General features: G+C 37.3%; 2 protein-coding genes across 3 annotated transcripts; both read right to left on the reverse strand.

Annotated features, from left to right (window-relative positions):
* Positions 1-23,520: 23,520 nt before the first annotated feature.
* LOC145786650 (uncharacterized) lies at positions 23,521-73,489 on the reverse strand. Of its 2 annotated transcripts, XM_082598349.1 has the most exons (63): positions 73,385-73,489; positions 72,250-72,369; positions 71,774-71,926; positions 70,279-70,560; positions 69,753-69,939; positions 69,308-69,462; positions 68,549-68,727; positions 67,886-68,033; positions 67,269-67,522; positions 66,560-66,600; positions 66,142-66,296; positions 65,682-65,866; positions 65,102-65,240; positions 64,450-64,681; positions 64,010-64,164; positions 63,293-63,489; positions 57,155-57,290; positions 56,530-56,779; positions 56,024-56,178; positions 55,184-55,368; positions 54,539-54,692; positions 54,070-54,286; positions 53,266-53,420; positions 52,843-53,015; positions 52,113-52,248; positions 51,491-51,740; positions 50,997-51,151; positions 50,159-50,343; positions 49,485-49,638; positions 49,016-49,232; positions 48,323-48,477; positions 47,910-48,082; positions 47,305-47,443; positions 46,891-47,075; positions 46,234-46,402; positions 45,232-45,435; positions 44,781-44,879; positions 40,572-40,733; positions 39,734-39,864; positions 39,195-39,428; positions 38,860-39,025; positions 38,287-38,447; positions 37,680-37,864; positions 37,104-37,253; positions 36,462-36,661; positions 35,465-35,604; positions 33,787-33,886; positions 33,141-33,175; positions 32,589-32,850; positions 32,239-32,366; positions 31,435-31,564; positions 30,899-31,090; positions 30,411-30,493; positions 29,887-30,104; positions 29,560-29,753; positions 29,013-29,195; positions 27,947-28,199; positions 27,291-27,460; positions 26,614-26,784; positions 26,175-26,418; positions 25,153-25,298; positions 24,711-24,867; positions 23,521-24,339 (listed from the first exon to the last, which is right to left on the reverse strand). In XM_082598349.1, exons 3-63 carry the CDS (start codon positions 71,810-71,812, stop codon positions 24,251-24,253), a joined length of 10,278 nt encoding a protein of 3,425 aa, XP_082454475.1. In that variant the 5' UTR covers positions 71,813-71,926; positions 72,250-72,369; positions 73,385-73,489; the 3' UTR covers positions 23,521-24,250. The 2 variants fall into 2 exon arrangements, with proteins under 2 accessions (XP_082454475.1, XP_082454484.1); XM_082598358.1 differs by lacking the exons at positions 63,293-63,489; positions 64,010-64,164; positions 64,450-64,681; ... (11 more) ...; positions 72,250-72,369; positions 73,385-73,489 and adding exons at positions 57,891-58,063; positions 58,315-58,469; positions 59,028-59,244; ... (3 more) ...; positions 61,657-61,906; positions 62,275-62,379.
* Positions 72,172-94,602, reverse strand: LOC145788308 (plectin-like). Its single transcript, XM_082600089.1, has 18 exons — positions 94,490-94,602; positions 93,627-93,688; positions 92,871-92,960; positions 89,717-89,794; positions 89,220-89,312; positions 88,613-88,776; positions 84,123-84,238; positions 83,740-83,846; positions 81,999-82,181; positions 80,857-81,032; positions 79,318-79,411; positions 78,209-78,354; positions 76,020-76,188; positions 75,460-75,591; positions 74,815-74,892; positions 74,188-74,343; positions 73,385-73,579; positions 72,172-72,369 (listed from the first exon to the last, which is right to left on the reverse strand). Exons 1-18 carry the CDS (start codon positions 94,548-94,550, stop codon positions 72,172-72,174), a joined length of 2,298 nt encoding a protein of 765 aa, XP_082456215.1. The 5' UTR covers positions 94,551-94,602.
* Positions 94,603-112,655: the final 18,053 nt, after the last annotated feature.

Raw genomic sequence — 112,655 nt, forward strand, 5'->3', positions numbered from 1 at the left:
CAAACAAAAATTGTCCAGCCAAACACTTTTTAAAAAGGCCAAATTTCTGACATTTGGCCGTAAAAAGGCCAATCTGGCAACCCTGGTCGTCACCAGCTGTAATAATATAATAAATCAAAAAATATATTGTCTTGTGATGAGTGGATCCGAAGATGTTTGGTTCGTTTAAAATAATTTGCGCTACATTGCTGTTGTGCAATGCATTTTTTTTTCTACTGCAATAAATTTATTTATTGGTGGGTAACAGATTATAATCTAGACTTTGTAGCCTACATTTCCACACAAAACAACGAGAAAATGCAAAAATAGACTACAGACGTATAACGTTAACTCTGCAAGCAGGGTCACTTGGATTTACTGCAGATTAGCTTTTAAAGACGGTTAATCCTTGGGTTTTAATTAAAACATTTTGCAGATGATTATAACTATATAAAAAACAAAAAAGCATGCAGGCAACACTGCAAAACAATGCAAGGTCTGTTTGATTTGACGTCGCTTTGTGTAATCAGAACACGGAAGGTAAAATAACTTTTAGAATTCGAAGATAAATCTGTCACGATTTTACTCACATTAATAGAGTTGATTTTTTTCAGTACAAGGCATAAACCAAAACGCATAAGCTTTAACTAGTTGGTGAGCCACACGCGTTAATTTAACAATGTTGCCAAGTTTAAAAGGTTAATAATTCCAGTAAGTTATCATGTTCCATTGCGTGACAACCTTGAAACAACTGATTGGATAAAATAAAACGTGACACCGCAATCAATTATCTTTTTTCACTCGACTTATTTTTTAAGTTTTCTTGAATTGTCTTGACAAATCGCTAAACACATTTTAAGAAATTAACTTCAAATAAAAACTTTAGGCTATGCAGCAAAAGTAATTAAAATTTGACTTTTAAATAAAACAAGTAGGCCTACTTATTTTTACATTGCTTAAACAAATTTAACATCTGTGATATTTTCTACACTTCAAGACAAAATATCGGTTGTTTCTCTCTTGCATAACCAAGACCCAAATAACTCAATTCAAGTTTTGTGGCTTTGAAAAACTCAAACGCCATACAATTTCTGCCCACTTTTAAAATATTTTCCAAAAATAAAGCATATAGTTTGCAACAAGTTGTAAGAATTGGAATCATTTTGCGTTGATTGACTTAGCAACCACCCCAAGTGGGTTTTATTAATGTCCATAATTTTGGTATATACTGAGATATAGAGTTGAACCATGAAATATTTTCTTTTTATATCTTGTAATTGTTTCCTATCCCAGATCATGTCGAAATACAATTAAATAAAAATTCTTCGAAAAAAATTGAAATAAAACTCGCACACGCACAAGTATTTTTGAACATCAATTTGTCCACCAGCCTACGCACTAGCAAAACCGGCATATCACCATGTAAGTATATATCCCTTATAAACAAATGGTGTTTACATACAGGCTACTTAACTGTTAATCATCATCAAGGCGCATCGCTGTAATTAGCCCATTGTCACATATTGACGATGTGATGAATCCATATATCCATATGCAACAAACAAGAAAAACTATTAATACTACAAAAAGTGCTCAATGCCAAGCAAAAAGCCAAGCAGAGCGAATTAAATCAAATATAGTTATTACTCTCAAACCCTTGACAGCCTGTTTCACCTAAAAGGAGGATCATCAGAAGGTCCTTATTCAAATAGAATGTGCAATGAATATTAACACCACAAAAAGCGTGCTCAACTGCTCAATGCAATGCTACCAAGATAAAAAGCCAAGCAGAGGAAATTGAAGCAACTACAGTTGCTACATTTTTTATAAACCTTAACCAGGGCCGTTGACAGGATTTCTCGGGCCCGGCACCAATTTATTTTCGGGCCCCCTTCATTGACAATGTTTATTGAATTGAATTGAATTGAATTATGAATAACAAACTTTTATTGATGTGCTGTTAAAATGAAGATGACACAATCATGCCGTTCAAAGTAGAAAATTAAGAGGAATGTCATTTATATATATGTCATTATATTCTCAAAGATTTGTTGTAAGTTATCCAAGAATTTCCTCAACTGCGCAATTACGCATTAGGGATTTTTCCGTAAACCGCAAAATCTTCGCTCTCAATCACGATCTCCATGGTAGCCTATGTTTAAAGTTGTCGGAGTTTTCGGCGGAAATTAATTCTTGTAAAGTAGACTCAAGTAGCTAGAACTGATTACCACCAAAAATATATATATTCAGAATTAAAGAGTGGGTGAATAAAAATATGTCGTGTTTTTGAAAAAAAATCGTGGTTAGGAAAATCACTACCGTATACCCGGAAGGGGGCCCGGTACTTTACCATCTGACGGCTGGAATGGCTGTTTTAACCTCTGATAGCAATTCCTTTAGATCTAATTATATTAAGATCTTGATAATGTTTGAAGTTGCGGGGAATCTTTTAAATCCGGGCCCCCTAAATATTCCGGGCCCGGGTCCAAAACGACCACCTAGACCCCCCTGTCAACGCCCCTGACCTTAACTATCTGTTTCATTTTTGATGTGGTCTTCAGAGCATTTTTATTTTAAATAAAGTGCTTAACTTATTTACTTTTTGTATATCACAGACATAATTATAAAACTTAAAAACGTCAAGATTTTCCCTTTTTTATTGTCACTCAAAAAGATTGTACGTTCACAACATAAATGAGTCAAGTCTTTTAAACGTTTTCAATACATCGTTGCGTTCCAATGAGAATAAGTCTAGTAATAATTTCGTCTGCAACATGGTTGGTAGGTTTTGAATCTCTATCCTCGGACTGACAAAGCCTTGATAGGTTATTCTTGGTAGTTTCGCATACATGTAAAGGTTCTTGACACAGGGTCGGTTACCGAGATTGGCAGAGTAAAGTTTCCGATTGTTGAAGTGTTGTTGCCGGGGAATTATTCCATTCACTAGGTGCCACTGAATAAGGAGCAGTCCTGAAATGCGTTGCTCAAGCACACACCCCGAGAGTCGAACCAGCGCAGCGTGATCTTGAGCCGGGCGCGTAACCACTGAGCTAACGGGGCGGACACATGAACATGCACCAACTGCAAACGATTATTTCGAACCGAACAGTACAATCGCAACAACTGGCACTAGATCGTTTTGTCTTATCTAGGCTTACGCCCGGGTAGTTGAAGATTTAGTTTAAGAGGAAAGCAAGGCAATCTTCATGTCCACATTCAGACATGTCTGTGCCCCAGTAAATACACAGCCGCATGCTTTTCAGTGGCGTCGAAGGTCCCGTTCTCTCCACTCGGTTAGGCAAAGCAACCGGCAATATTTCGAAAATCAGGCTCCACAAAAATCTCTCAATTTATCACACTCTTGATCAAGGTGAGCGGTGTTTATCAAAAGCCAGTTTAAGCCAACTGTCGAACCAGACTTGGATTAGTGGAAAGCGAATGTCTTATCCGCTGAGACATTCCAACGCATTTCTTTTGTATTACTCTCTTAATCAGAGCATTTGGTTATTTGCATAAGAAAAATATAGCCTAGATGCGTTTGTGAATTAAAGCAATCGGTCATTGTAGGCTACATCAGCATAGACACTATACAGAACAAGTGCATTGTTTTAACCGGCCTGGTTTGACTCCCGGCTTATGCTGGTTGTTGACAAACACCGTTCACCTCTACCCAGGGTGTAATAAATTGGGTGGGCGTAGTTGCTGAAGTAAAGGCGGCCGAGAGAAAAGAACTGGCCACCCTACTCTCGTTAGTGCCGATGACTTAGTTGGTTGGTTTTGAATCTTTATCCTCGGACTGACAAAGCCTTGATTGGTTATTCCTGGTAGTTTCGCATACTTGTAGAGGCTCTTGACGCAGGGCCGGTTACCGAGATTGGCAGAGAGAAGTTACCGATTGTTGAAGTACTGTTGCCGGAGAATAATTCCATTCACTAGGTGCCGCTGAATGGAGAGCAGTCCTGAAATGCGTTGCTCATGCGCACACCTTGAGAGTCGAACCAGCGCCGTGTGATCTTGAGCCGGGCGCGTAACCACTGAGCTAGCGGGGCGGACTTAGTATAGTGAGAACCTTATATTCTCATCTCCCGATGATTGGATTCAAGTATGAGACTCACCTTTACCTTACCCTCCTTACCTTTGATGCAATTGCAAAGGCTTACTGACCCTGTAGACTTGCATTTGCAAGAACTAATTGCGGGAATCTTATCATCTGACTGAGAAAGCTTCTTGTAGAGCTTAATCCTGACAATTTCGCATACTTGCAAAGGCTTTGAACCACTGACGCAGATCCGGTCACCGAGGCTGACAGAGTAAAGTTTCCGATTGTTGCATGTGAATTATTCCATCTACTTTGTGCCGCTAAAAGGAGAGCAGTCTTTGAAACTGCGTTGCTCAAGCGCATACCCGGAGAGCCAAACCAGCGCCACCTGATCTTGAAGCTACCGAGTGTGTTTTCACTCTGAAGATAATCTTTTTTGCCAAAAGCAATTGACCACTTGACAATGCGTCTGTCCATTTAGTTTTAGCCTGGAATCTTGAACATGCAACAAAATTCAACAACTGAATAAATTCATTCCGAAAAAAAGTGGCCAATTTCCAAAGGACATTGTTTCTCGTAGCTTTAAAAGACTTTTCCCGCGGCCTATGAAAATAAATAGCTTAGACACCGTGCACAAGGTTTCAGAACTGATTTGTCTGAATTTTTTTCAAGCGATTTTAGTTGTTTCATTGTCCAGTAATTTTTTCATCTTGCAATCCGAGCGTTACCATTTGGATAGTTGATAAATACCAGCCAATTAAACTATTGAATCTACAAAAAGAGAATTCCATTCAATATTTGAATTAAACAAATGAATCGCACTTGATGAAATTTTAATTTTTTTCTTATATAAAAGCTTCTCATGATAAAAAAAAAACGCAAAAAAAAACACTTGAACACTGAAATAGTTGAATAACAACATTTGTAAAACATGTTAGACAAAATAGGACCAAGTTGGCTACACAGTATACAAACTATACATGTTCACTTGCATTCGACTTCGGCCTTCAGTTTTGAAGGCTTGTGCAATGTGCATCGTGTCTTAGCCATCTATTTATGTAGGCCAGGATTTTTGTTGTTTTAGCGTTAAACATTTAACCACCTACAACAAGCTCAGCAATCACGTTGTTTCTGAATCTCATCAGGAAGGCACAAATCGTGTTGGACGTTTAATCGAGAAACATGAAATACAAAAATCTACCAAACAGCACCAAGCAATATAAGGCTACGTGTATTCCAAGAAAAAAGGTAAGATGTCATTACATAAAGGCTTATACCAGCCGCACCCTGGTAAGCTATCACAAAAAAAAGATGAAGCTGAAAAGCGTATACATAGCTCGACAACATGTTTAGAAAGGGGACGGAAAAGCATGATTCACATAAACCACTAAATCTATATTCTAAGGAACATGATTGTTCTACAGTGCACGCATATTCGAGACTGTGGTTACGAGTTTTCTGTGGACAACACATTTTCCAACTTTAATATCGACTGTTAACCCTATGAAAGGTTATGTCAAAGCGATTTCTAGGTAAAAACACGTTCTGTTATCGATTTCATTTCTTTGATTACTGAACTGACACAAAATTACACATAGCCTACGAGGACATTGGACGAGCACATAAACAAAAGAAAACTGCCGTCGTAAAATGTTTTAAAAACGAGCCTCGCTCTCAAAACATTGCATGCTATGCAGTTAAAACAATTTCAAAATCTACGTTCCATCTACGTTTACTACTGTAGATAAAAACAACACCCAATGAAATCTTACACGTAGGGCCGGATGCATCAACAACAGATGATCCACTGATTAAGCAAATCGTCAGATTAAAATCCACAGTTTTTTTTCCTTATGCATCAATGATAATCTGCTGATAGAATTGCCAAGCGCTGACCACAGATGAACGTCGGGAAAATTCATCATTGATTCATTAATCAGACAATTCATCTTAAACGGCTGCTTAAAACATTCCGAGTTGTCCACTCAACCATTCATGTTCAATCTCCTGGTCACAGTTGTACCGGCATGCTCAAAAGATGAAGCAGAATTCTGTCTATAGAATAACATCAAACTATGTTTGAACAAATTGGGTCGTTGGCGACGGATCTTGGAAGATAAAAAAGTTTTTAATTTTTTTGACAGGGGAAGGGTTGTAACTATCACAGCAGCTCGGCTGTAGAGTTCATAGCAGACCATACGGGAAAAATTGTAAAATGGATTGACAGAGTTGCACAAAATGAAATCGAAGACATTGCGGTTGACAATCGACGCCTACGAGGCCGCAGGCCGGCGACTTGGCGACTTTTTGCTGCGGAATGGCGACATGACCTGACTGGCGCCGGCTGGGAGCAAGAATTTTTCACGCAATTCAGTGTTGGTCCTTTTCTTTGCTGCGATTTAAATAGAATAATTAAAATGAGTCAGCAAAATCTTTAAAGGCATTATTTTTGTAAATTACAAAATTGACCGATAAAGGATTTGTATATGCTCAAACTGGTGCAGAATTGTTCAAAATATCGTCAGTTAAACTAAATTTCAGTTTTTACTTACATTGAAAACTGAAACGGGCTACGACCGTGTGACACATGAAAAAATGGAAGACTTAGGTTGTGTTTGAATCTTATATTCGAACTCTTATGTATCGCTCGTATGATGTGAAATTTTATCCATCAAAAAAGCTTTTTTGAGTCAGCAGTCTTATTTCATTGTCACGTCACTTCCCAGACAGCAAAATCTGTCATTTTTACATTGATTCAACGTCTGCAAACGTTAAATCAATAAAAATGACGAATTTTGCTGTCAGGGTTGGGGATGAACTAGACATCATGAAACCAAGCAAGATCTTACCTCTGCAAGGATCATTTTTGATGAGGAATTCGTCGAGAGCCATCCATCCTCCTCCCACACGGACCATGACAGTGCTCTTCAGTATTCGGACCAATCGTAATTGCTGGTTGTCTCCAAACTTGTAAAAAGCAGTTTAAACCGGTTATTGTTGAATGGAATTACGCAAAATTCGAACATTAATCATCATATAATAACAATTTTAGCGATTTTCTAAACTGAACTGCTGCAAATTTTACCGTACTATGCTGATTATAAAGTTGCAATGCAAAGAGAGTTCAATACCCGAAACCGCGATATGTAGCACGATAGTTTGATACTTGGGCTTCGTCATACATTTACTAGTTTGATACTTGGGCTTCGTCATACATTTACTAGTTTGATACTTGGGCTTCGTCATACATTTACTAGTTTGATACTTGGGCTTCGTCATACATTTACCTTTAACAATTATTTATAGAACAAGAAAGATTTTACTTGAGTCAGTCTTATCACGTTTATGAATCTAGAGATTGATTTGCATCTTTTCTCAATCTGTTTCAAATTCTATCCAGCATGTTTTGCGCGGATAAAAAAAAAGTTTATGAAACTAATACTCATAGACAACTAATTCCTAAAATAAATCATCATAAAAGGATGCAAGGGTGTGATGCGTCAAAAACGCAACAGGCGTGCAGCGTGCTCTTGAAAAACAGCAAATACAATTTTTGTCCAGTTTCCACGACAAAATCATCAGACAACCAACAGCACTGGGACACTTAGCGACACAACTAGAGTAGTAGTAAGATCTACGTCACCTGGTCCGTCAAAGGACACATCGGCTAGGCTATGGTACATATTGTGATGGTTTTGATCGTCAGCACATATTTTATCTCTTTATCTTGTTGTAACGACAGTAATAAAAGTTAACAAAATGTTTAGTTAATATTTTTAAATGTTTAAATATGCACTTCAATACTTTGATCACCCAAGCAACCATAAAAAATAAATTAAATTTTTTGAACAAAACTTTAAATAAAATTGGCAACACTTACCCGATATTTATTCTCAGCTATCTGCTGAACGTTGAACCTCTTCGTACAAGAACATTTAGCAACTTGCCTCACAACCTTAAAAAATGTGGAAGATATCATATACGATCGAAAGTAAATTACAACGTCAGTTTTCCAACTAAAGTTAAAATTGAAAGCCACATTTGCGATGCTAGCAATGGTCTACACAGATGGGGGTAGATCAAAAGAGAAAGAAAACATATTAAAAATTTTTTCACTTCCAGGCTTCCAGATGTGACTGTTTTCCAAGCACTACCAAACATAACCAGTGTAGGCAAGGTCACAACTTCACTTGGAACATCTTCAACCACAAGCAAGAAATCCGATCTAATTTATGATCAACATACGTTCACCCTTAATGTCACAACAAACCATGGTCTTAAAAGACCTTTAAATTTTTGGGCCATTGCTTTCAAAAAATAGACAAAATCTTTGAGAAAGGGTTAATGATTCTAAGTGGCTGCTACCACTTCATTGCTTCGACTCATTTTTTAAAGGAAAGTGTTTTTGATTGGCCTACAGAAAATTCAAAAAAAAAAACGAAAATTATATTTCAAATAACATAAAATTGTGCGCCATTTTAATTAGTTCAATTTTAGCTGTTTCCGCTAAATAATTAAAACTTGGCGTAACGTAACCACAATCTCAGACGACATGACGAGCCATGCAATCGGAAGCCGGAGATCGTATGCCGTTCATAATGTTGTGTTTATTGGCCCATCACCAAGATTTGTAAATCTTAACCGAAACCACAAGATAAGCTTATGGGAGAAATGCACGGGACAACTCAAAACCAGTTTGAAGTACAAAATAAAACAAGTCAGCAGCAAAACAGAGGTATTTTACGTTGATTTAATGTCTGCAGGCAACGTCTTGCTGGCTGGGATGTGGATCGTGATATGGTTGATGGCCAATCATCATTATTATTAGTTGCTAATAATAATAATGATGATTTATGACTGGTGATAATGATGATGTGCATTGTACTGATGATGGTCTGACGATGTAGCTGCCGCAATGTTGTGAAGTGAACTCTATTTGACTAAAACAAAACCACGTCACAAAGTAATCGCAAAGGACTGATGGAGGGTAGTACAGTAGAAAATTTAACTTTATCACACAACCAAAACGGGAAAAGAAACCGGTTTTAATGCGGTTGAAACTGGCTTAATTTTTATCACCTTAAACAGTTCTACAATGAAAAATGTTGCCATATGTCAAGTTTTGATCCTCATACGCGTCAAATTCAACTGGTCGACCCTGATGTTTCCGGATGAAGACAGAGAGAGAGAGAGAGAGAGAAAGTGAGAGAGAGAAAGAGAGAGCGAAAAGAGTCAAACCCACCTCATTTTCAATTTGGTCCGCTTCTTTTTCGTGCTTCATCATCTCCTTGGCAGGATACAGGGCAGCCACCAGCTTGTAGTAATCTACGCTCTCTTCGCTGCCCTGCTCAAAGTAGTCACAAACCTTCTTGATCTCAGATTCCTTGATCGGCAAATCTGGAAATAAAGATACAAAAGATACAAAATTTTTTATCTCAAAAAACTTCTTTTTTGTTTCGCGACCGAAGCAGTATTCGTTCATTAAAAATAAATAATCAACAAAGTTATGTCAATATATTACGGTTTTATCTTGAATTTGTTCAATTAACATTCAATGTTCAGCACTGAAAGAAACGTCGGCTGCATTGTCGAGTGGTGAGAGCCCTGGAACGACGTTCAAAAGAGCGTCAGTTCGACACCGCTCAAGAGCATGCGGCTGTGTCTTTGGCAAGACACTTAAAGGCATGCCTGAAGGTGGTCACAAAGGTTGGCTTCCTTGCCTTCCCGTCCACTTAATAGTTCTTGCCGTTTGAGCTCTGTATTTTCTGTTCACAATTACCTTACCGTAATCTAAGCCTTTTGAAACAAATATTGCTGAAAATGAAAACGAGGTAAAAACCTCAATATTGTTTATAAATCGAACTAGTCGCCAGAACAAGGTCTCCCTTTTGTGATTGAACGAAACGAATAAAACTTACTCGACTGCTTAAGCCCGTCCATGAATTCCTGTCTAGTTATTGTTCCGTCCAGATCCTTGTCCATGGCACGAAAGAACTCCATCGGTTTCAACTTTCGGCTCTTCAACCACCTCATGAACTTCTTGCGCCAGCTCTCGAAGTCAAAACCATCTCCCTTGCTTGTTTTCTAAAGAAATAGAAAAAGAAATTATTGAATTCCGAAAAAAAAAACGTTTTCATAGAAACAACCACGCCCCTTCCAGGATGGCCTTGGAAATGAAGCTGCCAAATGTAGTATTTAATAAAGGAGAGACTCTCAAGCTCTTTCATTCGGCAACTTCATTTCAGAAAATAAATGTTCATGCGATCCCTTGATGGGTCCAATAAACCTCGTTTGAATTTGCTTCGAGACCCCTAGTAACGTTTACAGGAGATCAGTGGCTACTGTTGGACTTGGGATCGGTACTACTGTAGGGGATTGAAATCTGTCTAGAGGCTAGGAATGAAGGAAACGCTGCATATTCTTTAAAATCTTATTAGTTTTTTTTAGAAGTGGCTTCTTTTAGGGGCCCAGGCATTATATTACCACCGGCTCCAAATTATCATCTTAACGGCCCTGGCGACTCAATTCGGGATCGCAGCTCAAACTTTAAGAAGAGCTGTAAAAAATGTTGCATTTCCACATGAAAATGAGCTATCTGATTGGACGTAAAACCTAGCGGCATTGTCATCACTTCCATCCTAATTGTTTGCGCATCTGTGCTATGAACACGGGGACGTGTCGCCGTCGCTCTGCAGGTCGTTAGTTCGATCCCGATTGAAAGCAGGCGACTGTGTTAACAAGACACTTCACTGCATGCCAAAACAGAAAAGAGCTGACTCGATGACTGAGTATACTGTGGTGTACATTCTTTCGCTGCTTTCAACTGTCTGTTGCATTGCGTCGGAAATTGCATCATAGGACGTAAAATAAAATTATCAACTTATCATTATATTCTCACCGGTTCTTTTGTAGAAGTGGTTCTGGCCTCTTGCAGCTTCTTCTGTCTCTCCAAGGTGAGCAGCCAGACGTGGTTCCACTGTGCCTGCAACTTCTCACACTGCACCTTCACCCCAGGCTCTGACTCGTTATCTTCTGCGATGAAAACAAACAGAAACTTGTTGACGCAAATACAGGAGCAGTCACAAAGCTACAGCAACTGTACTGTACATTGTTCATATCTCACTTAAAGGACGAATACTTTTTCATTCTTAAACGTAAGAAAATTGAAGAGATTCTTCTCACAAATTTTTAAAGGTAAAAATGATGTTTTTTGCACAATTCAAAGCGGAAGTTGGGTTTGTTAAAGCAAGTAAACTCGTAAAGAGCAGAAATACGAAATAAAAAAGATGTTTATCAATGTCAAATAAACGTAAATTCTACAAACTTTTGGTGGTTTTTCCACGAAGAGATTTTTTCGCGACCGGCTGGGTTTTCCTAGCAGTGTACCTTCCCACCACCTTGTCATAGTCTGGTTGCCTGGCTACCATCTCGTCTTGGAAGGCTTGAAGTTCAACGGTCAAGCTAAAGTGAAAAAACTTTAAGTCAATACATAAAACAATAAGATATGAAATATACAGTAAACAAAGTAGCGCATGGCAACACTGTTATATAAACGTTCCAATGATATCATAACTACAATTTTACTTCTACATTTTAGATCGCCGAAGCTGGTATTTTTCGAGGAAGAAAAGCGAAAAAAAACATGCTCCACTTCTTTTATAGTGAACTGGTACAAAAAGAATCAAGAATGGCGCATATTGAACTTAAGTTTCAACTCTGCATGATTCACTGAAAATGATCCTCATGGCCATTTATCATGGCCTCATCTTCATGACCATTCATTATGACCTCATCCTCATGACCATTCATCATCATCGTGATATATAACGATGAATTTTACAAACAAATTATGATATTGTAAAGAATGAAAAAGAAACGTTTTGGAAAATTCAAACAGAGCTATCGTGGATCTTAATAGTTAAGTCGATTAAGCTCTCAATTTTGTGAACAAAGAAACGGCGAAATCAAGCGGCGTTAGTTCAACTCCTGAAGTGTGCGCTTGAGCAACTCGTTTTACGGACAGTCTCCATGCAGCGGCTACTAGTGGATGAATAATTCAGACAACAAGTCGAAACCTCACTCTGTCAATCTCGGTGACCGGGCCGCGAAAAATTTTTTCCCACGAGATTTCTGTCTCATTTACATATTTTGGTAAAAGTTTGTATTAAAACCCTGTGAATGCAACATTATCTCGATGTCACGGTTGGTTCAGTGGCTTCATCGTCTGCCCAGTGATCGTGAGGACGAGGGTTCGACACCCGTCGAAGTCAAACAAAAATTTCGCGACCGGGCCTGCGTCTGTGGTCCAAAGCCTCTAGTCTACAGTCTACAAGTAAGCCTATGCAAAACTTTCAGGATTAAGCTCTCAAAGAGGCTTTTTCGGTTCGAAAATAAAGTGACAATTAATCTAGGTACCACTGCAGTTATTGTACTAACTTTTCTATATTTTCCTGTGTTATCGATGACTCGTTTTGTTCCTTCAATCTTTGCTCGGTCGAACTCAGCCATTTCTTGAGGTCTTCTATGAGTTTAAAATCTTCTTCCAATTCCTTGAGAGTTTCTTCAATTTGAGAGGTGCGGTCATTAGCTTTGACTCGGACCTGAAGAAAACAATTGTTTCAAATCATGTTGCTTTTATGTTGATTTTACGTCTGCCGACGTAAAATCAACATAAAAGCAACATGATTTACAATGTAAATAAACGTCACCTCAAACCATTTAGCCTGAAGAACTTTGATGAGTTGTCGGATTGGGATAACCGCATCCGGGTGCGCACGGTCCAGGATGTAGTTGGCAAGTTCGACGATGCGTTCAAATTCTATCGCTTTCTCGTTCAAGTCAACTGAAGCTGCTTGATGCGCAAGTCTTAGTTCCTATAGACGTTAAAAAAACGTAAAAATTATGCAAAAAGATTATTTTGTAAAGTTCTACCACAACATAGAAATTCCTGCTCACGACATTATACAAAGTTTCGAGCTCTCAAAACGTAAAAATAACATCAAATGCTGTTTATGGCAATGTTACCCAAAGTTATGTTTTGACCGTTATGTGACGTTGGTAAAAGGACAAGTAACGTTATTTCAACCAACTTGTAATTGGAAGTCATCTTGAGGTAGTCTCATTTTGGAATGCAAGTCACTTTCAACTTTCGACAAATGAGCAAGCAATTGCTCGGCAGAAGAATGAAGGTCCTTGGCCTGGCATAAAACAAAACGGGGTTTTAAGTCGGGTTTTTCAGTTGGTTACAAGCTTGTATACAAAATACACATCATCTTACCTGCCGCTCTGCAGCATCCAGCAAGGCTTGCTTTATATCAGCTTGTTTTTTTACAGCTTCCCACTTCGTTAGTAGCTCCTGAAAGTACAAATAATTCAGCTTATAAAATACCTAAATGTGTACCACACAGTATCACAGTATCACTTTGACCAAAAATAAAAACTTTCGATGTTAATCTCGGTAGAAATCTACTACAAAGAAAGCGATACTGTAGCCATGTGGATCGCCTTCCTTAGTTTTCCAGCTACTTCAATTAAATTTTCAACCACTAAGTTTGATCTCTTGACTCGGTTATAAAAAGGAACATGTTCTATAGAACTTCAAATCATTGTACCTGCATATGATCGCTCTTCCAATTTTCACCCTGTTCATCTCGCAAGGACAGGAGAAGAGCTTCAACAGAGAGATGCTGCTCCTTTAGTTCATTCTTAAGGATCTGTAGAGAAAAGAGGACATGCAATAACTATCATTATCGCTACATCTACTTCGTTTGAACTTCTTGGACAGAGTGTCTATCTTTTTACGGGTTCACGATGTTCTTGGACTATATTGGAAGGCTACTTGATAAAAAACTAAAAAAATGACAGAAACTCAATATGAGAATTAAAAATTTAAATGCATAGTAGCCTGCATTTGAAATAAAATCAGATTTTTGTTATATGCCTTTTACTTTCGAAAATATGTCTTATACAAAAAAAGTTCCTTAAAAAAATACAGTGAAGAGACATTTAATGATTCTATGTATTTTGAGTTTAGAAAGAGAATTTATTCGTAGTTACTTGTTTTACTTTCACTACTAAAGTTGTAAGAAAAAAATTCTCATGTAGTCTTCCTTTCTGATGTAATTTTAACAAAGAAAAAAGGGAATCCTAAAATTCTCTTCCTATCTGCTTCGCTGCGCAATATAAAAAAAAAAGCAAACTTTGCATTCTCTCTCAATCTATCACACAACGCATGAAAGAAAAAAAGCAATCTTAACATTCTCTTCAAACCTGTTGCAAAAGCTCATATGGTGTCAAAATTCTGTCTTACATTGTGTTTTGCGATAAGGGCATCAACAGTGTTAATATCGCCGTGAACCCGGATGTCAGCCAGCAGTGGTTCGTTGATGAACAACCATTCCATGATGGTGTTTATGGCGTCACAGAAGTGACCAGAAAAAATGAGAGATTCTTCAAGTTGGTGCTTCCTGCAAAAGTGAAGCGTCGGTTATGAACCTTGATTATATATGATTATGAGAATACTATATAATAATATATATAACTGCAAGCAGTGAGCGATGCACAGTGCAACAGCAAGGTGTCTCCAGCAAAGTGTTCAATCGGGATTCGACATAAAATAGATTCAACTTATTTATAAGCCTTGATTAACAACGTCTTAAATATCCACAACCGCTTTGGAGAAATAATGTAAAATTATGTATTATAAATTGCCGCATATGTTCAAAATTTAAAATTCAATCTGAATAGCTCTAAAATGTCACTTGCGCTTGGTTAAATTTAAGCTAAGACTGCACACACATATGATATACGGTGAAAAAAATGTCTTATCAATGTTTGCAGCCAAACCGTTAAATTTCAGCTATCTGATAAGCACTTGATACCGACAAAAGTGATCCAGATATCATGATATAGTTTGTCAACGTATTTTTCCATAGGACAAGTATTAGTTGAGAAAAAGAGGGAGGCGAAAATAGTTGAACTATTACAGCCCTTGAATGCAGCTGACATCGTAAGCAATTAAAACGTATCAATTTAGTTGTGTCAGCATTGTATTCTGACGCACCGTTGTACAGATTTTTGCTTGAGTTCATGCCACTGATGTTTCAAGTAGGATAGGATTCGATTAATTTCAGCTTTGTCATTGAACAAGATTGCTTTCTCAAGCAACATCGCTCCAGATCTCATGACGGCGTTGTATATTGGCTGCTTGGAGGAGAAAGCCTTTTGGAAGTCCTGTGTTTAGAGCACAACTTTACGCAAACTTTACGTACTTACGTAAACTTTACCTACTTACGTAAACTTTACGTACTTACGTAAACTTTAAGTACTTACGTAAACTTTACCTACTTACGTACTTCAAGTACTTTTATCTAAAATAGGAATAAAAAAACACATCTCGAATTGTATTATTGTTATAGCTCTCACATGTTGCCGAAGTGTTTAAATGATATTATAATTGAAATGAAAAGTAAAAATAGACCGCAAATCATGATGATGTTCGAACAAACACACATCGAACGAATACATGTCATAAAACATGCAAAATTAAGTTAACATTATGAAAGATTTCACTAGTTATACGCATTAAGCAGGTTTAAGGAAGATCATTTATGATCGTGTTATCTCAAGGCTATGGGACTTTTGTTGAGGAACTAAACGTTAGTGTTGGAGGTTATTTGTTGCTGCACACTCACTTCATAGATTTTGATCTCACTTTCAGCAAAATCATTATCTTCAATGTGATGCGGTAGGCTGGAGTCTAACTTGTTTGTAGCAGATTTGACCCAATCTAGAAGATCCTTTGAAGCCTCTGTGAACTGCAGACGTTTGCATAACTAATTAATATTTGAGAAGATTACCTCTTAATGTGAAGATATACTGAAAATATAGCCACATAAAGTGAACCAACACAGGAAACGAATCGCTCTTCAAGGACAACTTTCGTTTGGATGAAAGATATAAAAATGAATACAGATACATTTCAGTGAGAAATTATGGCTTCAACACTGCAAAATACACAAGTGCTACAACATAATACCAAACATAACAATATTGTGCAAGTCACTTCATGAGAAATGCAATTGTAGTGTTAACAAACACACTGCAGACAAAAATGCACTCATTGCATCGATTCAACGTCTACAGAAATTAAAAAGGACCAATTCTAAAGTCAAGAGACGAACTGCTTTACCTTAGTATTAAGTTACACCTTATCACATTAAACAACGTTGCTGTTTTACCTGGTTGGACTTCTTGTACAAATCGTTGATATGAAGAGAGTGGTTTGCTAGGGCAGAAAGAAGCTTGTCCCACCTATATTAGAAATGTAAGAATGTCATTATGTTACAAACGTAAGTCTTATCCGAGTACTTGAAAACTGAACCCAGCATTGAACTGCAAAAGAAACAAACAAATTGAGCTTACCTAGAATGCACAGACAGTAGGAGGTTCTTGATCAATACGCCATCTTGCTTCTGTGCAAAGTACTTGAGATGTGAAGCCATTTTGTCAAGCTCCAACAATTCCACTCTGTACTCTTTAAAACTTTCTTCAAATAACTGTGAACGGAAGGCGTTCTGTTATCACGTTAAAATATCTCAAATTTAGCAAAGTATTTCTTTTTCCTGAAATAGGGTAAACCAATTTTTAGGCATATCCAGGCTGAATCCGTTGATTAAAGACTGAAGTCGAGTGGACGTAAAGATCAACTTTTCTGTTCCAAACATGCGATTAAATGTTTTGCATAAATACAGCGGCGGGCTCGCGATAAGCGTCGAACCGACGTCTCCTATGTAAGTTTATACGCTTTGAAATGAAAATACTGAGCCGACTTACAGAGTGGCTGGCAATCTCAGCGGTAATTTTTTCAGGCAAAACACTGATCGGCAATTTGTTGGTCGCTTTCAACTTCCGTTCCGCTTCACTGAGCCACACCATGAAGCTTTGAAGGTTCTCATGAAACAAGATGGCTTCTTTCAAGATTTTCTCCAATTTGTTCTGTAGATCATGTATTATGACATTAGACAAATAAAGATAAGTCAAATACAAATATAAGTTATTATGTCCGTCTCTGTAGCTCAATTGGTTCGCGCCTGACTTCACGTACGAAGAAGCTTCAAGATCAAGCGGCGCTGGTTCGATTCTCGGGGTGTGCGCTTGAGCAGCGCATTCTTAGGACTGCTCTCCATTCAGCGGCATCAAGTGGATGGAATAGCACGCAGACAACACTTCAACAACAATCGGAAACTTCACTCTGTCAATATCATTGACCGGGCCTGCGTCAGTGGTTCAAAGCCTCTACAAGTATGCAAAACTGCGAGGATTAAGCTCTCAAACAAACTTTCCCAGTCCGAGGATAAAGATTTAATCAATCAATGAAAAATAACATAAAGTAGCTGCTTGCATCAACTGACACAAATGGTATATCTATTATATCTTACGAAGGGTGAAGACATGAAAATGCTATGTGTTTCTGCACACAAAGCTATGAATGCAGACGTTTATCTGGCGACACTTAATTCCGTGGTTACACTGAACCAAGAAAATTGTAAGTTTTCCGAGATAACAAAGATTTTCGAGTATTTACATATACAACTTCATACGCAATATGCATGCAACTAAATATACCAGGTATGCCTGGTACGATACCAAACGTTTGGAGAAGGTTACCCCGACTGCTATATAAACTATAATCAATATGTCATTCAGTCTTTTTTACAATCAATGTAAAAAATGGCTGGGTAACTGTGTAGAAATCGAATGACACCAAACTGTCTATGATACCTTTCGTGAATCGGCAGCCATCTTGAGGGTGGTGAACTTTGAATCCAAGTTGCAATTCTCGATGTCATTTGTGCTGAGAATAAGATCAAATTCAACTTCTTTGTCTTCTATTTCTTTCAGCAACAGCTGGTGACAAATAAAATAAAACTGAAGCATTTTTATCGTATCCAGCCTTAGACCCAATAGCTAACTGTTAAGATTACGGGGCGGGAAGGCAAGGAAGCTAATCGTTACCTTCAAGCTTTAGAAACGTTGAAAACAAACACATGCTCTTGGTGGGTGTCGAACCGACGTCCTTTCGAGCGTCGGTCAGACGTTTTCACGCTTTTTCGGTCAAACGTTTTCACGCTTTTTCGGTCAGACGTTTTCACACTTTTTCGGTCAGATGTTTTCACGCTATTTCGGTCAACGTTTCCTCACTTTTTCGGTTAAACGTTTCCACGCTTTCGGTCAGACGTTTTTCACACTTTTTCGGTTGAACGTTTCCACGCTTTTTCGGTCAGACGTTTTCACGCTTTTTCGGTCAGACGTTTTCACGCTTTTTCGGTCAGACGTTTTCACACTTTTTCGGTCAGATGTTTTCACGCTTTTTCGGTCAACGTTTTCACACTTTTTCGGTTAAACGCTTCCACGCTTTTTCGGTGAAACGTTTTCACGCTTTTTCGGTCAGACGATTTCACGCTTTTTCGGTCAGACGTTTTTACGCTTTATCGGTCAAATGTTTTCACGCTTTTTCTTGGAGCACTTTCAATCATTCTTTGTTAAATTAAATTATATCAAACATAAATTTGATCAAGCGCAAAAATAACAGGGGAGACAATTTGACGTATTTGAGAACTACACATTTAGCTGGTACAAGACTGAAGCCCAGTTGGGGATCCAAAATCATCCGATCGGATACTTGGAAATTAAAGTTCTGCATTCAAGGTTAGGGACGGTACATTACGGGACGCGCAACTCCGTTGTTCCTTCAACATTAGAAGGGTCAATTGCCAATTTGACATTTTTTTACGCTTTACTGCAGGCTTGCTTTCAACTAAAAGCCTCTTATTACTTCAAAACCAACTTAACTCTTCTTATATAACCCATAAAAAGTAAAACATTTTGTAAATTAGAAAAAAACGTAACCCTTCTAGTGTTGCGGATAAGCCAAAAGCGGATGAAGTTTCGCATCCCTATGATCTACAATCCCTAATTCAAGGTAAATGCACGACAAAGTGTAAGTAATATCAAATCATGTTGCACAGTAGATCAGACAGAAATTTTTACAAAATCTTTGGAAATCATCCGAATGGGTTTAACTATTCACGTTGGAAAGAAGGTTGAGAAAGTTTTACCAAGTGCTTATTCAACTGGCCTTGTGCAGTTTCTGGGAGACCTCCAAACAAGATCGCGGAGTCTAATCCATCTATTTTGTCATCCACCCAATGACCAAGCATAGCAAGTCGTCTGTATAAGTTTTCCTAAAGAAACAAAACAATTATTTATCCAAATGCGAGCAAAAAATCCATAAAAAATTTCATTACGTGGTTGTGGTAAAAAAAGTAGCTAGAAAATGTATCTATCAAAGAGCTCAAATGTAAACTTTGTTAGATTCTTATCCACATCAACAAAAAGTTTTTTTTTACTCCATTCTACGTACCTCAGGTGTATGTCCATTTTCCATGGTTCCGTTAACATTTTGTATCAAGTCTTCATCGGTAGAAAGTTCAGCTGCACCCAGTATTTTCTCAAGCTGGGAGCAAAGAACAAGAATTTCCCGGAAATAAACCGGTTCAAGCCGGTTTTCGTTGTGTTTTTCTTCCAGTTCTTTGAACAAGAAAAACGCAAAGCAATTGACTGGTCGTTCAAATGACTAACAGCATATCGGCACCCTAGAAACTCATCACTGAACAAGTACCGCATTTTAACATTCTATGTACAAATGTGTATTTACAAATTATGTATTTACAAATCTTTACATGTGTCCAAATGTTAATACATAAAGCAGCAAGTGGTGAGCACTGAGCAATCGTGCGCCTCTTCTAGGCCCAGCCACCAACACAGTTACAAGCATTGACTGGACCCATTAATTTGTCTTTCAATGTTTTAGAAGACAAAAGACAAAATAAACTTGCGAAAGCTATAAATGTCAAAACACGTTGCTATTTCTTATATAAAACGTTTATAACCTTTGGTGAAAGCGAGAAACATCATGATTTGCTTGGCCATGTCATGAAGGTAGTTCACGTGAGAACACTTTGCCGTGATGTCGTGAATCAAGCTCATCGCCTCTTCCAGCTTTGGTTTCAATTCCTCTGCTTTTTCTTGGAGTTCCTGACGGAAAAGCACACATTGGGTCTCGTTGGCCCAAAAAGCCTGATAGGTGGAGAAAGGGGGAAGGAGGAGGTTCAAAAAACTTTGTTTTTTCTACTTTGAATATATTATATATAAAAAACATCTAAAATTATCATATCACATAATACCATAATGTATAAATAATGCAGTAGGCCTATATCACATTGGTCATAAGAATAAATGATACCCTTTAACATCGTGACAGGAAGATTGCCCGTCGGAAAATTGCCACCCCGAAAATTTCCCGCCGGAAAATTGCCCGTATGGGAATATTGCCCGCCGGAAAATTGCCCGTGTGGGAAGATTGCCGTCGAGAAAATTGCCACCCGGAAAATTGCCCGTCTTTGAGTAAGAAGTAGCTGCGAAAAAATTCCAGCTGCGAGTCTGTAATGAACCATTGTTCCTTAAACAGTCTAAACTTAGCACCCTTGCAACCAGATTGGTGCGACGAGATTTAATTATCACGTTTTGACACTGATCTTTGTCATGTATTATGCGAAATTCATGAAATAGCCTACTTTAATCTGTAGCAAACTTGATTGAAAATGTACATTAGGTAATTAGCAGTAATTAAGGCACCTCACATCATAAATTTATCATTTAGATATTGAAAGTAGCAACAACTTTCATTCGGGAATGACAAGTATGGGGAAGGTTTAATTGATATCAGAAATTTACATGATTATTATTGTTGCTCATGTGTTAACCAAAGCGATCATACAGAAGGCAAATAATGAGAATACATCCATCAAAACACCCGGACGATTCCATGATAATATACAAAGAGTAAAACAATTAAATAGGGTGGCAACATACAGTAACAGTTCGTGTCATGTGCGTTGTGCATGGCAGATCAGCAAGTTTTCCCTTCTTAGTTAACAATAACATCAATATTGCAATATGCGAGTTCGCGTGTAATCTTGCTTTGCAACTTGTAGATTTTCTTTCACTGCAAATGCACTCCCAATAAATCGTAGTACCACTTTTATTCGTCTTATTCCGATGATACATAAATTGTGATTCACCTACAAGAATGTCTTTTCCGCGCTCACTTTTTATCACAGTCACCATTTTGGGGTGACAAAATTTGAGACAATAGCGGAATCTGAAAGAAGACTATCCTCAGAACTCAGTGTAGCCTATACTGTAGCTATACAGTAAAGCTGTAGCCTATACTTTTGTCGGTATGAGATAGAGAGTTGATATTTATATTCCCCAGAAGCATTTTTTCATTTAGTTTGGCATTTACAGATTAAAATTGATCACGCCTTTTATTACAGCTAGGTGCTAAGTTTAAACTATTAGAGGAACTATGGTTCAATACAGACTAACAGCTGGACTTTTTTCGCAATTACTTCTTACTCAAAAACGGGCAATTTTCCGGGTGGCAATTTTCTCGACGGCAATGTTCCCACACGGGCAATTTTCCGGCGGGAAATTTTCGGGGTGGCAATTATCCGACGGGCAATTTTCCTAGTGCCCATTAACATATGGCATAAATGGAGGTATCTTATATATCTAATTTCAGGTTTGTCAAATTAGATGTGCAGGCTCACGTGATCCACAAAACAAATACCTGAGTCTTCGTGGTTGCAAAATCGCTCTCTTCTTCAAAAGATGACAAATCTTGTCCAAGAAGAATCGCGCCACAAGTGGTCACTACCCTGGACCAAGCGACGACCTCCTCAAGCAAAGTGTTGACTTGATCAATAGATTTCATCAACTCCTTAATCTTCTCTTGCACTGCGTCTGAAAAGTTAACGCATGTAAACACAGTAAAAGAGAAATTCATGACATTGACTTTCGATGATATGACGTAGAAACGCCTTCACAGCGAATTTCAGTTTAGTTAGTTTTATTTGTGACTGTCACAACCAAACCAATGCATGCCTAATGTAGCAAGTCTAAAAAAGTAGAAGCGACAAAACGTAAACGTTAACATGCTCAAAGCCGAAACGGGATAATCAGTTTAAAATTTGGCAACACTGTTTCGTCATGCGTTACAAGGAGGTCTTCTTTACCGTAAATGAAGCACAGGAAGAAAGGTCTGCCTAAACTGTTAAATATAAAGACGATTTACGATTATGGTGTGCAGTAGGTAAGCAAGTCCTATGGAAACACTTCCTCTACAATACAAATGACCCATTTTGGATACAACAAAGTGACAGTGTATAACTATATATTCTTTGTTCAGGCCATGTAAGATACAAACGAAAAAGTGCAGCTAGGCGAAAAGTTCTTCTAACAACATAGTTTTAACCGCTAACTGATAAATTTGTGTCAAAACAGTGCATATGGTTTTTCCTACGTTTGATGCAATTTGATCAGTTAGCCTTTGACATTATTCATTGATAGCCAATGTCATAAATAGCGTCCTGATATAAATTTCAATGTTGAACGGTTGAAATTGTTCATTTTTCCTGCATTATGAGAACGTCTCATGCTTCAAGTTAGACACCAGATAAAAACTTTACCTTGCTTGTCTTCAGAATCTGACCCTGCAAAACCGTTCCGCTCCAGTTGTTGTGGCGTGACGTCATCATACATCAACTTGTGGGCGATTTGGCAATATTCACGCTCTAGCGCCTCCTGTGGAAGTGATATACCGATCAACGCAATACGCAACAAAGATATTTCGAGTAACATCTTTTCTTATTTTTGAAAGTCGACATTTCGGTGGTCAAACGTTTAGTTTTTTAAGTTCAGTTTTCACGTACTTGAGAAACTTACAACAGAAACAATGATTTAAAAAAGTACTGCCTGATAGATAGATTAATTTAAAATAGAAGTTCTACTGTTTTGCATTTAGTCGATGATAAAAAAAAACGAAATTGTACGAGAACCCAGTCTGCAAAACAGTTCATTTTTCATGCATTCAATGTCTGTAGACGTTGAATCAATGTCAAAAAGAACTGATTTACTGTCTGGAAATATTTCCACTCAAGACAGACATCCAGGACAAACGGTTCAAATAACTGTAAATTCCCAAATAAGCTGCTTTTTCGTTTATCTGCCTATTGAAAACGTGAACCTAAATTAAGCGGTTTTCTGGTTTAAAAAATCGTTCGAATTGATTAAAACATTATTTCCTCGATAAAGCATTACTAAGGAATAAAAAAAGACAGAGAACCAACCAAAGCAAAAAAAAAATTCAAAAAAGTAGTGAAAAATCATTTAGCTATCTGCACTCTTATCATCTCAAAGCTGCTGTGGCGCATTCGCCTGAAACGGTTTGTTTTATTTCTTCGAGTTCTCATAGAACTTTTGCCACCTTTTAAACTAGGTGTTCTCATAAGATTTTTTTTAACATGTGCTTGATAAAGCAACAAGTAGCTTACCGCTTGCAACATAAACCTAAAAGCAGTGCCTCGTAACATACAGGGTAGAATGATACAAGTAGATGTATATTATGAAATGACGTAACGTAGTACTGGAGCAACATTCGAATGAAAGCGCTGGGCGTGACAGCAGGCAACTAAAAGCAGTGTTAATACTACTTACGAATTTCATCCTTGTAGGTTTATTTAACGTCTTTTGACGTTAAATAAACCTAAAAATGATTTGCAAAGTACAACATAAAAGCGACGAAAAGTGGTAAATTGTTGCATATTTAAAACGTTGTTTCTACGTTTGCGGTCTAAAAGCGTTCATTGGTTCCAGGTTGCAACAATGAAGAAATATGTCGATTACTATCTGCACGTAAGAATGCAAGCAATTGATAAGCTTGAAGCATTACAACGTTAGCCAGCGTAACATAGCAGCACCAGACCATGATAGCAAATCAGTCCTTTTCAAATTGATTCAAACAACTCGTCAACTTTCAGTGATTAAAATGGTTTGTTACCATATTGGCATTGAAGAGAAACGTCACCAGCATTGATCATAGATTTTAAACAGTGATAATAACAACCAATGATAAAGATTAAAAAAAACAGTGATCATGAAAGATCGTTGAAGATTTTTAGGTTTTTGAAGCATAGTCTAAAAAAAAACGGGCTTGTTTAATGCACAGTTGCTTCGCAAACTACAACAAATCAGAGTTTCACTCAATGTTGTTTGAAGTTTAGATATGACACAATTGACAAAACAGTCATTTCGGATGATCGTCTACGGCTACGCCCTTGATGGTGATTTGACAACTGGAAGTACGTCATCAATGCTTCCTCTTCTCGAGTTCTGCAAACTACTGTCAGGGCTTCCGGCTACAAAAAAATAAGTTTAATAAACACAATAAAACAAAGATGATTTATGTAATGGCATTAAAGGATATGTTCGCCTCGATGATTAAATCGATTAAAGCAAAAGTCAAACAACAGAAGCCCAACTCTAGGTGAAAGCAGCTGAACACACAATATACCAACTCTGTTGTGTTTTCAATCTCATTCAACAAGAGTCATACAAAAGTTTTCTACTTATATTCAAAATCGCAAGAAAGAAACTATACCCTTAAAAAATATATGGTGAAACAAAACGAGGAGCGCTAGTTAACAAAAACGCAAAAGAGAAGACCTAAAGGGAACGAAAGCAAAATACATTGTTTTAACAAAAGCAAACCAAAATACACAACAGTTACCCAGAGAGCTAGCCCTCGAACTGTACAACGACGAGGCCTGGATTGTAGCACCGCTGGCCATTTTTAAATTTCTATCCAACTTTGGCAGTGCTTCCAGCACACGATGGCCGGCTATCGGGTCAACTATTGACTTGTCCAGCGCCTCTGGATAAGTTATCTGAGAAAGAAAATGACAATTTCATAACTTTTGTTGTATCTAGGCTTAACCACTAAAAAGCGCAAGGCCAAACCATTAAAAAGTTTAAAATGTTTTGGAAAATTTAATGGTTCTACACCTGTGTGACCTGCGCGCCTCCAGTATTGTAACTTAAAAAAAAGAAGAAAATCGAGCAAAACTAGTGCTTTCCAGTTCAAACGCATGAAGTCGACAACGTCAAACGCATGAAGCCGACAACGTCAAACGCATGAAGTCGACAACGTTTTTTTTCAATTTCAATCTCACCAGGAGATTGGTTTTCAAGTCCACAAAGGCTTTGGAATATCGTCGATAATTCTTGAGGCGCGCCAGGGTTCTCGCGTCAATCCATTCGTCATTCAATGCTTGCTCCAAAGACACTCTACTGCCGTCGTGCGGATTAATGAGACCACCTAAAATGAACGGTAGCTGTTCGAACAGTCTTGACCAAATTAACCAGATCGGGTTTTATTTTTTCTAGCACTAGTTGCTACGTTCATCTGATGAAATTGAAAGTAAAATTAACAACAAACAAGATGGTTTATTGCTTCACTGACGTTTCGCGCACCATGACAATGCGCATCCTCAGAGCGAATAACATACAAAATAAAATTTCACAAGGTTATATACTACTGTAGTGCGATTGAAGGCAAGAAAAAATAAAATGCGCATTGTCATGGTGCGCGAAACGTCAGTGAAGCAATAAACCATCTTGCTTGTTGTTAATTTTACTTTCAATTTCATCAGATGAACGTAGCAACTAGTGCTAGAAACGATAATTGTCCTGATGAACACCCAAACTTTTCAGTATTCGGGTTTTATCTAGCTGAGTAACCTATTATTATCGGTGATATGCCTGAAGTTCCTGAGACCAGTAAATGTTTTGATATTATACAAGTAAAAGCGTTTCTTCCGTAATTATTTTATTTTAGTTATACCCGTTAATCAATCTAATTAGAAGTTAAAATTTCAGTCCCAACCGTCTAAGACTCAAAGTTCTATAAATTTTGTGTTTACCTTTCACCACCACAACAAAACAATAAAAATTGGGAGAGATTAACAATAGGCTCTTTGAATAAAGCAAGAGCTTGCGTGGTGCTATGAACATATGGCGCAAGGAAGAAAAATGCATACCATAACTTTACAGACGTCGAGAAAAAAAAATTGACGACAAGCTTAAGATATATTCTGCAAAAACGTGACTGTATACATAGTTATGCTTATAAACCGACTTTGCAAATGGTTTTGATTTTCTGAAAAAAAAACAGAATGACTAGAAACCTACATACCTGTGCAACATTGGTATTCAAGAAAGCGACTCCCACACTCTTCGTAGCAAAGACACTTCTTGATCGCCTGGCCAAGGGAATACAGTTCCTTGGACTTCTCTGAGTAAAACCCTTTGAAGGCTCTTTCAGCAATTTCGAGCTTCTGAGCGATTCTTTGTTCAATCAAGCCAGTAGCCAGGGCCTCGTCAACGCTGTAGCGTCGGCTGCTCTTGTCTGAAAGATTGATGATGCCTCCAGTAGCCACCTGAAAACGTGTGACGTCATGACGTAAATCAGATGACGTATTGACGCAATTGAAAAAGACGTAGAAACTTAAATTATGCTTTAAACTTTCTTTTCATTACTATGTGGGAAATCGAAAGGTTTTTCAGGTCAATATGCCACGCAGCCTCTAAGAGGGTAACCAATGTGGTAATCAAGGCATGGAAACAATGCCGACCTGAGCTTCTAGAAGGCGCTGTGCTGATGTCCTGTCAATCAAACGACGTTTCTCGGCTTCTCTGATGCTGACGCAATCTCCTTTCTTGACGTCAACAATACCGGATATGGGAGTGCAGCAGCCGGATAGCATCTCCTGCAACCTGGCCTGCAGATGATCGCCGAATGTGTCCTGGATATTAACAAGAGTGATAGTTTAGCTTATTTTACAATAGAATCATATTATCGGATTAAATGCCTGGTGAACACTGAACACTTGAACAGTCTCATTCCATTTTTAATATTAACAAAAGTGGTGAACAAAATAGAAATAATAATGTGAATGAAAGAATGCAGTAAAAACAGTGCACAAAGCAGAATAGCATACATAAAGCTTGAGTGACACAAGGATATTGGAAACGACCAATTATGATGAAATGAGTCGGCTTGCACAGTACACACAGCGTCTTTAATATCGCTTTTTTCACGATCAAAGATAAAAGTTTTATATTGTAATCAGCCATCAAGCGTTAGGTGATGTTTACGCGGATGATGAGCACTTTGCATGTTATAGTAGGCCGCACGATCTCAGCTAACGATATTCGCCTATAAGATGAACTAGTTGAAAAAAAGGTGATTTGCATAGTACGTTGCATTTTCAGTAACATTTGAAGAACCTTCTAACACTTGCACATTTACTTTTTGTGTAGAATTGCCATTAAGGTTGACATCAGTTCGATGATCTTCATTGCTGGCATCGGTCTTTGGTGAAGGTAAAGAACTGGTTTGATCCGGTTTAAGCCTGTCTTCATCAACCCATTCGCCTTCCTGTGCAAGCAATCGGGCAGCAGAAGCTTTATCGATAAGTTCTGTACAATGTAATAATATTAAAAATAAATTATATGTAGCTGCACTATTAATGGTAAGGTTTTCAAAGATTGCATTTTTTAATCTTTGTATTACCTTCACGATACGATCACATCATTCATTACCCGACTCCTCAAAACTTTACACACAAAAAAACTAATGTGACACCGACATGGAATCGAACCAGGGCCTACCAGACCCAGAGGCGAAGTCATCGCCCATTCCGCCATTGAGCTTTTGTAATATTTGTTTTCAGTGTTATCAACGTAAATTACTCTTTTTTCCTCACTTAAGTCGTCGCCGTGTGAGTATTACAAACGGTAAGTTAACGCTGGTTTAACGTGTTTTGTACTGTACTGATATCACAACAAAGCGTTCTTTTCCACTTCGAGCAGAAGGTTGAGTGTTGTAAATTTGTTTGCAATTACGTTAAAACCTTGACATAACTTGCAACTTCTGTTTGCAGAAGAACAGGTGGTTGAACTCACTCTTTTTGTAAGCTTGCTTTATGGTCAGTTCAGCTCCTGTCTTCGGGTCGATTATGACAACTTTGCGAGTGCGTTGAGTTCCTCGCTTCGTCTTCTTCGATGCGCTACCGCCATTTTTTCGAGCATGACGGGAAGTTTTGACCTTTTTTTGGCGGAGATTGAGATAGACTAACCCCGTAGAGGGGTCAGTTTGACACCTCGATATCAATTCTAAATACGTCAGCTTTTCATTTGTGTTTGGATCGAAGAAACTCTGAAAGCATACGAACTGGATTAACACACTAAAATTTTTAACCCTATTCAGCACATGATGATGATTTCCAAACCCAGTTGAATTTTTGCTTTGAGCGTTATGTTCAAATCAATAAACATCATCCAGGGGGTAGTCAGAGCAAGAGTGCCCGACAAACACTCTAAAGGTCGTCGTTTTAAACCCGTCAAAAGCACGCACTTAATGAAAAGTTTGTATGTTGGCAAGAAAATTTGCTTCCTGGCTTTAAAATTTTTGCCATCATGAATTAGCGTATGGCAACACTTCACAGTACAAAGAAAATAAAAATAACTTGGCATAGCCAAGCATGAATATTGAATAATCGTCTTTCTATTCAAGGAAGGAAGGAAGGAAAGAAGGAAGTTTTCTTCGAAAGGCGTTGACTTTGAAGGTAGATGGGAAGAGGAAACGGGGACGTCAAAGGGGACATGGAAGGAAAACGTGAAGAATAGGCAGACAAAGTCGGACTAAAGGAAGGCGATGCGATGGACAGAACGTTATGGAAAATAGGAGTGAAAGCTATCGCTGCAAGGAAAGAATTGGCTACCTCCACTAGTGGGGACAAAGCCGAATTTGAATGATGATTCACAATACACAACGTTGACAGGGGGTCCAGGAAGTACTTTTAAACCTGGGATGACTTTAAGAACCCGTAACCTTTTCAAGAGGCCAGAGAACAGTTGGATATAGTGCGTTTTTCGGAGAAGTGTGTTAATTTATGGCGCAAGGATTTCATTAGTAGTGGGGTTAAATGGTCATCACAATGGCCCTGCCTATTCACAACAACACCCTTACCTTTGCGTCTTCAGAAGGATCCACTAAGGTAGCGAACATCTTTTCACTGATAATTCCCCGGCGATAAGCGACAGGTAGTGGCACTCTGTGGTTTGCAGACGGGTCTATCAAACCTCCTGTAGCTATTTGAGCTTCAAGCAGCCTCCTACCACGTGATTCCACTACGTAGCCTTTGCTCATTGCCTGAACGAAGATAGGGGTTTAGTTAATGTCGCGTGTTTGTTGCTGTTTTATTAATATTCACATTGCACCAGCCTCGGATAAACTCGGAAAAACGCAACGTACAGTACAAATAATATTTAATTTACGTTGTAATTCCATTGGCATACGTTGTTCAAGTGCACACGCCGAGAGTTGAACTTCTATCACTCGATCTTGTGTTTCTTTTGTTTACAGAGCTACGTTACTTATTGCGTGAATTATTGCAGCAAGCAAGACAATTTTAACAAACAAAAGAAAATAATTAAAACAAGAAAAATGGCAACACTGAAGTGCCTGTGTGAAATTGCTTAACTTGAATTTCAACGAATCTACAAATCCCACCGACCTCGTAAAATGACAGCACTCCTCTTGTGACGGGGTTTTTGTACCCGTCCACCGCTCTCAGAGCTCTTTCCAAGGCATCAACATGCGCCCCATCAATCAAATGACGTTGCAAAGCTTCTTTGACGCCAAGTCGTTGCCCTGTTGTTGGTTCCACAAGGCTGCCAGTTGCCATCTGAGCTTCCAAGAGCTCAAGACCTGAGTTAACAAAACTGTAGATGAAGACTCCATCTCAAGCAAAGGATACGCGGAAGGTTTAAGAAAACCTCGAAAAACAATCAGTTTTTAGCGCAACACTTTTTTGTTTCAACCAGTCTTAACCAGTTCTAACCTGTTCCACGCTTGATGATTCCAGCTCGAACGCCTTCCAAGATGCCACATGTTTGCCCAGTTTCTTCAATGATAACTCCAGCTATTGGCTGTTCTCCAATGAGATACTGCTTGATGGACTGTGCTACTTCTTCTTTGTCAAGCCTGCCCTCTTCCAGAGCAACCACCGTGTCTTCTGTAACAATCCCTGCATCCAGAAGATCCACAAGAGAAGCTTGTCTGCGTAAAGCACCATGAAAGATGGAAATTAGCACCCAAGATAAATTACTAGTGGTAATTTAAAACAGGGAGTGGTAAAATAAAATATACAGTAGATCATGTAAAGCAGTAGGGAGTAGCGTATTAGAGGTAATTGTTTAAAATGACTTCAATGTATACTTCAGTTTACTTGGATAGGTTTGAAACTGAACAGAACGGTGTATTTAAAAACAATTGCATTCGTTTGACGTCAAGATGTGCAATACAAACCATAAAATACGTTATTTAAGCGGTAAATGTCGACCATTGAGATGTAGAACAAGTTACCTGTTTAACATCGAATCGAAATAGATATCTGCTCGGTTTTTCAATGTACCATTTACTGCTCCAACTGTGTTGGTGGACGAAGCCTGGAAAATAAGAAGATCTATTGCCACTCCTGAAACAGGTAATTTAGGTAGGTTTTTAGCGATTGTATTTTTTTAAATCTCGCCATAATAACTGTGGTTTGAACGTTCGACCATTGTTTACCAGATCTGACCTTCATGCTTTCTCGGAGGATGAATTAAATAACATTTGTTTCTCACAAGAAGATTTACTTGGCCAGACAGACCGAGAATCGAACCAACGCCTAGCAGACCAGAGGAAGGGAAACTAACCACTAGGCCACTGACTCTGAAAAGGTTCGAGTATCAACTTGATAACTTTACTCGTTAAACAATCCAATTGAAAAAACACATCACGTTTGCGCAACTGTACATTAATTTTGGTAAGAGGTGGACTTGCCATGATTACCTAATAATGATTGCTCTCACCTCAAGAGAACATGGCAGGAATAAACGGCCATTTTGTGAATCTTGTTTACACACTTTCATGATTTCGTCGTAGGACTTGGTGGTTCTCGATATGGGATCGATAAAGTCTGTTCTGTCAGTAGAATCGCAGTCTAACTTAGATCCTAGAATTGCATCCAAGTGGGGATCCCCTTTTGACAGACGAATGCACCTCTAGAAAGTTAGCACTTTATGTGTTTTATACTGCATGATTGCCATATGGTATATGAGGACAGATACATATGGATAGAAACATATAAATTTGTCCTGGATTCAAGCTAATTTACCGAGTGGGTAGCAAAAATATTTCAAATGAGTATTAACAACAAAACAGTAAAAAAAAGAGATAAATAGAACATAACAAAATTACAAAATAACGCAACTGGTAAAAGTTGCCATATATAACGATAACGCAAAAATGGCGACTCTTGGCAGTTGAACTGAAGTATAACGTCATCAGCAGAACGTCACAAAAGTCAATATTATTTTAATAGTTTGAACAGCTTGGCTGTATCTACCTTAGAATCAACGACTCCTCCTGTTGCCAGCTGGGCATGGATGATGCGGGATGCTTGGGTGGAAGTGAGCAGATCCTTCTGAAGGAGTTCAGCGAGACTCATTCGGACTCTACTTCCAGAGTGTGGGTTTCTAAAGGATAGATTGAAAGTTACATGTAGTTAACGTTGCGTAACGCTGGACGGCAAAAATGGGTGATTTAAAAAAAAGCAAAACACTTTCGTTTTGGAGAAACGTGGACTCTATAATAAATTAATATGCTCTAGCAATTGTCGGTCAATGTTTTTTTTGTTGCTTAAAAAAATTGCTGTCCCGATTTGTTGTCATTCGCTTGATTGCAAGAATCAATTACCAGGGCTCACCACTAGAAGGTTGACAACTTGAGCTGGTTTGCCCAAATGTATTCGCTAAAGCATATAGTGAGATGCACCTTTGCTGCAAACCTCGTCTCCCATACTTACATGCAGTGACGTAACTTTTGTAAGAATAAGGTCAAACTGCACACCAATCCCTAGTAAACCGAACACAAAAACTTGGGACACTCGTTTCTTATATTTAGCGTCAAAACTAGGTTGTTTTTTCCCAGAAAGAAACTTCTAATTACGCCTCTGCCTCGGTTCGGTAGACCTCGGTTCGGAAGAAATCGGTTCGGAAGACCTCTCTTCGGAAGAAATCGATTCGGAAGACCTCTGTTCGGAAGACATCGGTTCGGAAGACATGACCATTGACCATTCGGCAATTTTCGTGCAGTTGAAACCGAGTAGACTCGTTCACTAGTTACTTTCGTTAGTTTAAAATGAACGTACCCAAACACTGCATTTTCAGCCTGCTGCAGAGAAGTGATATGGTGACGAGCTACCAGGTTCGACATGTACGCTTCTAAGACTCGGAGTCTATCGCCTGTTTTCGGGTGAATGATACCTCCAGTGCAGGCCTAAACGTAGCGTTGCCAGATAGTCACTCAGGTTGTGATTTTGCTATGTTTACAATGTTTAGTGAAAGTTTCTTTACGTACAGGTAAAACAAAACGCTGCAAAATGTTAAATTAAGTTCTTTTCAAGTTAAAAGACCGCTAAATGTTTATCACAAATCACTTCCATAACGTAGACACTCCCATGTTTCTCACAGTTGCCAACCAAGGGATTATTTTTCTCACCTGAGCTTCAAGATAGACATAAGCTTCCTCGCTCGTGATTATCTCTCGCTTGGCACATTCAAGGAAGGACATTTGTTCCCCAGTTGTGCCCACAATTACCCCTCCAACGGGTGGTGCACCGAATAATTGAGGGCGAATAGATTTCTCTACTATTTCTTTGCTAATTTGTCCATTTCTTAAATCAGTGGCGGTGCTTTCTGGAAGGATTCCGATACTGACAATGTCTTCAAGTGATATTGTTGTGTCACATATTGTCGGAAATCTAAGCAAAATATTGATGATTAATCGCCTGTAATAAAATAAACCCACGTTCAGGTAGGCTACCTCAAACAGCCGCAGCGAATCTTCGAAGCAATGGCTGGAACATAGTAACAACTGATTTTTTTACAACGTTTCGCATTACGTATTGCTTTTTTTGAAATGGCAACATTGGCTAGGTCACAGCGTCACGACAAACAGCCATACTGTACTATATCTGATAGCTAACTGATAAACAGCAAATGTTATATCTATGTGCTTTACATTCAGATCTACACTAGCAAAAAAACTCACTTGACGCGATTTTCATCGTTGGCAGAAGTTTTTGTCTGTTGAAATAACAAAAGTAGTAGTGGATCATCCTTTGATGTACATCACTTACTGTTTCAGGCAACATAAACAAAAGTTCGTTTCACAATGTACTTATCGTACATTTACTGAAGTGTCAGGAAATATGTGCTTTCTGGTAACTATGCATAGTTGCATGCACCATGTAATTTAGTAGATGCTTTATATATGTTTGTCGTGGCAATAGAAAATTTAGTGTTTGAAAAATTTTCAAGCTAAAGCTAAGGTAGTTTACTAGTTATTAGGCTTTGATAGAGTTCGTCTAGTTGTGTGGCTATATACAGTATACACTATACAGTATACACTATACAGTATACACTATACAGTATTCACTATACAGTATACACTATACAGTATACACTATACAGTATACACTATACAGTATACACTATATACAGTATACACTATACAGTATACACTATACAGTATACACTATACAGTATACACTATACACTGTATAGTATAATAAAATTTTACAAATACAGTATACGAATAAATACGAATACAGTATTTGATTTAAGAGAAATATCAAGTGGGGACAAAATCAAAATTTAGATGATGGTGATGTTATTTATGTGCATTGTGAGCATACCTTCGCGTTTAATACGTTTTTGCTTCGTGCTCTGGAACTCCTTTTTTCTTTAGGTTTGATCACAAGAAATCGGAAATTGCTTGGTGCCTTGACTTCACAACTACAAAGAGCAGAAAAGGAATATTCAGGTTTTGAGCTTAACATGGTGCAAGAACATTTTCAAATTTATTTTGACAACGTAACTTACGAGAAGTCAACCATGACTGAAGTCCGTTATGGTTGACTTCATGTCAGGGCTTCATGTAGACAAAATTTCGTTGTGAAGTTATTTTATCAATACACAGTAATCACGGATGTTAATACAGAACCATCAGGCGCGGATTTATGGGGGGGGCCCAGGGGGTCCGGCCCCCCCCCGAAATGTTGTGAGGAATTATTGTTGAAATTCTATGTAGGCTATCCGCATCAAATCGTTTGATATGCGTCTAAACAGCTGATATTAGTCCCACGGCGGACTTAACTTATCCGGGGGGGGGATAATTTTTTGATATTATTATGGTTGAAATTATCCATCGATCAGACTCCGTTATTTTCTTTCATACAATTTCAAATACATTTTAATAGCAACATTTGTTTGAGCTGACTCAGCTGAAACCAACGCTGAACCAAATGACGTCAGTTGAAACAATCTGAAACCTTGAATGGCCGTTTTATAGTTTTTAGCCTTCATTATAATTTCAATCAATCGCCGTATATGCCTGCAAACATCCAATTGGTCATGGACACTGCATATAGGGTTTTAACCAGATTTCAAGTTAACTTTGCTTGCTTAGCAATTTTTATTCAAGCAAAATGTATTTTTTAAACATTCACAATTGATGAAAATGGCTGTTTCTTTTAATGTCTATTTTATTTTATGGCATATCGTATATGTCGTAGTATTAATAGTGGCGTAGCCAAGGGGGGGGGGGGGGGGTTACAACTCCTCTCCCTTTGGCACGCGTGTGACTCCACGATATTTAGAATGATGCTTTCAGTCTCTATGACTCTAAAACAAAGTTTGCCTAATTTTAAACGAAACTGCATTAAAAGAGCGAGTTTTGCCAATACTAAACATTCAAATATCTCAGCCAGGAATTAGCAACAAGAAAACATAGAGACTTAGCTTTACTACCAAAAAATGCCAAAGAAAACATGATCTTATCCTTTTGCTATGCCACCAGACAGCACCATTTTACAGGAATATTTTTGCCCACACTTTTATTGAAAATGCTCTCAAAATACACCAAACTCAAAGTAATTTTTCAAAATTTTCTGGGGGGTGCCCCCCAGACCCCCCGCCGCTGGGTGTCGTCTTTGGCGAAGACGCCGTCGGGTTTTTCCCGCCGACCGTCAAAAACCCCCTTTCAAAATTGCTGGCTACGCTACTGTCGTAGTATCATTGTTCATATTTGTTTTATCTTTTTCTTTCTTTTTAATTGATTTTCGAATTTTCTGGCCCCCCCCGAAAAAATCTCCTAGATCCGCGCCTGAGAACCATGATGACAAATTTTAGCTTTTCGAGTGACAAAAGAATTCCACATCGACGAGACTTTATTGAGGTTCATATGCTTGTGAATAAGCTCCTTGATAACTATTGGAAATGAACAGAAGTTGTTTAGGTGATTAACTGTCCTATTATTCATCATCAAGTGATTGAATGTCGAAAAAACGGACGTTGTGCTTTTAGTGATCATACCGATGCATGAGATCCAGATAGGAGAGGTTCTCCTCTGTGTTAGGATCAAAGAATCCTTTTGTGTCATCCGATGGGTCTTCTAGTATCTTGTGTAAGTCTTCATCGAACAATCCTCGTTTGAAAGCGACAGATATGGGGACCTGGTGAAAGAAACTTATTTCAAAAACAAATCTTCAGGAAATTATCTTTTCAAAATTTTCCTAAAAAAACGTTATTATCGTGTCACAGTTGAATATCTAAGTTTAAGAACTGATTCAGTCGCATTGATTGGAATTTGAATTGTCAGCAGAAAATTGTACAATGACGATCAATGCATCTGCTTGTACAGAAATGAAAGATTAAGTCAAACAAACGTTGCACGTGACTTATCTTGGCCAATCACAAAGTAAGAAAACATCACTGGACAAAAACGACAGTTGATGGATTTGTTGCTTTGGAGGGTAGAACAAAGTTGCTAAATAAGGCATTTGATGCGGTTTGACAACGAAAACGTATAATAAGTCAACTACTTGCCAAACCATGTCACAAACGAATGAGGTGGCACCATTACACACGACACTTCAAAGCAGGGGATGGGCAATCGTTTTAACACAAGGGCCCGTTAGGAAAATGTAATGCTTACAGGAGGGCCGCATATCAAATAAACACTAATTCATATTTTCAGCAATGGAGTTTATCTTATTGAAACTTTGTACAAGAATGTCATCCTCCTGCAGTGAATTCAATTCAAGCTGGATTTCTACAGGCGAAAAACTTATTTCACAGGTACAGGGGAGTGAAAAGACGGCCATATCACTTCTTAAGCTTCGAAATTGTGTAAATCGAGATAAAAATAGCCTTATTTGGGGGAAAATAACTGGAAGAAGATGAAGGGCCGCACAAAAATAGAAAAGGACCGCATGTGGCCCGCGGGTCGCACATTGCCCACCCCTGCATCAAAGTGTGCCCACAATAAATGAAACAACAGGGTGAATTAGGGTTAAACCATCACACGTACCCTGTGATGGGCCATGGGGTCTATGAGGCCCCCAGTTGCAATTTGTGCTTCCAAGAGTCTAATCCCTCGTGACTGCACTACCAGACCTTTCTTCATGGCACCGAACAATGAAATGATCTGATTGGTTCCTGGTATCCGGTAACCCTTGACTGCACGCTCTGCTCGTTCAAGCGTATCCTTATGGACACGGTCGATTAAACCTGATAATAAAATCAAAAGGGGTAAATGAGATAATCAAAGTATGTCATCATTACAGCCGATGAAATTATAAGCATATATGAGCAGTAGACTGTGAAATAAATAAAGTAGCATGCAGCTGTTACAGCCTTTGGACCCAATAACATCCTAACTTAGTATGACCACATGATTGTTAACTGTTAGTTGTAGCAATACAATTATACAATAGATTATATAACGCTGTGCATAAAATATAATCATATAATATATAGTACTGCATATGACATATAATAATGTAATATATAACATACATAACAAGTCAAAAGACTACCATGTTTATAGTAAAGCTTTTCGATAGCATGCGATCTCAGTCAGCAAAATCCGTTCTTACTACGTCTGCAGACGTTGAATCAATGTAAAAAGGACGGATTTTGCTTGCTCGGAAAGAACTTTTTGTCTTTGTACCTTTCTTAAATGCGTCAGCCACAGACATTTTAGCAGTTGTTTTAGGGTCTATGATGTTTCCTGTGGCAGCTTGGGCCTCCAAGAGCTCTATGGCTGTTCCTCGTTTAATGATTCGCCTTTTACTCGCTTCCACAATCGACAATATTTCACCTGGAAGGAAATCGTTCGATTGATGACACGTCGCGTTTCTTGATTGGCTGAATGGAGATATGGCAAAAGCGACACATAGTGAGCTACTGTATGTAGATATGCACGTCGCTAGCGGTAACTACAGAGCGATGGTTTGACCCCTAACGAGAGCACCCGATTAACTATATCTTTAGCGAGACGCTCAATCACATAGATGACACAATGCAAAGATTGACTTCCTCAAACTGTAGTTCGCATAATATAAAGCCTTGAACCCAGGAGGAAAAACAAAAAGTATACACGACAAAAAAGCTTACGATATCAATTTAACGTAACATACTTTTCAATCAAAAGGTGAAACTCACCAGCTCACTATTAAAATTTAATCTGAACAGTATTGGTAAAAAGATAAATTAGTTAAGCATTTTAAGGAACAGCAAATCTTACCAGACTCTTGAAGCAGGACCCCGCACACTGGTTCTTTTCCACCGAACAAGTAAGGCTTCAATTGATCATACAAGTCCGCCTCTGTTATCACACCATGCTCCAAATCCCTGACCTGTTCCTCTGTCACTAAGCCTGCCTCGTATATATCGTCCAACGTTGCATCTTCGTGGAAAGCTGTGCTGAACCTATGAGGACAAGAAAATCGTTCAGAAACGATGTTAGAACATAAACAAAAGAAATTGTACAATGGTATGTCATACATACATAATACTTATGATTTCATTACTTATTATGAAGTAATGAAGACAAGAAGGTCGTTGTGTATCGCATTTGCAACAAACAAGCGCAAAGAGGATCTAGAACAGAGAACATTGTACCACAATGATATGTCTTAAATACTTATTAAGTATACTACAGTAAGCCATGTGGCTAAAGTGAAACTGCGCAGTATACAAACTACAATCGAATAGAGCAAACAATATGTATCAAAGTGAAACCATCTTTAATTTTGTCGGTCCTGGCAGCACGCAACCACAAACCGATTTAAAGCTTGAAAGAATTACAAGGGTTAAAAAAAGATCAAGGATTAAAAAGGGTTAAAATTAACCTGATATCTAAGTGGCTTCTCTGCTTTTTTAAAATAGGTTGTTTCTTGGAATTCAAAAGCTTGTCGACATCAATTCCTGGAGTGGCGAGCTCGAGAAACAATAGTTTCGTTTCTTCGTCTTCGCGACATTTGTTGACTAGTTCCAAGTATGTCAAGTTTTTCTGTATATTCAAAATATGAAGACAGCTTTTACCACACAGATAGTAAATTACAGCTTTTTAGATTGATATAATATCAGCAGACGTAACAAATATTCATTCGCCAACTAACAATTTCAATTACAAGTATGAAATTTTGAAGTTGTGCTAACTATGTGGTATGATGATCAACATGTGTCCCTGTGCTACAAGTTTTTCGTGAAATTAATTACTGCATCCAACATCTCAAATAGCTTTAATAAGTCGTTTGCTTCAGCTTGATAAAACTCTACCCTTTCAACACAACACTGTGTTTGTTACCCTAACATGCATTTTTTCGATCATAAACAGACGTTAGTGGTTGAAAAAACAACCTCTACCCAAATTGTATTAGAAAGTTCTTGAACTAAAACCTTAAAACCAATGTTTTACTCACCTCTGTGTTGGGGTCGAAAAACCCCTTCGTATCATCCGATGGGTCCTCCAAGATCTTATTGATTCGTTCATCGAACAGGCCACGATTGTAGGCAACAGATATGGGAACACGGTGGAATACGCGGGGATCGATTAGACCCCCAGTCGCTATTTGGGCTTCCAACAACCTGAAATTAAAATATGACTAGGATTTGAATTTTTTTTTTACTGAACTGAATATAGAGCGACAAAAAAACAATTAAAAGTATGTTGGTTTCTTTTAACCTGAATTTCTGAATTTATTTTTTTGAATTTATTTTTAACCTGAAGTGATGGGAATTTCTCCCTTTAACCTACCTTATTCCATGACCCTCAACTATGAATCCTTTGTTCATGCATTCATAGAGAGATAAAATATTTCTGGTAACTGGGTCATCGTAACCAGTCACAGCGCGCTCAGCTCTGGACAACACATCACTGTATTTGGAGTCAATCACACCTCTCTCGACAGCCTCGGCAACGCTCATGTGTTCTGCGGTAATCGGATCGATCATGTTCCCGGTGCCAGCCTGGGCTTCGAGGAGAACAAGCCTGAAATCAAAGATGGCGGACACCGATCAGGATTGGTGTTGGTCTGTGGTTAATGCACGGCGAACTCGAGAATATTCTCTAGTTCGCCGTGGGTTAATGTTAAACGGAAAAGTGTATCAATAATTGTTAACCCGTGGAATTTCAGCCGATTTTTAATTTCCGTATTCACGACAGTTTTCAAGTTAACATGAAGTTAAATAGGCTAGCAGCCATTCGCTCAAACCGGCAAAGAAACTGTAAAAACATCATTAATCCCAAGATGTTATGAGTTAATTCATGCAAACTTAACAACAACGTATCTTTACCCGGTGCCGCTTTTAATGAGACCAAGCTTAACAGCTGTGTTGATTGAAATTTTCTTGTTTCCGGCTTCGGTTAAGATTATCCCGGAGATTGGCTCAGTGCCTTTCAGATATGTCTTCAGCTCCATTTCAACCTGAAATGTTGTGAAGACATGCAACAATATTCACCGAAGATAAATTTGTTGTTTAGCTTTTGAACCGTTGGTTGAACCCTTAGTTGGTACCTGTACTTTACAACAAGTGCAGTTTGTTTAAAGCTTCTGGCAGTTGCCAAAAAAAAGCAGGACTGGGCGTAAAAAATATAACTTTTTCTACTCTAACAGCGTGTGAGAACAAAATTAGGTAAAACATGAATTACTGTATACCATAATTTAAATTGTGATAAACCCGTGAGGAACATCTACACTGACGTACAATTAGTCAGCAAAGCTTACACTCTCAAGTGAAAAGGTGCAACAACAGTGTTTGTAATATGTTCTTATTGTTCTTATGAAAGTGCAGCATGCAAGAAAGTGTAGCCTTTGGCCTCCTAGCTATAAAACTGTCGTATTTGTAACGTTTCGCAATAAAAACCAACGCGCTTCAAGAAAGGAAACTTTCGGAAGAAGCGAATCTATTTCACGTGCGAAACGTTGTCAATGCACGAAGTCCAGAACAGAAGACCCTTAAATATAAGCAATTTGAATAAATAACCTGAAAAACAAGCACTTGATATCCAAAATAAAACACCATTATAGGGAGCAAAAGCTGCCATTTTTACATTGTTTTAACATCGAACGACGTTGAAACCATGCTAAAATGACATCCTTTCCCCAGGATAAAGTCATATCTTGAATCTCACATCGCTTTCGTGCAGTATTCCTTTTTGAAGTTTGTCTGCCATGTCATCAGATACAATTCCAGCTTCGTGCAAGGCATGGGCGCTGGCGTGCTTTTTCAAGTACGTCTCGAATTTAATATCAGCCAAACTTCTCTTCTGAGAAGTTGTTGGAATGATTTCGTCCTAAAAAGGCGATTAATCAAGTTAAACATTATTTTTTAAGTGCACCCAAATGTATCAGCACCTACTGTGAACTAAGTTAAGATAGTTTATGCAATAAAATACAATTTTATTTTTCTGTAGCTACCAACCCATTTTTTTTCAAATTTGAACCGTCGGTTGATATGACTTTTCGTGATCATGAACTCAGCTACTCACTCTTTACAAAATATGTGATTTTCAGTTCACAGAACTCTATGGGGCTCGGATGAATATCAAGCAGAATAACTAACTACTTTACACCATTCGATGTAATCTAGTCAGCCACATACATGTCCTATACCAACCAGTTATTTCAGCATTGTGGTGATTTAGTCGATTCATTTTCAAAAGCGGAATTTTAACTTTTCCTTAAAAATTATACCTTTAAGACTTGCTGCTTGCATCGTATTTAAAGAACTGGGGAATTTCGCAAAACAGAAAAATATATCGTGATGTGATTTAAAACAACACTTTACAAAGTTTCTTTCATTTAAACATTACACTGCATTTAAAAAGTCACATTCCTGGCAAGTAGGCAGTACAGAGTACACGCCCATAAATAAAAGTATGCATGCAATTTTGTCCTTAATTACACTCTCCTAAATGGTTTCGGTACCACCACCACCCACCAGTCACCACCTTCGATAGTTATTTGCCTTCATAACTCATGTTTGTAGCGCTGAAATTCTTTATTACACACTCGTTAAATTGTGCGCGATGCTTGAATTCAGAATTACGTTAAGCGATGGCACATTAGTCACAGTATGGCACAATGGTTGATGAACGTGCAAAACAACAATTAACAGCCAAATACAGATTACAGCTTTAACGTTGCAATTAAAGCGTTGATGATAAAACGAAACCAACCACGTTGTTAAGGTCACACCATGGCCATCTGGAGATGCGGACTGATTGTCACATTTTGCAGATTTTGATTACAGCTGCTGCTAGTGTTTGAATGACATTCTCTGAGATGTTTTTACTTTTTGCTGTCTCTTAATGCTATAAAAGCCTTTTGTTGCCTTTGGGAAGCAGAAGCAAATGAGAAAAGTGGGTTGAAAAACGCTGAATCAGACTGTTATTGAAAAATTAACAGTCCGGCTAAAATCTTCGAAATCAAATTGTCTTTGTATTTCAACATCTGATGATGTTAAAACCTCTTGTGTCACCTGAGGAAAACAGTAAAAAAAGCGTAAAAGTATAATTTGTAGAAAAATTCATTTAAACGTTCGCCCAAAGTTAGCAAAATCTGAAAATTTCTGCAAAATGTGACAAATCAGGCCGTATCATTAGGTAGCCATGGTCACACTAACAGATTGCTGCAACCCAGTCGTTTAGTTTCAACCCAACGTCTGCAGACGTTGAATCCATGTAAAAATGGTTGATGTGCTGCATTTCCATGCTGAGGCAGTGCAACACTTGGCCACTTCAGTTGCGATCACATTGAACTCAATGAATACATAAAATGCTCACTTCGGGCACCAACGTTTGTCGCTTGTGTAAAAAAGAGCGGGTATTGTTCGACGCTAATGTTTAGATATTTAACTTCCAAAGAGCCAGCTAGTTTTCTATCCAGCGTAATTGGGTAACATTAATTAGCCAGATTCAATTTTTTTCCAAGAAAAAAAAACGATAACCCACATTGCCGTCTTTGATATAAAAGTTCAAGAGTAGGCTACCTCAACGTTTGTGAAAAATCCCGGATGTAAACCAAGAGTCCTGGTCAGAAAAGCAGAAGTTGACAAGCTAGCTTCGGTTTGTTCCGCTTGAAATAACTCTTGGCTCATTGATTCAACGTCCGCAGACGTTGAATCAATGTAAAAAAGAATTCATTTTCTAGCAGAAAGGTAGCGATAGTGGTACCTGGCACGCATCCCAGTTATGTTAACTTCTCATTAACTCATCAAAGATAGATCTTTGCACAATTGCCTCAACTGTGCATAAGTAAGCCAACAACACAAAACATTCATGAAAGTGATTAAACACAAAGTAAAACAATTTTTAAGCAAGGTGGTGGATTTAGTAAAGAAATTAAACGGCCATGCAGTCAAGCAAACAGAAATTATTATCCGTAGCAGGTGAAAACAAATCAACAAGAAAATGAAGTGAATTTGATAATAATAAGTAGTAAAAAGGTAAAGGTGGGTCCCATACTTGATTCAAGCTTTGGGGGATGAGAAGATAAGGTTCTCATTGTACTAAGCCTTCGGCACTAACGAGAGTAGGGTGGCCAGTTCCTTTCTCTCGGCCGCCTTTCCTTCAGCAACTACGCCCACCCAATTTATTACACCCTGGGTAGAGGTGAGCGGTGTTTGTCAACAACCAGCGTAAGCCGGGAGTCGAACCAGGTTTGCATAATTGGAAAGCCAACGCCTTATCCGCTGCGCCATCCCACCGCAACAATAATAAGTAGTAGAAAGTTTTAAAAGCACAAGAAATTAACAGTAGCGGGTTCAGGTGCAATGACAACATATGGGCCGAGTTCATGAGCCTTAATCCCATCTATTGAGGTAATGCTATTTCCTGAAACCATTAAAATGTATTCAACGTTTTATTGTAAAGAAGCTCCACAATCTTTACTGAAGTACTCAAAGTCACAAAAACACGTTTATAGAATTTGAGTTTTTTTTGTACTTTGAGGAATAAGAAGGGTTTGGGCATAATCTTTTTTTCTAGACTACGCAAGCAAATCAAGAATAATTTTGACAATCAATAAAATCGAACCACAAGAACAAAGACTGGCAGTATAGGATATGTGTGTGGATTTAGTTGTTCCAGTAATCAAAATTATACACATTAACCTTAAACAGGAAATCTAAAATAACTAAAGTAGATGTAAATATAACACTAGAGGGATAAGTGGTAATCCTAGTAGGATGTTAATTTTAGAGAGAGAGTGACTTACTGTGCACATTAGATATTTTAATTCAAAGTGCAGCTAAAACATGCAAAACTATGTGAAATAATCCAGTTTTTGCCAAAATATGTGTAAAGGGAAAACTGTTTTTAATGAATCATTGAAAAAAAATTAGAATATGAGAATAAAAACTGTTCAAAATTTTAAAAACTGAAAAAACTTCTTTAAGAGAAAGTGAATTCGTACTTTCCATAATGCCAAAGTTTAATTTGAGATGAAATATGTGGTATGCAAACTAAAAATTACTTCACATGACAATATTAATCAGTATAAAATTAAAAATCACTCACCTCAAAAGGACTACAAAATCATAAGGTCCATGCTGAAAGATTTCTTTGCCATTCGATGGCAGAAGAGAAGAACTCAATAGATAGATGATATTGGAAAACGCCCATCCAGTAAATAAGTCTATTTTTACATTGATTCAACGTCAGCAGACGTAGAATCAATGTAAAAATGGACTTATTTACTGGATGGGCAATTCAAGTGCCATTGCCTTCTAAACCAATTATATGCAAGCATGGAACAGAAAAATTAATAAAAAAGTGCAGTTTAGATAAATTCAACGTTGAAAATATGTTAAATTAAAGTAAAAACATCATCATGTTTCGGCCAATCAAGCAGCAACACATTCACCGGTGCACAACGCGAAAATACAGATAAACCTCGTTAAAGCGACCGTTTCATTTGGTTACTGAAGTGGTCGTGTTAGTGAGGTTCAACAAAATATTTGGACAACAACCTGCACCAAACACAACAAAAACATAAAAAAAGCCTTTCACGTTCGGTTGTGTTGCACAGTTTAATGCGCAAATAGGTACAAATTCGCGGCGCACTTCCATTTCAACACAATAACAAAAAATAAAGTAGTCATGCCTGTGTTTCGCAATGATGATTACTGCATAAAATAATGCTCTTCACAAACAACAAAGTGTGCCCAACATTTCAAAATATGTCATTTCATTTCGATGCAAAGCGACCTTAATACGACGCAAAAATTACAAACGCGTTTTTGAGTGGTGTCTACTTGAGTGGAAATAATTGCGTAAGGTGTGAAAGTAAGTTTTAAACCGTTTTGTAAAACCAAGAAATAAAACGATAAGCCTACTTACCTCTTCAACTGCAACAGCTTGAAGAGCAGCCTCGAGCTGGGAGATTTTGTCTGCAATTAGATCCCTGACTTTGCCAATATGCTGAGTCACGTCGTTCACCTGAAATGAGGTATAAAAAAGTCATGCAAAGAAAACAGAAGACAAATCGGTGAATAAAAAGAGTAGGACATGAAGAACTAAGTGAAAATTGAAAGAGCAAACTTTTACGCATTTCTTGGACTCGTTTCTGTAAAATCTTACTTGAGACGTATGTCTGTACAAAAAATTGTATTAAAAAAAATGTCATGGGTGAAGTTCTAACCCCTTTTATCTTCTCCAGAAGTCAAACACATTTCATCAATTAAATGTCGGTTAGTAACAAATGTGATACTTCAAACAGCTCTGATGTCATAGTGTGCGGAATGCCACACAATTCTGAGGTTGGGTATTAATTTCAAAATCAATCTGTCACCTTGGCATCAAGGAACTTTCTTCTTTTGTCAACATTGTCTCCAGTTGCATCTGATGGTGATTCCGTCTCCTCAGAGTTCTCAAGAGGATGAGGACACGACCTAGGCAGATGATCATAGTCCCGCGCCAGGGAATCAAATTCATCCACTAACTCACGCATTTGGTCTACCTCCGATGAGTTGGCTTCAAGATTTTGTTGCAGCTCCTGTATCAACGTATAATGAACATTATGAAATTAACTGTGACCTCTTTTCATGAACTCCTTCCCTTTTGTTTTATCTTTAGTCCGACATGTTTTTCAGTCCGGTTATTAGCTTAAAAATGTCAAATAGTTCATTTGTTTTCGCCCATTCTTCGTTTGCCTTGAACCACCGCCAAATACCATATTATTATTATTATGGTATTTCACTAATGAACGGTATTTGTTATACTGATGTACCAACGTTGCTATAGACTAATTTCCATCACAATCGAACACAACATAACCTAATGGACTCTGCCAAAAATTTCTGTGAGAAAATGTTTAAAACAGATGACACTTTAAAGTTGAGAAACTACCACAAACACCGTCGCATTCGCACGGCCGCCATAGGCAATGACCAAGTCTTAGACATAATTATTTCACAATGCAGATTAAACGTTCTTTTTCAGCCTAATACTGCAGTCTCGCTGTGGTAGCAGCGGTTTATCACGAGTTTTTGGAACACAGTTCCCGAGTCAAGTGCAAATGACAAGTGGTCAGTCATAAAACTTAAACTACAAAAGGTATCATATCAATTGTCAAGCAGAGTGTAATAAGGGTTCTGAATTGCCAGCAAAAGCCTACTTGTGAGTGATAGTCCGATTGCTGTCTTGCACATAAATTACCACAAGTTATGCAATAAGCCATTCTACTTAGTTGCCATTAAGTTTCTGCGAGAAAAAAATCAAAACGAGAAATAAAGAAAAACTCTGACTAGCAAGTTTTCAAGTTTTTTCAAATTAAATATAGGCAAAAAGTTACCTTGGCTTCATCGATCAAACGCTGCAGCTCACTGGCGTCTCGTTGTGAGAGGTCGTTCATGTCTTGTTCGTTGATCACTTCCTCTGCATCTCTCAACGTCGAATGTTGCTGGTCCGCTGCATCTTCAAGCTGGGAAAGTTTCTCCTCACCAACGCAAGAGATCGACAATCTGGCCGTGAATATCAAAACACAATGTGTCAGTGTGGAAAAAAGATAACAAATAAGATGAATCATCATCATCATAATCCATCGTCGGTTTGTTCCCCACTAGTGGGGGTGGCCGATTGTTTCCGCGCAGCAATTGTTTTAATCCCTTTTCTCCATTTCACCCTGTCCCTTGCATCTTCCTCCTTTAGTCCGACTTTTTTAAATTCATCCTTCATTTGTCACTTTCATTTAGATTTCTTGAATGGTAATATCGGAACAACACATTCATATTGGAATTACATTACGTCGGAGCTTTACCTTTTACATTGGGAACAATGTATACGTACATAGTGAATTTTTACAAGACCCAGACAAAAAATCAACCGTTTTTTACATAGATTCAACGTCTGCAAACGACTTAAAAAACGGTTGATTTGCTGTCTGGGGAGAACGTTTTCTTTCTCATCAAAAAATAAACATAGAAGCAACAAAACGCAGCAAAAATGCCACCTTTTATTAATTTCGTCTTTCACGGAATTCCACTGCTTGTTGAGTTCATCTGCCAAAGCAGTGAAGTTGCTGTCAGGTTCACCGTAAGCTTCCTTCAATGAATCATCAATGGTTTGCAGTTCCTGGCAGTCATGCGTCACTGAGGCAAACTTTTCATCATCAGAGGGGGCTTCATCGGCAAGCTCCTGAATATAACGTGCTCGGTGATAAAAAATGCAATCACAGAAACTCAGAAATTAAATATTTTCGTTAAAAAAACATTATTTACTTTGACTGAAATGCGATGTTAAGTCTGGCAACTCTTGTTACCAAACCATCGCACAGGAAAGTAACACAGAAAGGGAAGAATCAAAATGTTCTAGCTAGAATGTAATCGACTGTTTAATTCTAATGAAGAGATGTGCTTTAAACTACCTGTAGCTTCTGTCTCTGGTCTTGCAAGCTCTTCAAATCTCCTGGCATCGACCGTGCCACAGGCAGTCGTCTTGCATATGAACTTATCACGTCATCAGCGACACGCACAGCACTAGCCGCTCGAGATGCGCTGTTGAGTCTGTACACAGTGTACATAAATATTGACAGTTGATTAGAAAAGTGACATAAAAAATGACGTAAAAGAAGGGTGACGCAGGACAAGGATTGCGTAAAGCGACGTCATCACTAAACTTTACAGGTAGAAGAATGACAGGTATTTGAAGTTCATGTTAAGATAAAAAGAATAGAGGCCAAGTTACAGAAATTGAATGTGTGATTTTGCAAATGTTTCGGCTAATATACTGTTGTTCCTCTACACAGCATATGTGCAAGTCAACTGTGCAGCTTTCGCATGGCCAAATAGCTACATCACTATGAAAATTTGATTGGGGATTTCCACCGGGTTTAAATATTGCTTAACCAATATTAGTTTAATATTAATATCATCCAGCATCAATTACCTGGGAAAAAAAAAACAAAGCAAACACGTTCAAAGCTTTTTGATTTCAAATTATACAAAATTCTCTCAGATGTCCTCCACATACCTCTTCAGGTAGTCTTCATGGAGTTGATGAGCCACGGACCAAACATCAAAAAACTCATCAAATTTATCTTTCAGCTGTTTTGCGTTCGGAGATTCGATTTCCGTTAACGTTTCGCTTTTGGCTTGCAATCCTTCACCATCCGTCCTAAGTGTTGCCAGTCTTTCTCCCATTTCCTAAAGGAAGGAAATTGGTTCCTTGAGATAATGAAGACTTGCATTTTCTCCATGATATACTTTTATCATCAGAACGAAAACCATTTACAAAATCACAATTTTGTTTTCGGAAGATGGCAAACACAAAAAGTACACTAAAACAAATGTCTCATCAAAGGATTGATAAAGTACATGAAAAAGCCTTTAAAATATCTTATAAAAACCACATTCAGTGTCATGCCAAATTCTAAACGGGAGTACCTCTTCTTGTTCCAAAGCAGCTTCAATGCTTTCAACATCTAAAGGAAGAGGAGCGCAAAGTCCTGTTTGGATGATCTCTTTCGACTCAACCAGATCCTTCAACAATGCCTCCAACTCAGTGAGAAAATCTTCACACTTCTGATTCATTAAGTCTCCTGAAAAAGTAAAACTACAGGATAAGAGTCATTGTAAGAGTATGTGATCCCATATTCTGCTTCCAAGCTTCTGGGTAAGACATGGTTCTCATTGTGAGAAATTTATAAAACTAACAAAGGTAGGCTAGAGTAGTTAGTTACTTATCCTCGGCTGCATTTCCTTCAGTAACTGCGTTCACACAAACTGATAAACTGTGCGTTAAAATCATTATTCGCAATGCATCGTTATGATGTCATAAATGATGATTTTCTCAATCTAATGCGCTGTACTGTGCTAGTTTTATCTACCTTTAGCCTATATAGTTGAGTAGTTTCTAACTCTGCTTTCGTTGGAGAAACAAAAACATTACTAATAAGTACAGTAAAGTACACTTGTACGACATGCCAGGGCAACAATCGGGAGTGAGATAAATCTTATTGGACAATAACGACTACTCGACTCAAGCAGTCGTTGTGCACTGAAATCTAGAAGAAAATTGCTGGTAAAAGTGCTAGTTTTTATTTCCGATAAAACTCGATTTTCATTTTGAACACTTACGCTTTTCAGACAACTCTAATTCGTCTGCTAACGCGTGCTGCATCTGGTGTATTGCATTCTTCATTTTTTTCCAATCGTCTTTGAGATTTTCTGACTTTTTGACAAAAAAGGGAATGTCTTTGTCAGAAGCCGCATCTGGAAGACAACGGCACTCCTCCAGCGCTTCCTCAACATCAGTGATCATAACTTCATCCTCATCAATTTGATCCTTCAAGCTCTAAACATTCAACAAGTTACTTGAATCTACACAAATATCTTCTGAAATTCCGATATTGTAGAGTGAGCAGTGCGATGTAACGTAAATCTTACGTTTAAAAAGCGTCAGAGAGCGTCATATTACATCATTGTACTACTAAACTGTTTATATTCACGTAAAAGTAATCACATCCGCACATAGAAATGTTACAAAAGATTTATCTTCGGGAGCTAATAAAAGAAGATGTTGAGCAAATAATTTTCCCAAACTCACCTGCAAAGCATCTTTTGCTTGATTGATCTCAGCCGGGCTACAGTCAGCTAATGAAGCTGCTACTGCGTTTAGTTTCTGGATTTCAGCTTGGTACAGTTTGAGTTTAGCTTCAGCCACATTGTAGCACTTGATGAATTTTTGCGCCGATAGAAGCCTTAAAATAAAATAACGTGCAAATAATTCTCAACGATTGGTTATTGGGTATTTGTTGCAGAACCACTAGCTCTTTATCGGAAGCTCAGTCAGAGTAGCTTTGCGTATTTGTATTCATCAATATCATCATCAAGCAGTTTTGTGTATACAGACCATGAATTGAACATCATGTCGAGGGCGTAGCCTGTCTGACTGTATTGACTTTGAAGAACACTTAAAAGTTGCGACAAATGATTTTTCATCATATGAATCGCCCATTGCAAATAAAAACTTGTCAAAATTTAAGAAAAGTTGGTAAATTTGTTTTGGTTCAAGAGATCAGAAATAACAAACTGTCGCTATATTTTAAACGATGTAGCTAGTTTTTGATAAATTTTCTAGATGTTGTCATGTGTACAGCATAGACAATGGATGACCTACAGAAGATAAGTTATAAACGTGAGATCTAAACATTTTATCATGTGTCTATTTGTAGTTTTTGACATGCTAGTGATGTTGTTTAGCTCATACTGCTAACTAACTTGGCCATGTATGTGGCTGCACAGCTGTTCAGTTCCTTCCATTCCTCAGACAATTCAACGATGTCAGAATCGAGTGTGGGTAACAATGAAGGAAGAACATCCTCACTCTTCAGCAGGGTTTCACATCGACACTGAAGATCATCGTATTCCTCTTTCATAGCTCCTCCAAGATGATTCATAGTGTCCTTGAAGAAACGTTGCAATGTAAGATGATGTGGGAGTAAGTTAAAAAAAAACAAAGCGTCCGAAAATGCGGTTTCTTAATCAGTTTTGCTTTTAATCATAACAATAATGTTTGTTTTTATACAGCGCTGTATCCAACGCAGAATGCGTTGTTCCTCAGCGCTTTACAAAACAGACAGTGTCAATGCAGCCGTATAGAGGCGCAATTGAGTACATTATTACCAGAATCCATTCCATTGCTCAGTGCCAAGCAGGAATTAAATTCAGTACCATTATTAAAAAGTCTTTGGTATGACCCGACAGGGAATCGAACCCATGCTATCGATTCAGAGGCGGACGCACTAACCAATAAACCACCGCTTTTGCTTTCTCTTTTTTTGACTGGTCCGGGCTAAGCTCAGAGATTGAAGATTAGGGTAAGTGGACGGGAAGGGAGAAAGACAACCTTCATGTCCCCTTTCCAGTATGTCATAAAGTGTCGTTTCCAGACGCAGTCGTGTGCCCTCGTTGGGTATCGAACCGACGTCCTTTCGGGTCTAAATCAGACGATCTGACTACTCACACCCTACCACTTTTTTGTTAATTTTTATCCAAATCAAGCATCACTTTCGCAAAATTTCAGTTTATTTAACGTAGAAACCACGTATCGTCTCACCTGCTGTTGCTCAATAGCCTCAGATATAGCAGCTTCATCTGTAAGATCCGTCGCATCGGCTCGTTCTTCCAGCTCACTCGCTAATTTCCTCATTTTCGCCCGAAATTTGCCAATATCAGCCAATAACGTAACCACAGCATCTTTGCATTGTGCTTCTGGAGAAGATAAACAGCACGAAATCATAAAATAACCAGCAAAGTGGAAGCTGGTGTCTTCTCAAATCAATTTCAGTTATCGGCTGCACTGCAAGTGGTGAGAGCCGGATATAAATAAAGGATATGGTTAATAAAAGGTCTAGTAACTCAGTTTTATAAAGAATAACAATCATAATAATCAAATTAGCAAGGATCTATGGATACATGGCAGTTTGTTTTTCGGAAAAGAATTTTGTTAGTAATAAAAATAGATTGCAATAGAAAATCAGTTTTTGACTAATTTATCAGTGGGAAAGTTAAGCGCATATAAAAATGCTTTGGAAGATTGTTACAACGTACCTGCTTTAGCTTGATCGATTGAACTTTGCAATGACTCCATTTGTCTGGCGATTTCTTCTTTCGCCTTCTTCCAACTCTCCTCCAGAGAATCAAGTCTTTCTTTGCACAGCGAGATCTCAACCGATTTTTTTGATTCCTCATCCAAAGATTCCAACATCCGGATCTTGTCTCCGACTTCCATCAAATCCTCCACTTCTTTCTTAGCATCAGCGGCAACTTGATCACCAATAGGAATTTCCTTGGCTAGTTTCTATAGCAACATACCAATAACATTTAAAAACTTAAAGCAACTCCTCCCTTCTAAAGTTATGCTAAATTACTCCCCTTCTAAAGTTATGCTAAATTACTCCTCCTGTAAATTTATGCTGAATTACTTCTCTCCTAAAGTTATGTTAAAACAAAACTACGTTCCAGAAATGGACAAAAGAAGTTGCAAAAAAAACGAATAAAAGCGCCATAATAGGGTGAGTTTTATAGCAGTTACAAATCTAAGAAAAACTAAGAGCTACATTATCTTTCTGGTCAAAGCAGCCACAATGAGCGCACTTATTCAAATAGAAAACCGAAATCATACATATCTCAAAAAGTTTATGGTTGATATTTGAACAGTTGACAATATTACCGAAACATCTTCTTGATGTTTCTGAAGGAAATCCAATGCGTCAGCTGAAGGATATCTTGAAAGGATGCTTTCATTGTGAGTCACAATCTCTTCTAGAGCATTCAGGTTTTCAACAGCTTCTCTCAACCCTTTCATTCTAGAAAGTAAACATAACCCAACGCTTAAAGTAAAGACATGGCACGTCCCTTTGGTGTATATTAAGTTAAAGTATCGCAAGGTGTAATGGTCTGGATTCATTCCGACGTTTCGTCGATTAGATACAACTGACTTCTTCAAACAGCTGGATCAGATTAACAGCTACCTGTCTAACATTCGACAGAGCCATGTTGCTGCAAACGTACAAACAGGTAAAAGAAAAACCCCAAACTTGGAAAGGAGATGTGTAAAATCATTCAACACATTATCCAAAGTTCATGTTAAGATGAAAATAATAGAAGCCAAGTTTCAGAAATTGAACTTGTGATTGTGCAAACGTTTCGGCTAATATACTGCTGTTCAGTGTTCATCTACTGCATATGTGCAAGCCAATTGTGGAGCTTTGGCATGGCCAAATATCTACATCACTATGAAAAATTGATTGTGAATTGCCACCGGGTTTAAACATTGTTAACCAATATTGGTTTAATATTAATATCATCCAGCATCATTTACCTGGGAAAAACAAAGCAAACACGATCAAAGTTTTCTGATTTCAAATTATACGAAATTCTCACAGATGTGCTCCACATACCTCTTCAAGTAGTCTTCATGGAGTTGATGAGCCACGGACCAAACGTCAAAAAACTCATCAAATTTATCTTTCAGCTGTTTTGCGTTGGGAGATTCGATTTCCGTTAACGTTTCGCTTTTGGCTTGCAATCCTTCACCATCCGTCCTCAGTGTTGCCAGTTTCTCTCCCATTTCCTAAATGAGGGACATTGGTTCCTTGAGATAATGAAGACTTGCATTTTTTCCATGATATACTTTTATCATGAGAATGAAAACCATTTACAAAAATCACAGACAAACAAAATTTGTTTTTGAAAGATGGCAAACACAAAAAGTACACTAAAACAAATGTCTCATCAAATGATTTACAAAGTACAGGAAAAAGCCTTTAAGATATCTTATAAAAAGCACATTCAGTGTCATGCCAAATTCTAAATGGGAGTACCTCTTCTTGTTCCAAAGCAGCTTCAATGCTTTCAACATCTAAAGAAAGAGGAGCGTAAAGTCCTGTTTGGATGATCTCTTTCGACTCAACCAGATTCTTCAACAATGACTTCAACTCAGTGAGACAATCTTCACACTTCTGATTCATCAAGTCTCCTGAAAAATTAAAACTACAGGATAAGAGTCACTGTAAAAGTATGTGATCCCATATTCTGCTTCCAATCTTCAGGGTAAGACATGGTTCTCATTGTGAGAGATTTATGAAACCAACAAAGGTAGGCTAGAGTAGTTAGTTACTTATCTCGGCTGCGTTTCCTTCAGCAATTACGTTCACACAAACTAATAAACCGTGCGTTAAAATATTATTCGTAATGCATCGTTATATTGGCGATTGAGCAATAAGTGATGTTTTTTTCAATCTAATGCGCTATAGCCTACTGTACTAGTTTTATCTACCTAAATGTATGTTAAAACAATGAAAACTATTAATACTACAAAAAGTGCTCAATGCTAAGCAAAAAGGCAAAATAGTAATAACTATATTTGATTTAAATGTATGTTATATAGTTGAATAGTTTTTAACTCTGCTTTCGTTGGAGAAACAAAAATATTGCTAATAAGTACAGTAAAGAACACTTGGACTACGACATGCCAGGGCAAAAATCGGGAGCAAAATAAATCTCATTGAACAATAACGACTACTCGAATCAAGCAGTTTTTGTGCACTAAAATCTAGAAGAAAATTACTGGTAAAAATGCTAGTTTTCATTTCTGATTAAATTCGATTTTCATTTTGAGCACTTACGTTTTTCAGACAACTCTAATTCGTCTGCTAACGCGTGTTGCATCTGGTGTATTGCATTCTTCATCTTTTCCCAATCGTCTTTGAGATTTTTTGACTTTTCGACAAAAAAGGGGATATCTTTGTCAGAGGCTGCATCAGGAAGACAACGGCACTCCTCCAGCGCTTCCTCAACATCAGTGATCTTAACTTCATCCTCATCAATTTGATCCTTCAAGCTCTAAAAATTCAACAAGTTACTTGAATCTACACAAATATCTTCTGAAATTCCGATATTGTAGAGTGAGCAGTGCGATGTAACGTAAATCTTACGTTTAAAAAGCGTCAGAGAGCGTCATATTACATCATTGTACTACTAAACTCTTTTTATTCACGTAAAAGTAATCACATCCACAGTTAGAAATGGTACAAAAGATTTATCTTCAGGAACAAATAAAAGAAGATGTTGAGCAAATAATTTTCCTAAACTCACCTGCAAAGCATCTTTTGCTTGATTGATCTCAGCCGGGCTACAGTCAGCTAATGAAGCTGCTACTGCGTTTAGTTTCTGGATTTCAGCTTGGTACAGTTTGAGTTTAGCTTCAGCCACATTGTAGCACTTGATGAATTTTTGCGCTGATAGAAGCCTTAAAATAAAATAACGTGCAAATAATTCTCATCGATTGGTTGTTGGGTATTAGTTACAGAACCGCTAGCTCTTTATCTGAAGCTCAGTCAAAGTAGCTTTGTGTATTTGCATTCATCAATATAATCATCAACCAGTTTTGAACATACAGACCATGAATTGAACATCATGTCAAAAGTGTGGCCTGTCTGACTGTATTGACTTTGAACAACACTGAAAAGTTATTACAAATGTTTTTTGTCAAACTTGTCAAGGATTAAGGAAAGTTTATAAATTTGTTTTGGTTCAAGAGATCAGAAATAACAAACCGTCGCTATATTTTAAACGTAGCTAGTTTTTGATAAATTTTCTAGATGTTGTCATGCGTACAGCATAGACAATGGATGACCTACAGAAGACAAATTATAATCGTGAGATCTAAACATTTTATCATGTGTATGTCTGTAGTTGTTGACGTGCTAGTAATGTTTTTAGCTCATACTACTAACTAACTTGGCCATGTATGTGGCTGCACAGCTGTTCAGTTCCTTCCATTCCTCAGACAATTCAACGATGTCAGAATCGAGTGTGGGTAACAATGAAGAAAGAATATCTTCACTCTTCAGCAGGGTTTCACATCGGCACTGAAGATCATCGTATTCCTCTTTCATTGCTCTTCCAAGATGATCCATAGTGTCCTTGAAGAGACGTTGCAATGTAAGATGATGTGGGAGTAAGTTAAAAAAAACAAAGCGTCCGAAAATGCGGTTTCTTAATAAGTTTTGCTTTTAATAATAATAATAATGCTTGTGTTTATATAGCGCTGTATCCAACGCAGAATGCGTTGTTCCTCAGCGCTTTACAAAGCAGACAGTTATAAATGCAGCCGTATAGAGGCGCAATTGAGTACATTTCTATCCGAATCCATTCCATTGCTTAGTGCCAAGCAGAAATTAGATTCAGTACCATTTTTAAAAAGTCTTTTGGTATGACCCAACAGGAAATCGAACTCATGCCTATCGATTCAGAGGCGGACGCACTAACCAATAAACCACCGCTTTTGCTTTCTCTTTTTTTGACTGGTCCGGGCTAAGCTCAGAGATTGAAGATTAGGGTAAGTGGACGGGAAGGGAGAAAGCCAACCTTCATGTCCCCCTTCCAGTATGTCATAAAGTGTCGTTTCCAGACGCAGTCGTATGCCCTCGTTGGGCATCGAACCGACGTCCTTTCGGGTCTAAATCAGACGATCTGACTATTCACACCCAATCATTTTTTTGTTAATTCTTATCCAAATCAAAAATCACTTTCGCAAAGTTTCAGTTTATTTAACGTAGAAATCACGTATCGTCTCACCTGCTGTTGCTCAATAGCCTCAGATATAGCAGCTTCATCTGTAAGATCCGTCGCATCGGCTCGTTCTTCCAGCTCACTCGCTAATTTCCTCATTTTCGCCCGAAATTTGCCAATATCAGCCAATAACGTAGCCACAGCATCTTTGCATTGCGCTTCTGGAGAAAATAAATAGCACGAAATCATAAAATAACCAGCAAAGTGGAAGCTGGTGTCTCCTCAAATCAATTTCAGTAATCGGCTGCACTGCAAGTGGTGAGAGCCGGATATAAATAAAGGATACGATTAAAAAAAGGTCTAGTAACTCAGTTTTATAAAGAATAACAATCATAAAAATAAAATTAGCAAGGATCTATGGATACATGACAGTTTGAAATAAATTAGTTTTTCGGAAAAGAATTTTGTTAGTATTAAAATTAGATTGCAAAGGAAAATCCTTTTTGGTCTAACTTTATCAGTGGGAAAGTTAAGCGCATATAAAAATCCTTTGGAAGATTGTTACAACGTACCCGCTTTAGCTTGATCGATTGAAATTTGCAATGACTCCAATTGTCTGGCGATTTCTTCTTTTGCCTTCTTCCAACTCTCCTCCAGAGAATCAAGTATTTCTTTGCACAGCGAGATCTCAACCGATTTTTTTGATTCCTCATCCAAAGATTCCAACATCCGGATCTTGTCTCCGACTTCCATCAAATCCTCCACTTCTTTCTTAGCATCAGCGGCAACTTGATCACCAATAGGAATTTCCTTGGCTAGTTTCTATAGCAACATACCAATAACATTTAAAAACTTAAAGCAACTCCTCCCTTCTAAAGTTATGCTAAATTACTCCCCTTCTAAAGTTATGCTAAATTACTCCTCCTGTAAATTTATGCTGAATTACTTCTCTCCTAAAGTTATGTTAAAACAAAACTACGTTCCCGAAATGGACAAAAAAAGTTGCAAAAAAACGAATAAAAGCGCCATAATAGTTTTATAGCAGTTTTATAGCAGTTATAAATCTAAGAAAAATAAACGCTAGATTATTTTTCTGGTCAAAGCAGCCACAATGAGCACACTTATTCAAATAGAAAACCGAAATCATACATATCTCAAAAAGTTTATGGTTGATATTTGAACAGTTGACAATATTACCGAAACATCTTCTTGATGTTTCTGAAGGAAATCCAATGCGTCAGCTGAAGGATATCTTGAAAGGATGCTTTCGTTGTGAGTCACAATCTCTTCTAGAGCATTCAGCTTTTCAACAGCTTCTCTCAACCCTTTCATTCTAGAAAGTAAACATAACCCAACGCTTAAAGTAAAGACATGCCACGTCCCTTAGGTGTATATTAAGTTAAAGTATCGCAAGGTGTAATGGTCTGGATTCATTCCGACGTTTCGTCGATTAGATACGACTGACTTCTTCAAACAGCTGGATCAGATTAACAGCTACCTGTCTAACATTCGACAGAGCAATGTTGCTGCAAACGTACAAACAGGTAAAAGAAAAACCACAAACTTGGAAAGGAGATGTGTAAAATCATTCAACACATTATCCAAAGTTCATGTTAAGATGAAAATAATAGAAGCCAAGTTTCAGAAATTGAACTTGTGATTGTGCAAACGTTTCGGCTAATATACTGCTGTTCAGTGTTCATCTACTGCATATGTGTATTGTGCAAGCCAATTGTGGAGCTTTGGCATGGCCAAATATCTACATCACTATGAAAAATTGATTGTGAATTGCCACCGGGTTTAACATTGTTAACCAATATTGGTTTAATATTAATATCATCCAGCATCATTTACCTGGGAAAAACAAAGCAAACACGATCAAAGTTTTCCGATTTCAAATTATACAAAATTCTCTCAGATGTCCTCCACATACCTCTTCAGGTAGTCTTCATGGAGTTGATGAGCCACGGACCAAACGTCAAAAAACTCATCAAATTTATCTTTCAGCTGTTTTGCGTTGGGAGATTCGATTTCCGTTAACGTTTCGCTTTTGGCTTGCAATCCTTCACCATCCGTCCTCAGTGTTGCCAGTTTCTCTCCCATTTCCTAAATGAAGGACATTGGTTCCTTGAGATAATGAAGACTTGCATTTTTTCCATGATATACTTTTATTATGAGAATGAAAACCATTTACAAAAATCACAGACAAACAAAATTTGTTTTCGGAAGATGCCAAACACAAAAAGTACACTAAAACAAATGTCTCATCAAATGATTTACAAAGTACAGGAAAAAGCCTTTAAGATATCTTATAAAAAAACACACTCAGTGTCATTCCAACTTCTAAATGGGAGTACCTCTTCTTGTTCCAAAGCAGCTTCAATGCTTTCAACATCTAAAGGAAGAGGAGCGTAAAGTCCTGTTTGGATGATCTCTTTCGACTCAACCAGATTCTTCAACAATGACTTCAACTCAGTGAGAAAATCTTCACACTTCTGATTCATCAAGTCTCCTGAAAAATTAAAACTACAGGATAAGAGTCATTGTAAAAGTATGTGATCCCATATTCTGCTTCCAATCTTCAGGGTAAGACATGGTTCTCATTCTGAGAGATTTATGAAACTAACAAAGGTAGGCTAGAGTAGATAGTTACTTATCCTCGGCTGCGTTTCCTTCAGCAATTACGTTCACACAAACTAATAAACCGTGCGTTAAAATATTATTCGTAATGCATCGTTATATTGGCGATTGAGCAATAAGTGATGTTTTTTTCAATCTAATGCGCTATAGCCTACTGTACTAGTTTTATCTACCTTAATGTATGTTATATAGTTGAATAGTTTTTAACTCTGCTTTCGTTGGAGAAACAAAAATATTACTAATAAGTACAGTAAAGAACACTTGGACTACGACATGCCAGGGCAACATTCGGGAGTGAGATAAATCTCATTGAACAATAATGACTACTCGAATCAAGCAGTTTTTGTGCACTAAAATCTATAAATAAATTACTGGTAAAAGTGCTAGTTTTCATTTCTGATTAAATTCGATTTTCATTTTGAGCACTTACGCTTTTCAGACAACTCTAATTCGTCTGCTAACGCGTGTTGCATCTGGTGTATTGCATTCTTCATTTTTTCCCAATCGTCTTTGAGATTTTTTGACTTTTCGACAAAAAAGGGGATATCTTTGTCAGAGGCTGCATCAGGAAGACAACGGCACTCCTCCAGCGCTTCCTCAACATCAATGATCTTAACTTCATCCTCATCAATTTGATCCTTCAAGCTCTAAAAATTCAACAAGTTACTTGAATCAACACAAATATCTTCTAAAATTCCGATATTGTAGAGTGAGCAATGCGATGTAATAATAATAATAATAATAACATGTTTTGTTTTGCGCCAATTGCGACAACATACAGTACACTGCGATTACATTTATTATGCAACACAGCAGACGACTGGAAGCAGCGAAGGAACTATACAGTTATCGAGTCAGCTGCTCCAAACAACGCAAATCTTACGCAAAATGTAAAATGTAACGCAAATCTTACGTTTAAAAAGCGTCAGAGAGCGTCATATTACGTCATTGTACTACTAAACTGTTTATATTCGCGTAAAATTAATCACATCCACACTCAGAAATGGTACAAAAGATTAATCTTCAGGAACAAACAAAAGAAGATGTTGAGCAAATAATTTCCCAAACTCACCTGCAAAGCATCTTCTGCTTGATTGATCTCAGCCGGGCTACAGTCAGCTAATGAAGCTGCTACTGCGTTTAGTTTCTGGATTTCAGCTTGGTACAGTTTGAGTTTAGCTTCAGCAACGTTGTAGCACTTGATGAATTTTTGCGCCGATAGAAGCCTTAAAATAAAATAACGTGCAAATAATTCTCATTGATTGGTTGTTGGGTATTTGCTGCAGAACTACTGGCTCTTTATCTGAAGCTCAGTCAGAGTAGTTTTGTGTGTTTGTATTCATCATTATCATCAGCAACCAGTTTTGAACATACAGACCATGAATTGAACATCATGTCAAAAGTGTGGCCTGTCTGACTGTATTGACTTTGAACAACACTGAAAAGTTATTACAAATGTTTTTTGTCAAACTTGTCAAGGATTAAGGAAAGTTAGTAAATTTGTTTTGGTTCAAGAGATCAGAAATAACAAACCGTCGCTATATTTTAAACGTAGCTAGTTTTTGATAAATTTTCTAGATGTTGTCATGCGTACAGCATAGACAATGGATGACCTACAGAAGACAAATTATAATCGTGAGATCTAAACATTTCATCATGTGTATGTCTGTAGTTGTTGACGTGCTAGTAATGTTTTTAGCTCATACTACTAACTAACTTGGCCATGTATGTGGCTGCACAGCTGTTCAGTTCCTTCCATTCCTCAGACAATTCAACGGTGTCAGAATCGAGTGTGGGTAACAATGAAGAAAGAATATCTTCACTCTTCAGCAGGGTTTCACATCGGCACTGAAGATCATCGTATTCCTCTTTCATTGCTCTTCCAAGATGATCCATAGTGTCCTTGAAGAGACGTTGCAATGTAAGATGATGTGGGAGTAGGTTAAAAAAAACAAAGCGTCCGAAAATGCAGTTTCTTAATAAGTTTTGCTTTTAATAATAATAATAATGCTTGTGTTTATATAGCGCTGTATCCAACGCAGAATGCGTTGCTCCTCAGCGCTTTACAAAGCAGACAGTTATAAATGCAGCCGTATAGAGGCGCAATTGAGTACATTTTTATCCGAATCCATTCCATTGCTCAGTGCCAAGCAGAAATTGGATTCAGTACCATTTTTAAAAAGTCTTTTGGTATGACCCAACAGGAAATCGAACTCATGCCTATCGATTCAGAGGCGGATGCACTAACCACTAAGCCACCGCTTTTGCTTTCTCTTTTATTGACACGGACTAAGCTCAGAGATTGAAGATAAGGGCACGTGGACAGGAAGGGAGAAAGACAACCTTCGTGTCCCCCTTCCAGTATGTCATAAAGTGTCGTTTCCAGACGCAGTCGTGTGCCCTCGTTGGGTATCGAACCGACGTCCTTTCGGGTCTAAATCAGACGATCTGACTATTCACACCCAACCATTTTTTTGTTAATTCTTATCCAAACCAAAAATCACTTTCGCAAAGTTTCAGTTTATTTAACGTGGAAATCACGTATCGTCTCACCTGCTGTTGCTCAATGGCCTCAGATATAGCAGCTTCATCTGTAAGATCCGTCGCATCGGCTCGTTTTTTCTGTTCACTCGCTAATTTCCTCATATTTGCCCGAAATTTGCCAATATCAGCCAATAACGTAGCCACAGCATCTTTGCATTGCGCTTCTGGAGAAGATAAACAACACGAAATTATAAAATAAACAGCAAAGTGGAAGCTGGTGTCTCCTCAAATCAGTTTCAGTAATCGGCTGCACTGTAAGTGGTGAGATCCGGATATAAATAAAGGATACGATTAAAAAAAGGTCTAGTAACTCAGCTTTATAAAGAATAACAATCATAAAAATCAAGGTAGCAAGGATCTATGGATACATGACAGCTTGAAATAAATTAGTTTTTCGGAAAAGAATTTTGTTAGTATTAAAATTAGATTGCAATAGAAAATCCTTTTTGGTCTAACTTTATCAGTGGGAAAGTTTAGCACACATAAAAATCCTTTGGAAGATTGTTACAACGTACCTGCTTTAGCTTGATCGATTGAATTTTGCAATGACTCCAATTGTCTGGCGATTTCCTCTTTTGCCTTCTTCCAACTCTCCTCCAGAGAATCAAGTCTTTCTTTGCACAGCGAGATCTCAACCGATTTTTTTGATTCCTTATCCAAAGATTCCAACATCCGGATCTTTTCTCCGACTTCCATCAAATCCTCCACTTCTTTCTTAGCATCAGCGGCAACTTGATCACCAACAGGAATTTCGTTGGCTAGTTTCTATAGCAACATACCAATAACATTTAAAAACTTAAAGCAACTCCTCCCTTCTAAAGTTATGCTAAATTACTCCCCTTCTAAAGTTATGCTAAATCACTCCTGTAAATTTATGCTGAATTACTTCTCTCCTAAAGTTATGTTAAATTAAAACTACGTTCCAGAAATGGACAAAAGAAGTTGCAAAAAAACGAATAAAAGCACCATAATAGGGTGAGTTTTATAGCAGTTATAAATCTAAGAAAAACTAAACGCTACATTATCTTTCTGGTCAAAGCAGCCACAATAAGCACACTTATTCAAATAGAAAACCGAAATCATACATATCTCAAAAAGTTTATGGTTGATATTTGAACAGTTGACAAAATTACCGAAACATCTTCTTGATGTTTCTGAAGGAAATCCAATGCGTCAGCTGAAGGATATCTTGAAAGGATGCTTTCGTTGTGAGTCACAATCTCTTCTAAAGCATTCAGCTTTTCAACAGCTTCTCTTAACCCTTTCATTCTAGAAAGCAAACAGAACCCAATGCTTAAAGTAAAGGCAACACGTCCCTTTGGTGTAGGGTGTAGATCAGGGGTGGGGAACCTTTTTAGTATTGCGGACCACATAAAATGAGAAATAACACAGGCGGGCCACTAAAAATTTCGAAATTTTATTTACAGATAAAAAATGCAGCGAAGTAGACAATGATTTATTTCGCTTTTACAGCTAGTGGGATGGCTGAAAGTTTTTATTTTTGGTGAGTCGTGTGATGTCTGCTGACACGGAAGATGTTGCAACTCTTAACTGCATCTCTACGTTTTTATCAGTCAGTCTGGAGCGAAGCCGATTTTTTGTTAGATTTAATCTGGAAAAAAACTGCTCGCAACGGTAGGTGCTTCCAAACAGAGACACATATTTCAAAGCATGTTTCTGCATGACTATGATGGATTAACTAGCCATAGAAGGCCATTCGCAATATACCGAGAATGCAGAGCCTACTCTTTTTTGAGCTGTTGTTTCAATATATTTTGGGTAAAAAAATTTTGACGCGGGCCACATGGAACAGTCACGCGGGCCACATTCGGCCCGCGGGCCGCAGGTTCCCCACCCCTGGTGTAGATTAAGGATTAAGTTAAACCATTGCAAGAGGTAATGGTCTGGATTCATTCCGACGTTTCGTCGATTAGATACGACTGAGTTCTTCAAACAGCTGGATCAGATTAACAGCTACCTGTGTAACATTCGACAGAGCCATATTGCTGCAAACATATAAACAGGTAAAAGAAAAATCCAAAATTTGGAAAGGAGATGACTGTGTAAAATGATCCAACATTTTATCCAAGGCCAATTGGCAATTAATGAAACATCACTTTTTTTAATTTCATTTTTTTTTGTTAAACTTACTTTGCTGCGGCGAGGTCCGCCAGCTGGTTCGCATTTTCCCAGTTGCCGACCATTTTTTGGTGTTCGTCTATCAGTTGCTCGATCAAGCAATTTTCGGCTGCTGAACTGTCAACTTGGGTGACGTTCGCCTTGTCCGAACAATCCGCGCAAATATCGTAATACTGGCCTGACAACAAACGCAGGTCGTCTGCTATGTTCTGTGAAACAGAAAAAGAATTTATGAAAAAAATGGTTGGAGTTTTCTGCTTTGTGGTAGGATGTAGGCCGTAGGGACTATGCAGACTGAATACTTGAGTCGAGTGTATGCCAAGCTGGGCTTAAGTTTGAAGATTATCGGGCCAGATGCGGCCCTAAAGCTGAGTATCTAATAGTGTTGAAGCACGTCTTTGTCAGTTCAATTCATTCAGAAAATTTAACTTTCAAGCTTGTTGCAAACCTCAAGCAAATCTCCAGGCTCAGATATAAAATGTACTTTCCGCGTACGACTCTGAGGCATTTATTATTACCGCTGCGCTAACGTTTCCTTCTGCAGCAGTAGCATGCATCCTCAGAGGACCCTGATTTAACACTTAGACATATTTTAATTCATTCTTAAGGACCAACACAGTTTAATTTAAGGCATATGAAAATAAAAAGGGTGAAAAAGTTTTTTTGCTGAGTGGTAGGTCTCAAAATGAAATAAATATTATTAAGGTGTTTTTAAAGCCAAAAACTAACGTTTTGTTGGGTGATGCCCTCCTGTAAGGATGGCACGTCCAGGGGATGCAGGGTTGCCGCCTCAGCTTTCTGACTTTCCAAGATCGTTCCTAGTGCTTTGTTGAACTTTCGTACTTTCTCCAAAGCGTCAGATATTTGGCTATTTAGTTCTTCAGCTGCAAGTTTTATAAAAAAGTAGTTATCCGATTTTTATACTTCTTAATTTAGTGCCAAGATAATAAAGAATTAGTAAAGCAAGAATAAAAACGATACTTTTTTTTATCTGAAACGGAATAACGTGAAGTTGTTGATGGTAAATAACTCGGCTTGAACTCGAAGTCCGAACTAGTTTGAACTGGTTTTTAATGAACTTGATTTGTGGCTTTTTCTTCATGTTTTCGAAGCAACAAGAAGAACGAAAAGTCCAAAATCACAGTTTAGTCAGAATGAACAAAACGCACCTTTTTCTAAGTTAGAAATCACAGCATCGATGTCAATCGACAGTTTCTGTAACTTCTCCTTCAACTCTTTCCATCTTCCCTCAAGGTTTGTAACCCTGTCTCGGTATTGGTCGATATCGTCGCTGGCGTCAATATCGTCGGGAAGTCGCGCGACGACGCTTTGTACCGACGATAAGTTCGTGGACAACACGGTCATGTTATCGTCGATTGTAGGGCACAATGTGATCACATTCTGCAAAATATGATAAAAATGACTGAAAAAAATTAGATAACGTTGAAATAAAATTAAAAACGTAAAACGTCAGAATTTCAGTGTTAAGTCTTCTCAATTTCTAACTTGACATTTACGTGATTGCGTATCCACTGTATACTACGTGGTAAAGAAAGCTATTGTTTACGCTCACGTTTTATAACTTGGCAATCTTTATACAAAAATGTAGGTAGGTGAAAGACTACAGTTGCATACTGCATCGTTTGTAAATTTTTCTGCAAACTGTGATTGTTTGCAAAAGATTATTTCGTACTTCGATGTACAGTTAAAAGCATGGCCAGAAAAGTAAAGACAATTTCCTTGCCTTCCTCAACCGCACAATAAAAGTTGAATACGTTTGTTGAAATAAGATTTAATCGTAATCACAAACTCCTCTTGTACCTCAATTTGCATGTTCAAGGAATTCAAATCTTCAAGATTCGTGCAATCTTTATCGAATTTTAAAACAACATCTTCCACCTTGTCCACCATCGCTCCAACTTCCTCAAGACCCTTCGCTAGATGGAGGAGTCCCTTGATCCTGGGATACGGATACATTTTGATTATCTTTATCAAAAAGAAAAAGTTGTATCCAAGCTTACTTCCAGTGATTGAAGATTTAAAGTGGACAGAAAGACAGGGTTGCCAATTTTAGTACCCACATCGTTCAATTACAAGTCACGGAATTGAAAGATCTTCGTTTTAAGTAAAGACGTAAAGACGACTGGTGTAGAAGCTACATTAACCCAAACACACAAAGAAATATCAGGTACTAAAAACAATAAAAGAAAACATATAAGTTTATCACTCACAGAAATAAACGCATCTGTATCTTCTATCTCGCTATTTTATTTAACTGCAGGGAAGAAGACATAACCTAATATGTGACCGTTGAAAAGAAATTTTAATTTTTGTGGTAGTTTCAACCAATTTATATGTTGAAAAATACACTCTAAAAATCCATAATAAACTTATTTTATACTTTTCTAAGAGTATGTGGCCGATTTCCCAGAGTTTGTTCCAGGAGGATTGCAAGAGATGGAGCTCATCTCGGAGCTTTCCTGAACTCTCAGCTTTCCCCGTGGCCTCACTGTTGATGAAGTTAATGACTTCACTTTGAAGTGAATCATACTCAGACCTCATCTCTTCAACTTCGTGCACAGTATTCTGAACAAAACAAAATTACAGATAAAAAGAATTGCTTTTCTGATTATTTTTTGTCGCACTACGCATTCTTTTTGTATCAATTTTTAATGAAAAGTTTAGTGAAGAAGCTTTGTTTTGCAAAAAAATGTCTAGAAATGATGGAAAAATGCTCTTAACGTTTGTGGTTTCAAATAAAGTTTCCAAATCGAAAACTTTGTCACTTTAATTTTTGAATGGTGAAAGCTATTGCTTGACAGTAATTTTAACATAAAGTGCTGGAGTGGTAGGTCAATCACCTGTTGATCATGGAAGTATTGTTCCACAGTGGTAATATCATCCGGTAAAGGATTGGACAAGACCTTTACTTGTTGGGCAATCATTTCTTCAATTTTCTTTCGCATATCACCGAGTTTCTTTACGAAGACTTGACAAGTGTTCTCTTCAGAGGCGACTAATAGATGCACAAGTATCATAAAGTTGCATTTGTTAACCGAAAAAAGACACATTATCCAGACGTTTGAGCAATACAAAACAAAAAACGCTGCTTGAACTGTGACATCTTTTTTTTTTCAACATTGTTGCAAAAAAAATCCTTTTATTTGCAACACAAGTGTATTCCCCCTTAACATAACCGTTTTGTGTTTTATTATGTTTATAGAATTTGGTTTTGATCACAGTTTTGATCACATAGAACGACATGCTGCATTAACTTACCCCTTTCGACCTCTGGCAGGATCTTAAGCAGCGCAGCCAACCTGCGCACATGCGTAAAGTTAAGCATCACAAGACTAGCGCGGTTTTGAAACGTGAAGCTAGAACGAACATTTTTGAAGAAGCTGATCGTGTGCTCACCAGAGCAGGCCTAGACCAGTGATGGATAAGGCCGTTAAAAACCGAGTCCAAAATACAACCAGAAAAGAACAAATCAAAATACAATTGTTCACCCAACCACAAGAAGGTAGATTACTTGAAGAAAAAATTAGTTGCCTTGCCTCTAGTGAAGAATAAAGTTACGTTCACGCTCGTCACGAGCGTTAGAAACAATGAAAAAATCATCTACACAAATTGGATTAAGTTTATCTCAGTAAGCAACACTTCCTACATTGACAAATAAAACCCAACAACCACACGGAATTTAACATAATATAATAACATGAAAATTAACTAAAAAATTACAAACGTTTTCGGCCAAACTCATGTTAGCCCTTATCAAGTAACCAACTGACTAATGTGGTACATAAATTGAAATTACAAAACTGATCTACATAAACAAAACCGAAGAAAGAAACGCATAAGAATGAAACGGCAAGGCAGCGTAGAGGCAAATCACATGACGCTGAATAGCTATTACCACAGCGAACTCGCAGCATCAGGCTAAAACAGGTCGTTGATATCTACATTGTGACGTTAATTTAATGTTTACCTCTCGGTAACTGCAAGCTCACACATCCTAAGCCTTTCCAAAAGCTTGTTCATTTTCTCAAGATAGGCTGCGTCGAGTCTATTTAAAGTGTGTTTGACGTCATCATCCAATGTTGCGTCACAATCGGTTGTTTGGTTCAAAGCGTTGATATGTATCGGATAGATCACTTGTGTGGATATTTCTTGCAATTCTTCGTTGCTGGTTTTGAGATGTTGAGCTAGATCGGCTTGAGACGAAATAGCGACTTGTAGCTCCTGCAAGCATTGTTGTAAGCATTGTATTAAATGCGCATAATTGTAATCATAAGTAATCGTAGTCTGCATAAGTATCGCATTCCTAAACTGAAATCCAATTTAAAAAAAGTTAGAATGATCATTTCTGCACGGAATGGCTATTTCTTTCTATGAACTACGTAATTCTAAATTTCTCCACACAGTAAGCAACACCACTCTCACCAATTTTACACTTTAGTAAACCCTCATGTCAACTTTAAACACTTCGATAAAAGTTTGTTCTTGGATAATTTTCTAATGAAACTCAAACGCAAATATTACAGCAAATTTTTCAATTCTTTGATATAACCTGATTAAAACCAGCTAGCCTACTGGTTAAATTACCTCCAAAAAAGACTTCCGTAGTAACACTTTTTTAACGTCATCATCATCTTTGCAGTTATCTGCATCCCTGGATAGTTGGACTTCTATGTCCGATATCGCTGAATCCAGTCCGTTCATTTGACTCAATATCACAGATATCGCCATCAACCTACGCACATGACGAAAGACTAAGCACGCTTTGTGTACATTATTAAACGTTGTTTATTGGTATAGTTTCTGTTGATTTATTCTTTATCATAGTGATAGATAGTCAAAAAATATAAACACTCACTTTATCACAACGTAACATAGTGACAAATAACAATAAACAAGACTTAAGAAATGAAAATTGCAATTAACCGTAAACACAATAAACATTAAACACCCACCATTGAATCTATACAAAATGTCAGACAGCAGCTACTTCATTACAAAACAGCCGGCTACATAGCCGAGTGGTGAGAGCCTTACTACAATGATCGAGAGGACACCGGTTCGACGCTGCTCAAGACCATACGTCTATGTCTTTGGCTAGACTACTTGGTGGCATGCCTAAAGGTGGACACCGAAATTGGCTTCCTTGCCTGTGTTTTCGCTCACTTCTCACTCACTTCTCGCTCTCCAAATCTTGAAACACAGAGCATAAAGTCTGGAAAGTACAATAATCACAAAACAGAAGTTTACTTTTCATGGTAGGTGTGAGTTATGACCCAGGTGCTCTTCCATTGACGCACTGCAATATCAAGATGAGAGGAGATGGTCTCACTGCTCGTGGATGTTGGATCCTCCTGGATCACTCTCCGCGTCTTCGCACAAACTTGGTGGAATTCATCCTCGCATCCTTCAAGCTCTTCCACCGATTTCTAAAATGATGATCAACAATATCAGAAAATGGCTGTAATGTGTGTTCAGTACAAAGAGTAGTCCGGGAACACCGTGAATCTGGGGTGGTAAAAGGATAGACCTTCGGCCCCAGAGGCTCACGCGACGACGATGGCGAGTACAAAGAGAGCAATACAGGTATAACCGAAACGACACTTTAATCGGTAAAAAGCCATACGGAAAAATCCTTACGGAAAATATCCACTGAGAAAATATCCACCCGGAAAATACACCCTCTCTCGAAAATAAGGATATATTCTAGTCGGGATAGTTTTCCTATGGATTTTTACCTACATCCAAATGACACAGTGTACAACTGTACATTGAATCCACGGCAGATTGGAGATTCGAGAACATCTCTTCTCAGTCTGATGTGATTTTTTATATTTTATATTTATAGTGTACGTGTTTCTTATACAGTTAAGATTTCAATAAACATCCTCAAACGCTATTTTCCTTTTAAATTTATTGACAAGGCAAACGTGACATAAATCCTTAATCGTTCTTTGGAGGTACAATTAAAATTCTAGATAACCTAGTTTAGATAAGCAATAAGCATACTTTGTGATCATCTGCGATGCGTTCAACTTCCTCTTCATCCATTGGTTGTGCAGCAAGGATTCTGGTGATCACATGAGTCCGGATCCCAATAACCCTCTTCATGAAGATGTGGAGTTCGGAGAGACATGTTTGACACTTTTCTTCATGTTCATTGGCTGCATAAAAAGTTTATTGATCAGCCAAGTAAAACATGTTAAAAATATTTACAAAAACAAGATTTCAAATTTCTCTTCTGCTCTTTTTCTAAACAAGGACATGGACTTCGGATAATAAATCCAGTCACAAATGAAATCTAACTTCCTCGCCAGTGACATCTCTGGATTGTGTAAGTCAAAAACGCATTTTATTGTGATGGTTACTACATCCACAACTTCTTAATTATACAGAAAGTATTAAGCGACCTTTTCTGTATTTCCATGTCTTATTAACCTGCTTATCTGCTTACCCTTATTCAGAAAAGCCAACATCTCGCCAACATGTGCACTGCATTGTTCAAGTAGATCTGTGCACTCTTGAAGTTGCTTGGAGGCTTCATCGCTGCCTAAGTCCTCGTCCAGATGGCAAAGACAAACTAAGTCATTGCTTGCTTGGATAAGCATATCCTCTCTTTCAGAAGGTGGCGTGTTCTTCAACTGGAATGTTAAGATCACGTAATCATTTACAAAAATTGATAATCATACCTCCAGCCGTCAGGAATTACCTTTTTTAGCATTAGTTTGTACTATAGAAAAGTAAAAACAAAAATTTTTCTGTAGAAAGGAGGGTTCTTTCTGACAGTTAGCGCAAGGCTGAGTATTGACTAGAATAACGAGCAATTGCGGTTCGCTGACCATAACGGACGTAGCCTCCACGCCAGCCATTCTGTAGAAGATGTTGTGGCAAGAGATATTTTATATATTGTATTTGCAATTGAAAAAGCTGCTTATTTTATATTTATATCACTTTATATTTTAGTTTATTTTCCTACTTACATCTGCCAGTTCCAAGGACATCATCTCGTTGCATCTAGTCTTAAATCCTTTCAAAACAGCATTAAACTGGCATTGCGTTTTAGATTTCTCGCAACATTCTTTCAAGCCATCTAATGTCAAAGCAAGGCCTTGAGCTTTCTCTTTGTTACGTTTACTACTTGGCAACATACGAAATATCAAAGACGGGGCAAAAGTGACGTCACTACGTGACGTATCGATCTTCCATACGTTCCGACTTGTGTTGTCAATCAAAGTGCACTCTTCGTTCTTTGTTACGGACACCTGGAGATGTCAATGATGTTATCGCAATGTTTATTGCAGCAAAATTTTTATTTTATCAAAACTTTTTTTTTTCAAGCCAAAATTTCCAAAATACCAAAAAAATATCGACAATGCTTTTCAACCAAATTAATTCGGTAACGATTTTATCTGTCACTGCTTTAGAAGTAAACAAAAAGTTTGTAATATTCTTCTTTGGGAACCAAACAATAGCATCACAAAATGATGTCGGAAAGCAAATACTTTTGTCTACTAGTTAGAACAGATCATGGAAGTGCTGAAACACAAACTGTTGAAATTGATGAGGGACAAGAATATTTGGAAAAACTATGTTATACTATAGTGAGTGGTATCCTGGTAAAACCGAATGGGTGATGATGATTACCCGTGGTATTGTAAATTTGCTTCTTTCCTTAAGTTATGGGTATATTTGAGTAGCAAAGTCGATGTTGGTGTCTAAAAGCTGAATAACCAAATGCCTCCCTGTCATTTTATTAAAAATTATTGAACCGGTTAACTTTATTTAAAATAGATGTGAATCTTCTCATCGATGATAACTATCGAAAAAAAAAAAGCTAATGTCGTTGGCACAAAGAAGTTATACTGAATTTCACATTGGCCCATTGTCATCGTCGCGTCGTCAACCTTGTGTCTGGTGGTTGAAGATTTAGACTAAGTGGACGGGAAAGCAAGGAAGTCAGTGTCCCACAAAGACACAGCGGAGTGCTTTCGGCGGGCGTCGAACCAATGTCCTTTCGATCAAGATTTCCGCCATTTGTCTACGTGTTGTTATTTATCTCTAACCGGATGTCATTTCACCGTGTAATTACTTCCAAATAGCTTCCTATACTTTTATTCTAAGCCTTTGGGTTAGGGTTGGCCTTGGCATTTAAACCAATATTCAATCATATAATTCTCGTAGAATATAACTTAGAAAATTCAGAATTGACACACCAAAAATGCAATATGTTGGCATTTTATAACGATACATGATACATATAATGATACATACAAGTGAAGCCATACTAGTGTTTGTGTGACCAAAGTTTTACAGTATACTTTATTTCATCAATTTAGTGTGGTACTCTGTATTTCTGTGATACTATTATTATTCTCTTCTACTACTGTATTTCTTATATACTGATGTTTTAAAATTTAAATGGTGTCGGGTAGCCTACTACTATATACCCAATAGTGCCTTCATAATAAAACTCACATTTTCATTCACATAGTCGCACAGTGCAGCCAAAGACATCTTATCACCATCGCATACGTCAACGTATCTCTCTTTAACGCAAGGGAGCTGACTGGATGACACTGCTACCTCATCTACTGTGGCCTGAAGGGTGGCAATCTGGTTCTCAACATTCTGAAAGCAAGAATAAAGTTTAACACAAGATAGATGATTGATTACGCAACATGTTATGTAATTACAATTTAAGAAAAATAAAATGGCAGTAAAAAATGCCTTTTCCCACTTAGATTTTCCCAGCTTGAAAATTGTCAATTTTATATCGTTTCAACGTCCGGTGTCCGTAAAATTATATCAAAATGACAATCTTTGAAGCTGGCTGGGTGCGAAATAAAAGCTTGACTTTATTTTATGGAAACCTTTCAACGTAATTTTAAGCTCTTTGTGTAAACATAAGCTAAAGTCACGGTAACTTTAAGCAGTTCTTTAAATTGAGTTACCTTGAGCTGTTCAGTTACCGAGGCAAGGTCATCTTTGCCTGGAATTTCCTCTTGAATGGCAGAGAGCTTCTTAGCACAAGCTGAAATATTTTCTTGGCATTTTGACCACAGCTCATCAAACTAAAAAAAAGATAACTCGTTCGTTTCAAATAGATACCTACAAGCCACAGACAAAAAACGAAGCTTGTTTTCAGACTTATTCACCACAATGCCATTGAATTCGCTTTGCTTGCACAGGAATCAAACAGAGTTCATAAAAGAACGTGCACCAATATGCAACATAACATACCAATGGTTCAGCACCGAACTGTTCAATTATTCCATGTATCGCACTATAAGCTATTAACCAACAAAATGTGTCTTTTTCAACGTTGATTTAACGTCTATATACATTAAAAAAAGCTTTAAATAAATGTGCAGTTGGAAAACAGAGTTTTAACACCAACAAGGCGAACGTAGTAAAAGTGAATGATACGATTTCGTGCTAAGTGAGTGCTGTTCAAGTGTTCCAAGCACAGACGCCATGTGCGAATATTAAGTACAATGGTATGTGATGCAGTGCCACAAATTGTGAAAAGCTTACGACGCAAATCTTCAATCTGAAATATTTCGTTCGGATAAAGAGTGAAGACATCGAAGCGGAAAAAAAGAAACAGAATATGACTTAATGAAACAAATACAATAGAGAGGGAGTTAAAGTAATTTTTTTTAAATAGTTTTTAAAGTATTTGAAAGGTAAGAAGCAAAAAACACCACCTGAGTAAAAGAAAATACAGAGTAGTAAGTGTCACTAAATATCAGTGATTTTCCTGACAGATATTGAAAGTTTTTTCAAATTATAGTCCTGCCAAAATATTAACATTTTCCCATTGAAGTCAGACTTTTGCAAAATCATAAGCAACTTTATAAGACAGCTGAAACTGGAAAGCATTCAAGAGTAAATATATGATCTTATAATATAATAATATATGATATGATTAAAAATTAAAGGTTAAATATATGATCTTTAATTTTTTACATAGATCCAACGTTTGCTGACGTTGAATACATGTAAAAAAACGGTTGATTTGTTATCTGGGAAAGATTGGCTTGCCCTTCTTTGTGTCCTAATTTCATGCGTGATAACACAACTTACTGATTTCTGTTTCGCTAAATCTTTGACATGTTGCTCGAGACATTGGAGCAACGAAGACAACAGCTTCCACTTTTCAGAGATAGATGCCACGTACGCAGACACGATGGTAGATGCTGGATGACTTTGTAACTCAGCGCCAGATTCCAAAATGGCGTCAATATGCGGCTTACGTGCTTCACAGTCTCTTGTCAGGCTCTGAGACAATTTGTTAAAAATGTTATTGATACTTAATTTGTTGTGTAGTTTTGTGTTTCTATATGTCATAAACTTGAAGATGTTAAACTTGATCACGTTACTCGGCTTCGTATGCCTATGGTTCAACAAGACAAACTCTCTACCGAAGCTCTATGTTATTAACACAAGAAAATAAGAAGATTGGTGCGTGAAATCAATGTACATTCAAATGGAACTGAGTCACAAATGCGGTGATTGTTTGGCCCCAGACAACAACCTGCGTCATGCAGTCATGCGTCTGCAGACGTTGAATCAATGAAAAAATGACAGATTTTGGTATCTGAGGCTGAGCTTTATTGGTCAAATCGTCTCACAATCAGCAAAAGTTTCGTTTTTACATCGTTCCAGCGTCGCTACACGTTGAAACGATTTCAAAACGGCAAATTTTACTGGTTGGCATGAGCCAGTGATGCCATACTAACGGAAACATTTTCCCATAAAGATCTTTTCCATAAAGGAATTTTTATCAAATTCCACAAAAAAATTCATTGTGTCAAGTTTAGACGAGCTCCTCGTCGATGAAAAAACATCACATTAACGTTGATGTACGTAAATAAACAATCACAAACCGTGAAGATGCTTTCCATCGTCGATAGTTCAGATGAGCAAACGTCTTTGGAAAGTAGTTGTTCTTCTTTCTCTTTCATCCACTTCAAATGCTGAGCGGATTCGCTCATGAAGGCTAGAAGGTCGTCAAACTGGGTTTTCTTTACTTTGCTATCGTTCTGTAAAAACAACATCTTGTTTACTGAATAATAATTCACATTATCTTTTACGTATATCTACGCTTACGTTATTTCAACGTTTTTTTGAGTTAGTTCAAAGTTTGAATTACATAACTTTTTTTGCGTTTTTACGGTAGGTTTACATTTTCGAAAAAAGTCCAAATTTTTTTTTTTTTTTTTAAGCAGCCTGTTTAAGCTATTGTTAAGCTATTGTAGCTTCGTTGCTTAATACTTTCTACAATCAACATTCTTAACTGTCGTCATCTTTTTTACGCATGGTAGTTGGGGTTTTTTATGGTAGTTTTTTACGCAATGTGCCAATTTCATTTACTCTGAAAATTCAACTTTCGAGTTTCAAATAAATTCAGGGGCTCAGGCCTGAACTATCAGTCTTTTTTTGAATAAAGATATTGGTCTGTTGTTACACATGACCAACGTTGAGTTATGAAGTCCACTAAAAAGACCACAAACCTCCAGTGTTGCCATTTTCGATTCAAAGATTGCAAGCAATTTGTCATATGTAGATGAGTCGTTGAAACCTTCCAAGGTCTAAAAATATATATAAAAAATGACGATATTTCCATGAACGCATTGCCTGAAACAAATCAAAGCTTCGTTCCTAAAGTAATGCGGTTCTACAAGTCACTTTTAGATTGATCTAACGTCTGCAGACGTTGAATCAATGTAAAAAGAAAGACATTTTTTGTCTGGGAAATGACAAAACCAGTGCTGACCAACTCCAACTCACAATGTACCCTCCAAAACATACGTTTAGAACAATAATCATGATAATATGCAATAATAATAATCATAAATTCACTTAGTCAAACTAAGATGCAAATTTTCATAAGAACAGATGAAAACATAAGTGCCCAGACAGCAAATTAGTTATTTTTACATTGATTCAACGTCTCCAAACGTTAAATCAATGTAAGAAACTTATGCTTTGCTGTCTGGGCGTCGGAATTTGAATCATGCAGGTTGATGTGCTTTGGCGAGCCCGGAACCATTCCATGAAACTATTGAAGCGGAGTAGGATTAATCTGACTCAACAGACTCGAGATAGTCAAGATAACTTTGAAAGCACAAAGCAACGTAACTGAACATTGTTTCTACCTTTTGATCTAGTCGGCAAGTGGCAAGGTCCTTGGTGAGTTGGTCAATATTCTCTTCGATTGCATCAAGTTGTTGGATGGAACTTTTCACTTCTGCAGCATCATTTCCCCAAGGCAAATTCTCAATAGCAATCTGAAGAAATTACACGGAATTAAAACGAAGACTACATTTATGCGTGAAAACGTATAGCTCACACGTCTTCTGATGTAATGAGTATTATTGTGATTACTGTATCAACTTAATAAATAACAGTGAATGATTGTGATGAGGTTGTCGCCTATGTCAGACATATTAGAAAAAACAATAGGAGAAAATTATAGATGAACACCCGAAAAAAACATGGATTGAGAACATCTGTGAATGTGCATGAGTGATACTATTCAACAAGGATGCCAGAACAAATAATTATTAAAACAACTAAATCGATAGCTAACGAGTAAAAAGATAAAGATAGTAACACTAGTTGACGCTTAAAAGCACCAGCGCAGTGTTTCTGCTAACAAATATTTTGAAGATGAAGCAAGGCACAACTTTTGAACTTTATGACAACAGGTAGTCACCTGGTATTTATCCGCCAAGCGAATGCAGCGTTGAAGAAACTCGTATTCCTTTGTATCAGACACCTTCGCATTTTTCTTTTCAGCTTCAATTCTCATCTCTTCCGACTTGAGAAGAGCAAGCTGGAACTGCGACTGCAACTGCGCCAACTTATCAACAAGAGCAGATACACTGAAAAAAAAACATACTACAGAAAACCACTTCAAAAGTTTTTACGGCTGGTTTTATGTCCCTTATAAGATGCAATTTCAGATGTCAGTTACATCACCCAGTGGTGAAAGCGTCTAGAAAGGTGTCGGTTCGTCACTCAATGAGAGCATGTTGTTTTATTTTATCAAGACCATTAATTACATGGTTGAAGGGAGATATAAAAATTAGACTTCCTTGCCTTCCTGTCCGCCTGATCTAAAGAATCAGCCACCAAGCATAAGCAACCGGAGGTAAAAAATGAAGATAAAGTGAATGAAAAGCATTTTTTTAAAGCAACTATTCTTCAAGCAAACTATTCTTCAACTAATATATCCACAGTCTCTTGTAAAAGAGACCAGAAAAAAAATGAAGATACGGCACTCCACTTTTAAATCATCTTTTTAAAGCAAGTATTCTTTCCACAGTCTCATGAAAAAGAAGTTACAAACACATAACATCACCTCTACAAACCTTAAATGGTTGCTTGTTGAGATCAGTGGCTTCAACGTATTGAAACAAGAGCTGTTGGAAGATTAGGCTAGCAACCTTCTCATTTGATTTTATACTTAGCATTTTCATTCTGTAACCTCACAGAAAACCTATACAAATCTGTCCAGTACTGAAGCATTATAATTCAATTGTCTAAGGCAGGGGTTCTTAAACTTTTTGAGCCGCGCTCCCCTTTGACGTGCCATCCAAACTTGCGCCCCACCAAACTACCAAATTAGCAAACATTAAAGTGTAATGACTACAGGAATTTATATTTAGCTTTCATCAATGTGAGGGATGTAATTGTTTTTTGAAAACCAAAAGTTTAATTCGAGGCTTTGTAGCTGATAATGCACACTTCAGATCGGCTTCACAATCAATAAGTTTGTTTCGATGTTTTGTTTTTAAGTTCAAAATTGTAGAAAAGCCACTTTCGCACAGATAAGTGGACGAAAACGGAAGAAGTGTGCGTATCGCCACGCTACCCACTCCCTTGTATATGTGCAAATATTTAACCCAAAAATCAGTTAGTGGCATTGCTTCATAATCGTCTTTTGCAGTGGAGTTACACTTTATTTCCAAAAATTCCTCTTGCAAACCGTCGGGAAGAATGTCCTCGTTAGCACGAAAGGGATTTCTTGTCATCTTCCATTCTGGAAGGTCGGTGTCACCCAAGTCTGGGAAATAGCGTTCGAATTCTTGTTTCAAAAGCTGAAGGTGAGCCTCCACTTCAGCCTTAAGCTCACCCTTCAGTTCAAGTTGCTTTTTGTCAAGTGCAGTATCTAGGTTGGTAAATGAAGCTGCATTTCCTATTTGTATTCGGCGGTGCCACAACCCCAGCTTTGCCACAAATGCTCGAATGGAATCATAGCTATTAATCCGGTTAGTATTTCTGCCCTGCAAGAGCAGATTTAAGTTATTGAGGGCCTCGAAAATGTCCACGAGGTATGCCAACTCCAGCTGAAACTTCTCTGATGAAAATGGCAGAAAGAGATCTTGCTTCCCATGAGCTTCCAAAAATAGCATCAGTTCATCTCTCATTTCATACACGCGGGCTAACTGATTACCTTTCGATAACCAACGAACAGATGTAAGGAAGAGGAGAGTCTTATGGTTCGAATCCATATCCTTGCACAGCTTGGTAAACAGTCTCGTATTGAAGGCACTGGTTTTGACGAAGTTGACGGCTCGTATGATTACTGTAAGCTTATCTTTCATTGCAGCTGGTAGAGTCCTGGAGGCCAGAGCCTCACGGTGAATCACGCAGTGAGATCCAATGGCATTGGGCCTTTTTTGCTTTATCCTGGCAATAAATCCACTTAGTCACATGCGTTTAGTCACATAGTTTGACATCGCTCGCGCCCCCCTTGTGAACCTTTCGCGCCCCCCAGTTTAAGAACCGCTGGTCTAAGGAAAGATACGGAGTTCGATTCATATAAAATAGTCATTTTGATTAGCCTAGTTTTCTTAGCAGCGTTGGATCAGACTCAGCTGGTAGATTAAATATGCGAACCTTTGATTCAACGGTTCCGCTTGTTCACATTTCTCTTCCTCCAACTTTTTGACGTCGTCGACAATGATCGGTATTTGCGACTGGCAACACTCCAGCAACTTACTTACGTCATCAGGTAAGGATTTGTCTTGGTCCCCGTTTTCAATCTAAAAACACATAATACACATGAAAATCGACGAAAAATCAACAGCATCTGATGGGAAGACTTCTAAAGCCTTCTCAGCTTCAGGTTCCGATTTGACAACAAGTTATTTATAAATCAAAACCCATCAAATAGTTTTTACTGAACTCCTCTAATTGAAATGCTTGCAATTCTTTCTGTTTGCTGTGGTGAGACGTTGAATGCGAAAGAAAACTTCAGTTTTATGTTTTGTTTTCAACGATCAAAAGCAAAAACTATATCACTTGCCATAGCATAGAAAGGGTCTGGAAAAAGGCAGAAGCGACAAAACACAAGCGTAAAAGCGTGCTTGAATCCAAAAGAATTAACTAAATGAAGTAAAGGCATTGGCACTTAAGCGACGGGGTCCTTGCCAACAAAAACAAAGTGTAAAAACTTCGACCAACAGACCACAGTGAACATGACAAGGAAAATGGATAAACTCTAAAGCCCCAAGCATGGCAGATAAATCTAATATTAACCAGGTAAAGGCAAAAACATGGGAAAGATATTAAGTTGAAGACAAACGATTGAACAGAACTTCTTTCTCATCAATGCAAACGTCGTTAAAATTTTGACATCATTTTAACGACGTTTGATGTACGAAAAACCTTTGTAACTTGGTTTTTAGTTGAGTAATGGTTGCTTTTATCCCATGCGGTGAAAATAGCCATTGTGGGTTAATCAAGCGTTCAATAAATCAGCACCTTCTCAGGCAGTCTTCTATCTCAATAATAAGCAAAATTGCTCTTTTTCTTACATTGATTCAACGTCTGCAGACGTTAAATCAATATGAAAACGACCTATTTTAACATCGGGGATAGTCTGCTAACCGAACTAATATTGTCTCGACGTATTCAAGGTCAATGACCTTACGACAACAGCCCGGCCTGTTTTTATTTGTCGCCAGAATGTAAAAGAATTTGAAAGGCTTTAGTAAATTTATTACCTGTTTAATGCCTGATTCTGCTCTGTTCAATTTTTCTTGGCATTTCAAGATAGCATCTTTTAATTTGCCAATAAAATCGTCCAAGTATTTTATTCTGCAACGACATAAAAGATAGTGTACGATCCAACGAATTATGATATAATTATTCATGTTCAGGAGCGGATCCAGAACGTAGCCTCAGATGTCAACAAAACACAATAGTGTGTAGGACTATAGCAGTGCTTCTCAACCCCTGGGTCGCGATCCAAAACTAGGTCGCCGTTTTATTTGGCTGGGGAGCTGTGTGTTAGATGTGTTGATAAAAGATCATGTCTCTTGAGCAAAGTTAAAACTTTCTTCCATTAGGCTACTTTAGTTTTCGTAATTTCCTTTGTTCAAACTACGCTGCAGGTTTCACCCGACGATTTTGCCACACGCATTTTGCGTTGAAGTGTACACAACAGTACACACTAGAGCCAGACTGATTTGAAAGAATTAATTTTTATTCTGCAAAGTTTTGGAAACAACAACACGAGGCGAATATATCTTTGCTTTGGTCGCCTCATTTATGAATGAAGAGGGATTAGAGTGGGCCAGAGAACTACCAAAGCATTTTTGAGTTTCAAGAGGAGTTTATTGACATTCAGCGCAACAGAGTATTGATGAACTGTTTTATAAAAGAAACCCTTGGTCAATTTTGGACAAGTCTAGAATGAAAAAACTGTTGTTGGCACGCACGCAGTAAAAGCTCTCTTGCCATTTGTTACTACCTACTTGTGTCAGAACGGGTTTTCTGCGCTTACATCAAAACAAAGGAGAGAAATTGTCTTCAGCCTGAAGATGACATGAGATTGGCACTGAGCAAGATAGCTCCACATTTTGACAAAGTTGTTGAAACAATACAAAGTCAAGGCTCACATTAATTAAATTCGACATTTAGTCGTCATTTTTAATCGTGGTATATATGAGTGTGACTCATTGTTTCATGCTTACAAAACATTGTGCGAAACGTAGTTTTGGAAATAGGGTCGCCAAATCTTCGCTATTAATTTAACCTTAATTTTTGGGTCGCCACAAATAAAGGTTGAGAAGCACTGGACTATAGGTCCACATTAATCCGACCTTGCAAATACACCGTGAATAAAGTTACTTTTCTGTGTTTTAGGGTTAGGGATAGGGTTAGGGGCGGTTAGGGGGAACGATCGTCCCAATCGCTCTCCTGGATCTGTCACTGGTCGTGTTCACAGAGATTATTTCGCTTATAACTACTCAAGTTATGTACACACAGTAGCATAGCTTTGGTAAATAAATTACTCTGTTGTAGGCTACCATGTCATAGACACATGTTATGAGGCCAAGAATCAGCAGATATTCTGTGGTATGCAGCAGTTATGAAATCTCCTGAGATGTTACTTTACCTACTTGGCTTTTTTGTTATGAAATAAAAAAGCCAAATGTTAACAGATGGCTGCATAGCGTGCTTAGAGTTACCGGTAACAAAAAACAGTTTAGATTACGAATCTTCCTCACATACAACTACAATAAAGGAAATAAACTAACCGTTCAAGTTTGATGCGCAGTTCTTCTGTGCGCACTTCAATGGCTTCCAATAGCAAAATCCATTTGTTTGTGACTTCAAGAGGCTCGTTGCCACTAATTGGTTGATATTTGCCACGTGACTCTAAACTTATTTCTTCAATATTTCGGTACTTTGAAGTTAGGGTTTGTATGTCCGCCTGCACCAAAATCATTTACTGTATAAGAACGTAAATTAATGCAAGTGATGGTTCAACAGTGAATCCTGAAACATCAGCAAGAAATATGCGCAAAAATTCAACGACACTAATCTAAAAAGAACAGATCTAAACCGCAGTGGGAAACAACAATCGCAGACTAGACTAGCGTGTCACCGACTGCCGCCCTACAATTTATTTTTCTAAGCCCGAGGACCCTAAATGGGGTTGGGTAGCGACGCTCATGTGCGTGAAAGTCTTGCGAGCTCATATCTGCCTTTAAACCAAGACAAATTTTATGAACATTCCTCTCTAAACTGAAACACCGCCTCTTCTTGATATACCATTGTGTAACAAGTTAGCCACATCATCGCATGAAATTGCTGACAACATTTTAAAGTGCGCCATTGAAAGTCTAAGTGTAGGATGAATGAGTCGCGACTTCATACAGAATAGAAACCACTGGTTTTGCTAATTACACCGAGCAATGTCAGCAGTCTCAAAGCTGGGTAGAGCTCAAGGTAAAAGCTACAAAGTAGAGTTTCGTAGATGTTGCCAATGATGCTGCAAGTCAGTTGGCTCTACAAAATGATAAATACCGCAAATATTGCAGTGGCCACTGATATGTTTGTTCAGGAAGTATGTGCAACTGTGCACTTATGTGCAGTGCTGGTCAAAGTTCTCCAACCTAGTGTTGCAAACGACGCAAGGCAAAAATCAACGCATTGCTTAACTGGCATAAATCTTGATGTCACGTCTGTTATTTGTAAATAATGCAACGTTGAATAATAAAATTAACGAGGTTTAGTCAAACTGTATAACAAACATTTTTTCTGATTTATGTTCATAACTTAACTTTCATTTGCACATTACACAACAATCCAACCTCTCAACATAGAAGTAAGAATCGAATTCGCTATAGCAACTTCAACTCATTCAAATAGAATTAAAAAGCTTTTCACACTAGACCTCTTTTTGCTTTAGATCTTTTGCTTTGAAATCCTCCAAATCTTGTTGGAGGACTTCCACATCTTTCAAGGATCCTGCCAAGTCGATGTCCTTTCCCCTCCTCATGATCACAATCCGCTCTTCAATCCATTTAATGATTTCCACTTTAAGGAGAATATATTCTTCCCATATGATGCTCCACTCCTGCAATAAAAAGTGGAAACCCTTTAATTCAGTGATTATAGCAATATGCATATCCTGACTCGTTACACGAATTATCTGTAAACGATATAACTAACAGTCCAGTATGAACATTTTTCTTAAACCGTTGTTAAAATTGGTTTTATTTTTGCTCTAACAGGTCTTGTCTCGCATATTTATCAAGACATCAAACGCTTTTAAAAAATATTGTGAAAAAAATTAAGAAAGACCTATTCAGTGAAGTACGCGATATGTGTCTTTGTGACTGTTACAGGTAATGAAATAATTTTCAACCTGATGCAAGCCGATGCAATTGCACGAGGCAAAAACGTAAGTGTTTCGGCAAACAGACAAATACCATAACAGTCCAGCTACACCTACAAGCCGCAAAGAAGAAAGTGTTTGTTGTAGTTGACAAACACTCAAAAATCGATAAGCTGTTCACATAGTGCAGAATTTCATTCTGTAGAAATGCGCAGCTCGCACAAGTTTCCCTTTTCAAAGTCACCATAATAAGTTTCCGACGTTGTTCATCAAACAATGATTATGATTGTTTCATTGCGTAATGATTATAATGATCATAATTATTATTTGGTGGTTGGGTTTTCCATTTGATCAGGCCAGCGTGGTTGGTACAAACGTTAAATCAATGTAAAAGGACGGATTTATCAACTAGGAAGCGTACATGGCACATAGACCAGCTGTAACAACAAACTGCCGGACTTCCCCAGGTAGTAAAATCCGTCATTTTTACATTGATTCAACGTATTTAGACATTGAATCAATGTAAAAATGACGGATTTTGCTGTCTGGGACGTTCGCTTTAATCCAATTATCACAGTTTATTTCTGACGTTGGTTAAACATATGGGAACGTTGACACAATGATAAATAAATGATCAATATACGCAAGATAAAATGGAGTAAGAAAATTGCATGTTTAAAATAGTTTTGTACAAATAAGTTGCTGGAATAGCTGTTTGATCAACAACACGGAATGGCAAAGAATTACGTTGTCTTCATTCATCAACACCTTGTTACCACTTTAGAATGCAAGCAGACTTATTCGTCGTTTGATACAACTCCATGATATTGGACAACTCATGACGTCATAGGAAAATTGTCAGTTTAGTTTCCCAGACAACAAAATCCGTCATTTTTACATTGATTGAAAGTGTGCAACGGATTTTGCTGTGCGGGTGTGTTTCTAGTTTGGTCAATGAAAACAAAATCTAATGCTCCACTTGTCATAACATAGCAGAGAGCTAGAAAAATGTAGAAGCAGCAAAATGCAAACGCTGAAGCTAAAGCGTGCTTGAGACCAAATGATAAAAAAGTACATACTATTTGGCACGGTTATAACACCTATCACATATGCGATTTCAAATTTTGTATGCTTTTTATTTAACTGAAAAAACGCAGCTTGATTGTAGATTCCTTTTCAGCACCCAAAATCCCTTTCACACAAATTCAACATCGCCATATGCTGACATTGCTCTTCTAATGATGTGATTATTCGCTGGGAAGAAATTATTCTCATTTAGTCAGACCAGTTCACCTACCTCTGCAGTAATCCTCACAGGCAGGGGAGGTATTTGAGGGAACATGTCGTACAACAATGAAATGTAGGTTATGATCGAACGTTCATCAGGGTGATTCACATTAACGTCTAAAAGACATAAGATTGGTTTCGACACGTCATAAAATGCGATATTTCTAGTAAGTGACAATCATATCTTCAGTTAGATTAAACCCAAACAGCATTGGTGAGTGTTGTTGCATTTAAAGTTCGAAAAAGTAAAATTAAGATAAGCCTTTGAGGGTAAGCTAGCAAAGAGTATGATGACAGAGTTAAGTTACTTTAAAAATCGACGACATTTCAATTTGACATTTGTGTATGGCAGAGTTAAAGTCAAAATATCAACAAATGGAAACCGGTGTCTACCTTCCGAATCAAGTAATCGAGTGACGCCGAATTCTTTTTCCGCCAAACTGAAAGCTTGGTCCAAGTTTTCAGTGTTGTCTCCAGCCATCACCTTGTCCATGTCAATAAGATCACATCTGAGTGAAAGAGGAAATTTGAAATCAGATTATAACAAATCAAATTTCGTACGTTGTTCTTGGCACTTGATTTGTGGGAGCCAAGTTTGTTGCACAAATGACCTGGTGCATGGTTATTTCAATTTAACGCACAATTGTAGCAATTAAAATATGATGAGATTGATATAATTTGATCGTTTCCGAAATTGAGCATTAGGACATGAAAATTTAATTATTAATAGATTTAACACCATTTTTAGAAAGTTTTTAATGTAACCTGACAGGGTATCGAACTCATGCCTCAAGATTCAGAGACGAACACTTAAAAAACACTAAACAACCTTACTGTGCCGGTGTAACGGTCCAGGAGTTACTGCGGTCTGAAAGTTACCGTAACTTCTGGACCGCGTATACGCGGTCTGAAAGTTACTGCCAGTCCAGAAGTTACTAAAACAGGGTTTTCAGATTTGACGCTTGCAGCAGATTTGTATAAATGATTTCAACATTGGAAACATGTTGAACTTGAAGACTTCCACCATTGCATCTTAACAACCTGATTTACAGCAGAAACGTAATTGGGAATGAAGCGAAAATAAGATCAAAGTTAAAAGATGAGTTTTGTACCAGAAATTGTTGCTGTTTTGGAATGAAATTTGAATTTGTAACCTAACAATTTACGTAGGCTATCATTTTAACCTGATTTGTTTGTATTATACCATTTGAAGTTGTGTCCGTGCCTTACGTGCGTTGGCAAATAAATTTGCATGGGGAGGTGATTGACTAGATGACCACTTAGCCTATAGTCTTTTGCTGTCATCCTGATTGTGCTATAATGCAACCTACGATTCACAATGTAGTATTATGAGTGTTTTATTGACTCATTGTAGGCTATATGGCTCTGTTGAAACAAATAATTTAATTGATCATCGCTCCAAACCTTTCAAAGTTTAAATCGGGCTATACGTGAATCGGTGGCATTTAATAAGCTATAGGCTACAGCAACAGGCCTTAATATATCGTGCAAAGTTTGCATTTAAAGGCTGAATTGTTAGCCGCTGGTCTTGAGTTGTAGTTGACGAACATAGTCTTTGACTATATTTTATCCTAGGCCTATTTCATGAAAGTTAAAACCAAAGTTTTCTAGTGAATGAAGCACTGAGCCTATTTTTGGTCTGGTTTTTCATAACTACCGTTTTGAAGAAATATAAAGTAACTTAGGCTACATGTAGGCCAACCAGTAGTCAAAACGCCATCAACCTTCAGTGAGTAGGCTATCACAGTCTCACACGCGGGGAAGGCTTTAGCTTTTACGAAAGTTACAGTTTCGGTAGAGAGTTTGTCTTGTTGAACCATAGGCATACGAAGCCGAGCAAAGTTTAACATATTAAAGATTATTATATTTACAAAAGCCACAAAACTACGCAACAATTAAATATCGAACGTTTTCGACATCACAAGATGTCCTCTTCAGGAATAATATACATACAACTTAACTACATCTGAATAAAATACAACGGTTAACTAAATCTATAAACAGGAAAATACAAAAACTGCACAGTACTTCTGACTAGCTCAAACTCAACGATAGGCTCCACGAGAATCAAAGGTAACTGCATCAAAAGGTGTTAAACAGATCACATGATATGGTAGAAAGGCAAGGTGCGAAAAAAATAAATTAAAAATACAGAGAGCAAGAAAGACGAGCCGCAAGCAGACAATTGTCTGTTCAAAAGTGGATTGTGACGTTTTATGTAGCCTACAAGGCTTCCAAGATCTTAGTTTGATACTCAGACCTGCCTCTGGACATGATCTCAAATTGCTTGATAGAAACGTTGTTTTGACATTCTGTAGCCTACATGAGAAAATGTGATCTTTAATTGCGCTTTTCTGTACAGAATTCAAATTGAGGTGTTCCCCAGCTCTAGTCGATAAATGTCTTGTTGACATTTTACGAAAGTGTTGAACACTTTGAGATTCCAATGAATTTCCGTTGGACTCCCATCGAAAACACGTGGCACGAAACTTAAAAGTCTAGAATTATGGTTTCGTGGTGAGAATATTTATCCTTGGGATTCATCTTTCGCACACTTGCAGAGGGTTTAATCTACTGATCAAGTGAAATTTCAGTCCATTTACAAGTTTTCCCAAAAGAATTTCGAAAAAGCACACCCACTTACAAAAGCAGTAACTTTTGGACTGCTTCTGCAGCGTTGCAGTCTGGAAGTTACTGTCAGTCCAAAAGTTACCAGCGGTGCCAGGCGTTTTACAATCGATAGAAAAGCGAAAATTGTTTTAACTAAGTGTAATGAATTCATTGCTCTCAAACTAATGCAAGCTTTTCAGTTAACATTACAAAATACTTATAATTATTAATCTGACCTTTTGAGAGGTTAAAAATTTAATTATTTTTTTGAAACAAAATTAAATAAAATTTAAATGAAATATTTGGCAACTCTTGTAACTTTTGGCATGCAGTAACTCTTGGACTGCTACACCGGTTTAGTTTAATTGTGTTCGCTGAGCTGTGAACGATTACAAAGTATAGGTATGGGAATTACTACATCTCTAGCAATAGATTACTATCCAGAACAGCAATAGTAAATTGTGAATGACAGTCAAAGCTATCAGACGGTCTCAAGGGTACAAGTATTACACAATGGCAGAGGAAATATACAGAGGGATATCCCCGAAAAAGGTCACAAAAAGACGTAATAGGATCAGAAAATGGAAGCTTTAGTTACAAGCAGCCTCAGCAAGATATTTCACTCTAATAAGATAAGCAGAACAATGCAATGAGTAAATAATCACCAGATGTCCAGTTCATTGTTTGTTGAAACCAGGTTTATGCCTGGTAGTTGAAAATTAAGGGTAAAGAGGACGAAAAGGCTAGAAAGCAAACCTTGATGTTGACTTTCAAGTGTATCATTAAGCGTTTTGCCGTGGTATAGCCGCGTGTTCGAAACAACGTCGTTCGAGCGTTGGTCAAGCGCTCTTAATACGCACAGTACTTTGAGAAATTGATGAATATTTTAAGTTGCATTAAAATTGGTTTCCTTTATCTGATTTTGTTCGCATCTCTCCACTGCAGTGGATGATGATTGATCAATTAGTAGCGTAACTGACCACTACTAAACCAACAGCAATACAGAAACCTATTTTTATGAGTCAATGCTGTGGTATAAGAAAAAGTAACAAAGAATTGACAGCAGAAGCATTTCTGTTGAAACCATTGTAGATGTACAGTATTACCTTTACTAGAAAGACAGAAAAAGTTGCCGTTTTCATACCGTTGCAAGATATAACAGCGTTGTGAAAAAAGATGTGACAACAGTGACTTTTGCTGGCCAGTCATACCATTACCAAACCATTATTTGTCAAACAGAAGGAATAGAAGAAATAGAGTGCCACACAAAATTGGTAAAATCAAATTCTTTGAAAAGCTTTCGCCACACAAGTGTTGCTTTATCGGTACATTACTCTTATCGAAGTTGGATCTACGATGAAGTCACATTTGCGTGGCGAAACAATTCAGTGTGGTACCCTCTGTAATTTCTTGGATTGTTAGAAAACAATGCGCATCCAGTTGGATGATTGATTAATTCAAGAAAGATATTCTATAAAACATTTTATGACAAACTCGGAAAATGAATAGAGGTTGAATTTTGAATGAAAACTGGTTTGCTCAACTAAAGTGGTATTTCATGCTAAACATTTCTACAAGCTTGTTCGTTAGGCTGCAAAACAAAGTAAAAAAAATACAAAAAATATATTAACACAATAAAAATGCAACTTAAAGTATCAAAAATGAAACCGACAGCATCAAGCAAACGAACAACTCAACGCGCCGTACGTGGATTACCGTAACTATTGTAGTGTGACCCATCGTCGCAAGGCACAAAACCTTAACCGATGACTTCAAAGAAAAAAATGAATAACACTTATAAGCCAAACAAAGGAGAAGTTTAGACTATATACCTCTTGACATTTCAGTGAAATAAAAGTCTTAGATTGAAGTGGTAGATAAGAATGCTTGAAAACTACTCGCACAAACTGGTAAATATTCCATATTATTTTTAAGTTTATCCAACGAGAGCAACTACAAAAGCAATGCAAACTTGCTTCGTTTTTTATGAAACATTCAAGGATATTGAGAAGTGATGATTAATTTTATTGGTTATGTTATATATTTGACGTGTGGGAAGATGTTATCAAATATCAATTAGTCATAATGAATCAAAGAGGGTAGCTTCTATAACTCTTGTGGTATCCAACTTTGCGTTTGAAAATAAAATTACTGGAAAGAAACAAAAAACGCCAATAAAAAATTTAACAAAATGCCTTATTTATGTCGTTAGAAATGATGAACAAAATAATTCAAAGCGATGCAACACTAACCCATTTCTGTGCAAGATCGCATTGAATGCTTTTCCATTTTGCCAGGATGAGCTAAAATTCCGGACCTCGATTCCATCGTAGCCGTCCATGTTGCGTTGGGCCCATATCAACAAGGCTTGTTTGGCTGAGATATCGTCGCTTCCTTCCAACGAAATTTCTTCTATCTATTGTCAAAAACAAAAAGATTTAAAAAAGAATCAATTTAAGTGCACCATCATTATCCATTTTGCTTCAAAGAAGCCTGATCTTCATCCCGAAACATCAGGGTCGACCAGTTGTCTGCAGCGACTCTTCCATCTCTATAGCTGGCATCTTCATTTTAAGAGCACCACTGTCCACTAGATGATTTATTTTTCTGCCGGAGCCACGCTAATCTGATGATATGTGTGATTTTAAAAAAGAGAATGAACAAATCGGGTATCGAACTCACATCTCATGACCAAGAAACGGGTAATCGATCCCATTAGTTGATGAAATCGCTGAACCAGTCCTACTTATGAAGAGAAAACTTCGCAGACTTTAACCACTGATCGATCACTGCTACATTTTTGTGTAATGTCTTTTAAGTACGCTACAGATATCAGTTGAGGCAGCTACTGAAGCTTACTTGAAAGTGTAAGATTATGGTCCATATGAGGCCCAGCGTTAACTTGGGGTTGCCGTCAGTAATGTCGTCATTTCGAATGTTCACGAAGCGAAGCTGAGGATAAAAAATTACAATCCAGTAACAAAAGGAAAAACAAACAATAGAATTTAAAAAATAAGGTTGTTGAGTTGAATAAATAACACTCAGCTAAAGACGGGTTCAGAGTTCTCTCCTTTTATCCACATCAAATTGATGTAGTTTTGTCGCAATACTTTTCGCAAAACTTGCTAAATACAGTATTCTTATAAGAATACGTTATTAAAGGTACCGTGAAACTACTACGTGTTATTGGTGCTGCAATAACAGTCTAAACTCCCTTATATATATATGTAAAATGTTTTGGTCAGTCTGGCGGATGAATATTCTGCATTGTACTTTGATTGCAATTCATTTTTGATACTTTTGGAACCGCATCCGCCTACAGAAAGCCCAAACGATCGCTATGCTTCAAACCATACCTTGCGTTGCCGCAGAAAATCAAGAGCAATTTGAACATTTTGAAGCCGATGAAATCGCATTTGGCCTTTTTCCCGAGGCTGTGGAAAAAATATATACAAGTAAAGTTGACGCTTTTTACAACCATTGATAAGATTAGACATTGCACATATACAAAAACGACAGTCCCCACAACATAAGTTTTCACTGTCACTATCTGGACTGAGTCTGAACACGTGAGCCGTATGGGTCGAAAAAAGTCCCCTCAGCAAAATACCCAATAAGACGAAAAAATTTATTATTTTTTACATTGATACAGACGTTGAATCAACAATACTACCAGCAACCACAAAGCACCTCTCGTTCAATTTGTCAAACGCATTGAAACAACAAAGAATCAAGTTAGTTGACTTAACGAATTTGAATAATTCTGTAATTTTGAAACATCTACCAAACTTTTAGCAGGCTAGCTGGTGCAACTCTCATCGATGCTTTGGAAATCACCAGCAATGGACTTTGACTGAATTTTACTTTAGATCCTAAGTTTGGTATTGCTTTGTGAATTTTTTACTATTTGCGCAAAAGGCGATGGTAATTCAAATACATTTCAAAATTGCCGCCCGAAAATTGTAGAAGCACGCTCAACCCTGTTAGTATTGTGTCTTTGATACATATAGAAGCACAGTTTGTATCACAAATGAGACACTTCATAAACGTCAATTGTCTTCAGTATGATGTAGCCGACCTGTGTTGTGTAATTGGTATTTTTAAATGATTTTTTTTCGCAATGCTTTTAGTTAGCCTACCTAAGAAAATGAAATATCTTCTGACAGGTGTCAGGTAATTTGTGTGAGTATCATTTTGTTTGTATTGCCTTAGTTAATTTAAGTTTGCAATTTGGCTTCAATATCAACAAGTTGTAAATCACCGATATAGATCGCAAAACGAGAAGTTGTTCTCAAAGATTTGAAGTATTCTGAGCAAGCTATTTATTAATTTCTGAACCGTATGTTATTTATGAATAACTTTGATTATATGAACTTAACGCAAACCCACGCCCATCAAAAACTGACACACAAAATGTCAAAAATCCATACATAACGAAACATAAGTTAGACAGCGTATAAACTTATCATTTGACACGCAGACATTAGATTCTACAAAACGAATTGTATCAACCTCCCGCCTACATATGCGACTTATTAGTAATGTTGCGGTGTATGTTATAGCTGTGATATTTCCAATGATATTAAAATCGTTGAATGACAAGACAGTCATACACCGCTCCGGGCACATCTACGACGTTCACAAATAAAGTGGAGTGAGCAAAACGAATCAATTCAAAAATACTCAAAACTTTCAACGAAACCCGTTTAGAGTTGTTAAATTTTTAACATATTCCCAGACGTGCGAATACCAATTAAAACGTTCGTAAAATTCTATATGTCGTTTTCTCATGTCATCTTGCAATAAGATATGCACATTGAAGATAACACTAAAATCAACACCAAAATTGTCAAGGTAATTAATTACCGTATAATGTTATTTAAGGACATAACTACCTATGCCATTTTGCTGAAGGCGGTTGATATTAACTGTACGCTCAATAAACGCAGTAATTTGTTTCAAAATTTGATACCAGCCGGCAGCCGCAACAAATTGATCAAATTAGACATTAATTGAGTGATGTAACACAAATGTGAATCATCGAAGCAGCTGTACGTAAAGTAATACCGGAAATTATGCCTATTCAATTTCCTGGTGAATGAACAGACAATCAAGTTCAGATAGACGATCACCAGTGTGCATGATGACGCAGACTGCAAATCTCATACTGGCATAAAAAATTGATGACATTCCAAATGCATCATAATTTTTAATTTTAGTATTTATACAAAGCAATACCAAGTACTGAATCTAGTATCAGAATAATCATCTTTTCTAGCAATAGTTGCACCGTTCATTTTCTAATAAATACGAAAGGAAAAGTAGAAACTACGATTTAAATACTGTAAATTAGGAATGTGACATGTCAATAAAACAAAAATATATTTTAACACGTTATTACTAGGTCCTTTCCTGTCGTCAAAGTTGGAGAAAAATTTGTTCAATACAGTACCAACAAATGTTTTTACAAGGCCATGCAGAATTGCTTTTTTTTGATAGTAGAGTAAACCAATCTGAATAAAGGAACTGGTCAGTTATAATACAAACCACATAGTATAAACTACAACTTCAGTGACAGTCATTCAACCAAAACATAAACTATGCAATACAAGGTACACTTATAAAAATACAAATCAGTTTATTCTCGTTAAGTCGGTTCAACCAAGTTCACTTGACAAAATTATTTCGATCAAATCAAGCATCTTAAGTTAGTCTTCAGGAACCCTGGTCTTCATCCGGAAACATCAGGATCGACCAATTGTCTGCAGTGGCTTATTCATTTTTCTCTATTGTTAGCATCTTCAATTTTTAAGTTCCTTTTTATCAGGTCAGCCTTCACGGTGTCTTCCCATGCTTTGTTCGGTCTTCTTTTTTTGATTTTTCACGTCACTTCCTCATGTCAAACTCGCTTTGTCAAGTTATTCTCCTCCATTCGTTCAGCATGTCCAAACCACCTCAAACGATGTCCAAAGTACTCCTCAGTCCTCAACGTCCTCAACATCCGTCCACTCTCTCAATACATCATTTCTAACTTTGTCAAGTTAGTCAAGTTAGAAATTCTATTTTATAATGTATTGATTAATTGAATTTTTATCCTCTAACTGAAAAAACTTCTTAGAGAGCTTAATCCTGGCAGTTTCGCATTCTTGTAGAGGCTTTTGACTCGGGGCCGGTTACCGAGATTGACAGAGTAAAGTTTTCCAATTGTTGAAGGGTTGTTGCTAGGGAATTATTTCATCCATCAGATACCGCTGAATGGAGAGCAGTCCTTAACGTGCGTTGCTCAAGCGCACACCCCAAGAGTCGAACCAGCGCCGCTTGATCTTGAAGCTTCTTTGTTCACGAAGTCACGCACTAACCAATTGAGCTACCGAAGTGGATATTATTATTATATATAAGTGTTTATGTTATAAATAAAATTAACAATTAATATTATGAATGCTTAGCCCTGGGTTAGATCAAGCTCCACAACATTCAAGAAATAAACCACTTAAGTAATAAATCACTCACCAAAGTGGTTTGAGAGAGGGTTTCAAGCAAAGCAATGAGGTTGTGGCCATCTCGGAGGTCCTCATAGAGGTTTTTAATATTCCGATTCACCTTAAAACACAATGAGATAAGCTGAGTGCTGTCTAGATTTACATTACAAAAGAGACATGTGGAGGGAGTGCAATCAATGAAATAGGAATGACACGAAAATAGTTGAAGTCGTAATAGAAAGAAAAAATGTTATTGGAAAAGGAAGATTTCCTGTGGTGATCTCTGATTTAAAGAAAAGCCAAAAAAAAGCAGTTGTTGCGGTAAAGTGTTAAAATTTTGATTAAAATTAAGAAAAAACTCAAAATTGTATTGAGCTAGTCTATGAAATAAGGTATTTCATAAAATGCAGCTCATGGTAACTAAGATAATACATATTTGTTTATGGACATAATATGAAACTAGTTGGATCAATATTGACTTTTACACCCACTGTGTAAGCACTATCTTTTAGTAAGACATTTCAACAAATTTAAATTTCTAACACTGTGATATGTAATGTACAATCAGCATACAAGTTATCCCATTATAAAGTTTTATCTTTCACAATAGTGATGTAAAAAAGGCCTACAGGAGTAAAGAAACAAATAATGTCGTTGGAATGCTGCCAAAATTTAACAAGCAAGCACATTTGAAAGCAAAACATGCCATACTCTGTCACAATTTCTGAAACTGCACATCATTACTTATTGAAAGGATCAAAGGTCTTCACTTGTTTGCATTACTTACCTTTGCTAAATATTTGTTGACCCACTTGGTAAAGGTTTTCTTTTGAACTTCATCTCTTGCATCTGAAAAGACATAAAAAAAAACTAAGTTTTATTCTGTACAAGGGTAGATATGCTATATATTGCAGAAAATCTGAAGAATTAATTTTGAAAGTTTAAGAAACCCACTCATCTTAGCCAACACATGTTGTAATGTTTGTAGTAGTACAAAATAGGTTAAATCGAATTTACAACTTGCAAAGTAGGGCCACTATCAAAAAAATGCTCTTTAATACAAAGAGAGAATAAAGTTGGCAAAATCAAGCATTTTTGTTCATAAACCTTGTTTATAGTTTATATATAGTTATAGTTTTGAAATGCAAAATGACATTAAAAGAAATTGTTAGGCCAGCCATACTACCCTGCTTTGATACTAACAAACCATTATCAAATATATATACAACAACTATTAATGACAAGTAACGATACCACTTAAACAGTTCAATACTTTCACTAGCTCATATTAGAAAAGGCTAAATTCAGGAGTCAATGTTTTAAGTATCAATAAGTATCATTAAGCAAGACTCTCAAACATGGGATATTTAAATGAAAGTCTGTAGAGTTAGATGTCAACTGTGTAAAAAGCTGAGACTTTGTTTAAAAACTGGTGGTTAGTCATTACATGAGGTGAACAAAGTTTAAGTGACATTACATTCATATCAACAACAATTGCAAACTTAACCAATGACTGGGCCCATGGGCCTAAGTAAGATAACAAACATTTTACAAGTTTTTAAAGCTACCAGAGTTAATTTCGGAAGAGTTTCTATCAAATTAAGCTGAATATTCCTGTAATTCAACCAAATAAATCAATAGCAAGCTAACCTCTTGCAATATCAATTCTTCCTTCAAAAGTATCAGAATGAAAATCATGATAAGTTGCCATTAAGATGAATTAAGAAAATGAGATGAATTTGATTAAATAAGACTTATATACTAAAAAAATAAAAAGATAGTTTTTATACATTGTACATTTAGTTTGAATACATTATAGGCTACAGAAATTGCCAATAAAAACAACTGATCCCATGTAAAATGACTAACATCACTAACTATACAATGGCTAACATACAACTACCTTTTTAGGTTCAATCAATATATATACAGTGAATTAACTAAAGCCATTATTGGTGCATGTGCAAAAGAAAAATAAAATATGACAATTCAATCAATTTTTCTTTCTTCTAACTACAAGAATGCATCTCTTTGCTTGCTACTGAAGCCCTTTAGCTATTTTTCTGATTGATCCAAAGACTGAGAGATTATAGCCTACTCAATAAAAGCAACAAAAAATATGCTTTGCATAACATAACAATGATCAGCTATTTTCAAAGAAAAAACGTTAAACATGAAAACAATTCAACTTAACCAAGAGGGCTACCTAGAAAATATGGTTACCTACTTCTATGCTAATACAATTTCTTGAAAACATGTTAAGTTTTTAAAAACAAATTAATTTGTTGTTTAAGGATGTGTGGTTTGCAATATCAATATCAAGTTAGGACTGAAACTAAACTATAGTATCAATACAGTTTCTTATTTTTTACAGTTGGAGTATCACTATTTTTCGGGACCTTATTCAATTGACCATGGCATGTCTATTGTAGCCTATGGATGTATGCGCTCGTTTCTTAGTAAATCTATTAGAGTGAGATTTTATAAAGAAATTTCTAAAGGCTTGCATAATAAAAATCTGATTGACTGTAAAGCTACTTTTAGGTTTTTATAAAAATCTAATACTACTCATGGTAAAGCAACCTCGCAGCTATGGCTGGCTCATGCTACATTGCTACGGACTACAGTGTTGGCTGGAGTGCTGGACTGCAAGCGATCGGTATTGTTTTGATATGAAGTGCACTCAGGCGCAACGAACTTCGTGATGATAAACCAAGCGGAACGACAAACAGCGGCAATGATGCATAACGTATTGGGTTACTTTTCAAAAAGTCTTCAAGTAAAAACTTTTTTTTTTAATAAAGGGACAATATTTCAAAACTACCAAACGCTTTTTTTGAGCGAAAACAATTTTTTCATTTGAAAGTATTCCAAAATCTGGCACTGGCTGTCTGGTTAGTCATCAAATTTATCTGAATCAACTTGGACCCACATTTTTTTGTCGAAAGTCGCTTTAAGTTGAATTGTAGTGAAACAGTAACAAACGTTCTTTTAAACTTCCGTAAAAAGCTAAGAATTTTTTTTCAATTAAACAAGGTTTCGAACCAGTGGCGTAGCTAGGGGGGGCGGACCGCCCCGGGCGGCACGTCTGGGGGCGGCACTTTCAGACTACGATTTTTGATTTTGATTATAATCTGATAAAAAAACGCATTTCATTTTCACATGCTTTTTCTTGAAGGGGCGGCAAAATCTGAATCCGCCCCGGGCGGCACATTCCCTAGCTACGCCATTGTTTCGAACTCAAACGAAACTTGGCATTATTTACTTTTGACATGCGGCTGCGTCTATAAATCTTATGCACGGCTTATGCATCATAGACCAAGCCAGTTGGCCCAGCCTACAAAGATAGATGAATTATAAAGCTAAAGAGCAAGGCAACCTAACATACTTTTCACAATATGTTTGAAGTTTACATATCTACCAGAAAGCGGTGTGGAAGTACCACGATTGAGAGGCTAGCCTAATCATAAAGCTTCCTTCATTGCCCATGAAAAGTTTTACGGTCGGTGACCCTTTTTTACTTAGGCTAGGCAAGTTTGCAGCGCAGAGCTCAGGAAAGTATCCCTGTATCAACATTTTACTTTTAAAATTAATTTCTTTATTTTTTGGTGGTGTTGTAAAAATTGACAACTGTTGACAAAAATCGAACAAAATCGGCAAAAAGTGTCAGCATTTTGTTTTTATTTCAGACACCATTGAAAAGTAGCCTTTGGTAGGTCCATAAGAAAAAATCGAAAGGGACAAGATAGGGAAATTAAATTAACTGTTATTTTTAAACATCCTTTGAATTGAAGAGGCTCTTCTCAAAACGTCTCTTTCTTTGTTACAGCCTGTTCAAAGAACGCTTTTAGTTTTAACGATTTTGTGGAAACTTGCTGCTTTTCATTTCTTTATCAGCCTAGTGTTATTCAAAAACCAAAACTCTTCACATTGTCTACCACAACAAGGTTTCAACAATTACAAGCAAGTGTTGTCAAGTTGATGAGCCAAATCAAGAGTAGACTACTGGTTCATTTCAGACTGTTCTCTTTGTTCAACAAAAAACCTTACAAAAACAACTTAACAAGACTATCTCGCTATCTGATTCAATCAACAAATAATCCTACACTGTACGACATTTTATATAAGTTGGAAATATAAACTTCAACTTAAGCGTTCTGGCTTTGCCTGCTAATTTAAAATTATACTTTGCAGAGTCATCAAAAAAACAAAAAAAGAGGGGGCCCCTTTCTTTCTATAAGGAAAATACATTTCGCGGTAGTTTTATGAGCAGCTGTTCAGTCCAAGACAAGGCTTGCTGACAAAATTATAAGAAGTGAACCTTGTGGAATGAACTGTGAGATTAAATCGTATAGTCTACTTTATTTTTTCTAAGTTCTTCTGCCGTTCATACGTAGACTATGCCTCCGTTCGTCTGATTCTTTCCATTTTACCTGGCTTTGTCGGTTCACTTCAACGATAAATATACTTGAAATCTAAGATGTCTCACACACACCATTGAATTAAAAGAAAACTGACCCTTCTTTTTTGTAATTCGAGCATGATAGTGAATCATTATAGCCAATAGAAGTTTTAGCTACTCCATGTTTACTGCTGAAACTACTGTGGTTTATTTCAACGCTGGGTAACTCAACATGAGAAAGTGCATAAGCAAAAATCTACAGCGTTACGACCCAATAAAGCTTTCTTAAAAATTTTAGTCTACGGACCTAAACCATTATTTGTGTAACAATGAAAACTAATAGGTTATCCCAATCGATAGTTTTGTTAATAAACCGTCATCCAACAGTTTTCATTTTTAAATCATGACAAACGTTCCCTGGAGTGCAAATATAACGTCACTTTTCTAGTGCCTAGTCTGTGGGCGGATCATCATTCATTCATTAAGCTCAAAGCTCGATAAAGTTTATAGGTGGTTACATCACAATTGTGTGACTGGTATTTAGTTTTCGCAGTTGCTTAAAAAGGAATTTAAAACCCTGGAGCTTGCGTGCATTCCAAACAAAACTTACAATGTACAAACTTCCAAACACAGATCTTGACTGTTGCTGAAGCAAAAACATGTTTTAGTCAAAGTCGAGAGCCGCGGTATAATGGATCGGCACTCGAAAGGGCGCCGGTTCGACACCACTGAAAAATATGCAGCTGTGTTGTCGGTAGGACACTGAGAGGCATGTTTGAAGGCGGGCACGAAGATTGACTTCCTTGCTCTCTCGTTCACTTAATCTCAATCTTCAAAAACTGGGAGTAAGCCTGTAGCCTATAGAACTGTTTACCATTACAAAATTTAAAAAAAATAATGTTTAATTACAATTCATTAGTTAAAACACTTCAACCGTTGGTTATGTCCCACATCAACTTCTGACTGCAGTCGGGACGATTCAGTTTCAAAAAAATGAATAAGCAAACCTTTTCAAAAAAATATGAATTCAAACACGTATGGTCACTCACCTTTTTCTTCATGAATTATCTTATCATAAGCTTCTATAGCATGCAATTCTTCTTCTGTTAAAGTTCCAGATTCTTTCGTTTCCATAGTCAACAAATATTGTCAAACATTTATTATTGTGTAAGACTAAATCCTTAGGCAGGTTTACAACGACCAATTTCCATGCTATGCGAAGTCACTTTTAACAAAAGCTAAAATTAATTCATTGCCGGTGGACTGTATTGTGCAAACGGCTTTTGAATGACTAGTTTTGTATTCTCAAGTAAATCTTGAAAGAGAGGCCTAGTCTGAATACCTGGCCTGTCTGTACGTTGAAATAAATTATTTATTACATGCGTTGGACAAGAAGACAGTCGAGAAAATGAAATCAAGTGTTATTAATTCTCATTCTGTGAAAATAAACACGACATGGGAAACTAAAGAGCACAGTTTTAATGCTTACAGCTAAATTAGCTGAAATTGACAACCATTCTTCGGACAAAGCGGTAGAAAATGGAAAAAATTACCTCATTTCAGCAACTTTGTTGCTTCAGAAAATATTTTATGCTTCAGTGGTTAACCTGCACTGGATTGAGTCAAATTACAAACCGAATGTAGTTTCCAACATGTTTCAGTAAAAAGTAAAGGTTAATCCAATGGGAGCAAAGTTTTTCTATTGTACGTTTTAATAGAATAGACATAAAACCATTTTACCACCTCATAACTTTTTTAATTTGTATCAAAAATTTCATAAAATAACCGTTTTTGTATACAGAAGTTATTTCAAGAAAATTTGGCCCTAAAATAAATGAATAAATGAAATAAAGCTCAGTCGTAAAGAAAATTATTCAACTCTTATGCGACATTTGGATTGTGTGTCAGCATCATTACGGAAAACACTTAGACACTAATGAACCCACAACGTTGTTCCCTTGTAGATTTCATCAACATGCAAATCGAGTCTATTTCCTAGTAAAGCCAACAAACGTTAATGTGAAGTTTATCGGGAATTCTAATGCAGAAATGTAATTGAAGGAGAATTTTAATTTCTCAACATGTTTCATTCAGCAATCGCCAACCAATCAAAACATACAGTTATTTGCCTCAGTGATCATAAAAACATGCACGAAAAATTGGGCAATGAAACATTAAAAAACTGATGCTTTCTACCATACTTTTTCCTACACAAAGTTTTGCTCCAATCAGGTATTGCCTGGCCAGCTACAAATTCTAGATGCCATACTACTTTTTTATATTTTTTTAACATCTGTAAACGTTGAATCAATGCAAAAAAACGGCCGATTTACTAGCTTGGATAAGATTTATCAGATGTGGCGGGTGGTCGATTTAACTGACTTTAATGTTGTCTGGAGGCTATAAACTGTTATATCGGCAAAGATCTTCTTACACACTTTTTTGACTGACTCGCAGATGCGATTGAATAGACACGTAAAATTTGCAATGAAATAACACTGACTTGTTTCCTTTAAGATGGACATTAAACACAAACCAAAAGTTAAAAAGAATTATTATTCAAAAGAAATCTCTGAAACCTGCAACTTTTTAGCATACCTTCTGTAAGTTTAGCACAACTTACCAATGTTTGCTAAGATTGCCTAAGCAACAATTGCAACATCAGGCTAATATTGTGAAGAAAGGGGCGTTCTTCCTCGCTGTACTAGTGAGTGCTCAGCCTTGTGCTGATAGCCGGGAAGAACGCCCCTTTCTTCACAATGTCCTCTGCCCTGGCGCTTGCTGGTTTTGTTGGCTCTTTCCTTTCCACAAAGATACAGTTTAACACCTACGGTGCGATACTGATGAGCCCAGCCTCATGGGCGAAACACGTGTTTATCGCTGTCAGTTCTTGCTACAAATCGGCTGCCGAGAAACATCAGGCTAATATCTTTTTGTTGAAATAAATCATCTTCAGTTAAATAGACTGTCTAACTTTAAACAAGGAAGGTACCGGTGCAGTATTCAGTAAGCTGTGGACTAAATAGAATCACTCAATATTTTCTATTGATTTACCATTTTTGCTAACCTCTCTTGCAGAAAAGAATGATATCCCGAAGCTAGTAAATATGCTGTAGGCCTATAATCTTGCTAAAATGAAAAACCTTTCTATTGTCTCTTTTTTCTGCCTGAGTAAAACACTATGACACAGCTTCAGATAGGCATACGTTTCGTCTTGCTCAAGGTCACATTCTTGCACACCCATGAATTCATCACACTGAACAAGCATAACCAGTAGTGTGGTAGTTGAACAGCTGATGTTTCTGAACAGCGTGTTTAAGAACTTATCCTTTGTGATGCAGCTTTGATGACTTTATACAAAGCAAACGTCACAATGGTTGCAACAGTATCTTCTGAAGCGCAGCGACAAACGCGTAAGTAACATCGTTCTGATGGAAAAAACATAAACAACCAGTGCCCAAAGGACCGCGTGATCCAATTAGTGCATTCGATTACACAACTCTCAATACTGCACAACTCGTCAAAGGAAAGGGGATTTTTTTATTCTACGTTACAATATCTTGCAGGATCGTAACTGACTGTAAGCTAACACACCACAGGGAAACCTTCCACTATGGTAAGTTAAATGTAACATTCTAGGTCACTCTTTTTCAAATACTGTATTTTGTGTCAAAAACAACACATTTGCAAGCGATGGCCATCAAGCCCATGTATGATATGCCCTCTCCAAGGGACGTACCCAGGAGGGCCCTGGTAGGTTAATCGTGTCCCAAAATTAAATCTTGCCTCTCAAAAAAATGTTCTGTGTCTTTTTTAAATTTGTAGTCAAGCTAGGTCCTTACTCTCGTCTCTCTCAAAAGCATCAATATGCATAATGGCATCTGCATACGTAATTTTGTCTTGGATACATTGATATTGTCAACTAAAAGCTGCTTTTGATAAAATAACTGAAACAGTTAGGCTACTTTACCAGCTTTGATCGCAAGGCCAAATGACAGGTTGATGATTGTACACACAAAAACAACTTGTTTTTACAGCTCACTCAATTCAATTGTAGATATTGTTTGATCAGATCCTTACAAATTTGAACCGAAGTAATTTTTATATCAAAAACTACGCAGAATGAATTGAATAGACCTTTCCCGCAGCCAACCAATGAAGCGTGACGTTGAAAACAAACCACTTTCAAGAACTGAAATCGTAGCAGTGAAGCACAGTTTTTGAACGTTTTGATCGAATCATCGCTCATTTTAGTCGTACATTTTGTACTAAAAGTACTTTTTTGACAGAGTATTACAGTTAAGTTATTTATTTTCAGAAAAAAATTTGAATTTACTACAGGGCCTTAGCCCATGGGCCTAACTACCGCCGGCACAGCTCTATAGCCTACTGCACGGTACCACTGAACGAAAGGACCTCGCATTGATAAATCTTATTTCAAAAATATTTGAGTTAACTACCAAAGTAGGTAGCCTAAACGTGTTATCATTTCATTTAGAATCTACACTTATGTTTTTTTCGTGCAGCATTTCCATTTATGAATTGATGTTTTTGTCCTAGCTTACCCTATACCCTATGCTCTTGGTCACTCCAGGTTTCTAGCCACTTAATGTTTGAGTTTGGTTTGGCTTCTTTTATTCTTATGGAACTAATATATTAACACAGAATGAGACAGCATAGGCCTATATATTTTTGGCAATTATTACTTTCTGTCGAAATAGGAATAATCTCATCACAAGTTTGCAACACACACGCATTCATTTTAAATTGGACTACAGCGCAAGTGGTATCCCCAATAGGCCTACCTTACTTTTTGATTAGACTAATACAATCTTATTAAATTATTAGCCTACTAACTGTTGTCTAAAATTTTATTATACTTTTTAACATTATAAAACTCTAATTAAGTACAAACAATTTATAGTAACGTAGCAACTGCATGGTTGAGTGGTGAAAACGTTTGCGCGACGTTAGCAAAGGACGTCGGTTCGACACCGCTCCAGAGTTTGCGGCTGTGTCTCGGCAAAGACACTTAATGGCATGATAAAATAAGGATAGCAGCTGACTCGACAACTATAGGCTATATATCTCTTCGTTGCTTCTTATTGTGTTGCATTTGTGATCGCAGTGAAGGCTACATACTCTATATCAGTGGTTCTCAACCTTTTTTTCTTGGTGGACCCCTTTTGGTGCCTTAGAAGCGGTCGCGGACCCCTAAAAATTTTTATTTGAAATTTTGGTAAGCTATGTAGCATCTCCTCATGGAATCATATGTTACATAAGTTTAGAAGCAACACTCTTAGAAGAATTTGCTGAATTCGCAACGCACTTGCCGATTGATGAAATTATGTTATGAGCTATAGGCCTATGTTGGCACATAGGATTAAACATCAGTAATCTTTATGCTCATTTGATGTTTTTCTATAAATCTTATCAAAAGTTAAAGAATAGGCCTACTTGCCACCGTTACAAAGAATTTCTCCCTTTTTTCATTTATAATCAATATTAATTCGTTATAAACACAGTCATTGCAAAACTGTGAGTGGTAATAGGCTGCTGACCAACGTTTGGATTTCCAAGTAAATCACTGATCAACGATCTGCTTTCTCAAAAGAATTAAGTTGAATATTTATATGATTTTTTTTTAGTTAAGAAACCAAACCTTTGTACAACGTCCTTTGCAATTTCAAACGACGCACCAGTGCGTTGTGACTTACAGTTTGAGAATCACTGTAGGCTAATACATGAACAAAGCACAAACAATTCCTAAATTTCGTAAATTATTATCAATCATGCTGAAAACTCGAAAGCTTTCGCGGACCCCCTGAAATTGCTTCACGGACCCCTTGGGGTCCGCGGACCCCCGATTGAGAACGACTGCTCTATATGTTGTTGCAATGGGAGCAAAAAAACGTGATTAGCCTAGCCTATTACTGGACTTCATCTCAACTTTAGTGGGTGGCTTAGTATGAAACTAGGTAGGTTAAACAAACAAATAATTGAAATCCTTCTGTGGTCGGAAAAAAAGATTAAAACGTAGCTTCGATTTCATATCTAAAGTAATCACCAAACCTCTGCGGAAATCCAGTTTTTATTGGATGAGTTTGGGCAAATGCGAAGTGTGTGCCCTTGCGTCTTCATCAATAGGTTGACCCGTTAGGCAATTGAGCCAAAAAGCGGCCGAAACAAGGTATAAGCTTATAGTAACAATAAACAATAAATGTTTGTCAACAGCTGATTGTAGCAAGAATTGACAGCAATAGACAATTAGACACCGGTGTTTCGTGGTCTGTAGTTCCTGTGAGCTTTACATGCGTCATTTCTACGTTCTATAATAGCCTAAGCACAGAAACAAATGGAGGTCTCATAATTGTATCGGAGCCCCAACTGACAAAGTTAGGCTACGGCCTTGATTGAGTGGCAGTCCAGCTTATTAGCCTACGGTACTTCAGTTGATTCATATTCAGTGCAAGTAGGCCATAAGTGATAGGCTGCATTGCTTTCACAAGTAAAGAAGCAAAAAAAGGCTACAAATCGAAACCCACTTAGCTTACTTATTGTAGCAAATAAGACAGAAATTCTAACTTATTATTATAAAGACAATAGACATAGTAGCTAAAGCAGAAAGAAATTTTAAGTCTATCAGAATTCCAGACCAACAGCATTTTGCTTAGACATTAACACACTACCAGCAGTTCCTTCAAGCGCCATAGCTTATGCGCAGTTACATAGAGCCCATTAAATAAGTGGCTTATCAATTATCATTGTATCACTTGGCTTGTTTTTCATATAAAAGTAACTTGAATAAAATTTAACAGTCAGATCCTTGTTTTTTAACGTTGATTCCATGTTTTTACGAAGATTCTACTAACTACTCAACAAGTTATCAAGTATTCACAAGCAATTCGGTGCTTGCCAATGAAGCAGCCAGGGTGATTGTTTTCAACGTCACGCTTCTTTGCACAGAGCTGCGGGAAAGGTCTATAGGCCTGACTTTCGATGCCATGTCTCTTAAAAATCTATTGAAATACTTCAAGATCGAATACCAAAATGGCCTGTGGTTTCAATTGATTTATTAAGAAAATGCACGTCAATCCTGTTATTTTATCTGAAGTATTAAACCAATTTGTTTCGACAAATATCTCTTTGAAATTCTTTCATTAGGATATGAGACTAATCTTATTTAACATTTTAATAAGGCATAAATCAGTCGGTATCACTACTTCACTTAACCACGCCAACCTTGGCAACCTTGACAAGGCAAATGTAGCGTTTTTCAAATATTTTATCAACTGATCAAATATGTATTGTGTGACGCTTTTGTGAAGTATATCAGACAAAAGGAATCAATCTAATAAATTACGCTTGTTTCCCGATAAGGTGGGCATAGAAACTGGCCAAACCCTCGACTTACAGTACATTCAACATTCTACACAATCTATAGCATGTTTTTGCATAAAAAATGTTCAAATGATACTTTTTAGGCAGTTTGTCTTGTACAACGCATGCAGGATAACACCACGGGTGCGCCACTTTGCAATAAAAAATTGTGTTTGAATTTCAATAGAAATCGAAATCTGTGAGTTATTTTAAGAAAGCAGCAATAACCAAAATGTTCTGTTCCACTCTTGAAACCGACTCGGCTTCATAATAGTACCAGTGATTTACTCTGATGTCCATCTGGATTTTCTTTAAAAGGGAATAGTAAAAGCTGTTTGAAGCATCACAATAGCTTGCCATCCACTTATGGGCTATGGGCAATGGGCATTGATAAAGATTAAATTTAAATATTGGCTCGCTGGATACCACTGGAACTGGTGTATTGTAAGTAGCCTAGCCTACAGCGAGCAACTGTACGATTGACTTTTCACGACAAAAAAGTGCCTAGTAAGATTTTGATCAGGCGCTTTACAGATCAAAAAGTAATGCGTTTAATGACATTTACCTGCAACCCGTTGTACAGCCCTGTCAGCTGCTTCCATAACACCCGTTTGTCCGGTGCTCTGGGGTGACTTAGGTAGTTCATCGCTTCCATTATTCTGTTCAGTGAAATTCAAGTGCTGAAAGCAATTATTTAAAAGTTTAATTCAAATTTCACTCTCAATTTACGTCTTAATTTAACTAAATTTAATGTTAACTTTTACTAAATTTAATTCGTTCTGGGCTTCCTCAAACCACTTTTCATCAAACAATGTCGAGTTTCGGCGCGTTTTATGAAGATCTTGCGTGGATATGAGTGTTGGGCGCGATAACTCATTTTTCAGGCGATAACGATAATCGATAAACGAAAAATGCCTAAAGCGATAACGATAAACGATAAATCAAGAAAAAGTTAAGCGATAACGATAAACGATAAATTATCGCCGAGCTATATAGCCAACCCAATTCACGGCGATTGCCGGCTATATAGACCACCCCATGGTATGGAAGGCCTAATTTCCATCGATGACGACACCAGGCAGTGGCTAACCAGCAGATGCTCTGACATATAGCGACAATACGAGAGAAGAAGAAGATCGCCGATAATGTCCGATAACGATAATTTTTTTTTTTCTTGATTAGCGCTGCCCCATCCCATGCAGCACGAACTGTTTTCATCAACATGACGAAAAATCGAACATAATATACTGTAAAGGGACAAAACTTTTTGTAAGTTATGCATGACTAGAATCGCAACAGCGGCAGTAGGTATCGAATCTTCAACCTCTTGATCCAGAATCAAACCACTGAGGTAACCGCCGTGCTTATAATTATACCTTCAGATACCAGTTGGATGCTTTTATCAATTGAGTTACACTGCCGCTTACGTGCAGGAGGCAAAATAATTAAATCAAATGAAAATACCATAAAAAATTCCAAACTTTGTATTTTGCTTTCTGCTTAAAGGGCTGTTTACAGCAAAGTCAGCAATAATTGAAAAAATTCCAAAAAACGCAAAATGCTGGAAAATTTATCAGTAATCTTAAGCGTTATTGGTAGTAAAAATGTGCATACTGTGAAATCCATCAAGCTTGTCAAATTAGTCGTGTTTGTTTAAGAACAATAACATAATTATCGTAATTTACTGATAATTTCAGATAATTTTTTTTGTTTTCTTTGTGAACACCATCATTAAAGCAATGGCAGAACGCTGAGTTGTTGAGAAAAGAATTACAATATAGGCATTGTATTATTAGTGGGAATAAAAATATTTGATTGAGCGTTGGCTATGTCGCATAGGTAAATCGTCGTCGTATTCAGGCTTACGCCCGGTGGTTGAAGATTTAGATTAAGTGGACGGGAAGGCAAGGAAGCCAATCTTCATGTCCACTTTCAGGCATGCCTTTAAGTGTCCTGCGAAAGACAGTGTCCTGCCCTTTCGATTGCCGTTCCAGCGCTCTCACCACTCGGCTATGCAGCATAGGTAAATGAGAAAGGTTATACTGTATTTAGCATAATTTTACCACGCAACTCGATGCGCCTATTGTCATGCAAAAACTACTACAAGATGCAAAAAGTGTGATGTCGGTCAGCATGTCAAATGCTTCAAGCAATATCATATTCTGCAATGACTTGTTTCAGTGATGGTGGCGCGAAAGACCATGTTTCCGATGTAAAAGCGGCCTCGTATTGCGACAGTTTCATAAACCACTTGCCAAATTCTTTCGCTTCGTTTCAAAGGAATCTGTACCGCCTGTGCGCTTACATTTTAATTGTTAAATTCACTCGCGATTGCCGATTGCAGCAAAACAACAAGAGACTTGTTGCATGCATTTTATTGCATTGCAATTCGCAACTCTAAAAATTATTGTGTTGTTAGGGCCGTCGCTGCAGGGGGCGTGCCCCTCCCATGACAACGACCTGTGCACACACACTTCAGGCACTGAAGAAGAACTGGTTTTAATTTTAATTTCATGAACTAGGTGGCTAGTAAAAATATTACTTTTCATGGTCTTTCTACTTTTCCACTTCAAATTTTTCGGCGATTATTTATCGGCGATAATCAAATATTGCCTTTGGCGATAACGATAAACGATAACTGAAAAAAAAAATTAAGCGATAACGATAAACGATAAAAATTCATCGCCGATAATTATCGCCGATAAATTATCGCCGATAATGCCCATCACTGGATATGGCTTGTTGCATGTTTAATTTTTTTTTGAACATGTAACACCAGAGTGCATTAGTTTTTTATATCACATTTTAAGGCAGGACAAAGTCCGGCTTGCGATACGTCTTTGTATAGCCCGTGCCTGTTGTAGCACAATGTGTTATAATTTTTGCCCCGTAGACACACAGAAATCATACCAATTCAACTTGTTTTTTTTTTTAATTAATGAAAACAGTATTTCTCACCGACTAATCCAGGCGAGAAAAGTTAGAATCATTGTTGTGTCATAATTGCAAAAAAAAACATCTTTCTCTGCCTTTTTATCAACAGCTGGATGAAAACAAATTTCCAGAAATACAAAAGTTTGCAAAAAAATGTTGGGCTTGTTCTGTTCAACATATTTGTGTGAGCAGACGTTCTCGTTATTTCTATTATTATTTCAAAGTATCCCGGAAGAATATTATAAAGCGCCCTGGGTTTAATGAAGGGCGACTAAAGGGAATAGGACATCTAGTTAGATCGTTCCAAAGAAAATACACTAACGGCAACACTTCAACAATCAGAAAACTTCACTCAGCCAATCTCGGTCCCGGAATCTCTGTAACCGTCCCAGCGTCAAAAGCCTTTACAAGATGCGAAACTTCCAGGAATAACAAGGAACCTATCAAGAACTTGCCACTCCGAGGATAAAGATTCAAAAACCAACCAAACCAAAATGTCGCTGTACCAATTGCCCGACCATTGTACGCACTGAGTACTGCGAATGTGATGTTGGACTATGCCTCAAATGTTTCATACCGTACCACACCAATTAGTTGGTGGCAAATTGGACTATTTTCATCAAGGAGTGTTATATTTTTAATAAATTGCAAAAGCACTTTTGTTAAATTGCTTAAATTTGTACGTTACCAGTTGGCTTTGAGTTTAAAATGTAGCATTAAAATGTTTTTTTCTTGTTTGTTTTCACTTTTGGAGCTCAGAGCAGTAATGAAAAAATGGTTTGCAAGATAAAAAACATCAGTTTATTTTTCTGTTTTCAAGGTTTTCACAATCGCAAGCGCATCCACAGTCGATGAATTACATGATAATGCAGTAGGATACTTATCTGTTTAAGCTGTAGACATATTTTGAAGATATCTTTTTGGTTAGGTAGGATTATAAACACGATGTCAACCTTCTAAACCAATTACTAAAAGTACCTCCCAATGTTGCCATATGCCAAGGCAACAGGCCAGTGTGACGTCACTACTTGACAATTGAAAAGGATATTTTGATTTTTGGATCCACTGCAAAGTACCTAAGAGCATAAACTAGATATGTTTATAACATAAATCAGTAGAAGAAAAGAAGCAAAGTAAAAAGAAAAAGTGGCAACCTGTTTTAGTGTCGACAAATAGAATGCGCTTAATCTCCCACTAGATGAGTCTTCAAGGGAGACCTGAAATTAAAGGGAGAATTGAATGAGTTACATAAATCTCACCAAATAGTTGAAGTCATCAAAATATACCTTTACTTACAAATTGTCAATCAAGCAACATTGTCTAAATAATACATTTTAATATAGGCTGCAAACACACCTGCTTACCCAAATCAAAATAGAAGTATGTGTAATTCTAAGAAACTACATTGATGTAGCTTATTAAACATCTTGAATAGTGCTATTTACATCTCCATTTCTACTAAAGTCATCAAAGGAGGTTGCATTGACATTAATTGCTGGTAAAGTTTTAATGTAGAGAGATTCAATTCTGAATCGTAATCTTTATACTTTTGCATACGAGTAGAGGCATTTGACCACTGAAGCAGACGCAGACTGTCAGTGAAATTTATTAATTGAAGTTTTTCCTTGTTATTTAAGGTCTGGGAATTCCTCCATTCATTTGAGTTAAGAGCTAACAAAATAATACGATGCTCAAGCGCACCCCCGCTATTTTAGAACTCTTCATGTCTGCTGTCCATGGCTACACACATTTGAGCTTCCAGTTGCGTTAGTTTAGCGGATTTCTCTCTTTTTGTTGGAGTCATGAAAAAGAGAAAATGTATCGGAGGAGATCGGTTTCGGGATGTTTGTGCCAGACATTGGATGATCTCGTCAACAAAGCTTTGAGTTATATCGTATAATAAAAAGTTTAAAGTGGAATTAGGCAGGACATACCATGCGAACAACTGACAACAGATGGACAAGAAGAGCTACTGACTGGATACCGCTTGACAATAAACGCAAAAGAGGGAAACAGAAAACAAGATGGCGAGACGAACTCTACCAATTCGACAAACACTGGACACAAACGTGCAAAGACAGACAAAATTATAAAGATATGGGGAAGGCCTTCATCCTGCAGTGGAACAACAATTGCTGACAATGATGATGATAATATCGTATATGAATCAAATTACATGACCAGTGTTGTGTACATCTGGAACGTTATATTAAGAATACGGTATTAATATCTAGTGTTTTTATCTATTCAGCGCCCTGCCTGATGCAAAATGAAGTAGAAACAACAATGGAATTGTGCTAGATTTTGTTTGGGTAGCTATGTCTTTCCAAACAACATAATTAATTCTTGTAAACCAAGATAGGGTCACATTATGTAAGTTATCGTGAACCATTTTTTAGGTTGAAAAAAGACAGAAAAATTACATCAAAAGACATATATCAGAAAGATCGCAACTCTCTTCGGCCAGTAGTATACCTAGCAATTCTAGCATAGTCTACCAGTCGGTCAAAATATTTGGATGGTCATGCGTTTCACTGCTGCCTTAGGTTAAATAAACCTCTCTATATGTCGATTTAAATTTTCAAATTAAAATTTATTTAGGAAAAACAGCGCAAGGATATAGCTTTGTTAATGTTTATGAAAGTAGTTTGGAGGCCAAAATTTAATAAATATTAAACAAAACATTCTTGAAAAGAATTCTAATACTTAAATTCTTGGAAGCACAGAACCTCTGTGTTTTAATGTTTGGGCAGATTTTCATGCTTTAACGTTACATTTATGGTTATTTTTGTGGTGCCGCAAAATTTTAGAAATTCAAATAAGAAGCGTCAATAAAATCTACCTGGAAATCACTGTCTGCCAATAAAGAAATCAAAATTCGGAGTTTAGTATCAATAAAATCGGTTTTTTGTCGTATATCCGGCTTACGCCTGACAAGTGGTTTAAAGTAAATTAAACGAAAGGATAGACATAGACGTCAATCTTCGTGTGTTGCCTAGACCTCCAAGTATTATTAAATTTTTTGCTCAGACACAAACGGGGACTTTCGATAGGCAGGCGTCAAACCAATATATTTTCAAGACCCTCTTACCACACGACGTAAATTGATGTGACGCGATGCAATCAAGTTAATAAATGCACAAGCCTTTGGAAACACTGGTGAATCGCAATGTAGATTACAAAAGTCAAGAAACAAAAAACACGAGTCACTAATGGCAGCTGGTTGTTATATATCCAAGCTTACGCCTGATAGTTAAAGGTTTAGATAAAGTGGATGGGAAGGCAAGAAAGTCAATGTTTGTGTCCACCTTCAGGCACACCTTTAAGCCTGTTGCCAAGACACAGGCACATGCTCTTGAGCGGTATCGAGCATACGACCTTTCGAGCGCCGAGCTAGGGCTCTCACAACTCGGCTATGCACTAAGTAGGCTATGCAGCTGACATAATTGGAATGATAATGTTGGTTATAAAAGCGCGTTATTTGCTGCTTTTTGTTGAGAAACAATTTTTCGAAAAAATGATTTTATATCTTTGAAAACATCCAATGGTAGGCTAAATGTTTTATTTAGGCTATTGATTTTCATAAAAATTGTAAAGATAAGACTGCTCCATTGAATATAGTTAAAAAAATTCTTTCTATTTTACCTTGTCTGGGCTGTCAATTTCCCAAAATTCATTGTCGAAACTCTGGTTTAGCTTGTGACTTGAAATGATGAAATCGTCTTGTTTTTGCTTGTTTGACGAAACATCTTCACCATTTATGTTTTGCATCATTTAACAACGCAGCAGCATTGCGCAAAGTAGCAATATAAAAGCCTGAAACCTTTATCATTGTTGTTATGAATGAAACAACATTGAAACAAGGGATCAAAGCCTAAATAAGCATAAGTGATACAGTCTACGTAGCCTACTTGAAAACTTTGTCTAGATGTAGAGTCTCTAGACCTCTTTCACTCGCTGGTAGTAGGCCTAGCTCATTGGCACTGTACTGTAGTTACTTTACTTTTTATAGATTAACTGAATTTTATAAAAAGATTGCAAAAGCCTCCGACTTTTATTCAATCTCTGTGAACAGTAAAAGTTTACAAGCTAAACAAAAGCTAATTTTATCAGGCTGTTTCTCTCATCTTCTTCGTTACAAGCTCAATTACTCAACATAACGACTGCACAACTGCTAATATTTGAAGTAGGCCTAACTCTCAGACTCAACGAGAAAACCACCCGTGAAAAAGTCTGTGGCAACAAAGCAAGTTGTGCTACCTGATGCTTTGATAAAATCTTGACCTTGTACGATCGATCGATTTCATAGCATTCTCGCATATACACTGTGTCAAGTTCCGCCTACTAATTATTTATTGGTACAGCAAAGCCATATTAAAACGGCACAATGACGCCTGCAAGTTAAACAAGGCTATAAAGGTGTAAAGTTAATATTTAAACCACGAAATCCGACTCACAGGCAGACTAATTTATGTTCTTGTGCGGCTGTTATGGTCTCGCGCAACATAGAATCAACCGCAGCGTCAAAATTGATTTGATTTTGATAGCAAATTGGGCGTAACTTGGCGAATTACATTCAGCCTAACAACATAGTCTACGCCTTGTGAGGGCTTTATTAAAAACGGAAAAAGTTGAAGTAGCCTAAATAGCCTACCTTAATCTTTTTGCAAAATTGATGATTGTTTTGTGTTGCTAAATTGAGTTTAATTAGAGTGGCCAACAAACATTAGGTTAACAACATCCTTCAAGTCCAAATATCAGCATCTTGGAAAAGTATTTTTTCGGCCGTTCATTGTTCATCGAGGGCTGACTTATAGATATACATACAGAGAGAGAGAGGGGGATATGATATGAACAATATATTCCTAATTAAATCTCCAACCGTTATCATTCAGACGGTGCACTCCAACATTGGAAGGGATGCCCTATATTACAGGCCCGAGCTTGACCTAAAAACTTATTTAAAGTCCGAAAGTTAAATTCCCTAACTGTATCATATTGGTAAAAGAAAGCTGGCTTGATATTTTTGTAGCGATATTTTTACACCGTGTTATTTGTATAGCGCTGCCTCCATCGCAGATTGTGTTGCTCTCAGCGCTT

This window comes from Aplidium turbinatum, chromosome 2 (genome assembly GCF_918807975.1).
Source record: "Aplidium turbinatum chromosome 2, kaAplTurb1.1, whole genome shotgun sequence".
In the NCBI taxonomy this organism is placed as follows: Eukaryota; Metazoa; Chordata; class Ascidiacea; order Aplousobranchia; family Polyclinidae; genus Aplidium; species Aplidium turbinatum.

Excerpts from the sequence above, each read along its gene's own strand:
- LOC145786650 (XM_082598349.1), bottom strand. The coding sequence starts at position 71,812 with ATGTCTTTGGCTGCACTGTGCGACTATGTGAATGAAAAT. Across the intron at positions 65,867-66,141 it reads AATACTTCCATGATCAACAG|AATACTGTGCACGAAGTTGA; the intron begins GTGATTGACCTA and ends TGTTTTGTTCAG. Across the intron at positions 26,785-27,290 it reads ATGGCAATTCTACACAAAAA|GACACATTCGGCGATCATCT; the intron begins GTAAATGTGCAA and ends GTTAATATCCAG.
- LOC145788308 (XM_082600089.1), bottom strand. The coding sequence starts at position 94,550 with ATGGCAACTTATCATGATTTTCATTCTGATACTTTTGAAGGAAGAATT. Across the intron at positions 83,847-84,122 it reads TCGATTACTTGATTCGGAAG|ACGTTAATGTGAATCACCCT; the intron begins GTAGACACCGGT and ends TATGTCTTTTAG. Across the intron at positions 74,344-74,814 it reads CGAAAATGGCAACACTGGAG|AACGATAGCAAAGTAAAGAA; the intron begins GTTTGTGGTCTT and ends TTGTTTTTACAG.